General features: G+C 38.6%; 3 protein-coding genes and 1 long non-coding RNA gene across 5 annotated transcripts; 1 reads left to right on the top strand and 3 right to left on the bottom strand.

Annotated features, from left to right (window-relative positions):
• Positions 1-80463: 80463 nt before the first annotated feature.
• On the bottom strand, positions 80464-84764 carry LOC145047554 (phosphatidylinositol 4-phosphate 5-kinase 8-like). Of its 2 annotated transcripts, XM_078995849.1 has the most exons (9): positions 84391-84764; positions 82609-83637; positions 82315-82482; positions 82062-82227; positions 81872-81982; positions 81607-81794; positions 81371-81528; positions 81125-81290; positions 80464-81031 (listed from the first exon to the last, which is right to left on the bottom strand). In XM_078995849.1, the coding sequence occupies exons 2-9, from the start codon at positions 83634-83636 to the stop codon at positions 80752-80754; spliced, it is 2265 nt and encodes a 754-aa protein (XP_078851975.1). In that variant the 5' UTR covers position 83637; positions 84391-84764; the 3' UTR covers positions 80464-80751. The 2 variants fall into 2 exon arrangements, with proteins under 2 accessions (XP_078851975.1, XP_078851974.1); XM_078995848.1 differs by lacking the exon at positions 84391-84764 and having other exon boundaries at positions 82609-83648.
• A 7648-nt stretch (positions 84765-92412) lies between these two features.
• LOC144997590 (uncharacterized) lies at positions 92413-95414 on the bottom strand. The gene is made up of 3 exons (XR_013659857.1): positions 95109-95414; positions 93175-93248; positions 92413-92708 (listed from the first exon to the last, which is right to left on the bottom strand). It is a non-coding gene; the product is annotated as an uncharacterized LOC144997590 (long non-coding RNA).
• A 2213-nt stretch (positions 95415-97627) lies between these two features.
• Positions 97628-100496, bottom strand: LOC145047555 (RNA demethylase ALKBH9B-like). Its single transcript, XM_078995850.1, has 7 exons — positions 100443-100496; positions 100048-100313; positions 98964-99452; positions 98792-98877; positions 98396-98706; positions 98190-98261; positions 97628-98086 (listed from the first exon to the last, which is right to left on the bottom strand). The coding sequence occupies exons 2-7, from the start codon at positions 100223-100225 to the stop codon at positions 97792-97794; spliced, it is 1431 nt and encodes a 476-aa protein (XP_078851976.1). The 5' UTR covers positions 100226-100313; positions 100443-100496; the 3' UTR covers positions 97628-97791.
• Positions 100497-117911: 17415 nt separating this feature from the next.
• EMB3103 (Pentatricopeptide repeat (PPR) superfamily protein) lies at positions 117912-121478 on the top strand. Its single transcript, XM_078995852.1, has 10 exons — positions 117912-118311; positions 118505-118589; positions 118943-119206; positions 119313-119615; positions 119694-119798; positions 119913-120012; positions 120102-120421; positions 120530-120706; positions 120789-120917; positions 121002-121478. The coding sequence occupies exons 1-10, from the start codon at positions 118025-118027 to the stop codon at positions 121230-121232; spliced, it is 2001 nt and encodes a 666-aa protein (XP_078851978.1). The 5' UTR covers positions 117912-118024; the 3' UTR covers positions 121233-121478.
• The last annotated feature ends 418 nt before the right edge of the window (positions 121479-121896 follow it).

Consider the following 121896-nt stretch of genomic DNA (forward strand, 5'->3'; position numbering starts at 1 on the left):
TCTGTCCGATGCCGGGCAGGGCCCGATGTAGTGGGTAAGGCCCAATGTATGATATTATGTGTTTATGTGTATGGTATGTGGTAGTTTGGGGAGACTCACTAATCTTTGTGCTTATAGTTTTCAGTTTTGGTTTCAGGTACTTCCACTAGCAAGGGGAAGAGCTTAGAATGACTGCATAGCACGCACCACAACTTTTAGCATGGGATGATTTACTCTGATATTTTGATAGAGTGATTGATATGATGTTTTGAAATATTCTCTCTTATGATTTTATGCGATGATTTGGATTACTATGGTTTTATTTAGGATTTAAAAAGAAATTTTTGGACTATATTTTTGGGATGTTTCCTCTTCACCAGTCTCCATTGCCCTAAAACCCTAAAATCGACCTTTAGCCTCCATTGTTGTGTTTTTTAGCTCTTGAGAAGAAGTTGTTGTTTATTTTCCTTATTTTGAAGAGATTGAAGAAGGTTGAAGGTTCATAGCTTGGTGGGAAACTTAGAGATCCATAATCATCACTCATTTTGAAAGTCTTTTGAGGTTTCAAGTTCATACCTTGGTTTTTGAATGCTTAGATCTCTTTATGTCTTGATTTTTTATGCTTTTGGTCCCTTTTTGGGTTAGTTGATGAGTTAAGACATTTGTGGGGCGTTTCCTTTTAGATATGAGCATGTTATGAAGTTCTTAAGCAAAAGGTGCAAGGTTTACGGGGTTGATGGTCACATGCATGCATTAAGTCACCTATTAAGTCCTTTGTAGCTTTAAGAGCTTCATTAAGTCATGCACGCACGTAAAGTTAGCAACTTTACGTGATAAATCAGCTTAAGTAAGATAGATCTAGGTATTGAACTAAAGTCTTTATGGATTAAGAGCTGGAAATGAGTTTTGGTTGAATGGGTGAGCACGTTAGGCGTACAAGCTAATATGTGTCGCGTACAAGCCCTGAAGCGTGTATGCGTAGCGTACAAGCTAAGTATGCCCCACGTACTCAGCCATTTGGGTTTCGCAAATTTGGATATTCGGTTTGGGCCTTTCTTTTGGGCTTATATGTTTAGGGCTTGTTGGGCCTCTGAATTCTTGTGTTTTTGGACTGGGAATATGTTGGACCTTGGATTAAGGTCCATGGAAAGGATTTGGGCCCAATTTGGAAATTTGGGTCATGTTTGGGCCTTGTATGATTATTTTGGTTATTGGGCAATGATTTGGGCCTTAGGTGGCTAATTAGGATTTAGGCCTTTTAGATTGTGAGTTTGGGCCTTAGTCTTGGACCAAACTAGGTAAGGGGTAATATGGTCTTTTTAACCTAATTATGGACTAGTAGTTACAGACTGGAATCCAATTACTAATTGGATGTTATTTGGTATTGATAGCTTAGGGATTTGTAAGACCAGTAGCCAGAGATCTTTCAGCATGATATAGCAGTTCGAAGTGAGTTTCCTCACTATGTTTAGATGGGTCAAAGGCACCAATGCTGACCCATGATATGTTTTGTTTGAAAACTCGTTGTTTATGTAATACTTGTATACGTATGTGCTTGTATGCTTAATGGGTATGACCCAATGGTTATTCTGTATGTTATTATTTGTTATGTTTATATGAATTTTATGTGGGCGGGGCCCGTTATGCGAATTAGGGTGGGGCATGTTATACTCATTGGGTGGTGCCCGTTATGTGTTATATATGTATGGTATGTGGTATCTTGGGGAACTCACTAAGCTTTGTTCTTACAGTTTTCATTTTATGTTTCTGGTACTTCCAGTTCCAAAGGGGAAGACTCGGGATGATTGCAGAGCATACACCACCTCGTTCTGCATTTTGTGACTTACTCTGATTTCATATGACGATTGATGCACTTGTTTTATTTGGATTGTATCGATGATGTTGTTGGAATATTGATTTTATTAAATTAAAAATGAAAATTTTGGGTCTTATTTTTTGGACGTTACACTTAACCTTGGTTACTTTGAGTAAGGAGCTACTCCAGACTTTATGAGTGTCATTTCTAGATGTTTCTAAGCTAATTTAGTCATAAAAATCGGAGTTTGGTCACTCCCATCTGTCCATGCATGATCTCTTGAGCGTTAAAGTGTGTTTTGGACTTAGAGTTTTGTATTATGCCCTTTTAAGCCATGAAAAGGTGTAAAGTCAGAAACTTTATCACTTAGACATTTATTAGGTCCAAATATAAGAATTTGATGGTTGGTCTTATTGCAATAAGTGCTTAATAAGAAGTTGGTTCAACAAGGCATTACACTTGCGTAATCCTAGCTATGCGGGGTGTAGCCTGAAATTGTACCATTTTTCCTTATAAGGTTCAACGCAAGGTGTAGAGCATAAGTACATAGGGCATAGCAACAGAAATGAGAATTTTTGCCAATTTGGATTAACAGTCAAGTGGAGTAGGTTCTTGGCTTAGAATGGTAAAATGGTCTTTTACCCTGAGAAAGAGAGGGAGAGGAATAGAGATTATGAGCTATGTCTTTTAAGTGGTGATATTTACCTTCATTTCTAATTAGGATCTTATTTTATATTAATTAGTGTGGGAAGTTTCGATATCGGCCACCCGAGTGTGAGATTTGTCTGTCTTCAGATTGAGGTGAGTCTTCTCACTATACTATGTAGGATGCTACTTGTCTTTGTGACTCTTTCATTTTGTGTTACGTTGTTCCCATTATTATGTATGTTGGCTTGGTCCTATTTATACGTTGGGGTGGTGCAATTAGTATGTTAGGTTGGGCCCATTGATATGTGGGGTTGGGCCCAATGTGTGGGCTAGGCCCGATATTATTGGTTGGACCCAATGTGAGGGTTAGGCTTGTTAATATGTAGGTATGCTGCATTGTGGGGAACTCACTAAGTTTTGTTCTTACGGTTTTTTGGTTTATTATTTTCAAGTATTTCCGGTTCTAAAGGAAAGAGTCCGGCATGATCGCACAACATCCCCTTGATTTTATTCGACTTGTTTTTTTTATTTCACTCTAATGCTGGTATTATTTATACTATGGTTGATTTGGAAAAATAGGTTGTATTTTTGGGTGTTTGAAAAACATAATTTTTATCATAATTTTTGGGACGTTACAAGCTGATATCAGAGCCTTAGTTTGAGGGATTCTGACACACTCTCAGGTGTGTCGGAACTCAAACTGAGGAGTTGGTAATTTTTGAAAGAATTTTTTTTTTCTAAATATATTTTTACAAAGAAAAAGGGTGTGCTGAGTGCAATCAGCCAAGCTCAAGTAAGTGGTTTCCAAAATACCCATACGTGCTACGTCATATGTTTTTGTATGCTAAAAGTTAGCATAAGGATATGATCATGGTTGCGTGATAGAATGCCTATTAGGAAGGATGCATTTTGATGTTCTGTGGCCTATATAGTTTTACTTCTCAAATGTTGATTGCTTATGCTTTGTGAGACTCATATTGATGTGAGCTAACTATTAAATGAATATGTTATGTTACATGTTGCAAAGGTTAAATAATCTTAGAGTGATTGATTTACCCGTATTGTGCGGCTCTCGTCTGATTCTAACGGTTGTGGGGTTGAGTCTTTTAGTAGAAGGATTAATTAAGTTTCGTTGACTGCAATTGTATTCATGAAGTAGTTATCTGACATTAGTAGGAGTTTTTCAACAGCTGATGATAGGCTGAGGTGTGGACCATAGGAGAGCCTTGGAAGTGCTTTAGTGTGGCTGGTGTGTTGTTTAGTAACAATGGAGAGGTTTCCATCACTGATCACCACTAGGAAAGAGCAAGAAAATGGATGCAATAGCTGAGTATTTAGCATCCAAAAAGTTGTAACGTTTTATAAGCTAGTTAACATAATTGGATAGTACTCATTAACGTGGTCTCAAGGATATACGATTCGTAAAAATCCGACGCCAAAGGAAATAGTTATGGATTTTATAAAATAGAAATCAACCGTGTAATTATAATTAATTATATCAAAATGTTACTTAGATTTGGTTGAGTTTCGACTGAAAGTGTAATAAGGAGTTTCGTAGCACTCCTCGAGATATAAACTTTAGGAAAAAGTTCACCGAAAACGGTGTTCATATGAGAGAGATATGATTTTTATAAAATCATTTATTTTTAACCTCGTTAGGCATGAAAATGAAAGTCAAAACTAGCCAAAATAACCTAAATGAGAGTTGTAGTACCCATTTAGATCGTCACATAGATATAGAGAGGCCTTAGATCGGAGCTCACACGAAGAAGTTATGATTTTTACAAAAAAAAATCCGTGTGCATCTCCGCACATCAAGCACTTGACATCGGAATCGAGCAGACTGCGAATGACATGGCCAGGTGAGGGAATGACATGTGGCAACTTCCTAATGGAGCCATGATGTTCATGTGCGGCGTGTGTAGATAATTGTCCGACGTGCACCTCCAAAGTAGGGGTATCGAACGGGTAAAGTTTCCGGGTTTCGAGTAGAACGGGTATTTTCTAAAAAATAATACTCTATACTCGACCTATATTGTAATTCGGGTTTTTGGGTTTCGGGTATTCGGGTTTGAGGTCGGGTTGGGTAATTATCTGGTATACCCGAAAATTTCTTGAATGACACATACTGATAATTTTTTTATACATGTTGGTTGGTTTAATAAGAATTGTTTAGGAAAATACTCCATACAATTAACAAGTACATATATAATAACAATATAAATCATTATAATATGTTATGTACTTTTTTAATTCCATTCCAAATTTTGATGATGATGATAATAATAATAATAATAATAATAATAATAATAATAATAATAATAAAACCATGAATATGATTAGCATGGAATAATAGGTCTAAACACAACCAAAAAAAAGTCTAAATAATTAAACTCTAAACACAACAAAAAAAAAAAGTCTAAACATAACTCACCTAACCAATAAAAGTCTAAACATAAAAATAAAAAATAAATAAATAAATAAATAAAACAAAACAAAAAAAAATCATAAACTCCAAACATAAAAGTCTAAACATAACAAAAAGAGTAAAATTCACAAGTCATAACCCAACTCCAAACATAAAAGTCTAAACATAACAAAAAGAGTAAAATTCATAAATCATAACTCAACTCAATACATAAAAGTTTAAACATAACAAAAAAAAAGTCTTACATCTTCACGTTGTCATATTCATTTTCATATCTAATCCGAGCTCTAATTAGACGTACCAACTTCTCTCAATCCTATACAAATAGTATAAGCATTAAAAGGACAACACATAACATGTGAAAATATTTAAAAAAAAAATAGTAAAGATAAACAACTACATTTATCAATTTCTTGTAGATTTTCCCAGCCTTGTTCAAAATCAATGTTGTCACTTACACTACCCCGAAGCCAATCTTGAGTACAAAATATGCTTTCAACAATCTTAGGAGTAAAAGAACTCCTATACATATCCAAAACCCTCCTGCTAGTGCTAAAAACAGATTCTGAAGCCACAGTTGAGACGGGAATGGCAAACAAATCTTTAGCTATCAAGGATAGAATCGGAAATCTTGGACTATTCACTTTTCACAACTCTACAATGTTAAACATTGACAAATATTCTTCAAAACTTTCTTTCAAATACTTTTCTAACTCTCCAATTGATTCAACTATGTTTGTTTTCATCTTTTCTCTTAGTTTATTTCTCAATGGTGGTTTTGGTGTCGTAGCATCCGGATTTTGGCGTTTCCCTAAAATCGACGATAAATTACTAAACCCGGTAGTACTAGAAATAGTACTTGAAGAATGAATTCTAATGTAACAATTATATAATTCATACATAGAATCTATAATATATTTCTTTTTCTCCTCCATCTTTTCTTTTCCATAACGATCCTCAAGTAGTATAACCAAATACCTTCCACAAAACTAAATGGAAGTTCATCAACTACTAACATGTGTGCCAAAGCCTTCCTACTCTCTTTTTAATCAAATTTCCAAGATGTTAATTTGTTTTCATCACCAAAAGCTATTTGTGTGTGACTGACATTAGCTTTAGCTAAGTAAGGCACACATTTGCTTAAATGAGTTAAAAGATTTTTGGTACCATACCCTTTCCCTTCACACTTGTATCGCCCCGAACCACAATGCTTACATTTGGATCTTTCAACTCCCTCTTTGTACGTAAATCTTTCAAATTCATCCCAAACTTTGAATCTTGGTTTGTCCTTTTTTGGTTGTTGTGACATCCCCATTTTCACGGCCAGAAAAGACCGAATTTGTTTATGCTTTATAAAAATCAAAGTACCTCTTTTAATAAAAATGTTGCAGAATTTGTTCCCAGTAAAACATGATAAATATGTTATCAAATCATTTCCGAAGAAAAGTATTTTTATTCATTTTAAAGCATTTTGGATGTCATCGTCAATACAAAAACATAACATAAACAGAAGTCACATTCATTATCACTAGTGATTTATATCTCCTTAATCTCTCAGTGTAATGTGACTTCATATCAACACCTATGATATAAATAAACTGAATGGGTCAAGTTGGGAAACCTGGTGAGTACATAGCATTTTCAACACACAATAATATAATTATTATGGTTAATCTTCAAACAATTAATCAACCGAATTACCCATCTCCAATATCTTATTTACTCTTAAGGGTCTACCCTAAAAATCATTAATTCATCGTTCATTTATTCCTAAGGATTATCCTAAGGAATTGGCACGATGCCCATCGTTACCGGGTTTAGGCACTAAGTCTGCATAGTCGCCAGGGTTTATACAACAGGCACTAAGTCTGCATAGTCGCCAGGGTTTATACAACAGGCACTAAGTCTACATAGTCTCTAGGGTTTAGGTACTAAGTATGCATAGTCACTAGGGTTTAGGCATCAAGTCTGCATGATCGTCAAGGTTTAGGCACTAAACATGCATAGTCGCCAAGGTTTAGAGTACACTGGGGTGACCACATCGTTCACAACATCTGCAGGTTGCGAGCCTGCTAGTGTTCCACTGGACTGACTAGAATAGTCTGTGGTTGTCATCCATACTCTGCTAGATGACGGGTCCATCATTTGGGTAAAAGGTTTCTCTCATTGTTCACCTCTCACCTTTATCTCATGGTCTATATCACCTCTCATCTCATCATCCGACTCATATTTCATCTACCCATGCTTTACCCAACATATTTTGTAGATATAAAATACATATATAGTTTAATTCATTTGAAGCATGTATCAAATTGTTCATCCAGCATAGACAGCAAGTATTCAGATAATATGCACACATAGCACGTAATGTATATAAAATACTTTGTATCTATGTGTAAGATAAAAGTAACTATGCACTCACTTGTTAAAGTGATGATTCCAAACTCGGGCAGCGCTTCGCTTTTAACGATTCTATTTTCCTTCGACAAAACAACGGGTTTTATAAAAAACCGAGCTTTGCTGGAGCAGCGTTTCCAAGCCGAAAGCTTTTCTTCTCGAATCTGTCGGGAGCTTCGTAGTTTCCTTCTCGTGCTAGGGAGGTTCCCTAGACTTGGGAGGGGTTTAAGGAGGTTAGAGAGAAGTTAGAGAGAGAAAGAAAGGGTGAAATGTGTGAGAAGTATGAAGGATTTACCCTTTATTTATAGGAATTTTATCGTAGAGTAGTCTCTAAGCTTCATCCGTATCTTCGGCGAACGAGCTCCGTTTTCTAAGTTCTTTATATCCACACGTTAGTATTACAAGTACTACAACTTTCATTTAGACCCCGTCAGCTAATTCTCATTGTACCTCAGATTTACAAAACTGTATCGAATTCGTCGTGCTTGAAGAGTAGAGACTAAGTTTCATCCATATCTTTCTCATACGAGCTTTATTCTTGAAATAATTTATATCCATGTGTTGGTATTTACGATTACTATAACTTTCATTTAGACCTCGTCGACCAATTCTTATTCTATCTCAGATTTACAAATTTGCATCGAATTCGTCGCGCTTGAAGATTAGAGACTAAGTTTTTTCCATATCTTTCACATATGAGCTCGGTTTTCGACTGTCCTTTTATTGTTTAACTCCTATTAACGATATCTTCATTTCTTGTTTAGATATTTTGGCTAAAAATTGACCGATCTAAAATTTGAATTTCCAGGTTGTTTATTGTTATCCTAAATCTTAGAAAAAATCATACTTCCTCATACGAAGTCAGATTTGGACGTTCTTTTTATGCACACTCTCGGTTTAACATATACTATGCCTTTCATTTATATTGATAAGTCTAGAAAGTATTTTATCATAAATTCACATTTTACGATTTCCGATGTCGTGTCAGTTTTGCCGTAAAACTTTGACGGGTCATATCTTCTTCGTTATAACTCGGATTTTGGCGTTCTTTATATGTACGGAACCCTTGAGACATATTCTAAAACTTGTTTAAGATTATTAATTCTAAATAATCTTTTTTCTAAAAGTTTTTTTCGATACTTATTGCTTCTAAATTGACTAGCCTGGATTTGTGGGCGTTACAGTTGTGTCTCATTTACTACCGGAACTGAATCATTGGTTGGGCTTTCAAGGTTAATCGTCTCATCTTTAATATACTCATTCATTTCAGACATCTACAAGTATATAAAAAAAAGTTAAGAAAATATAAACAAAAACATTTAACAAAAAGAAAACAGACAATATCTAAATTCTAAATAATTTGACAACAACAAGCTATTTGGTAAACATATATCAATGAAAGGCTAAAGGATGCATTTCCATTAACACATGATAACATTAGGCTAGAAACAAGCTATTTGGTAAACAATACACCTATACTATATATCTAATGCTTTAGTAAAATATTGTTAGTTTTGGATGAAAGGCACTTGGAGAGTCCAATACCATTACGTTGGGAGTCATACAGATCATATTTATACACATATTCAACAAACTAGACAACAAAGAAATCAAAACCAACATTTTTTCTGCATAGTTATGCCTAAACTAAATAAAATGTGAATCAAAACCAACATCTTTTAACTTGTGATTAACAACTACACAACAAAGAAATCACGGAAAATGCAGAATTTTTAACCCTATGATTACATACTTGAAAATCATAGAAAATGAAGAATTATTAACCTCAGATTGTGATTGCATACTTGAACAGTCTTTTGATCGATCAAGCTTCAACCGTTCAAGGAGAGTGGAACTTTTTAGCGTGATCAGATAGAGAGGGAAGAAACCGAAGTGTGATCAGATGGAGGAGTCGATGAGGGTTAAAGGTAAACTGAGAAATTAAGAATTGTGATGTCGTGCGATAGGGAGAAACTGAATATTGTGATGATGGTTCAGGACTTCAGCTTCAGCATCGTATTCCCTTTGCAAGTTTGCGTCGACTATCGAGCCGTCGTTCATAAGAGGGAAACAAAGGGTTTTGTTTTATTTGAAGTGTGCATATGTGATGACATTGTATATTTGGTATTATTTAAAAAACGAATTTGGGTATTCGGGTATACCCGAAAATAAATATTCATACCAAAAACCCGACCTATATTATTATCGGGTTTAACCTATTACCCGAATGTTCATACCTGTTACCCGTTCTTCCCGAATTCGGAACTGGTCGGGTGGGTAGAATGGGTTTTGGGTTTTTTCGACAGGCCTACTCCAAAGCTCGACTATAATTAGAAGGCATTTCCATTCTAGTTCTGCACACCTTCAAACTTCTCTCTCACTCTCTATCTCGAAGCTACTACCCTCTGGAGCGGTCTCCGGAGTCCCAAGCCCAATTCAACCCTACATCAAAGGTTTTACACAACTAGGGTGAGTACACGACCCCTATTTCACTGTTTTAAATGTTTTACCGCTGGAGGGGGGAATACATTCTTATCAATTGATTTTATCAAAATATATTTATAGTTATAAATATCAAATCATTTTATAAACCTTAAAGCCTTAGGATAATGTAGTTATAGATATTATGCATGGTGTTAAGCTATGATATTATGCATAAGAGATGATGTCTGATAATCTAGGAAGAGATAATACCTAGATGTTATAGTGGGAAAATCCCTACGATAACGTAGTACCTAGAAGTTATGTTGTTCAAATATAATAATATTAATTGTACTTAGTTGTTACTCTACCCAATTATCTTGTTTCAAATAACCATAACTAGGGTGTGTGTGTGTGTGTGTATACATATATGTGTGTGTGTGAATACTTATATATACAAAATACATATGACATCAAAAGTTATAATTATCAAATATAAGATAAAAGATTTATATTGTGATAGTTATAGGAAATCCCTAGGAAGGATTAAGATAAAAGATAAATACCTAAGGTCAATGCGATAGGGAGATGTTAATTCATCCAAATGTCGTGATTAAATTTGGTATTCCCCAGATACCTATAATCGTTAATCTTGCGAGAGCTAGAAAGATACGTATAGATTTATATGGGGATTGAAGACCCCACCTGCGATGCTAGCTACAATCCCGACATGATAACTTTATTATTATTCACTCTTTGACGTCCAATGAAGCGTCATGGCGGGGAAAAAAATATTAGTCAAACAGCATGAATTATGGGGGCTCATGGTAATACATTAGATCACCTTAGAGTTCAGACTACCATTAGGGACGCCTTAGAATGGTAGATATAATACATTAGGATTGTTAGATATCCTACAAAGATAGTAAATTAGGATTAATAAATACATCCTAATAAGATACTAAGATAGGATCATTAGATATCCTGGAAGATAATAAAATAGGATCGTTAGATATCTTAAAAGATAGTAAGCTAGGGTTGATAAAATACTTTAGGAAACGTTTTTTTGAAAGAAAAAAGGATTCTTAAAATAATACAACCCAATAAAATCCGAAAACTATAAAAACATGTGCACTCACCAACATTATGTTGATGTTTTAAAAAATACATGTATTCTCAAGGAGATGAGTGCAAAGGATAGTCATGTTAAGGAAGAGGATAGTCGTGTCAAGAAGGAGGAAGTCTACAAGGAAGTTGTTGGATTTTAGTACCATCTGTTTTTCATCTTTAGTCCTTTTTAGGAAGCGTGTTTGTCTTTTTCAAAAACAATTTAATCCCAGAATAATTTATAATTAATAAAAGAAATATTTGTGATATTCTTTTTTATTTTCTATATGTATTTGTATGCCTCGGTCCAATCTCCCCTCGTTCGCATCACCTGTCGTTTCCACTGTCGGTCGAGGGTGTGACATGTTTAGTGGGTACTGGGAGTATCAGTATGAAAAGGTGACTTAGAGGATTCGAGATTGTTCCAGAAAAAAGTATGGATAGGTGTGGAAGGTACTATTTGGCCCGTACTACTGAAAGAATAGGATCCATACTCAAATCGAAGAAAATCACAAGGATTCAAGGGAGCCTATTGAATGAGGAATTCATGGGGTACGTTATCATTATTATACGGTTGTTTTCCAGTATTGTGATGAGCACTCATGGAGGAGGTTATGGTTCTGATTCGAGATATAGTGATGATTCAATCGATGAGAGGATTTGCGAGTTCCTTTCTTTTGAGATCACTCGTGGAATTTTGTATGTGAGTCCTATGATGTTTGGTACCATCAAGGAGAGGATCATGGAGCTCTTGGATGAGTTTTTTGGGGCTGTTCGGGTTGAGATTGCATCAGGACAATTGGGGGCTCGAACTCTCTCTTTTTGGGAGTTCAAGGCTTGTGGAACCCCATATTTCTTCGGGGGAAAAGGACCCCTATTGCTAGCCAACGATGAATCGCTAACATGGAGAATGCTCAGCGAATGGGCTTCTGCCCCAAGGGGTCAAAGGTGAGATTCGCATCTTGCCTTCTAAGGGACCAAGCTTGTGATTGGTAAGAGGAGGTTGGTCACACTGTGGGATCAGCTGTAACAACCCGTTATTTCAAGTCAGTAAAAAAATCGAGTCTTGTAACCTCTTTGAGAAAGAAAATAGAATATCATCGAAAAATGAAGTATTCAAAAACTCTATTTGGAGTACACTATGTGGTAGTTATCGTCTTAAGGTTTCCAAACATATAAATAACACAAAAATCCGAGTTATAACGAAGAAGTTATGCTCATTCTAAGTTTTCCGACAAAAACCAGCAATACGAAGTTGCGTAAAAATGCAAAGTTTCAATAAAACACTTTCCAACCTTAGGTGTCTAAATGAAAGTCGTAGATATCGTTAAACTACAAACATGCATAAAAAGAACGCTCAAATCGGACATCGTATGAATAAGTTATGAATTTTTAAAGAAATTCCTTAATCACGTCATTTTAATAAATAAATAATAAAAATAATTCCGGAATTTGCCAACGGAATCTAAATGAAAGTTGTAGATCGCAGTCTCACCTTCGCGAGGATATAAAGAACGTCAAAAACGGAGTTCGTATGAAGGAGATATGAATTTTCGAAGTTTGATAAATAATTTTTATATAATTTTTATTAAAACTTCGGTATTATCCGAAGGGGAGTCAGCGTCTTCATCCGAGGTACGCGCTGCGTACCCCTGTACGCCCCGTGTACCCAAGGAACTTGGCCTCAAACCGTCCACGTCGCCCTATGCGAGGCACCCGACCCGCCCGTCCGACCCGCCGTCCCATCCGACCCGACAGCCTGAGCCGTCCCATCCGAGGCCGAGGCAGTCGAGGCTTCGGTCACGCATGACGTACGCGTACGCGCTGCGTACGAGCGTACGCCCCGCGTACGAGGCCTCTCAGGCCCCCCTATAAATAGCATGCGAGGGTTCCCGGGAAAATGGCCCATTCTCTCTCCTTTTTCTTGCGTTTTACCTCGTTTTCCGTGCTCGCACTACCCCGAAGCCCTGGTCATTTTGTGCAAGTCCCGAAGGTCGATTTTTCTCCCGAGGAATCCCGAGATTTCCGAGAAAAATCCATTTCCCGAGACGAAACTCTGCCCGGTTTTCCATCTTGCTATCTTCAAGCTTTCAAGTGAGTTCATACCCCTTTCAAACACACTTTAAATACATTTTCAAATGCTTTTATACTCTTTTAGGGGGGGAATACAAGTAAACATACGGTTATTATCGTGTATTTTATAAAGTTTCACTTAGCTTGTTTTATCGAATAAATCACTTGGAACTCATTACTATTATGGAAAACTCTTGTCATACTTTGTGTGCATTAGACTTATACAAAGTATATAACGATTTCAAAGTACCTTTCATTGCTAAGTCGTTTTATACATTCTAAAAACTTATGATTTTGATTTGTCAAACTTTGTGAAAAAGGATAAACTTTTCATAGAAAACTATCACTTTAATACGGGCTTAATTGAGAATCCATGAGACGTGTATATCTTCAAACGTTACTTTTCTTTATTAGAAAGTAATGTTGCAAGTCCTGTCTATAACCAGAGTCTCCCGTTCGGAGAACGTGTCAAATGTGTATAGATCTATACGGGAAGTCATGATCCCGCGCCCTAACTGTTAGCTACAGTCCATCTTTTGGGGTGACAGTTGTCATAACGCTGCGACGCCTGAAGAACGTCGTTACAGGCATATTATGTTTAGTATGGTTATAAAACTCATCGGATATACAATTATTATGGTATTATGCTTTTATGAACGAGTAGCTATTAAAACTATTCTTCATCTAACAAATGCGATCTTCGTATAGTTTTATTATATAAAACTATGACACAACTTTTGAGAACGTCGGTTTCTTGCGATTTTCGGTCTTAGAGACTGCCATTTATGTTAGGAAAATAAGGGTTTCTCCTGCATACAAACCAAACAACTAATAGGAAAATAAGGGATTTTCCTGGTGCAATTATTTACAACTTATAACACGAACATTTATATGCATTTCATGCTTTTATAAGAAAATAAGGGTTTTTCTTGGAAAACACAACAACTCGTATTTCAACCATTAGGGAAAATATGGGATTTTCTGGATCTAATACATTCACTTTCAACACAACAAATCACAACTCTTTACATTTGAAATGCTGCGTTTTCTGGAAAATATACACCCATTTTGGAATGGCATCCAATTTTTCTAAACTACTTATGAACTCACCAACTTAATTGTTGACACTTTTTCTTTGAAATAACTTGTATTCTCAGGGAACCGCTAAGCAGGTTTGGGAATCAACTTTTGGGATTAACGCGCTGGCGTTAATTACTTCTTTTGAATGATGTTTATGTATTTATCTTTTGAACATGTAATGAATACAACTATGTAAACATCTTGGAAACTTTAATATATATGGTGGTGTGTACTTTCCCTTCTATGAACTGTTATGATACTGAATATGACGTCCTCCGCCCCCGAACGTTTCCGCCGTTCTGGTTTGGGGGTGTGACAGATTGGTATCAGAGCTTTGTTTATAGGGAATTAAGTATATCAAAACCATTCCTTTTTGATATACAACTATAAACTCAACTGGGCAAAAACAATCTGAGGAAAATTCATACTTTTGAAAGTAAATCTAATTAGTTTTAAGGTAAGCATGCACTCATTTTTATACTAATAACAGTTTCATAGTAAATAACTTTAGAAGTATTATAAATAAGTTGTGCAGCACAGGTACACCTTGGGACATGTAATCGGAACTGGGAAGAATATAGTCTGATCAACTATATTTGTCCAAGAGCCGACTAACGTATGCCAAGGAGTGTCTATAATGGACAATAAATTTAAAACTTACCAAAAGCATATCGCTAAAGAATATTGAGGGAGTATTCAAGTGCCGTCAACCATTAAACTTAAGGGTAAGTTTCATGTGCTCTAGCTTATAGTAAACTTTTAACTCTATTCTCGTACAGTCTAAATGGCGGGATTCCATCACCCCAATGACCCCTACTACCCCAACCAAGGTAATGGAGGGTGGATCGAAGAAGATCTTGAAGAAGACGAAGAGCCTATAGAGTTGGAGGGAGGGGATGACTCTGGCACAGATTCGGAGCCAGAAATTATAAATCCACCAATCCCACAATCTCCCGTCCACGTGAGGAATTTCCAAGGACCCACTCCAGTGTGGGGAAGTCACCTCCATCATTGGAGCCAACAACAAAGCTTACGCCCTCCTTACGGCATGTGCCGAGACTTCTATGATGTGAGAGGCGGGGGATCAGTTGACCGCGCACTTCCGATCATGGTTGGCAAACTCGCCAACCAGTGCTATCAATCCGGAGTGCAAGCCAACCGAATCCGAGAGGTCAATGTGGAAGTACAAATCCACACGGACGATATCAACCGCCTAGAGTTGTTGCAGAACGACATCCACATTCGCGCCGAAGCATTTCAAGCACAAGCAAATGCGGCCTTCGCAGAATTAAGAGAACAACAAGCTGCGTTTGATAGACGCCTCATGGAGTTGAAGCAGTCCAACACGGAGTCGAGCTCCAAACGCAAAGCGCGCCGCAAGTAGTACTTGCCGACTCTCAAAATTTTGTTATAAATTAGGACTTCGGATAAAAGTATTATTTTCTTTAAATTGTTCTGTAATCGGAGGCCTTTAGAAAGGCCAAGAACTTTTGTCTAGACCCCGCTGTAACACAACTATATGTTTAATATATATAAGGGTGTACCCCTTTTCTTGTTGTTGTTAATCATGCGTAATTCGTTCGATTCATTGGTACATCTATTCAAACTTTACTTTCAAGCTCAAAACATTGTGTCAGTCAAACCCAACTTCTTAGAACTATTAGAAGTTAACTCAATATCATTCAACTCTGAACTGCCAAAACTTATAAATTTTTCCATATTTTTTTTCTTTTGGCAGCACGATGCCTCCTCGTCCAAACCTAAGGCCCAGGTCGGGCATGGTACCACCACCACCTCCACCACCAGCTTATGATCCAGCCATGGTTCAGGCTGCTATCACAGCAGCAGTAACTGCAGCCCTCTCGCAAATAAACTCCCACGGAAATGGAGGGGCGGGAAGCAGCACGAATCATCCAAATCATGGCACTAGTCATGGCCAAGGAAGAGAATGTACTTACAAGGAGTTCTCTAACGCTAAGCCAAAAACTTTTAATGGAACTGGGGGAGTCATTGCACTAATGCAATGGTTCGAGAAGACCAAAACGGTCTTCGAGATCTGCTCATGCCTAGAAGCAAGCAAAGTCAAGTTCGCTGCTTGCACTTTCGTAGATTGAGCCCTCACTTGGTGGAAAAGCCATGTGAATTCAGTGACGCTCACTGTCGCCAACGCCATGAGTTGGGACGATCCAAAGGTTCTACTACTGGAAGAATACTGCCCAAGGGGAGAAGTGCAAAAGCTTGAGCAGGAGCTCTGGAATCTGAAAATGACTGGGTCTGACCTAGTCACCTACACAGCTAGGTTCAACGACCTCGCTGCACTGTGCCCTACCATGGTCAACCCAGAATCAAAGAAGGTTGAAAGGTACATTTGGGGGTTGTCACCCCAGATTCAAGGGCATGTCCTACTTCCGGCCCTGTTACCTACAACAGCGCTAAACGCCTGGCTCAGCGACTCATCGTCCACGGAGTAAAACCCATTATCATTTCAACAACCGCAACTCCACCTAGGGAGGCTCAGGGCCAGAGTAGGCCTTGGAACAAAAGGAGGGGACAAACTCTCCAGGAAAACCCCAAGAAACAACAAGTAATAGCGACCCACGCTATGACTGTACCTGTGAACCCTGCCCCCACAAGCTCATATAATGGGAAACTTCCTAAATGCAACCGATGCAGCTTCCACCACCACGGTCCTTGCCCTGATCTTCAATGCACCAAGTGTAATAAGAAGGGACATACAGCCCGCTATTGCAAAGGGCCAACCCAACCATCCGTCCCCACTACTAATACCGGGGTAAGCCGCGCCTGCTTTGAGTGCGGAGACACGGGGCACTACCGCAGGGACTGCCCAAGGGCAAACAACCGGACTACCGGCGGAAGGGGCCGAGTTTTTGCAATGGGACAAGATGAAGCCATTGCGGACCCTACTGTTGTTACGGGTACGTTTCTTCTCAATAACTCGTATGCATGCATTTTGTTTGATAGTGGAGCGGAAAGGAGTTTTGTGAGTCACGACTTTAAAAGCCTGCTAAAATCAATACCACAATCATTAAGTGAACCATTCATAGTAGAAATGGCCAACGGGAAAACCGAAGGCACTAAGGAGATATACTTAAACTGCACCCTAACTTTAAACGATAATCCCTTTTCAATCAACCTCATGCCAGTCTCGATTAAGAGTATCGATGTCATCATTGGCATGGATTGTCTGATTTCTCATCATGCGGACATTCTATGTTACGATAAGGCCGTTCGCCTTAATCTGCCAACCGGCGAAACTTTCATTGTCTTGGGCGACAAACCAAGTACCACTCTTCGTATCATCTCAAGTATCCAAGCTCGGAAATGCCTACGCAAGGAGTGTCACGCATTCTTGGCACATGTTGTAGATGTGAAACGCGAAGTCCAAGACATCAAGAGTGTGCCCGACGTACGCGATTTTCCCGATGTTTTTCCCGAGGACCTTCCGGGAATACCACCCGCGAGACAAGTTGAGTTCCAAATCGATCTAGTTCCCGGAGCTACCCCAGTAGCCAAAGCACCCTATCGATTAGCCCCGGCAGAGATGCAAGAGCTATCCAGCCAACTGAATGAACTACTTGGAAAAGGATTCATCAGGCCGAGCTTTTCGCCATGGGGAGCACCCGTACTGTTCGTGAAAAAGAATGATGGATCATTCAGAATGTGCATCGACTACCGAGAACTCAACAAACTTACCATCAAGAACCGATACCCCCTACCCCGAATCGATGACTTATTCGACCAACTCCAAGGAGCCAATTACTTCTCCAAGATCGATCTGAGATCGGGATATCACCAGCTGCGAGTCCTGGAGAGTGATATTCCCAAGACGGCCTTCCGAACACGATACGGACATTACGAGTTCGTAGTGATGCCGTTCGGACTAACCAATGCCCCGGCCGTATTCATGGATCTAATGAATCGGGTATGTCGTCCATTCTTGGATAAATTCGTGATAGTATTCATAGACGACATACTCATTTATTCAAAGAATAAAGAAGAGCATGGTCAACATCTGAGGCAAGTTTTAGAGACGTTACGGACTGAGAGACTGTATGAAAAATTCTCAAAATGTGAATTTTGGATTAGAAAGGTGGACTTCCTCGGTCACGTGGTTAGCAAGGAAGGAATCCACGTGGATCCATCAAAAATCAAGGCTATCAAAAACTGGACTGCGCCAACTACACCAACAGAAATTCGCCAATTTCTAGGTCTTGCTAGTTATTACCGAAGGTTCATCCAGAATTTATCCAGCATCGCAAAGCCTCTTACCGCCTTAACCCAGAAAGGTGTGACCTACAATTGGGGAGAAAAGCAAGATGCTGCATTTCAGACTTTGAAACAGGCCCTTTGCAGTGCGCCCATCCTTTCTCTCCCAGAAGGGACCGAAGATTTTGTGGTGTATTGCGACGCTTCGAAGCAAGGGCTGGGTTGTGTACTAATGCAGAGGGGAAAGGTTATTGCATATGCCTCACGACAACTGAAAACGCATGAGGTCAATTACACCACTCATGATTTAGAGCTTCGGGCGGTGGTCTTCGCTCTTAAAATCTGGAGACACTACCTATATGGTACCAAATGCACTATCTTTACAGACCACAAGAGCCTACAACACATCTTCGACCAGAAGGAGTTGAACATGAGACAGCGACGTTGGGTCGAATTACTCAACGACTACGAATGTGAGATTCGCTATCATCCAGGAAAGGCTAACGTCGTGGCAGATGCCCTTAGTCGTAAGGAGTACTCTGGCCGAAGAGTGAAGTCATTAGCCATGTCAATCCATTCGCACCTGTCGACACAAGTCAAGGAAGCTCAAATAGAGGCCCTGAAACCCGAAAACGTGACAGGTGAGACCCTTAGGGGAATGGACAAGAATTTAGAAATCAAGAGTGACGGAGCACGCTACCTCATGAACCGAATATGAACACCCAAGTTTGGTGGACTTAGAGAGGTAGTTATGAGCGAGGCACACAAGACTCCATACTCCGTACACCCCGGGTCAGACAAGATGTATCAAGATCTCAAACAACTCTACTGGTGGCCAAACATGAAAGAAGAAATCGCTACATATGTGAGCAAGTGTTTGACTTGCGCCAAGATCAAAATAGAACACCAGAAACCCTCAGGACTACTCCAACAACCTGAAATTCCTGAGTGGAAATGGGAGCAGATTTCCATGGACTTCATAACGAAACTGCCCAAAACTCAGGGTGGCCAAGATACTATTTGGGTAATCGTCGATAGATTAACCAAGTCCGCTCATTTCCTACCGATCAAGGAAACTGATAAAATGGAAAAGCTATCGAGAATCTACATCCGAGAGATCGTACGACTCTATGGAGTGCCAATGTCTATCATCTCGGATAGAGACAGCAGATTCACGTCTAGATTCTAGCAATCATTGCAAAAATCCATGGGAACAAGATTGGACATGAGTACAGCCTATCACCCCCAAACTGACGGACAGAAAGAAAGAACGATTCAAACCTTGGAAGACATGTTGCGAGCATGTGTAATCGACTTTGGTAAAGCATGGGATGTTCACTTACCTTTGGTTGAGTTCTCTTACAACAATAGTTATCATACTAGTATCAATACTGCTCCATTTGAAGCCCTTTACGGCCGTAAGTGCAGATCACCTCTGTGCTGGACGGAAGTGGGCGACACACAACTAGCAAAAGGTCTAGTCCCTGATAGCACCCTCACTGGTCCAGAGATCATCAGAGAAACTACTGAAAAGATCGTGCAAATACGAGAACGACTGAAATCCTCGAGGGATAGGCAAAAGAGCTATGCCGACAAAAGACGTAAACCCTTGGAATTTCAGATTGGCGATCGGGTACTACTGAAGGTCTCACCCTGGAAGGGAATGATACGCTTTGGAAAGCGTGGGAAGCTAAATCCTAGGTACATTGGACCCTTCGAAATCATTTCAAGGGTTGGTCCAGTAGCCTACAAACTCCGACTTCCAATAGAGCTTAACAAAGTACATCCAGTATTCCACGTATCAAACCTGAAGAAGTGTCTGTCCGACGAAACACTTGTAATTCCACTCGATGAGATCGAACTAAATGAAAATCTTAACTTTGTGGAAGAACCCGTCGAGATCATGGATAGGGAAGTTAAACGAACTAAACAGAGTCGCATTCCAATAGTAAAGGTCCGATGGAATGCTAAGAGGGGACCTGAGTTCACGTGGGAACGAGAAGATCAAATGCAACAGAAGTATCCACATCTTTTCCCCAGCCCCTAAGACTCTTCTTTTGTATTAAAATTTCGGGACGAAATTCCCTCTAACGGGGGGATGATGTAACAACCCGTTATTTCAAGTCAGTAAAAAAATCGAGTCGTGTAACCTCTTTGAGAAAGGAAATAGAATATCATCGAAAAATTAAGTATTCAAAAACTCTATTTGGAGTACACTATGTGGTAGTTATCGTCTTAAGGTTTCCAAACATATAAATAACACAAAAATCCGAGTTATAACGAAGAAGTTATGCTCATTCTAAGTTTTCCGACAAAAACCAGCAATACGAAGTTGCGTAAAAATGCAAAGTTTCAATAAAACACTTTCCAACCTTAGGTGTCTAAATGAAAGTCGTAGATATCGTTAAACTACAAACATGCATAAAAAGAACGCTCAAATCGGACATCGTATGAATAAGTTATGAATTTTTAAAGAAATTCCTTAATCACGTCATTTTAATAAATAAATAATAAAAATAATTCCGGAATTTGCCAACGGAATCTAAATGAAAGTTGTAGATCGCAGTCTCACCTTCGCGAGGATATAAAGAACGTCAAAAACGGAGTTCGTATGAAGGAGATATGAATTTTCGAAGTTTGATAAATAATTTATATATAATTTTTATTAAAACTTCGGTATTATCCGAAGGGGAGTCAGCGTCTTCATCCGAGGTACGCGCTGCGTACCCCTGTACGCCCCGTGTACCCAAGGAACTTGGCCTCAAACCGTCCACGTCTCCCTATGCGAGGCACCCGACCCGCCCGTCCGACCCGCCGTCCCATCCGACCCGACAGCCTGAGCCGTCCCATCCGAGGCCGAGGCAGTCGAGGCTTCGGTCACGCATGACGTACGCGTACGCGCTGCGTACGAGCGTACGCCCCGCGTACGAGGCCTCTCAGGCCCCCCTATAAATAGCATGCGAGGGTTCCCGGGAAAATGGCCCATTCTCTCTCCTTTTTCTTGCGTTTTACCTCGTTTTCCGTGCTCGCACTACCCCGAAGCCCTGGTCATTTTGTGCAAGTCCCGAAGGTCGATTTTTCTCCCGAGGAATCCCGAGATTTCCGAGAAAAATCCATTTCCCGAGACGAAACTCTGCCCGGTTTTCCATCTTGCTATCTTCAAGCTTTCAAGTGAGTTCATACCCCTTTCAAACACACTTTAAATACATTTTCAAATGCTTTTATACTCTTTTAGGGGGGGAAATACAAGTAAACATACGGTTATTATCGTGTATTTTATAAAGTTTCACTTAGCTTGTTTTATCGAATAAATCACTTGGAACTCATTACTATTATGGAAAACTCTTGTCATACTTTGTGTGCATTAGACTTATACAAAGTATATAACGATTTCAAAGTACCTTTCATTGCTAAGTCGTTTTATACATTCTAAAAACTTATGATTTTGATTTGTCAAACTTTGTGAAAAAGGATAAACTTTGCATAGAAAACTATCACTTTAATACGGGCTTAATTGAGAATCCATGAGACGTGTATATCTTCAAACGTTACTTTTCTTTATTAGAAAGTAATGTTGCAAGTCCTGTCTATAACCAGAGTCTCCCGTTCGGAGAACGTGTCAAATGTGTATAGATCTATACGGGAAGTCATGATCCCGCGCCCTGACTGTTAGCTACAGTCCATCTTTTGGGGTGACAGTTGTCATAACGCTGCGACGCCTGAAGAACGTCGTTACAGGCATATTATGTTTAGTATGGTTATAAAACTCATCGGATATACAATTATTATGGTATTATGCTTTTATGAACGAGTAGCTATTAAAACTATTCTTCATCTAACAAATGCGATCTTCGTATAGTTTTATTATATAAAACTATGACACAACTTTTGAGAACGTCGGTTTCTTGCGATTTTCGGTCTTAGAGACTGCCATTTATGTTAGGAAAATAAGGGTTTCTCCTGCATACAAACCAAACAACTAATAGGAAAATAAGGGATTTTCCTGGTGCAATTATTTACAACTTATAACACGAACATTTATATGCATTTCATGCTTTTATAAGAAAATAAGGGTTTTTCTTGGAAAACACAACAACTCGTATTTCAACCATTAGGGAAAATATGGGATTTTCTGGATCTAATACATTCACTTTCAACACAACAAATCACAACTCTTTACATTTGAAATGCTGCGTTTTCTGGAAAATATACACCCATTTTGGAATGGCATCCAATTTTTCTAAACTACTTATGAACTCACCAACTTAATTGTTGACACTTTTTCTTTGAAATAACTTGTATTCTCAGGGAACCGCTAAGCAGGTTTGGGAATCAACTTTTGGGATTAACGCGCTGGCGTTAATTACTTCTTTTGAATGATGTTTATGTATTTATCTTTTGAACATGTAATGAATACAACTATGTAAACATCTTGGAAACTTTAATATATATGGTGGTGTGTACTTTCCCTTCTATGAACTGTTATGATACTGAATATGACGTCCTCCGCCCCCGAACGTTTCCGCCGTTCTGGTTTGGGGGTGTGACAGATTGGTATCAGAGCTTTGTTTATAGGGAATTAAGTATATCAAAACCATTCCTTTTTGATATACAACTATAAACTCAACTGGGCAAAAACAATCTGAGGAAAATTCATACTTTTGAAAGTAAATCTAATTAGTTTTAAGGTAAGCATGCACTCATTTTTATACTAATAACAGTTTCATAGTAAATAACTTTAGAAGTATTATAAATAAGTTGTGCAGCACAGGTACACCTTGGGACATGTAATCGGAACTGGGAAGAATATAGTCTGATCAACTATATTTGTCCAAGAGCCGACTAACGTATGCCAAGGAGTGTCTGTAATGGACAATAAATTTAAAACTTACCAAAAGCATATCGCTAAAGAATATTGAGGGAGTATTCAAGTGCCGTCAACCATTAAACTTAAGGGTAAGTTTCATGTGTTCTAGCTTATAGTAAACTTTTAACTCTATTCTCGTACAGTCTAAATGGCGGGATTCCATCACCCCAATGACCCCTACTACCCCAACCAAGGTAATGGAGGGTGGATCGAAGAAGATCCTGAAGAAGACGAAGAGCCTATAGAGTTGGAGGGAGGGGATGACTCTGGCACAGATTCGGAGCCAGAAATTATAAATCCACCAATCCCACAATCTCCCGTCCACGTGAGGAATTTCCAAGGACCCACTCCAGTGTGGGGAAGTCACCTCCATCATTGGAGCCAACAACAAAGCTTACGCCCTCCTTACGGCATGTGCCGAGACTTCTATGATGTGAGAGGCGGGGGATCAGTTGACCGCGCACTTCCGATCATGGTTGGCAAACTCGCCAACCAGTGCTATCAATCCGGAGTGCAAGCCAACCGAATCCGAGAGGTCAATGTGGAAGTACAAATCCACACGGACGATATCAACCGCCTAGAGTTGTTGCAGAACGACATCCACATTCGCGCCGAAGCATTTCAAGCACAAGCAAATGCGGCCTTCGCAGAATTAAGAGAACAACAAGCTGCGTTTGATAGACGCCTCATGGAGTTGAAGCAGTCCAACACGGAGTCGAGCTCCAAACGCAAAGCGCGCCGCAAGTAGTACTTGCCGACTCTCAAAATTTTGTTATAAATTAGGACTTCGGATAAAAGTATTATTTTCTTTAAATTGTTCTGTAATCGGAGGCCTTTAGAAAGGCCAAGAACTTTTGTCTAGACCCCGCTGTAACACAACTATATGTTTAATATATATAAGGGTGTACCCCTTTTCTTGTTGTTGTTAATCATGCGTAATTCGTTCGATTCATTGGTACATCTATTCAAACTTTACTTTCAAGCTCAAAACATTGTGTCAGTCAAACCCAACTTCTTAGAACTATTAGAAGTTAACTCAATATCATTCAACTCTGAACTGCCAAAACTTATAAATTTTTCCATATTTTTTTTCTTTTGGCAGCACGATGCCTCCTCGTCCAAACCTAAGGCCCAGGTCGGGCATGGTACCACCACCACCTCCACCACCAGCTTATGATCCAGCCATGGTTCAGGCTGCTATCACAACAGCAGTAACTGCAGCCCTCTCGCAAATAAACTCCCACGGAAATGGAGGGGCGGGAAGCAGCACGAATCATCCAAATCATGGCACTAGTCATGGCCAAGGAAGAGAATGTACTTACAAGGAGTTCTCTAACGCTAAGCCAAAAACTTTTAATGGAACTGGGGGAGTCATTGCACTAATGCAATGGTTCGAGAAGACCAAAACGGTCTTCGAGATCTGCTCATGCCTAGAAGCAAGCAAAGTCAAGTTCGCTGCTTGCACTTTCGTAGATTGAGCCCTCACTTGGTGGAAAAGCCATGTGAATTCAGTGACGCTCACTGTCGCCAACGCCATGAGTTGGGACGATCCAAAGGTTCTACTACTGGAAGAATACTGCCCAAGGGGAGAAGTGCAAAAGCTTGAGCAGGAGCTCTGGAATCTGAAAATGACTGGGTCTGACCTAGTCACCTACACAGCTAGGTTCAACGACCTCGCTGCACTGTGCCCTACCATGGTCAACCCAGAATCAAAGAAGGTTGAAAGGTACATTTGGGGGTTGTCACCCCAGATTCAAGGGCATGTCCTACTTCCGGCCCTGTTACCTACAACAGCGCTAAACGCCTGGCTCAGCGACTCATCGTCCACGGAGTAAAACCCATTATCATTTCAACAACCGCAACTCCACCTAGGGAGGCTCAGGGCCAGAGTAGGCCTTGGAACAAAAGGAGGGGACAAACTCTCCAGGAAAACCCCAAGAAACAACAAGTAATAGCGACCCACGCTATGACTGTACCTGTGAACCCTGCCCCCACAAGCTCATATAATGGGAAACTTCCTAAATGCAACCGATGCAGCTTCCACCACCACGGTCCTTGCCCTGATCTTCAATGCACCAAGTGTAATAAGAAGGGACATACAGCCCGCTATTGCAAAGGGCCAACCCAACCATCCGTCCCCACTACTAATACCGGGGTAAGCCGCGCCTGCTTTGAGTGCGGAGACACGGGGCACTACCGCAGGGACTGCCCAAGGGCAAACAACCGGACTACCGGCGGAAGGGGCCGAGTTTTTGCAATGGGACAAGATGAAGCCATTGCGGACCCTACTGTTGTTACGGGTACGTTTCTTCTCAATAACTCGTATGCATGCATTTTGTTTGATAGTGGAGCGGAAAGGAGTTTTGTGAGTCACGACTTTAAAAGCCTGCTAAAATCAATACCACAATCATTAAGTGAACCATTCATAGTAGAAATGGCCAACGGGAAAACCGAAGGCACTAAGGAGATATACTTAAACTGCACCCTAACTTTAAACGATAATCCCTTTTCAATCAACCTCATGCCAGTCTCGATTAAGAGTATCGATGTCATCATTGGCATGGATTGTCTGATTTCTCATCATGCGGACATTCTATGTTACGATAAGGCCGTTCGCCTTAATCTGCCAACCGGCGAAACTTTCATTGTCTTGGGCGACAAACCAAGTACCACTCTTCGTATCATCTCAAGTATCCAAGCTCGGAAATGCCTACGCAAGGAGTGTCACGCATTCTTGGCACATGTTGTAGATGTGAAACGCGAAGTCCAAGACATCAAGAGTGTGCCCGACGTACGCGATTTTCCCGATGTTTTTCCCGAGGACCTTCCGGGAATACCACCCGCGAGACAAGTTGAGTTCCAAATCGATCTAGTTCCCGGAGCTACCCCAGTAGCCAAAGCACCCTATCGATTAGCCCCGGCAGAGATGCAAGAGCTATCCAGCCAACTGAATGAACTACTTGGAAAAGGATTCATCAGGCCGAGCTTTTCGCCATGGGGAGCACCCGTACTGTTCGTGAAAAAGAATGATGGATCATTCAGAATGTGCATCGACTACCGAGAACTCAACAAACTTACCATCAAGAACCGATACCCCCTACCCCGAATCGATGACTTATTCGACCAACTCCAAGGAGCCAATTACTTCTCCAAGATCGATCTGAGATCGGGATATCACCAGCTGCGAGTCCTGGAGAGTGATATTCCCAAGACGGCCTTCCGAACACGATACGGACATTACGAGTTCGTAGTGATGCCGTTCGGACTAACCAATGCCCCGGCCGTATTCATGGATCTAATGAATCGGGTATGTCGTCCATTCTTGGATAAATTCGTGATAGTATTCATAGACGACATACTCATTTATTCAAAGAATAAAGAAGAGCATGGTCAACATCTTAGGCAAGTTTTAGAGACGTTACGGACTGAGAGACTGTATGAAAAATTCTCAAAATGTGAATTTTGGATTAGAAAGGTGGACTTCCTCGGTCACGTGGTTAGCAAGGAAGGAATCCACGTGGATCCATCAAAAATCAAGGCTATCAAAAACTGGACTGCGCCAACTACACCAACAGAAATTCGCCAATTTCTAGGTCTTGCTAGTTATTACCGAAGGTTCATCCAGAATTTATCCAGCATCGCAAAGCCTCTTACCGCCTTAACCCAGAAAGGTGTGACCTACAATTGGGGAGAAAAGCAAGATGCTGCATTTCAGACTTTGAAACAGGCCCTTTGCAGTGCGCCCATCCTTTCTCTCCCAGAAGGGACCGAAGATTTTGTGGTGTATTGCGACGCTTCGAAGCAAGGGCTGGGTTGTGTACTAATGCAGAGGGTAAAGGTTATTGCATATGCCTCACGACAACTGAAAACGCATGAGGTCAATTACACCACTCATGATTTAGAGCTTCGGGCGGTGGTCTTCGCTCTTAAAATCTGGAGACACTACCTATATGGTACCAAATGCACTATCTTTACAGACCACAAGAGCCTACAACACATCTTCGACCAGAAGGAGTTGAACATGAGACAGCGACGTTGGGTCGAATTACTCAACGACTACGAATGTGAGATTCGCTATCATCCAGGAAAGGCTAACGTCGTGGCAGATGCCCTTAGTCGTAAGGAGTACTCTGGCCGAAGAGTGAAGTCATTAGCCATGTCAATCCATTCGCACCTGTCGACACAAGTCAAGGAAGCTCAAATAGAGGCCCTGAAACCCGAAAACGTGACAGGTGAGACCCTTAGGGGAATGGACAAGAATTTAGAAATCAAGAGTGACGGAGCACGCTACCTCATGAACCGAATATGAACACCCAAGTTTGGTGGACTTAGAGAGGTAGTTATGAGCGAGGCACACAAGACTCCATACTCCGTACACCCCGGGTCAGACAAGATGTATCAAGATCTCAAACAACTCTACTGGTGGCCAAACATGAAAGCAGAAATCGCTACATATGTGAGCAAGTGTTTGACTTGCGCCAAGATCAAAATAGAACACCAGAAACCCTCAGGACTACTCCAACAACCTGAAATTCCTGAGTGGAAATGGGAACAGATTTCCATGGACTTCATAACGAAACTGCCCAAAACTCAGGGTGGCCAAGATACTATTTGGGTAATCGTCGATAGATTAACCAAGTCCGCTCATTTCCTACCGATCAAGGAAACTGATAAAATGGAAAAGCTATCGAGAATCTACATCCGAGAGATCGTACGACTCTATGGAGTGCCAATGTCTATCATCTCGGATAGAGACAGCAGATTCACGTCTAGATTCTAGCAATCATTGCAAAAATCCATGGGAACAAGATTGGACATGAGTACAGCCTATCACCCCCAAACTGACGGACAGAACGAAAGAACGATTCAAACCTTGGAAGACATGTTGCGAGCATGTGTAATCGACTTTGGTAAAGCATGGGATGTTCACTTACCTTTGGTTGAGTTCTCTTACAACAATAGTTATCATACTAGTATCAATACTGCTCCATTTGAAGCCCTTTACGGCCGTAAGTGCAGATCACCTCTGTGCTGGACGGAAGTGGGCGACACACAACTAGCAAAAGGTCTAGTCCCTGATAGCACCCTCACTGGTCCAGAGATCATCAGAGAAACTACTGAAAAGATCGTGCAAATACGAGAACGACTGAAATCCTCGAGGGATAGGCAAAAGAGCTATGCCGACAAAAGACGTAAACCCTTGGAATTTCAGATTGGCGATCGGGTACTACTGAAGGTCTCACCCTGGAAGGGAATGATACGCTTTGGAAAGCGTGGGAAGCTAAATCCTAGGTACATTGGACCCTTCGAAATCATTTCAAGGGTTGGTCCAGTAGCCTACAAACTCCGACTTCCAATAGAGCTTAACAAAGTACATCCAGTATTCCACGTATCAAACCTGAAGAAGTGTCTGTCCGACGAAACACTTGTAATTCCACTCGATGAGATCGAACTAAATGAAAATCTTAACTTTGTGGAAGAACCCGTCGAGATCATGGATAGGGAAGTTAAACGAACTAAACAGAGTCGCATTCCAATAGTAAAGGTCCGATGGAATGCTAAGAGGGGACCTGAGTTCACGTGGGAACGAGAAGATCAAATGCAACAGAAGTATCCACATCTTTTCCCCAGCCCCTAAGACTCTTCTTTTGTATTAAAATTTCGGGACGAAATTCCCTCTAACGGGGGGATGATGTAACAACCCGTTATTTCAAGTCAGTAAAAAAATCGAGTCGTGTAACCTCTTTGAGAAAGGAAATAGAATATCATCGAAAAATTAAGTATTCAAAAACTCTATTTGGAGTACACTATGTGGTAGTTATCGTCTTAAGGTTTCCAAACATATAAATAACACAAAAATCCGAGTTATAACGAAGAAGTTATGCTCATTCTAAGTTTTCCGACAAAAACCAGCAATACGAAGTTGCGTAAAAATGCAAAGTTTCAATAAAACACTTTCCAACCTTAGGTGTCTAAATGAAAGTCGTAGATATCGTTAAACTACAAACATGCATAAAAAGAACGCTCAAATCGGACATCGTATGAATAAGTTATGAATTTTTAAAGAAATTCCTTAATCACGTCATTTTAATAAATAAATAATAAAAATAATTCCGGAATTTGCCAACGGAATCTAAATGAAAGTTGTAGATCGCAGTCTCACCTTCGCGAGGATATAAAGAACGTCAAAAACGGAGTTCGTATGAAGGAGATATGAATTTTCGAAGTTTGATAAATAATTTATATATAATTTTTATTAAAACTTCGGTATTATCCGAAGGGGAGTCAGCGTCTTCATCCGAGGTACGCGCTGCGTACCCCTGTACGCCCCGTGTACCCAAGGAACTTGGCCTCAAACCGTCCACGTCTCCCTATGCGAGGCACCCGACCCGCCCGTCCGACCCGCCGTCCCATCCGACCCGACAGCCTGAGCCGTCCCATCCGAGGCCGAGGCAGTCGAGGCTTCGGTCACGCATGACGTACGCGTACGCGCTGCGTACGAGCGTACGCCCCGCGTACGAGGCCTCTCAGGCCCCCCTATAAATAGCATGCGAGGGTTCCCGGGAAAATGGCCCATTCTCTCTCCTTTTTCTTGCGTTTTACCTCGTTTTCCGTGCTCGCACTACCCCGAAGCCCTGGTCATTTTGTGCAAGTCCCGAAGGTCGATTTTTCTCCCGAGGAATCCCGAGATTTCCGAGAAAAATCCATTTCCCGAGACGAAACTCTGCCCGGTTTTCCATCTTGCTATCTTCAAGCTTTCAAGTGAGTTCATACCCCTTTCAAACACACTTTAAATACATTTTCAAATGCTTTTATACTCTTTTAGGGGGGGAATACAAGTAAACATACGGTTATTATCGTGTATTTTATAAAGTTTCACTTAGCTTGTTTTATCGAATAAATCACTTGGAACTCATTACTATTATGGAAAACTCTTGTCATACTTTGTGTGCATTAGACTTATACAAAGTATATAACGATTTCAAAGTACCTTTCATTGCTAAGTCGTTTTATACATTCTAAAAACTTATGATTTTGATTTGTCAAACTTTGTGAAAAAGGATAAACTTTGCATAGAAAACTATCACTTTAATACGGGCTTAATTGAGAATCCATGAGACGTGTATATCTTCAAACGTTACTTTTCTTTATTAGAAAGTAATGTTGCAAGTCCTGTCTATAACCAGAGTCTCCCGTTCGGAGAACGTGTCAAATGTGTATAGATCTATACGGGAAGTCATGATCCCGCGCCCTGACTGTTAGCTACAGTCCATCTTTTGGGGTGACAGTTGTCATAACGCTGCGACGCCTGAAGAACGTCGTTACAGGCATATTATGTTTAGTATGGTTATAAAACTCATCGGATATACAATTATTATGGTATTATGCTTTTATGAACGAGTAGCTATTAAAACTATTCTTCATCTAACAAATGCGATCTTCGTATAGTTTTATTATATAAAACTATGACACAACTTTTGAGAACGTCGGTTTCTTGCGATTTTCGGTCTTAGAGACTGCCATTTATGTTAGGAAAATAAGGGTTTCTCCTGCATACAAACCAAACAACTAATAGGAAAATAAGGGATTTTCCTGGTGCAATTATTTACAACTTATAACACGAACATTTATATGCATTTCATGCTTTTATAAGAAAATAAGGGTTTTTCTTGGAAAACACAACAACTCGTATTTCAACCATTAGGGAAAATATGGGATTTTCTGGATCTAATACATTCACTTTCAACACAACAAATCACAACTCTTTACATTTGAAATGCTGCGTTTTCTGGAAAATATACACCCATTTTGGAATGGCATCCAATTTTTCTAAACTACTTATGAACTCACCAACTTAATTGTTGACACTTTTTCTTTGAAATAACTTGTATTCTCAGGGAACCGCTAAGCAGGTTTGGGAATCAACTTTTGGGATTAACGCGCTGGCGTTAATTACTTCTTTTGAATGATGTTTATGTATTTATCTTTTGAACATGTAATGAATACAACTATGTAAACATCTTGGAAACTTTAATATATATGGTGGTGTGTACTTTCCCTTCTATGAACTGTTATGATACTGAATATGACGTCCTCCGCCCCCGAACGTTTCCGCCGTTCTGGTTTGGGGGTGTGACAGATTGGTATCAGAGCTTTGTTTATAGGGAATTAAGTATATCAAAACCATTCCTTTTTGATATACAACTATAAACTCAACTGGGCAAAAACAATCTGAGGAAAATTCATACTTTTGAAAGTAAATCTAATTAGTTTTAAGGTAAGCATGCACTCATTTTTATACTAATAACAGTTTCATAGTAAATAACTTTAGAAGTATTATAAATAAGTTGTGCAGCACAGGTACACCTTGGGACATGTAATCGAAACTGGGAAGAATATAGTCTGATCAACTATATTTGTCCAAGAGCCGACTAACGTATGCCAAGGAGTGTCTGTAATGGACAATAAATTTAAAACTTACCAAAAGCATATCGCTAAAGAATATTGAGGGAGTATTCAAGTGCCGTCAACCATTAAACTTAAGGGTAAGTTTCATGTGCTCTAGCTTATAGTAAACTTTTAACTCTATTCTCGTACAGTCTAAATGGCGGGATTCCATCACCCCAATGACCCCTACTACCCCAACCAAGGTAATGGAGGGTGGATCGAAGAAGATCCTGAAGAAGACGAAGAGCCTATAGAGTTGGAGGGAGGGGATGACTCTGGCACAGATTCGGAGCCAGAAATTATAAATCCACCAATCCCACAATCTCCCGTCCACGTGAGGAATTTCCAAGGACCCACTCCAGTGTGGGGAAGTCACCTCCATCATTGGAGCCAACAACAAAGCTTACGCCCTCCTTACGGCATGTGCCGAGACTTCTATGATGTGAGAGGCGGGGGATCAGTTGACCGCGCACTTCCGATCATGGTTGGCAAACTCGCCAACCAGTGCTATCAATCCGGAGTGCAAGCCAACCGAATCCGAGAGGTCAATGTGGAAGTACAAATCCACACGGACGATATCAACCGCCTAGAGTTGTTGCAGAACGACATCCACATTCGCGCCGAAGCATTTCAAGCACAAGCAAATGCGGCCTTCGCAGAATTAAGAGAACAACAAGCTGCGTTTGATAGACGCCTCATGGAGTTGAAGCAGTCCAACACGGAGTCGAGCTCCAAACGCAAAGCGCGCCGCAAGTAGTACTTGCCGACTCTCAAAATTTTGTTATAAATTAGGACTTCGGATAAAAGTATTATTTTCTTTAAATTGTTCTGTAATCGGAGGCCTTTAGAAAGGCCAAGAACTTTTGTCTAGACCCCGCTGTAACACAACTATATGTTTAATATATATAAGGGTGTACCCCTTTTCTTGTTGTTGTTAATCATGCGTAATTCGTTCGATTCATTGGTACATCTATTCAAACTTTACTTTCAAGCTCAAAACATTGTGTCAGTCAAACCCAACTTCTTAGAACTATTAGAAGTTAACTCAATATCATTCAACTCTGAACTGCCAAAACTTATAAATTTTTCCATATTTTTTTTCTTTTGGCAGCACGATGCCTCCTCGTCCAAACCTAAGGCCCAGGTCGGGCATGGTACCACCACCACCTCCACCACCAGCTTATGATCCAGCCATGGTTCAGGCTGCTATCACAGCAGCAGTAACTGCAGCCCTCTCGCAAATAAACTCCCACGGAAATGGAGGGGCGGGAAGCAGCACGAATCATCCAAATCATGGCACTAGTCATGGCCAAGGAAGAGAATGTACTTACAAGGAGTTCTCTAACGCTAAGCCAAAAACTTTTAATGGAACTGGGGGAGTCATTGCACTAATGCAATGGTTCGAGAAGACCAAAACGGTCTTCGAGATCTGCTCATGCCTAGAAGCAAGCAAAGTCAAGTTCGCTGCTTGCACTTTCGTAGATTGAGCCCTCACTTGGTGGAAAAGCCATGTGAATTCAGTGACGCTCACTGTCGCCAACGCCATGAGTTGGGACGATCCAAAGGTTCTACTACTGGAAGAATACTGCCCAAGGGGAGAAGTGCAAAAGCTTGAGCAGGAGCTCTGGAATCTGAAAATGACTGGGTCTGACCTAGTCACCTACACAGCTAGGTTCAACGACCTCGCTGCACTGTGCCCTACCATGGTCAACCCAGAATCAAAGAAGGTTGAAAGGTACATTTGGGGGTTGTCACCCCAGATTCAAGGGCATGTCCTACTTCCGGCCCTGTTACCTACAACAGCGCTAAACGCCTGGCTCAGCGACTCATCGTCCACGGAGTAAAACCCATTATCATTTCAACAACCGCAACTCCACCTAGGGAGGCTCAGGGCCAGAGTAGGCCTTGGAACAAAAGGAGGGGACAAACTCTCCAGGAAAACCCCAAGAAACAACAAGTAATAGCGACCCACGCTATGACTGTACCTGTGAACCCTGCCCCCACAAGCTCATATAATGGGAAACTTCCTAAATGCAACCGATGCAGCTTCCACCACCACGGTCCTTGCCCTGATCTTCAATGCACCAAGTGTAATAAGAAGGGACATACAGCCCGCTATTGCAAAGGGCCAACCCAACCATCCGTCCCCACTACTAATACCGGGGTAAGCCGCGCCTGCTTTGAGTGCGGAGACACGGGGCACTACCGCAGGGACTGCCCAAGGGCAAACAACCGGACTACCGGCGGAAGGGGCCGAGTTTTTGCAATGGGACAAGATGAAGCCATTGCGGACCCTACTGTTGTTACGGGTACGTTTCTTCTCAATAACTCGTATGCATGCATTTTGTTTGATAGTGGAGCGGAAAGGAGTTTTGTGAGTCACGACTTTAAAAGCCTGCTAAAATCAATACCACAATCATTAAGTGAACCATTCATAGTAGAAATGGCCAACGGGAAAACCGAAGGCACTAAGGAGATATACTTAAACTGCACCCTAACTTTAAACGATAATCCCTTTTCAATCAACCTCATGCCAGTCTCGATTAAGAGTATCGATGTCATCATTGGCATGGATTGTCTGATTTCTCATCATGCGGACATTCTATGTTACGATAAGGCCGTTCGCCTTAATCTGCCAACCGGCGAAACTTTCATTGTCTTGGGCGACAAACCAAGTACCACTCTTCGTATCATCTCAAGTATCCAAGCTCGGAAATGCCTACGCAAGGAGTGTCACGCATTCTTGGCACATGTTGTAGATGTGAAACGCGAAGTCCAAGACATCAAGAGTGTGCCCGACGTACGCGATTTTCCCGATGTTTTTCCCGAGGACCTTCCGGGAATACCACCCGCGAGACAAGTTGAGTTCCAAATCGATCTAGTTCCCGGAGCTACCCCAGTAGCCAAAGCACCCTATCGATTAGCCCCGGCAGAGATGCAAGAGCTATCCAGCCAACTGAATGAACTACTTGGAAAAGGATTCATCAGGCCGAGCTTTTCGCCATGGGGAGCACCCGTACTGTTCGTGAAAAAGAATGATGGATCATTCAGAATGTGCATCGACTACCGAGAACTCAACAAACTTACCATCAAGAACCGATACCCCCTACCCCGAATCGATGACTTATTCGACCAACTCCAAGGAGCCAATTACTTCTCCAAGATCGATCTGAGATCGGGATATCACCAGCTGCGAGTCCTGGAGAGTGATATTCCCAAGACGGCCTTCCGAACACGATACGGACATTACGAGTTCGTAGTGATGCCGTTCGGACTAACCAATGCCCCGGCTGTATTCATGGATCTAATGAATCGGGTATGTCGTCCATTCTTGGATAAATTCGTGATAGTATTCATAGACGACATACTCATTTATTCAAAGAATAAAGAAGAGCATGGTCAACATCTGAGGCAAGTTTTAGAGACGTTACGGACTGAGAGACTGTATGAAAAATTCTCAAAATGTGAATTTTGGATTAGAAAGGTGGACTTCCTCGGTCACGTGGTCAGCAAGGAAGGAATCCACGTGGATCCATCAAAAATCAAGGCTATCAAAAACTGGACTGCGCCAACTACACCAACAGAAATTCGCCAATTTCTAGGTCTTGCTAGTTATTACCGAAGGTTCATCCAGAATTTATCCAGCATCGCAAAGCCTCTTACCGCCTTAACCCAGAAAGGTGTGACCTACAATTGGGGAGAAAAGCAAGATGCTGCATTTCAGACTTTGAAACAGGCCCTTTGCAGTGCGCCCATCCTTTCTCTCCCAGAAGGGACCGAAGATTTTGTGGTGTATTGCGACGCTTCGAAGCAAGGGTTGGGTTGTGTACTAATGCAGAGGGGAAAGGTTATTGCATATGCCTCACGACAACTGAAAACGCATGAGGTCAATTACACCACTCATGATTTAGAGCTTCGGGCGGTGGTCTTCGCTCTTAAAATCTGGAGACACTACCTATATGGTACCAAATGCACTATCTTTACAGACCACAAGAGCCTACAACACATCTTCGACCAGAAGGAGTTGAACATGAGACAGCGACGTTGGGTCGAATTACTCAACGACTACGAATGTGAGATTCGCTATCATCCAGGAAAGGCTAACGTCGTGGCAGATGCCCTTAGTCGTAAGGAGTACTCTGGCCGAAGAGTGAAGTCATTAGCCATGTCAATCCATTCGCACCTGTCGACACAAGTCAAGGAAGCTCAAATAGAGGCCCTGAAACCCGAAAACGTGACAGGTGAGACCCTTAGGGGAATGGACAAGAATTTAGAAATCAAGAGTGACGGAGCACGCTACCTCATGAACCGAATATGAACACCCAAGTTTGGTGGACTTAGAGAGGTAGTTATGAGCGAGGCACACAAGAGTCCATACTCTGTACACCCCGGGTCAGACAAGATGTATCAAGATCTCAAACAACTCTACTGGTGGCCAAACATGAAAGCAGAAATCGCTACATATGTGAGCAAGTGTTTGACTTGCGCCAAGATCAAAATAGAACACCAGAAACCCTCAGGACTACTCCAACAACCTGAAATTCCTGAGTGGAAATGGGAGCAGATTTCCATGGACTTCATAACGAAACTGCCCAAAACTCAGGGTGGCCAAGATACTATTTGGGTAATCGTCGATAGATTAACCAAGTCCGCTCATTTCCTACCGATCAAGGAAACTGATAAAATGGAAAAGCTATCGAGAATCTACATCCGAGAGATCGTACGACTCTATGGAGTGCCAATGTCTATCATCTCGGATAGAGACAGCAGATTCACGTCTAGATTCTAGCAATCATTGCAAAAATCCATGGGAACAAGATTGGACATGAGTACAGCCTATCACCCCCAAACTGACGGACAGAAAGAAAGAACGATTCAAACCTTGGAAGACATGTTGCGAGCATGTGTAATCGACTTTGGTAAAGCATGGGATGTTCACTTACCTTTGGTTGAGTTCTCTTACAACAATAGTTATCATACTAGTATCAATACTGCTCCATTTGAAGCCCTTTACGGCCGTAAGTGCAGATCACCTCTGTGCTGGACGGAAGTGGGCGACACACAACTAGCAAAAGGTCTAGTCCCTGATAGCACCCTCACTGGTCCAGAGATCATCAGAGAAACTACTGAAAAGATCGTGCAAATACGAGAACGACTGAAATCCTCGAGGGATAGGCAAAAGAGCTATGCCGACAAAAGACGTAAACCCTTGGAATTTCAGATTGGCGATCGGGTACTACTGAAGGTCTCACCCTGGAAGGGAATGATACGCTTTGGAAAGCGTGGGAAGCTAAATCCTAGGTACATTGGACCCTTCGAAATCATTTCAAGGGTTGGTCCAGTAGCCTACAAACTCCGACTTCCAATAGAGCTTAACAAAGTACATCCAGTATTCCACGTATCAAACCTGAAGAAGTGTCTGTCCGACGAAACACTTGTAATTCCACTCGATGAGATCGAACTAAATGAAAATCTTAACTTTGTGGAAGAACCCGTCGAGATCATGGATAGCGAAGTTAAACGAACTAAACAGAGTCGCATTCCAATAGTAAAGGTCCGATGGAATGCTAAGAGGGGACCTGAGTTCACGTGGGAACGAGAAGATCAAATGCAACAGAAGTATCCACATCTTTTTCCCAGCCCCTAAGACTCTTCTTTTGTATTAAAATTTCGGGACGAAATTCCCTCTAACGGGGGGATGATGTAACAACCCGTTATTTCAAGTCAGTAAAAAAATCGAGTCATGTAACCTCTTTGAGAAAGGAAATAGAATATCATCGAAAAATTAAGTATTCAAAAACTCTATTTGGAGTACACTATGTGGTAGTTATCGTCTTAAGGTTTCCAAACATATAAATAACACAAAAATCCGAGTTATAACGAAGAAGTTATGCTCATTCTAAGTTTTCCGACAAAAACCAGCAATACGAAGTTGCGTAAAAATGCAAAGTTTCAATAAAACACTTTCCAACCTTAGGTGTCTAAATGAAAGTCGTAGATATCGTTAAACTACAAACATGCATAAAAAGAACGCTCAAATCGGACATCGTATGAATAAGTTATGAATTTTTAAAGAAATTCCTTAATCACGTCATTTTAATAAATAAATAATAAAAATAATTCCGGAATTTGCCAACGGAATCTAAATGAAAGTTGTAGATCGCAGTCTCACCTTCGCGAGGATATAAAGAACGTCAAAAACGGAGTTCGTATGAAGGAGATATGAATTTTCGAAGTTTGATAAATAATTTATATATAATTTTTATTAAAACTTCGGTATTATCCGAAGGGGAGTCAGCGTCTTCATCCGAGGTACGCGCTGCGTACCCCTGTACGCCCCGTGTACCCAAGGAACTTGGCCTCAAACCGTCCACGTCTCCCTATGCGAGGCACCCGACCCGCCCGTCCGACCCGCCGTCCCATCCGACCCGACAGCCTGAGCCGTCCCATCCGAGGCCGAGGCAGTCGAGGCTTCGGTCACGCATGACGTACGCGTACGCGCTGCGTACGAGCGTACGCCCCGCGTACGAGGCCTCTCAGGCCCCCCTATAAATAGCATGCGAGGGTTCCCGGGAAAATGGCCCATTCTCTCTCCTTTTTCTTGCGTTTTACCTCGTTTTCCGTGCTCGCACTACCCCGAAGCCCTGGTCATTTTGTGCAAGTCCCGAAGGTCGATTTTTCTCCCGAGGAATCCCGAGATTTCCGAGAAAAATCCATTTCCCGAGACGAAACTCTGCCCGGTTTTCCATCTTGCTATCTTCAAGCTTTCAAGTGAGTTCATACCCCTTTCAAACACACTTTAAATACATTTTCAAATGCTTTTATACTCTTTTAGGGGGGGAATACAAGTAAACATACGGTTATTATCGTGTATTTTATAAAGTTTCACTTAGCTTGTTTTATCGAATAAATCACTTGGAACTCATTACTATTATGGAAAACTCTTGTCATACTTTGTGTGCATTAGACTTATACAAAGTATATAACGATTTCAAAGTACCTTTCATTGCTAAGTCGTTTTATACATTCTAAAAACTTATGATTTTGATTTGTCAAACTTTGTGAAAAAGGATAAACTTTGCATAGAAAACTATCACTTTAATACGGGCTTAATTGAGAATCCATGAGACGTGTATATCTTCAAACGTTACTTTTCTTTATTAGAAAGTAATGTTGCAAGTCCTGTCTATAACCAGAGTCTCCCGTTCGGAGAACGTGTCAAATGTGTATAGATCTATACGGGAAGTCATGATCCCGCGCCCTGACTGTTAGCTACAGTCCATCTTTTGGGGTGACAGTTGTCATAACGCTGCGACGCCTGAAGAACGTCGTTACAGGCATATTATGTTTAGTATGGTTATAAAACTCATCGGATATACAATTATTATGGTATTATGCTTTTATGAACGAGTAGCTATTAAAACTATTCTTCATCTAACAAATGCGATCTTCGTATAGTTTTATTATATAAAACTATGACACAACTTTTGAGAACGTCGGTTTCTTGCGATTTTCGGTCTTAGAGACTGCCATTTATGTTAGGAAAATAAGGGTTTCTCCTGCATACAAACCAAACAACTAATAGGAAAATAAGGGATTTTCCTGGTGCAATTATTTACAACTTATAACACGAACATTTATATGCATTTCATGCTTTTATAAGAAAATAAGGGTTTTTCTTGGAAAACACAACAACTCGTATTTCAACCATTAGGGAAAATATGGGATTTTCTGGATCTAATACATTCACTTTCAACACAACAAATCACAACTCTTTACATTTGAAATGCTGCGTTTTCTGGAAAATATACACCCATTTTGGAATGGCATCCAATTTTTCTAAACTACTTATGAACTCACCAACTTAATTGTTGACACTTTTTCTTTGAAATAACTTGTATTCTCAGGGAACCGCTAAGCAGGTTTGGGAATCAACTTTTGGGATTAACGCGCTGGCGTTAATTACTTCTTTTGAATGATGTTTATGTATTTATCTTTTGAACATGTAATGAATACAACTATGTAAACATCTTGGAAACTTTAATATATATGGTGGTGTGTACTTTCCCTTCTATGAACTGTTATGATACTGAATATGACGTCCTCCGCCCCCGAACGTTTCCGCCATTCTGGTTTGGGGGTGTGACAGATTGGTATCAGAGCTTTGTTTATAGGGAATTAAGTATATCAAAACCATTCCTTTTTGATATACAACTATAAACTCAACTGGGCAAAAACAATCTGAGGAAAATTCATACTTTTGAAAGTAAATCTAATTAGTTTTAAGGTAAGCATGCACTCATTTTTATACTAATAACAGTTTCATAGTAAATAACTTTAGAAGTATTATAAATAAGTTGTGCAGCACAGGTACACCTTGGGACATGTAATCGGAACTGGGAAGAATATAGTCTGATCAACTATATTTGTCCAAGAGCCGACTAACGTATGCCAAGGAGTGTCTGTAATGGACAATAAATTTAAAACTTACCAAAAGCATATCGCTAAAGAATATTGAGGGAGTATTCAAGTGCCGTCAACCATTAAACTTAAGGGTAAGTTTCATGTGCTCTAGCTTATAGTAAACTTTTAACTCTATTCTCGTACAGTCTAAATGGCGGGATTCCATCACCCCAATGACCCCTACTACCCCAACCAAGGTAATGGAGGGTGGATCGAAGAAGATCCTGAAGAAGACGAAGAGCCTATAGAGTTGGAGGGAGGGGATGACTCTGGCACAGATTCGGAGCCAGAAATTATAAATCCACCAATCCCACAATCTCCCGTCCACGTGAGGAATTTCCAAGGACCCACTCCAGTGTGGGGAAGTCACCTCCATCATTGGAGCCAACAACAAAGCTTACGCCCTCCTTACGGCATGTGCCGAGACTTCTATGATGTGAGAGGCGGGGGATCAGTTGACCGCGCACTTCCGATCATGGTTGGCAAACTCGCCAACCAGTGCTATCAATCCGGAGTGCAAGCCAACCGAATCCGAGAGGTCAATGTGGAAGTACAAATCCACACGGACGATATCAACCGCCTAGAGTTGTTGCAGAACGACATCCACATTCGCGCCGAAGCATTTCAAGCACAAGCAAATGCGGCCTTCGCAGAATTAAGAGAACAACAAGCTGCGTTTGATAGATGCCTCATGGAGTTGAAGCAGTCCAACACGGAGTCGAGCTCCAAACGCAAAGCGCGCCGCAAGTAGTACTTGCCGACTCTCAAAATTTTGTTATAAATTAGGACTTCGGATAAAAGTATTATTTTCTTTAAATTGTTCTGTAATCGGAGGCCTTTAGAAAGGCCAAGAACTTTTGTCTAGACCCCGCTGTAACACAACTATATGTTTAATATATATAAGGGTGTACCCCTTTTCTTGTTGTTGTTAATCATGCGTAATTCGTTCGATTCATTGGTACATCTATTCAAACTTTACTTTCAAGCTCAAAACATTGTGTCAGTCAAACCCAACTTCTTAGAACTATTAGAAGTTAACTCAATATCATTCAACTCTGAACTGCCAAAACTTATAAATTTTTCCATATTTTTTTTCTTTTGGCAGCACGATGCCTCCTCGTCCAAACCTAAGGCCCAGGTCGGGCATGGTACCACCACCACCTCCACCACCAGCTTATGATCCAGCCATGGTTCAGGCTGCTATCACAGCAGCAGTAACTGCAGCCCTCTCGCAAATAAACTCCCACGGAAATGGAGGGGCGGGAAGCAGCACGAATCATCCAAATCATGGCACTAGTCATGGCCAAGGAAGAGAATGTACTTACAAGGAGTTCTCTAACGCTAAGCCAAAAACTTTTAATGGAACTGGGGGAGTCATTGCACTAATGCAATGGTTCGAGAAGACCAAAACGGTCTTCGAGATCTGCTCATGCCTAGAAGCAAGCAAAGTCAAGTTCGCTGCTTGCACTTTCGTAGATTGAGCCCTCACTTGGTGGAAAAGCCATGTGAATTCAGTGACGCTCACTGTCGCCAACGCCATGAGTTGGGACGATCCAAAGGTTCTACTACTGGAAGAATACTGCCCAAGGGGAGAAGTGCAAAAGCTTGAGCAGGAGCTCTGGAATCTGAAAATGACTGGGTCTGACCTAGTCACCTACACAGCTAGGTTCAACGACCTCGCTGCACTGTGCCCTACCATGGTCAACCCAGAATCAAAGAAGGTTGAAAGGTACATTTGGGGGTTGTCACCCCAGATTCAAGGGCATGTCCTACTTCCGGCCCTGTTACCTACAACAGCGCTAAACGCCTGGCTCAGCGACTCATCGTCCACGGAGTAAAACCCATTATCATTTCAACAACCGCAACTCCACCTAGGGAGGCTCAGGGCCAGAGTAGGCCTTGGAACAAAAGGAGGGGACAAACTCTCCAGGAAAACCCCAAGAAACAACAAGTAATAGCGACCCACGCTATGACTGTACCTGTGAACCCTGCCCCCACAAGCTCATATAATGGGAAACTTCCTAAATGCAACCGATGCAGCTTCCACCACCACGGTCCTTGCCCTGATCTTCAATGCACCAAGTGTAATAAGAAGGGACATACAGCCCGCTATTGCAAAGGGCCAACCCAACCATCCGTCCCCACTACTAATACCGGGGTAAGCCGCGCCTGCTTTGAGTGCGGAGACACGGGGCACTACCGCAGGGACTGCCCAAGGGCAAACAACCGGACTACCGGCGGAAGGGGCCGAGTTTTTGCAATGGGACAAGATGAAGCCATTGCGGACCCTACTGTTGTTACGGGTACGTTTCTTCTCAATAACTCGTATGCATGCATTTTGTTTGATAGTGGAGCGGAAAGGAGTTTTGTGAGTCACGACTTTAAAAGCCTGCTAAAATCAATACCACAATCATTAAGTGAACCATTCATAGTAGAAATGGCCAACGGGAAAACCGAAGGCACTAAGGAGATATACTTAAACTGCACCCTAACTTTAAACGATAATCCCTTTTCAATCAACCTCATGCCAGTCTCGATTAAGAGTATCGATGTCATCATTGGCATGGATTGTCTGATTTCTCATCATGCGGACATTCTATGTTACGATAAGGCCGTTCGCCTTAATCTGCCAACCGGCGAAACTTTCATTGTCTTGGGCGACAAACCAAGTACCACTCTTCGTATCATCTCAAGTATCCAAGCTCGGAAATGCCTACGCAAGGAGTGTCACGCATTCTTGGCACATGTTGTAGATGTGAAACGCGAAGTCCAAGACATCAAGAGTGTGCCCGACGTACGCGATTTTCCCGATGTTTTTCCCGAGGACCTTCCGGGAATACCACCCGCGAGACAAGTTGAGTTCCAAATCGATCTAGTTCCCGGAGCTACCCCAGTAGCCAAAGCACCCTATCGATTAGCCCCGGCAGAGATGCAAGAGCTATCCAGCCAACTGAATGAACTACTTGGAAAAGGATTCATCAGGCCGAGCTTTTCGCCATGGGGAGCACCCGTACTGTTCGTGAAAAAGAATGATGGATCATTCAGAATGTGCATCGACTACCGAGAACTCAACAAACTTACCATCAAGAACCGATACCCCCTACCCCGAATCGATGACTTATTCGACCAACTCCAAGGAGCCAATTACTTCTCCAAGATCGATCTGAGATCGGGATATCACCAGCTGCGAGTCCTGGAGAGTGATATTCCCAAGACGGCCTTCCGAACACGATACGGACATTACGAGTTCGTAGTGATGCCGTTCGGACTAACCAATGCCCCGGCCGTATTCATGGATCTAATGAATCGGGTATGTCGTCCATTCTTGGATAAATTCGTGATAGTATTCATAGACGACATACTCATTTATTCAAAGAATAAAGAAGAGCATGGTCAACATCTGAGGCAAGTTTTAGAGACGTTACGGACTGAGAGACTGTATGAAAAATTCTCAAAATGTGAATTTTGGATTAGAAAGGTGGACTTCCTCGGTCACGTGGTTAGCAAGGAAGGAATCCACGTGGATCCATCAAAAATCAAGGCTATCAAAAACTGGACTGCGCCAACTACACCAACAGAAATTCGCCAATTTCTAGGTCTTGCTAGTTATTACCGAAGGTTCATCCAGAATTTATCCAGCATCGCAAAGCCTCTTACCGCCTTAACCCAGAAAGGTGTGACCTACAATTGGGGAGAAAAGCAAGATGCTGCATTTCAGACTTTGAAACAGGCCCTTTGCAGTGCGCCCATCCTTTCTCTCCCAGAAGGGACCGAAGATTTTGTGGTGTATTGCGACGCTTCGAAGCAAGGGCTGGGTTGTGTACTAATGCAGAGGGGAAAGGTTATTGCATATGCCTCACGACAACTGAAAACGCATGAGGTCAATTACACCACTCATGATTTAGAGCTTCGGGCGGTGGTCTTCGCTCTTAAAATCTGGAGACACTACCTATATGGTACCAAATGCACTATCTTTACAGACCACAAGAGCCTACAACACATCTTCGACCAGAAGGAGTTGAACATGAGACAGCGACGTTGGGTCGAATTACTCAACGACTACGAATGTGAGATTCGCTATCATCCAGGAAAGGCTAACGTCGTGGCAGATGCCCTTAGTCGTAAGGAGTACTCTGGCCGAAGAGTGAAGTCATTAGCCATGTCAATCCATTCGCACCTGTCGACACAAGTCAAGGAAGCTCAAATAGAGGCCCTGAAACCCGAAAACGTGACAGGTGAGACCCTTAGGGGAATGGACAAGAATTTAGAAATCAAGAGTGACGGAGCACGCTACCTCATGAACCGAATATGAACACCCAAGTTTGGTGGACTTAGAGAGGTAGTTATGAGCGAGGCACACAAGACTCCATACTCCGTACACCCCGGGTCAGACAAGATGTATCAAGATCTCAAACAACTCTACTGGTGGCCAAACATGAAAGAAGAAATCGCTACATATGTGAGCAAGTGTTTGACTTGCGCCAAGATCAAAATAGAACACCAGAAACCCTCAGGACTACTCCAACAACCTGAAATTCCTGAGTGGAAATGGGAGCAGATTTCCATGGACTTCATAACGAAACTGCCCAAAACTCAGGGTGGCCAAGATACTATTTGGGTAATCGTCGATAGATTAACCAAGTCCGCTCATTTCCTACCGATCAAGGAAACTGATAAAATGGAAAAGCTATCGAGAATCTACATCCGAGAGATCGTACGACTCTATGGAGTGCCAATGTCTATCATCTCGGATAGAGACAGCAGATTCACGTCTAGATTCTAGCAATCATTGCAAAAATCCATGGGAACAAGATTGGACATGAGTACAGCCTATCACCCCCAAACTGACGGACAGAAAGAAAGAACGATTCAAACCTTGGAAGACATGTTGCGAGCATGTGTAATCGACTTTGGTAAAGCATGGGATGTTCACTTACCTTTGGTTGAGTTCTCTTACAACAATAGTTATCATACTAGTATCAATACTGCTCCATTTGAAGCCCTTTACGGCCGTAAGTGCAGATCACCTCTGTGCTGGACGGAAGTGGGCGACACACAACTAGCAAAAGGTCTAGTCCCTGATAGCACCCTCACTGGTCCAGAGATCATCAGAGAAACTACTGAAAAGATCGTGCAAATACGAGAACGACTGAAATCCTCGAGGGATAGGCAAAAGAGCTATGCCGACAAAAGACGTAAACCCTTGGAATTTCAGATTGGCGATCGGGTACTACTGAAGGTCTCACCCTGGAAGGGAATGATACGCTTTGGAAAGCGTGGGAAGCTAAATCCTAGGTACATTGGACCCTTCGAAATCATTTCAAGGGTTGGTCCAGTAGCCTACAAACTCCGACTTCCAATAGAGCTTAACAAAGTACATCCAGTATTCCACGTATCAAACCTGAAGAAGTGTCTGTCCGACGAAACACTTGTAATTCCACTCGATGAGATCGAACTAAATGAAAATCTTAACTTTGTGGAAGAACCCGTCGAGATCATGGATAGGGAAGTTAAACGAACTAAACAGAGTCGCATTCCAATAGTAAAGGTCCGATGGAATGCTAAGAGGGGACCTGAGTTCACGTGGGAACGAGAAGATCAAATGCAACAGAAGTATCCACATCTTTTCCCCAGCCCCTAAGACTCTTCTTTTGTATTAAAATTTCGGGACGAAATTCCCTCTAACGGGGGGATGATGTAACAACCCGTTATTTCAAGTCAGTAAAAAAATCGAGTCGTGTAACCTCTTTGAGAAAGGAAATAGAATATCATCGAAAAATTAAGTATTCAAAAACTCTATTTGGAGTACACTATGTGGTAGTTATCGTCTTAAGGTTTCCAAACATATAAATAACACAAAAATCCGAGTTATAACGAAGAAGTTATGCTCATTCTAAGTTTTCCGACAAAAACCAGCAATACGAAGTTGCGTAAAAATGCAAAGTTTCAATAAAACACTTTCCAACCTTAGGTGTCTAAATGAAAGTCGTAGATATCGTTAAACTACAAACATGCATAAAAAGAACGCTCAAATCGGACATCGTATGAATAAGTTATGAATTTTTAAAGAAATTCCTTAATCACGTCATTTTAATAAATAAATAATAAAAATAATTCCGGAATTTGCCAACGGAATCTAAATGAAAGTTGTAGATCGCAGTCTCACCTTCGCGAGGATATAAAGAACGTCAAAAACGGAGTTCGTATGAAGGAGATATGAATTTTCGAAGTTTGATAAATAATTTATATATAATTTTTATTAAAACTTCGGTATTATCCGAAGGGGAGTCAGCGTCTTCATCCGAGGTACGCGCTGCGTACCCCTGTACGCCCCGTGTACCCAAGGAACTTGGCCTCAAACCGTCCACGTCTCCCTATGCGAGGCACCCGACCCGCCCGTCCGACCCGCCGTCCCATCCGACCCGACAGCCTGAGCCGTCCCATCCGAGGCCGAGGCAGTCGAGGCTTCGGTCACGCATGACGTACGCGTACGCGCTGCGTACGAGCGTACGCCCCGCGTACGAGGCCTCTCAGGCCCCCCTATAAATAGCATGCGAGGGTTCCCGGGAAAATGGCCCATTCTCTCTCCTTTTTCTTGCGTTTTACCTCGTTTTCCGTGCTCGCACTACCCCGAAGCCCTGGTCATTTTGTGCAAGTCCCGAAGGTCGATTTTTCTCCCGAGGAATCCCGAGATTTCCGAGAAAAATCCATTTCCCGAGACGAAACTCTGCCCGGTTTTCCATCTTGCTATCTTCAAGCTTTCAAGTGAGTTCATACCCCTTTCAAACACACTTTAAATACATTTTCAAATGCTTTTATACTCTTTTAGGGGGGGAATACAAGTAAACATACGGTTATTATCGTGTATTTTATAAAGTTTCACTTAGCTTGTTTTATCGAATAAATCACTTGGAACTCATTACTATTATGGAAAACTCTTGTCATACTTTGTGTGCATTAGACTTATACAAAGTATATAACGATTTCAAAGTACCTTTCATTGCTAAGTCGTTTTATACATTCTAAAAACTTATGATTTTGATTTGTCAAACTTTGTGAAAAAGGATAAACTTTGCATAGAAAACTATCACTTTAATACGGGCTTAATTGAGAATCCATGAGACGTGTATATCTTCAAACGTTACTTTTCTTTATTAGAAAGTAATGTTGCAAGTCCTGTCTATAACCAGAGTCTCCCGTTCGGAGAACGTGTCAAATGTGTATAGATCTATACGGGAAGTCATGATCCCGCGCCCTGACTGTTAGCTACAGTCCATCTTTTGGGGTGACAGTTGTCATAACGCTGCGACGCCTGAAGAACGTCGTTACAGGCATATTATGTTTAGTATGGTTATAAAACTCATCGGATATACAATTATTATGGTATTATGCTTTTATGAACGAGTAGCTATTAAAACTATTCTTCATCTAACAAATGCGATCTTCGTATAGTTTTATTATATAAAACTATGACACAACTTTTGAGAACGTCGGTTTCTTGCGATTTTCGGTCTTAGAGACTGCCATTTATGTTAGGAAAATAAGGGTTTCTCCTGCATACAAACCAAACAACTAATAGGAAAATAAGGGATTTTCCTGGTGCAATTATTTACAACTTATAACACGAACATTTATATGCATTTCATGCTTTTATAAGAAAATAAGGGTTTTTCTTGGAAAACACAACAACTCGTATTTCAACCATTAGGGAAAATATGGGATTTTCTGGATCTAATACATTCACTTTCAACACAACAAATCACAACTCTTTACATTTGAAATGCTGCGTTTTCTGGAAAATATACACCCATTTTGGAATGGCATCCAATTTTTCTAAACTACTTATGAACTCACCAACTTAATTGTTGACACTTTTTCTTTGAAATAACTTGTATTCTCAGGGAACCGCTAAGCAGGTTTGGGAATCAACTTTTGGGATTAACGCGCTGGCGTTAATTACTTCTTTTGAATGATGTTTATGTATTTATCTTTTGAACATGTAATGAATACAACTATGTAAACATCTTGGAAACTTTAATATATATGGTGGTGTGTACTTTCCCTTCTATGAACTGTTATGATACTGAATATGACGTCCTCCGCCCCCGAACGTTTCCGCCGTTCTGGTTTGGGGGTGTGACAGATTGGTATCAGAGCTTTGTTTATAGGGAATTAAGTATATCAAAACCATTCCTTTTTGATATACAACTATAAACTCAACTGGGCAAAAACAATCTGAGGAAAATTCATACTTTTGAAAGTAAATCTAATTAGTTTTAAGGTAAGCATGCACTCATTTTTATACTAATAACAGTTTCATAGTAAATAACTTTAGAAGTATTATAAATAAGTTGTGCAGCACAGGTACACCTTGGGACATGTAATCGGAACTGGGAAGAATATAGTCTGATCAACTATATTTGTCCAAGAGCCGACTAACGTATGCCAAGGAGTGTCTGTAATGGACAATAAATTTAAAACTTACCAAAAGCATATCGCTAAAGAATATTGAGGGAGTATTCAAGTGCCGTCAACCATTAAACTTAAGGGTAAGTTTCATGTGCTCTAGCTTATAGTAAACTTTTAACTCTATTCTCGTACAGTCTAAATGGCGGGATTCCATCACCCCAATGACCCCTACTACCCCAACCAAGGTAATGGAGGGTGGATCGAAGAAGATCCTGAAGAAGACGAAGAGCCTATAGAGTTGGAGGGAGGGGATGACTCTGGCACAGATTCGGAGCCAGAAATTATAAATCCACCAATCCCACAATCTCCCGTCCACGTGAGGAATTTCCAAGGACCCACTCCAGTGTGGGGAAGTCACCTCCATCATTGGAGCCAACAACAAAGCTTACGCCCTCCTTACGGCATGTGCCGAGACTTCTATGATGTGAGAGGCGGGGGATCAGTTGACCGCGCACTTCCGATCATGGTTGGCAAACTCGCCAACCAGTGCTATCAATCCGGAGTGCAAGCCAACCGAATCCGAGAGGTCAATGTGGAAGTACAAATCCACACGGACGATATCAACCGCCTAGAGTTGTTGCAGAACGACATCCACATTCGCGCCGAAGCATTTCAAGCACAAGCAAATGCGGCCTTCGCAGAATTAAGAGAACAACAAGCTGCGTTTGATAGACGCCTCATGGAGTTGAAGCAGTCCAACACGGAGTCGAGCTCCAAACGCAAAGCGCGCCGCAAGTAGTACTTGCCGACTCTCAAAATTTTGTTATAAATTAGGACTTCGGATAAAAGTATTATTTTCTTTAAATTGTTCTGTAATCGGAGGCCTTTAGAAAGGCCAAGAACTTTTGTCTAGACCCCGCTGTAACACAACTATATGTTTAATATATATAAGGGTGTACCCCTTTTCTTGTTGTTGTTAATCATGCGTAATTCGTTCGATTCATTGGTACATCTATTCAAACTTTACTTTCAAGCTCAAAACATTGTGTCAGTCAAACCCAACTTCTTAGAACTATTAGAAGTTAACTCAATATCATTCAACTCTGAACTGCCAAAACTTATAAATTTTTCCATATTTTTTTTCTTTTGGCAGCACGATGCCTCCTCGTCCAAACCTAAGGCCCAGGTCGGGCATGGTACCACCACCACCTCCACCACCAGCTTATGATCCAGCCATGGTTCAGGCTGCTATCACAGCAGCAGTAACTGCAGCCCTCTCGCAAATAAACTCCCACGGAAATGGAGGGGCGGGAAGCAGCACGAATCATCCAAATCATGGCACTAGTCATGGCCAAGGAAGAGAATGTACTTACAAGGAGTTCTCTAACGCTAAGCCAAAAACTTTTAATGGAACTGGGGGAGTCATTGCACTAATGCAATGGTTCGAGAAGACCAAAACGGTCTTCGAGATCTGCTCATGCCTAGAAGCAAGCAAAGTCAAGTTCGCTGCTTGCACTTTCGTAGATTGAGCCCTCACTTGGTGGAAAAGCCATGTGAATTCAGTGACGCTCACTGTCGCCAACGCCATGAGTTGGGACGATCCAAAGGTTCTACTACTGGAAGAATACTGCCCAAGGGGAGAAGTGCAAAAGCTTGAGCAGGAGCTCTGGAATCTGAAAATGACTGGGTCTGACCTAGTCACCTACACAGCTAGGTTCAACGACCTCGCTGCACTGTGCCCTACCATGGTCAACCCAGAATCAAAGAAGGTTGAAAGGTACATTTGGGGGTTGTCACCCCAGATTCAAGGGCATGTCCTACTTCCGGCCCTGTTACCTACAACAGCGCTAAACGCCTGGCTCAGCGACTCATCGTCCACGGAGTAAAACCCATTATCATTTCAACAACCGCAACTCCACCTAGGGAGGCTCAGGGCCAGAGTAGGCCTTGGAACAAAAGGAGGGGACAAACTCTCCAGGAAAACCCCAAGAAACAACAAGTAATAGCGACCCACGCTATGACTGTACCTGTGAACCCTGCCCCCACAAGCTCATATAATGGGAAACTTCCTAAATGCAACCGATGCAGCTTCCACCACCACGGTCCTTGCCCTGATCTTCAATGCACCAAGTGTAATAAGAAGGGACATACAGCCCGCTATTGCAAAGGGCCAACCCAACCATCCGTCCCCACTACTAATACCGGGGTAAGCCGCGCCTGCTTTGAGTGCGGAGACACGGGGCACTACCGCAGGGACTGCCCAAGGGCAAACAACCGGACTACCGGCGGAAGGGGCCGAGTTTTTGCAATGGGACAAGATGAAGCCATTGCGGACCCTACTGTTGTTACGGGTACGTTTCTTCTCAATAACTCGTATGCATGCATTTTGTTTGATAGTGGAGCGGAAAGGAGTTTTGTGAGTCACGACTTTAAAAGCCTGCTAAAATCAATACCACAATCATTAAGTGAACCATTCATAGTAGAAATGGCCAACGGGAAAACCGAAGGCACTAAGGAGATATACTTAAACTGCACCCTAACTTTAAACGATAATCCCTTTTCAATCAACCTCATGCCAGTCTCGATTAAGAGTATCGATGTCATCATTGGCATGGATTGTCTGATTTCTCATCATGCGGACATTCTATGTTACGATAAGGCCGTTCGCCTTAATCTGCCAACCGGCGAAACTTTCATTGTCTTGGGCGACAAACCAAGTACCACTCTTCGTATCATCTCAAGTATCCAAGCTCGGAAATGCCTACGCAAGGAGTGTCACGCATTCTTGGCACATGTTGTAGATGTGAAACGCGAAGTCCAAGACATCAAGAGTGTGCCCGACGTACGCGATTTTCCCGATGTTTTTCCCGAGGACCTTCCGGGAATACCACCCGCGAGACAAGTTGAGTTCCAAATCGATCTAGTTCCCGGAGCTACCCCAGTAGCCAAAGCACCCTATCGATTAGCCCCGGCAGAGATGCAAGAGCTATCCAGCCAACTGAATGAACTACTTGGAAAAGGATTCATCAGGCCGAGCTTTTCGCCATGGGGAGCACCCGTACTGTTCGTGAAAAAGAATGATGGATCATTCAGAATGTGCATCGACTACCGAGAACTCAACAAACTTACCATCAAGAACCGATACCCCCTACCCCGAATCGATGACTTATTCGACCAACTCCAAGGAGCCAATTACTTCTCCAAGATCGATCTGAGATCGGGATATCACCAGCTGCGAGTCCTGGAGAGTGATATTCCCAAGACGGCCTTCCGAACACGATACGGACATTACGAGTTCGTAGTGATGCCGTTCGGACTAACCAATGCCCCGGCCGTATTCATGGATCTAATGAATCGGGTATGTCGTCCATTCTTGGATAAATTCGTGATAGTATTCATAGACGACATACTCATTTATTCAAAGAATAAAGAAGAGCATGGTCAACATCTGAGGCAAGTTTTAGAGACGTTACGGACTGAGAGACTGTATGAAAAATTCTCAAAATGTGAATTTTGGATTAGAAAGGTGGACTTCCTCGGTCACGTGGTTAGCAAGGAAGGAATCCACGTGGATCCATCAAAAATCAAGGCTATCAAAAACTGGACTGCGCCAACTACACCAACAGAAATTCGCCAATTTCTAGGTCTTGCTAGTTATTACCGAAGGTTCATCCAGAATTTATCCAGCATCGCAAAGCCTCTTACCGCCTTAACCCAGAAAGGTGTGACCTACAATTGGGGAGAAAAGCAAGATGCTGCATTTCAGACTTTGAAACAGGCCCTTTGCAGTGCGCCCATCCTTTCTCTCCCAGAAGGGACCGAAGATTTTGTGGTGTATTGCGACGCTTCGAAGCAAGGGCTGGGTTGTGTACTAATGCAGAGGGTAAAGGTTATTGCATATGCCTCACGACAACTGAAAACGCATGAGGTCAATTACACCACTCATGATTTAGAGCTTCGGGCGGTGGTCTTCGCTCTTAAAATCTGGAGACACTACCTATATGGTACCAAATGCACTATCTTTACAGACCACAAGAGCCTACAACACATCTTCGACCAGAAGGAGTTGAACATGAGACAGCGACGTTGGGTCGAATTACTCAACGACTACGAATGTGAGATTCGCTATCATCCAGGAAAGGCTAACGTCGTGGCAGATGCCCTTAGTCGTAAGGAGTACTCTGGCCGAAGAGTGAAGTCATTAGCCATGTCAATCCATTCGCACCTGTCGACACAAGTCAAGGAAGCTCAAATAGAGGCCCTGAAACCCGAAAACGTGACAGGTGAGACCCTTAGGGGAATGGACAAGAATTTAGAAATCAAGAGTGACGGAGCACGCTACCTCATGAACCGAATATGAACACCCAAGTTTGGTGGACTTAGAGAGGTAGTTATGAGCGAGGCACACAAGACTCCATACTCCGTACACCCCGGGTCAGACAAGATGTATCAAGATCTCAAACAACTCTACTGGTGGCCAAACATGAAAGCAGAAATCGCTACATATGTGAGCAAGTGTTTGACTTGCGCCAAGATCAAAATAGAACACCAGAAACCCTCAGGACTACTCCAACAACCTGAAATTCCTGAGTGGAAATGGGAGCAGATTTCCATGGACTTCATAACGAAACTGCCCAAAACTCAGGGTGGCCAAGATACTATTTGGGTAATCGTCGATAGATTAACCAAGTCCGCTCATTTCCTACCGATCAAGGAAACTGATAAAATGGAAAAGCTATCGAGAATCTACATCCGAGAGATCGTACGACTCTATGGAGTGCCAATGTCTATCATCTCGGATAGAGACAGCAGATTCACGTCTAGATTCTAGCAATCATTGCAAAAATCCATGGGAACAAGATTGGACATGAGTACAGCCTATCACCCCCAAACTGACGGACAGAACGAAAGAACGATTCAAACCTTGGAAGACATGTTGCGAGCATGTGTAATCGACTTTGGTAAAGCATGGGATGTTCACTTACCTTTGGTTGAGTTCTCTTACAACAATAGTTATCATACTAGTATCAATACTGCTCCATTTGAAGCCCTTTACGGCCGTAAGTGCAGATCACCTCTGTGCTGGACGGAAGTGGGCGACACACAACTAGCAAAAGGTCTAGTCCCTGATAGCACCCTCACTGGTCCAGAGATCATCAGAGAAACTACTGAAAAGATCGTGCAAATACGAGAACGACTGAAATCCTCGAGGGATAGGCAAAAGAGCTATGCCGACAAAAGACGTAAACCCTTGGAATTTCAGATTGGCGATCGGGTACTACTGAAGGTCTCACCCTGGAAGGGAATGATACGCTTTGGAAAGCGTGGGAAGCTAAATCCTAGGTACATTGGACCCTTCGAAATCATTTCAAGGGTTGGTCCAGTAGCCTACAAACTCCGACTTCCAATAGAGCTTAACAAAGTACATCCAGTATTCCACGTATCAAACCTGAAGAAGTGTCTGTCCGACGAAACACTTGTAATTCCACTCGATGAGATCGAACTAAATGAAAATCTTAACTTTGTGGAAGAACCCGTCGAGATCATGGATAGGGAAGTTAAACGAACTAAACAGAGTCGCATTCCAATAGTAAAGGTCCGATGGAATGCTAAGAGGGGACCTGAGTTCACGTGGGAACGAGAAGATCAAATGCAACAGAAGTATCCACATCTTTTCCCCAGCCCCTAAGACTCTTCTTTTGTATTAAAATTTCGGGACGAAATTCCCTCTAACGGGGGGATGATGTAACAACCCGTTATTTCAAGTCAGTAAAAAAATCGAGTCGTGTAACCTCTTTGAGAAAGGAAATAGAATATCATCGAAAAATTAAGTATTCAAAAACTCTATTTGGAGTACACTATGTGGTAGTTATCGTCTTAAGGTTTCCAAACATATAAATAACACAAAAATCCGAGTTATAACGAAGAAGTTATGCTCATTCTAAGTTTTCCGACAAAAACCAGCAATACGAAGTTGCGTAAAAATGCAAAGTTTCAATAAAACACTTTCCAACCTTAGGTGTCTAAATGAAAGTCGTAGATATCGTTAAACTACAAACATGCATAAAAAGAACGCTCAAATCGGACATCGTATGAATAAGTTATGAATTTTTAAAGAAATTCCTTAATCACGTCATTTTAATAAATAAATAATAAAAATAATTCCGGAATTTGCCAACGGAATCTAAATGAAAGTTGTAGATCGCAGTCTCACCTTCGCGAGGATATAAAGAACGTCAAAAACGGAGTTCGTATGAAGGAGATATGAATTTTCGAAGTTTGATAAATAATTTATATATAATTTTTATTAAAACTTCGGTATTATCCGAAGGGGAGTCAGCGTCTTCATCCGAGGTACGCGCTGCGTACCCCTGTACGCCCCGTGTACCCAAGGAACTTGGCCTCAAACCGTCCACGTCTCCCTATGCGAGGCACCCGACCCGCCCGTCCGACCCGCCGTCCCATCCGACCCAACAGCCTGAGCCGTCCCATCCGAGGCCGAGGCAGTCGAGGCTTCGGTCACGCATGACGTACGCGTACGCGCTGCGTACGAGCGTACGCCCCGCGTACGAGGCCTCTCAGGCCCCCCTATAAATAGCATGCGAGGGTTCCCGGGAAAATGGCCCATTCTCTCTCCTTTTTCTTGCGTTTTACCTCGTTTTCCGTGCTCGCACTACCCCGAAGCCCTGGTCATTTTGTGCAAGTCCCGAAGGTCGATTTTTCTCCCGAGGAATCCCGAGATTTCCGAGAAAAATCCATTTCCCGAGACGAAACTCTGCCCGGTTTTCCATCTTGCTATCTTCAAGCTTTCAAGTGAGTTCATACCCCTTTCAAACACACTTTAAATACATTTTCAAATGCTTTTATACTCTTTTAGGGGGGGAATACAAGTAAACATACGGTTATTATCGTGTATTTTATAAAGTTTCACTTAGCTTGTTTTATCGAATAAATCACTTGGAACTCATTACTATTATGGAAAACTCTTGTCATACTTTGTGTGCATTAGACTTATACAAAGTATATAACGATTTCAAAGTACCTTTCATTGCTAAGTCGTTTTATACATTCTAAAAACTTATGATTTTGATTTGTCAAACTTTGTGAAAAAGGATAAACTTTGCATAGAAAACTATCACTTTAATACGGGCTTAATTGAGAATCCATGAGACGTGTATATCTTCAAACGTTACTTTTCTTTATTAGAAAGTAATGTTGCAAGTCCTGTCTATAACCAGAGTCTCCCGTTCGGAGAACGTGTCAAATGTGTATAGATCTATACGGGAAGTCATGATCCCGCGCCCTGACTGTTAGCTACAGTCCATCTTTTGGGGTGACAGTTGTCATAACGCTGCGACGCCTGAAGAACGTCGTTACAGGCATATTATGTTTAGTATGGTTATAAAACTCATCGGATATACAATTATTATGGTATTATGCTTTTATGAACGAGTAGCTATTAAAACTATTCTTCATCTAACAAATGCGATCTTCGTATAGTTTTATTATATAAAACTATGACACAACTTTTGAGAACGTCGGTTTCTTGCGATTTTCGGTCTTAGAGACTGCCATTTATGTTAGGAAAATAAGGGTTTCTCCTGCATACAAACCAAACAACTAATAGGAAAATAAGGGATTTTCCTGGTGCAATTATTTACAACTTATAACACGAACATTTATATGCATTTCATGCTTTTATAAGAAAATAAGGGTTTTTCTTGGAAAACACAACAACTCGTATTTCAACCATTAGGGAAAATATGGGATTTTCTGGATCTAATACATTCACTTTCAACACAACAAATCACAACTCTTTACATTTGAAATGCTGCGTTTTCTGGAAAATATACACCCATTTTGGAATGGCATCCAATTTTTCTAAACTACTTATGAACTCACCAACTTAATTGTTGACACTTTTTCTTTGAAATAACTTGTATTCTCAGGGAACCGCTAAGCAGGTTTGGGAATCAACTTTTGGGATTAACGCGCTGGCGTTAATTACTTCTTTTGAATGATGTTTATGTATTTATCTTTTGAACATGTAATGAATACAACTATGTAAACATCTTGGAAACTTTAATATATATGGTGGTGTGTACTTTCCCTTCTATGAACTGTTATGATACTGAATATGACGTCCTCCGCCCCCGAACGTTTCCGCCGTTCTGGTTTGGGGGTGTGACAGATTGGTATCAGAGCTTTGTTTATAGGGAATTAAGTATATCAAAACCATTCCTTTTTGATATACAACTATAAACTCAACTGGGCAAAAACAATCTGAGGAAAATTCATACTTTTGAAAGTAAATCTAATTAGTTTTAAGGTAAGCATGCACTCATTTTTATACTAATAACAGTTTCATAGTAAATAACTTTAGAAGTATTATAAATAAGTTGTGCAGCACAGGTACACCTTGGGACATGTAATCGGAACTGGGAAGAATATAGTCTGATCAACTATATTTGTCCAAGAGCCGACTAACGTATGCCAAGGAGTGTCTGTAATGGACAATAAATTTAAAACTTACCAAAAGCATATCGCTAAAGAATATTGAGGGAGTATTCAAGTGCCGTCAACCATTAAACTTAAGGGTAAGTTTCATGTGCTCTAGCTTATAGTAAACTTTTAACTCTATTCTCGTACAGTCTAAATGGCGGGATTCCATCACCCCAATGACCCCTACTACCCCAACCAAGGTAATGGAGGGTGGATCGAAGAAGATCCTGAAGAAGACGAAGAGCCTATAGAGTTGGAGGGAGGGGATGACTCTGGCACAGATTCGGAGCCAGAAATTATAAATCCACCAATCCCACAATCTCCCGTCCACGTGAGGAATTTCCAAGGACCCACTCCAGTGTGGGGAAGTCACCTCCATCATTGGAGCCAACAACAAAGCTTACGCCCTCCTTACGGCATGTGCCGAGACTTCTATGATGTGAGAGGCGGGGGATCAGTTGACCGCGCACTTCCGATCATGGTTGGCAAACTCGCCAACCAGTGCTATCAATCCGGAGTGCAAGCCAACCGAATCCGAGAGGTCAATGTGGAAGTACAAATCCACACGGACGATATCAACCGCCTAGAGTTGTTGCAGAACGACATCCACATTCGCGCCGAAGCATTTCAAGCACAAGCAAATGCGGCCTTCGCAGAATTAAGAGAACAACAAGCTGCGTTTGATAGACGCCTCATGGAGTTGAAGCAGTCCAACACGGAGTCGAGCTCCAAACGCAAAGCGCGCCGCAAGTAGTACTTGCCGACTCTCAAAATTTTGTTATAAATTAGGACTTCGGATAAAAGTATTATTTTCTTTAAATTGTTCTGTAATCGGAGGCCTTTAGAAAGGCCAAGAACTTTTGTCTAGACCCCGCTGTAACACAACTATATGTTTAATATATATAAGGGTGTACCCCTTTTCTTGTTGTTGTTAATCATGCGTAATTCGTTCGATTCATTGGTACATCTATTCAAACTTTACTTTCAAGCTCAAAACATTGTGTCAGTCAAACCCAACTTCTTAGAACTATTAGAAGTTAACTCAATATCATTCAACTCTGAACTGCCAAAACTTATAAATTTTTCCATATTTTTTTTCTTTTGGCAGCACGATGCCTCCTCGTCCAAACCTAAGGCCCAGGTCGGGCATGGTACCACCACCACCTCCACCACCAGCTTATGATCCAGCCATGGTTCAGGCTGCTATCACAGCAGCAGTAACTGCAGCCCTCTCGCAAATAAACTCCCACGGAAATGGAGGGGCGGGAAGCAGCACGAATCATCCAAATCATGGCACTAGTCATGGCCAAGGAAGAGAATGTACTTACAAGGAGTTCTCTAACGCTAAGCCAAAAACTTTTAATGGAACTGGGGGAGTCATTGCACTAATGCAATGGTTCGAGAAGACCAAAACGGTCTTCGAGATCTGCTCATGCCTAGAAGCAAGCAAAGTCAAGTTCGCTGCTTGCACTTTCGTAGATTGAGCCCTCACTTGGTGGAAAAGCCATGTGAATTCAGTGACGCTCACTGTCGCCAACGCCATGAGTTGGGACGATCCAAAGGTTCTACTACTGGAAGAATACTGCCCAAGGGGAGAAGTGCAAAAGCTTGAGCAGGAGCTCTGGAATCTGAAAATGACTGGGTCTGACCTAGTCACCTACACAGCTAGGTTCAACGACCTCGCTGCACTGTGCCCTACCATGGTCAACCCAGAATCAAAGAAGGTTGAAAGGTACATTTGGGGGTTGTCACCCCAGATTCAAGGGCATGTCCTACTTCCGGCCCTGTTACCTACAACAGCGCTAAACGCCTGGCTCAGCGACTCATCGTCCACGGAGTAAAACCCATTATCATTTCAACAACCGCAACTCCACCTAGGGAGGCTCAGGGCCAGAGTAGGCCTTGGAACAAAAGGAGGGGACAAACTCTCCAGGAAAACCCCAAGAAACAACAAGTAATAGCGACCCACGCTATGACTGTACCTGTGAACCCTGCCCCCACAAGCTCATATAATGGGAAACTTCCTAAATGCAACCGATGCAGCTTCCACCACCACGGTCCTTGCCCTGATCTTCAATGCACCAAGTGTAATAAGAAGGGACATACAGCCCGCTATTGCAAAGGGCCAACCCAACCATCCGTCCCCACTACTAATACCGGGGTAAGCCGCGCCTGCTTTGAGTGCGGAGACACGGGGCACTACCGCAGGGACTGCCCAAGGGCAAACAACCGGACTACCGGCGGAAGGGGCCGAGTTTTTGCAATGGGACAAGATGAAGCCATTGCGGACCCTACTGTTGTTACGGGTACGTTTCTTCTCAATAACTCGTATGCATGCATTTTGTTTGATAGTGGAGCGGAAAGGAGTTTTGTGAGTCACGACTTTAAAAGCCTGCTAAAATCAATACCACAATCATTAAGTGAACCATTCATAGTAGAAATGGCCAACGGGAAAACCGAAGGCACTAAGGAGATATACTTAAACTGCACCCTAACTTTAAACGATAATCCCTTTTCAATCAACCTCATGCCAGTCTCGATTAAGAGTATCGATGTCATCATTGGCATGGATTGTCTGATTTCTCATCATGCGGACATTCTATGTTACGATAAGGCCGTTCGCCTTAATCTGCCAACCGGCGAAACTTTCATTGTCTTGGGCGACAAACCAAGTACCACTCTTCGTATCATCTCAAGTATCCAAGCTCGGAAATGCCTACGCAAGGAGTGTCACGCATTCTTGGCACATGTTGTAGATGTGAAACGCGAAGTCCAAGACATCAAGAGTGTGCCCGACGTACGCGATTTTCCCGATGTTTTTCCCGAGGACCTTCCGGGAATACCACCCGCGAGACAAGTTGAGTTCCAAATCGATCTAGTTCCCGGAGCTACCCCAGTAGCCAAAGCACCCTATCGATTAGCCCCGGCAGAGATGCAAGAGCTATCCAGCCAACTGAATGAACTACTTGGAAAAGGATTCATCAGGCCGAGCTTTTCGCCATGGGGAGCACCCGTACTGTTCGTGAAAAAGAATGATGGATCATTCAGAATGTGCATCGACTACCGAGAACTCAACAAACTTACCATCAAGAACCGATACCCCCTACCCCGAATCGATGACTTATTCGACCAACTCCAAGGAGCCAATTACTTCTCCAAGATCGATCTGAGATCGGGATATCACCAGCTGCGAGTCCTGGAGAGTGATATTCCCAAGACGGCCTTCCGAACACGATACGGACATTACGAGTTCGTAGTGATGCCGTTCGGACTAACCAATGCCCCGGCTGTATTCATGGATCTAATGAATCGGGTATGTCGTCCATTCTTGGATAAATTCGTGATAGTATTCATAGACGACATACTCATTTATTCAAAGAATAAAGAAGAGCATGGTCAACATCTGAGGCAAGTTTTAGAGACGTTACGGACTGAGAGACTGTATGAAAAATTCTCAAAATGTGAATTTTGGATTAGAAAGGTGGACTTCCTCGGTCACGTGGTCAGCAAGGAAGGAATCCACGTGGATCCATCAAAAATCAAGGCTATCAAAAACTGGACTGCGCCAACTACACCAACAGAAATTCGCCAATTTCTAGGTCTTGCTAGTTATTACCGAAGGTTCATCCAGAATTTATCCAGCATCGCAAAGCCTCTTACCGCCTTAACCCAGAAAGGTGTGACCTACAATTGGGGAGAAAAGCAAGATGCTGCATTTCAGACTTTGAAACAGGCCCTTTGCAGTGCGCCCATCCTTTCTCTCCCAGAAGGGACCGAAGATTTTGTGGTGTATTGCGACGCTTCGAAGCAAGGGTTGGGTTGTGTACTAATGCAGAGGGGAAAGGTTATTGCATATGCCTCACGACAACTGAAAACGCATGAGGTCAATTACACCACTCATGATTTAGAGCTTCGGGCGGTGGTCTTCGCTCTTAAAATCTGGAGACACTACCTATATGGTACCAAATGCACTATCTTTACAGACCACAAGAGCCTACAACACATCTTCGACCAGAAGGAGTTGAACATGAGACAGCGACGTTGGGTCGAATTACTCAACGACTACGAATGTGAGATTCGCTATCATCCAGGAAAGGCTAACGTCGTGGCAGATGCCCTTAGTCGTAAGGAGTACTCTGGCCGAAGAGTGAAGTCATTAGCCATGTCAATCCATTCGCACCTGTCGACACAAGTCAAGGAAGCTCAAATAGAGGCCCTGAAACCCGAAAACGTGACAGGTGAGACCCTTAGGGGAATGGACAAGAATTTAGAAATCAAGAGTGACGGAGCACGCTACCTCATGAACCGAATATGAACACCCAAGTTTGGTGGACTTAGAGAGGTAGTTATGAGCGAGGCACACAAGACTCCATACTCTGTACACCCCGGGTCAGACAAGATGTATCAAGATCTCAAACAACTCTACTGGTGGCCAAACATGAAAGCAGAAATCGCTACATATGTGAGCAAGTGTTTGACTTGCGCCAAGATCAAAATAGAACACCAGAAACCCTCAGGACTACTCCAACAACCTGAAATTCCTGAGTGGAAATGGGAGCAGATTTCCATGGACTTCATAACGAAACTGCCCAAAACTCAGGGTGGCCAAGATACTATTTGGGTAATCGTCGATAGATTAACCAAGTCCGCTCATTTCCTACCGATCAAGGAAACTGATAAAATGGAAAAGCTATCGAGAATCTACATCCGAGAGATCGTACGACTCTATGGAGTGCCAATGTCTATCATCTCGGATAGAGACAGCAGATTCACGTCTAGATTCTAGCAATCATTGCAAAAATCCATGGGAACAAGATTGGACATGAGTACAGCCTATCACCCCCAAACTGACGGACAGAAAGAAAGAACGATTCAAACCTTGGAAGACATGTTGCGAGCATGTGTAATCGACTTTGGTAAAGCATGGGATGTTCACTTACCTTTGGTTGAGTTCTCTTACAACAATAGTTATCATACTAGTATCAATACTGCTCCATTTGAAGCCCTTTACGGCCGTAAGTGCAGATCACCTCTGTGCTGGACGGAAGTGGGCGACACACAACTAGCAAAAGGTCTAGTCCCTGATAGCACCCTCACTGGTCCAGAGATCATCAGAGAAACTACTGAAAAGATCGTGCAAATACGAGAACGACTGAAATCCTCGAGGGATAGGCAAAAGAGCTATGCCGACAAAAGACGTAAACCCTTGGAATTTCAGATTGGCGATCGGGTACTACTGAAGGTCTCACCCTGGAAGGGAATGATACGCTTTGGAAAGCGTGGGAAGCTAAATCCTAGGTACATTGGACCCTTCGAAATCATTTCAAGGGTTGGTCCAGTAGCCTACAAACTCCGACTTCCAATAGAGCTTAACAAAGTACATCCAGTATTCCACGTATCAAACCTGAAGAAGTGTCTGTCCGACGAAACACTTGTAATTCCACTCGATGAGATCGAACTAAATGAAAATCTTAACTTTGTGGAAGAACCCGTCGAGATCATGGATAGCGAAGTTAAACGAACTAAACAGAGTCGCATTCCAATAGTAAAGGTCCGATGGAATGCTAAGAGGGGACCTGAGTTCACGTGGGAACGAGAAGATCAAATGCAACAGAAGTATCCACATCTTTTTCCCAGCCCCTAAGACTCTTCTTTTGTATTAAAATTTCGGGACGAAATTCCCTCTAACGGGGGGATGATGTAACAACCCGTTATTTCAAGTCAGTAAAAAAATCGAGTCATGTAACCTCTTTGAGAAAGGAAATAGAATATCATCGAAAAATTAAGTATTCAAAAACTCTATTTGGAGTACACTATGTGGTAGTTATCGTCTTAAGGTTTCCAAACATATAAATAACACAAAAATCCGAGTTATAACGAAGAAGTTATGCTCATTCTAAGTTTTCCGACAAAAACCAGCAATACGAAGTTGCGTAAAAATGCAAAGTTTCAATAAAACACTTTCCAACCTTAGGTGTCTAAATGAAAGTCGTAGATATCGTTAAACTACAAACATGCATAAAAAGAACGCTCAAATCGGACATCGTATGAATAAGTTATGAATTTTTAAAGAAATTCCTTAATCACGTCATTTTAATAAATAAATAATAAAAATAATTCCGGAATTTGCCAACGGAATCTAAATGAAAGTTGTAGATCGCAGTCTCACCTTCGCGAGGATATAAAGAACGTCAAAAACGGAGTTCGTATGAAGGAGATATGAATTTTCGAAGTTTGATAAATAATTTATATATAATTTTTATTAAAACTTCGGTATTATCCGAAGGGGAGTCAGCGTCTTCATCCGAGGTACGCGCTGCGTACCCCTGTACGCCCCGTGTACCCAAGGAACTTGGCCTCAAACCGTCCACGTCTCCCTATGCGAGGCACCCGACCCGCCCGTCCGACCCGCCGTCCCATCCGACCCGACAGCCTGAGCCGTCCCATCCGAGGCCGAGGCAGTCGAGGCTTCGGTCACGCATGACGTACGCGTACGCGCTGCGTACGAGCGTACGCCCCGCGTACGAGGCCTCTCAGGCCCCCCTATAAATAGCATGCGAGGGTTCCCGGGAAAATGGCCCATTCTCTCTCCTTTTTCTTGCGTTTTACCTCGTTTTCCGTGCTCGCACTACCCCGAAGCCCTGGTCATTTTGTGCAAGTCCCGAAGGTCGATTTTTCTCCCGAGGAATCCCGAGATTTCCGAGAAAAATCCATTTCCCGAGACGAAACTCTGCCCGGTTTTCCATCTTGCTATCTTCAAGCTTTCAAGTGAGTTCATACCCCTTTCAAACACACTTTAAATACATTTTCAAATGCTTTTATACTCTTTTAGGGGGGGAATACAAGTAAACATACGGTTATTATCGTGTATTTTATAAAGTTTCACTTAGCTTGTTTTATCGAATAAATCACTTGGAACTCATTACTATTATGGAAAACTCTTGTCATACTTTGTGTGCATTAGACTTATACAAAGTATATAACGATTTCAAAGTACCTTTCATTGCTAAGTCGTTTTATACATTCTAAAAACTTATGATTTTGATTTGTCAAACTTTGTGAAAAAGGATAAACTTTGCATAGAAAACTATCACTTTAATACGGGCTTAATTGAGAATCCATGAGACGTGTATATCTTCAAACGTTACTTTTCTTTATTAGAAAGTAATGTTGCAAGTCCTGTCTATAACCAGAGTCTCCCGTTCGGAGAACGTGTCAAATGTGTATAGATCTATACGGGAAGTCATGATCCCGCGCCCTGACTGTTAGCTACAGTCCATCTTTTGGGGTGACAGTTGTCATAACGCTGCGACGCCTGAAGAACGTCGTTACAGGCATATTATGTTTAGTATGGTTATAAAACTCATCGGATATACAATTATTATGGTATTATGCTTTTATGAACGAGTAGCTATTAAAACTATTCTTCATCTAACAAATGCGATCTTCGTATAGTTTTATTATATAAAACTATGACACAACTTTTGAGAACGTCGGTTTCTTGCGATTTTCGGTCTTAGAGACTGCCATTTATGTTAGGAAAATAAGGGTTTCTCCTGCATACAAACCAAACAACTAATAGGAAAATAAGGGATTTTCCTGGTGCAATTATTTACAACTTATAACACGAACATTTATATGCATTTCATGCTTTTATAAGAAAATAAGGGTTTTTCTTGGAAAACACAACAACTCGTATTTCAACCATTAGGGAAAATATGGGATTTTCTGGATCTAATACATTCACTTTCAACACAACAAATCACAACTCTTTACATTTGAAATGCTGCGTTTTCTGGAAAATATACACCCATTTTGGAATGGCATCCAATTTTTCTAAACTACTTATGAACTCACCAACTTAATTGTTGACACTTTTTCTTTGAAATAACTTGTATTCTCAGGGAACCGCTAAGCAGGTTTGGGAATCAACTTTTGGGATTAACGCGCTGGCGTTAATTACTTCTTTTGAATGATGTTTATGTATTTATCTTTTGAACATGTAATGAATACAACTATGTAAACATCTTGGAAACTTTAATATATATGGTGGTGTGTACTTTCCCTTCTATGAACTGTTATGATACTGAATATGACGTCCTCCGCCCCCGAACGTTTCCGCCGTTCTGGTTTGGGGGTGTGACAGATTGGTATCAGAGCTTTGTTTATAGGGAATTAAGTATATCAAAACCATTCCTTTTTGATATACAACTATAAACTCAACTGGGCAAAAACAATCTGAGGAAAATTCATACTTTTGAAAGTAAATCTAATTAGTTTTAAGGTAAGCATGCACTCATTTTTATACTAATAACAGTTTCATAGTAAATAACTTTAGAAGTATTATAAATAAGTTGTGCAGCACAGGTACACCTTGGGACATGTAATCGGAACTGGGAAGAATATAGTCTGATCAACTATATTTGTCCAAGAGCCGACTAACGTATGCCAAGGAGTGTCTGTAATGGACAATAAATTTAAAACTTACCAAAAGCATATCGCTAAAGAATATTGAGGGAGTATTCAAGTGCCATCAACCATTAAACTTAAGGGTAAGTTTCATGTGCTCTAGCTTATAGTAAACTTTTAACTCTATTCTCGTACAGTCTAAATGGCGGGATTCCATCACCCCAATGACCCCTACTACCCCAACCAAGGTAATGGAGGGTGGATCGAAGAAGATCCTGAAGAAGACGAAGAGCCTATAGAGTTGGAGGGAGGGGATGACTCTGGCACAGATTCGGAGCCAGAAATTATAAATCCACCAATCCCACAATCTCCCGTCCACGTGAGGAATTTCCAAGGACCCACTCCAGTGTGGGGAAGTCACCTCCATCATTGGAGCCAACAACAAAGCTTACGCCCTCCTTACGGCATGTGCCGAGACTTCTATGATGTGAGAGGCGGGGGATCAGTTGACCGCGCACTTCCGATCATGGTTGGCAAACTCGCCAACCAGTGCTATCAATCCGGAGTGCAAGCCAACCGAATCCGAGAGGTCAATGTGGAAGTACAAATCCACACGGACGATATCAACCGCCTAGAGTTGTTGCAGAACGACATCCACATTCGCGCCGAAGCATTTCAAGCACAAGCAAATGCGGCCTTCGCAGAATTAAGAGAACAACAAGCTGCGTTTGATAGATGCCTCATGGAGTTGAAGCAGTCCAACACGGAGTCGAGCTCCAAACGCAAAGCGCGCCGCAAGTAGTACTTGCCGACTCTCAAAATTTTGTTATAAATTAGGACTTCGGATAAAAGTATTATTTTCTTTAAATTGTTCTGTAATCGGAGGCCTTTAGAAAGGCCAAGAACTTTTGTCTAGACCCCGCTGTAACACAACTATATGTTTAATATATATAAGGGTGTACCCCTTTTCTTGTTGTTGTTAATCATGCGTAATTCGTTCGATTCATTGGTACATCTATTCAAACTTTACTTTCAAGCTCAAAACATTGTGTCAGTCAAACCCAACTTCTTAGAACTATTAGAAGTTAACTCAATATCATTCAACTCTGAACTGCCAAAACTTATAAATTTTTCCATATTTTTTTTCTTTTGGCAGCACGATGCCTCCTCGTCCAAACCTAAGGCCCAGGTCGGGCATGGTACCACCACCACCTCCACCACCAGCTTATGATCCAGCCATGGTTCAGGCTGCTATCACAGCAGCAGTAACTGCAGCCCTCTCGCAAATAAACTCCCACGGAAATGGAGGGGCGGGAAGCAGCACGAATCATCCAAATCATGGCACTAGTCATGGCCAAGGAAGAGAATGTACTTACAAGGAGTTCTCTAACGCTAAGCCAAAAACTTTTAATGGAACTGGGGGAGTCATTGCACTAATGCAATGGTTCGAGAAGACCAAAACGGTCTTCGAGATCTGCTCATGCCTAGAAGCAAGCAAAGTCAAGTTCGCTGCTTGCACTTTCGTAGATTGAGCCCTCACTTGGTGGAAAAGCCATGTGAATTCAGTGACGCTCACTGTCGCCAACGCCATGAGTTGGGACGATCCAAAGGTTCTACTACTGGAAGAATACTGCCCAAGGGGAGAAGTGCAAAAGCTTGAGCAGGAGCTCTGGAATCTGAAAATGACTGGGTCTGACCTAGTCACCTACACAGCTAGGTTCAACGACCTCGCTGCACTGTGCCCTACCATGGTCAACCCAGAATCAAAGAAGGTTGAAAGGTACATTTGGGGGTTGTCACCCCAGATTCAAGGGCATGTCCTACTTCCGGCCCTGTTACCTACAACAGCGCTAAACGCCTGGCTCAGCGACTCATCGTCCACGGAGTAAAACCCAGTATCATTTCAACAACCGCAACTCCACCTAGGGAGGCTCAGGGCCAGAGTAGGCCTTGGAACAAAAGGAGGGGACAAACTCTCCAGGAAAACCCCAAGAAACAACAAGTAATAGCGACCCACGCTATGACTGTACCTGTGAACCCTGCCCCCACAAGCTCATATAATGGGAAACTTCCTAAATGCAACCGATGCAGCTTCCACCACCACGGTCCTTGCCCTGATCTTCAATGCACCAAGTGTAATAAGAAGGGACATACAGCCCGCTATTGCAAAGGGCCAACCCAACCATCCGTCCCCACTACTAATACCGGGGTAAGCCGCGCCTGCTTTGAGTGCGGAGACACGGGGCACTACCGCAGGGACTGCCCAAGGGCAAACAACCGGACTACCGGCGGAAGGGGCCGAGTTTTTGCAATGGGACAAGATGAAGCCATTGCGGACCCTACTGTTGTTACGGGTACGTTTCTTCTCAATAACTCGTATGCATGCATTTTGTTTGATAGTGGAGCGGAAAGGAGTTTTGTGAGTCACGACTTTAAAAGCCTGCTAAAATCAATACCACAATCATTAAGTGAACCATTCATAGTAGAAATGGCCAACGGGAAAACCGAAGGCACTAAGGAGATATACTTAAACTGCACCCTAACTTTAAACGATAATCCCTTTTCAATCAACCTCATGCCAGTCTCGATTAAGAGTATCGATGTCATCATTGGCATGGATTGTCTGATTTCTCATCATGCGGACATTCTATGTTACGATAAGGCCGTTCGCCTTAATCTGCCAACCGGCGAAACTTTCATTGTCTTGGGCGACAAACCAAGTACCACTCTTCGTATCATCTCAAGTATCCAAGCTCGGAAATGCCTACGCAAGGAGTGTCACGCATTCTTGGCACATGTTGTAGATGTGAAACGCGAAGTCCAAGACATCAAGAGTGTGCCCGACGTACGCGATTTTCCCGATGTTTTTCCCGAGGACCTTCCGGGAATACCACCCGCGAGACAAGTTGAGTTCCAAATCGATCTAGTTCCCGGAGCTACCCCAGTAGCCAAAGCACCCTATCGATTAGCCCCGGCAGAGATGCAAGAGCTATCCAGCCAACTGAATGAACTACTTGGAAAAGGATTCATCAGGCCGAGCTTTTCGCCATGGGGAGCACCCGTACTGTTCGTGAAAAAGAATGATGGATCATTCAGAATGTGCATCGACTACCGAGAACTCAACAAACTTACCATCAAGAACCGATACCCCCTACCCCGAATCGATGACTTATTCGACCAACTCCAAGGAGCCAATTACTTCTCCAAGATCGATCTGAGATCGGGATATCACCAGCTGCGAGTCCTGGAGAGTGATATTCCCAAGACGGCCTTCCGAACACGATACGGACATTACGAGTTCGTAGTGATGCCGTTCGGACTAACCAATGCCCCGGCTGTATTCATGGATCTAATGAATCGGGTATGTCGTCCATTCTTGGATAAATTCGTGATAGTATTCATAGACGACATACTCATTTATTCAAAGAATAAAGAAGAGCATGGTCAACATCTGAGGCAAGTTTTAGAGACGTTACGGACTGAGAGACTGTATGAAAAATTCTCAAAATGTGAATTTTGGATTAGAAAGGTGGACTTCCTCGGTCACGTGGTCAGCAAGGAAGGAATCCACGTGGATCCATCAAAAATCAAGGCTATCAAAAACTGGACTGCGCCAACTACACCAACAGAAATTCGCCAATTTCTAGGTCTTGCTAGTTATTACCGAAGGTTCATCCAGAATTTATCCAGCATCGCAAAGCCTCTTACCGCCTTAACCCAGAAAGGTGTGACCTACAATTGGGGAGAAAAGCAAGATGCTGCATTTCAGACTTTGAAACAGGCCCTTTGCAGTGCGCCCATCCTTTCTCTCCCAGAAGGGACCGAAGATTTTGTGGTGTATTGCGACGCTTCGAAGCAAGGGTTGGGTTGTGTACTAATGCAGAGGGGAAAGGTTATTGCATATGCCTCACGACAACTGAAAACGCATGAGGTCAATTACACCACTCATGATTTAGAGCTTCGGGCGGTGGTCTTCGCTCTTAAAATCTGGAGACACTACCTATATGGTACCAAATGCACTATCTTTACAGACCACAAGAGCCTACAACACATCTTCGACCAGAAGGAGTTGAACATGAGACAGCGACGTTGGGTCGAATTACTCAACGACTACGAATGTGAGATTCGCTATCATCCAGGAAAGGCTAACGTCGTGGCAGATGCCCTTAGTCGTAAGGAGTACTCTGGCCGAAGAGTGAAGTCATTAGCCATGTCAATCCATTCGCACCTGTCGACACAAGTCAAGGAAGCTCAAATAGAGGCCCTGAAACCCGAAAACGTGACAGGTGAGACCCTTAGGGGAATGGACAAGAATTTAGAAATCAAGAGTGACGGAGCACGCTACCTCATGAACCGAATATGAACACCCAAGTTTGGTGGACTTAGAGAGGTAGTTATGAGCGAGGCACACAAGACTCCATACTCCGTACACCCCGGGTCAGACAAGATGTATCAAGATCTCAAACAACTCTACTGGTGGCCAAACATGAAAGAAGAAATCGCTACATATGTGAGCAAGTGTTTGACTTGCGCCAAGATCAAAATAGAACACCAGAAACCCTCAGGACTACTCCAACAACCTGAAATTCCTGAGTGGAAATGGGAGCAGATTTCCATGGACTTCATAACGAAACTGCCCAAAACTCAGGGTGGCCAAGATACTATTTGGGTAATCGTCGATAGATTAACCAAGTCCGCTCATTTCCTACCGATCAAGGAAACTGATAAAATGGAAAAGCTATCGAGAATCTACATCCGAGAGATCGTACGACTCTATGGAGTGCCAATGTCTATCATCTCGGATAGAGACAGCAGATTCACGTCTAGATTCTAGCAATCATTGCAAAAATCCATGGGAACAAGATTGGACATGAGTACAGCCTATCACCCCCAAACTGACGGACAGAACGAAAGAACGATTCAAACCTTGGAAGACATGTTGCGAGCATGTGTAATCGACTTTGGTAAAGCATGGGATGTTCACTTACCTTTGGTTGAGTTCTCTTACAACAATAGTTATCATACTAGTATCAATACTGCTCCATTTGAAGCCCTTTACGGCCGTAAGTGCAGATCACCTCTGTGCTGGACGGAAGTGGGCGACACACAACTAGCAAAAGGTCTAGTCCCTGATAGCACCCTCACTGGTCCAGAGATCATCAGAGAAACTACTGAAAAGATCGTGCAAATACGAGAACGACTGAAATCCTCGAGGGATAGGCAAAAGAGCTATGCCGACAAAAGACGTAAACCCTTGGAATTTCAGATTGGCGATCGGGTACTACTGAAGGTCTCACCCTGGAAGGGAATGATACGCTTTGGAAAGCGTGGGAAGCTAAATCCTAGGTACATTGGACCCTTCGAAATCATTTCAAGGGTTGGTCCAGTAGCCTACAAACTCCGACTTCCAATAGAGCTTAACAAAGTACATCCAGTATTCCACGTATCAAACCTGAAGAAGTGTCTGTCCGACGAAACACTTGTAATTCCACTCGATGAGATCGAACTAAATGAAAATCTTAACTTTGTGGAAGAACCCGTCGAGATCATGGATAGCGAAGTTAAACGAACTAAACAGAGTCGCATTCCAATAGTAAAGGTCCGATGGAATGCTAAGAGGGGACCTGAGTTCACGTGGGAACGAGAAGATCAAATGCAACAGAAGTATCCACATCTTTTTCCCAGCCCCTAAGACTCTTCTTTTGTATTAAAATTTCGGGACGAAATTCCCTCTAACGGGGGGATGATGTAACAACCCGTTATTTCAAGTCAGTAAAAAAATCGAGTCATGTAACCTCTTTGAGAAAGGAAATAGAATATCATCGAAAAATTAAGTATTCAAAAACTCTATTTGGAGTACACTATGTGGTAGTTATCGTCTTAAGGTTTCCAAACATATAAATAACACAAAAATCCGAGTTATAACGAAGAAGTTATGCTCATTCTAAGTTTTCCGACAAAAACCAGCAATACGAAGTTGCGTAAAAATGCAAAGTTTCAATAAAACACTTTCCAACCTTAGGTGTCTAAATGAAAGTCGTAGATATCGTTAAACTACAAACATGCATAAAAAGAACGCTCAAATCGGACATCGTATGAATAAGTTATGAATTTTTAAAGAAATTCCTTAATCACGTCATTTTAATAAATAAATAATAAAAATAATTCCGGAATTTGCCAACGGAATCTAAATGAAAGTTGTAGATCGCAGTCTCACCTTCGCGAGGATATAAAGAACGTCAAAAACGGAGTTCGTATGAAGGAGATATGAATTTTCGAAGTTTGATAAATAATTTATATATAATTTTTATTAAAACTTCGGTATTATCCGAAGGGGAGTCAGCGTCTTCATCCGAGGTACGCGCTGCGTACCCCTGTACGCCCCGTGTACCCAAGGAACTTGGCCTCAAACCGTCCACGTCGCCCTATGCGAGGCACCCGACCCGCCCGTCCGACCCGCCGTCCCATCCGACCCGACAGCCTGAGCCGTCCCATCCGAGGCCGAGGCAGTCGAGGCTTCGGTCACGCATGACGTACGCGTACGCGCTGCGTACGAGCGTACGCCCCGCGTACGAGGCCTCTCAGGCCCCCCTATAAATAGCATGCGAGGGTTCCCGGGAAAATGGCCCATTCTCTCTCCTTTTTCTTGCGTTTTACCTCGTTTTCCGTGCTCGCACTACCCCGAAGCCCTGGTCATTTTGTGCAAGTCCCGAAGGTCGATTTTTCTCCCGAGGAATCCCGAGATTTCCGAGAAAAATCCATTTCCCGAGACGAAACTCTGCCCGGTTTTCCATCTTGCTATCTTCAAGCTTTCAAGTGAGTTCATACCCCTTTCAAACACACTTTAAATACATTTTCAAATGCTTTTATACTCTTTTAGGGGGGGAATACAAGTAAACATACGGTTATTATCGTGTATTTTATAAAGTTTCACTTAGCTTGTTTTATCGAATAAATCACTTGGAACTCATTACTATTATGGAAAACTCTTGTCATACTTTGTGTGCATTAGACTTATACAAAGTATATAACGATTTCAAAGTACCTTTCATTGCTAAGTCGTTTTATACATTCTAAAAACTTATGATTTTGATTTGTCAAACTTTGTGAAAAAGGATAAACTTTGCATAGAAAACTATCACTTTAATACGGGCTTAATTGAGAATCCATGAGACGTGTATATCTTCAAACGTTACTTTTCTTTATTAGAAAGTAATGTTGCAAGTCCTGTCTATAACCAGAGTCTCCCGTTCGGAGAACGTGTCAAATGTGTATAGATCTATACGGGAAGTCATGATCCCGCGCCCTAACTGTTAGCTACAGTCCATCTTTTGGGGTGACAGTTGTCATAACGCTGCGACGCCTGAAGAACGTCGTTACAGGCATATTATGTTTAGTATGGTTATAAAACTCATCGGATATACAATTATTATGGTATTATGCTTTTATGAACGAGTAGCTATTAAAACTATTCTTCATCTAACAAATGCGATCTTCGTATAGTTTTATTATATAAAACTATGACACAACTTTTGAGAACGTCGGTTTCTTGCGATTTTCGGTCTTAGAGACTGCCATTTATGTTAGGAAAATAAGGGTTTCTCCTGCATACAAACCAAACAACTAATAGGAAAATAAGGGATTTTCCTGGTGCAATTATTTACAACTTATAACACGAACATTTATATGCATTTCATGCTTTTATAAGAAAATAAGGGTTTTTCTTGGAAAACACAACAACTCGTATTTCAACCATTAGGGAAAATATGGGATGTTCTGGATCTAATACATTCACTTTCAACACAACAAATCACAACTCTTTACATTTGAAATGTTGCGTTTTCTGGAAAATATACACCCATTTTGGAATGGCATCCAATTTTTCTAAACTACTTATGAACTCACCAACTTAATTGTTGACACTTTTTCTTTGAAATAACTTGTATTCTCAGGGAACCGCTAAGCAGGTTTGGGAATCAACTTTTGGGATTAACGCGCTGGCGTTAATTACTTCTTTTGAATGATGTTTATGTATTTATCTTTTGAACATGTAATGAATACAACTATGTAAACATCTTGGAAACTTTAATATATATGGTGGTGTGTACTTTCCCTTCTATGAACTGTTATGATACTGAATATGACGTCCTCCGCCCCCGAACGTTTCCGCCGTTCTGGTTTGGGGGTGTGACAGATTGGTATCAGAGCTTTGTTTATAGGGAATTAAGTATATCAAAACCATTCCTTTTTGATATACAACTATAAACTCAACTGGGCAAAAACAATCTGAGGAAAATTCATACTTTTGAAAGTAAATCTAATTAGTTTTAAGGTAAGCATGCACTCATTTTTATACTAATAACAGTTTCATAGTAAATAACTTTAGAAGTATTATAAATAAGTTGTGCAGCACAGGTACACCTTGGGACATGTAATCGGAACTGGGAAGAATATAGTCTGATCAACTATATTTGTCCAAGAGCCGACTAACGTATGCCAAGGAGTGTCTGTAATGGACAATAAATTTAAAACTTACCAAAAGCATATCGCTAAAGAATATTGAGGGAGTATTCAAGTGCCGTCAACCATTAAACTTAAGGGTAAGTTTCATGTGCTCTAGCTTATAGTAAACTTTTAACTCTATTCTCGTACAGTCTAAATGGCGGGATTCCATCACCCCAATGACCCCTACTACCCCAACCAAGGTAATGGAGGGTGGATCGAAGAAGATCCTGAAGAAGACGAAGAGCCTATAGAGTTGGAGGGAGGGGATGACTCTGGCACAGATTCGGAGCCAGAAATTATAAATCCACCAATCCCACAATCTCCCGTCCACGTGAGGAATTTCCAAGGACCCACTCCAGTGTGGGGAAGTCACCTCCATCATTGGAGCCAACAACAAAGCTTACGCCCTCCTTACGGCATGTGCCGAGACTTCTATGATGTGAGAGGCGGGGGATCAGTTGACCGCGCACTTCCGATCATGGTTGGCAAACTCGCCAACCAGTGCTATCAATCCGGAGTGCAAGCCAACCGAATCCGAGAGGTCAATGTGGAAGTACAAATCCACACGGACGATATCAACCGCCTAGAGTTGTTGCAGAACGACATCCACATTCGCGCCGAAGCATTTCAAGCACAAGCAAATGCGGCCTTCGCAGAATTAAGAGAACAACAAGCTGCGTTTGATAGACGCCTCATGGAATTGAAGCAGTCCAACACGGAGTCGAGCTCCAAACGCAAAGCGCACCGCAAGTAGTACTTGCCGACTCTCAAAATTTTGTTATAAATTAGGACTTCGGATAAAAGTATTATTTTCTTTAAATTGTTCTGTAATCGGAGGCCTTTAGAAAGGCCAAGAACTTTTGTCTAGACCCCGCTGTAACACAACTATATGTTTAATATATATAAGGGTATACCCCGTTTCTTGTTGTTGTTAATCATGCGCAATTCGTTCGATTCATTGGTACATCTATTCAAACTTTACTTTCAAGCTCAAAACATTGTGTCAGTCAAACCCAACTTCTTAGAACTATTAGAAGTTAACTCAATATCATTCAACTCTGAACTGCCAAAACTTATAAATTTTTCCATATTTTTTTTCTTTTGGCAGCACGATGCCTTCTTTTGAATGATGTTTATGTATTTATCTTTTGAACATGTAATGAATACAACTATGTAAACATCTTGGAAACTTTAATATATATGGTGGTGTGTACTTTCCCTTCTATGAACTGTTATGATACTAAATATGACGTCCTCCGCCCCCGAACGTTTCCGTCGTTCTGGTTTGGGGGTGTGACATCAGCAGCCATGACTTTGGATGAATTTGTGACGAGGTTTAGGGCGGAGTTTGAACCCGCCATTAAGGTGAAGCAGTTAGTAAGGGAGTTTCAGGACCTTTGCTAGACAACAGAGACTGTGGTGGAGATCACTGCAAGTTCAAGGAGAGGGATTTACTAGTTCTATAGTATGCAACAGATGAGGAGATGAAGAAGATAAGGTACCATGATATGTTGTGGGATGATATCTGTGAGTTTGTGAGCCTTTTGAGCTGCAAGACTTTGGATGAAGTGCGGGCCAGAGCATATTCAGACCGTACTGGCTCAGGCGAAGAGGACCAAGACACAGGATTTGTGATCAAGATGCCAGTAGGGTTGGGGCCATTGTACCAAGTATGGGAGGACCCACAAGGGGAGCTATCGGAAGAAAGGGAGAGGTTGCTTCGGTTGTGGCTAGGTTGGTCATTTTATCAGGGATTGTCCTAGGGGTTCAAGTCTGATTTGTTTTCATTGCAACCAAGTGGGCCATAAGGACAATTGTTTGAGGTTGATGAGTGGATCAGTGAGGGCACTTGCTCCATCCACATTGAGGATTACTAATGGTCGTGAGGGCAGAGTGGAGGCTCCAGTTGTGAGGAGTCAATCTTTTCAAATATATGTCAAGGAGACCCGAGTTCCATCAGATATTGTTGCAGGTATGTATCGTATTTACTTCCTTCATGATTTATTTATTTATCAATGCTTATGATCATGTGATTGTGTTTGAGACGACATGTTTGGTGTAATTAAGTCTCCACTTAAGGATCATAATTTCTTTATGATTTTCTAGTTGTTATATTTCAAAGAGTTGTCATATGCCATTTTATATATCGAGAGATGTGCTCAGAGGATATTTAGATGAGTCGGTTTTAGGCATCGAAATGGGAGAAATCAGCCAATGATAGAGTAATCCTTAAATGGAGGAAGACTAAGTGTTCTTCTTGGAGGATCAGCATCCAGATTTATGTTGATGGTTTTAGCAAAGAGTCTGAGGAAGTTGTAGTGTGAGCATATTGGATTTGAATGTGGGATTCGTAGGTATCATTCATGGTTGCGAGGCAATGAAGGACTAGTAAAATAGTGGTTGTAAGGATAGTTTTTGTCAGATTCATACATTCATGATGTAGTTGATGCATGTTCACATGAGTTTTGCTCAGTAGTAGTGAATTGATGGATTAGTTATCTATTCGTTCTGATATTAGATCTATTTATTCTTTTTCATCAGTTGAGGTTGTTCACAGATTTGGAATTATATCAGGATAAGGTGTTAGGGATGCAACAAACATTCATCAAGAGCAGCAAAGTGTTTAACCTGGTTCTAGGGTGGGTGTACCCTGGATTTTTTGTTTTGGGATCTTGATTCTTATAAGCCTATGATGATAATTATGGAGTAATGAGGTTGGGAAGATGGTTTGGAAATCCAATGGTTATGAGATTGGCAGAGTGCAGTTGAATCCAAGTAAAGGAGAGTCATTTGGATTAATGAGGTTGGAAGAGTCAATTATGGTGGTGGCATGAGTCGGAATTTAGGCTTAGAATAATGTCCATTGTTCGGTTGTAATCAGGGAAGCAGATGCGGAAGGTTTATGTTATCTTGTCCAAGGGTGTGAAGCATCAGTAATGACACATGATGGGTTCGGAACTAGGTTCAGGTTAATGGTTATGTTGGAATGTCTCTGCATATTCTTATCTGATGAAGGCTTTGGGGTTCGAAGCACGACCCGAACACCTGATTGGGGTATAGCAGTATGAGGTTTCAGCACATGATTGATTTTGGATCGACATTATAGATGGTCCGCAAGACCATAGGCTAGGCCAATGGCTATTGTGGAAGTATGGCAATACTATAGGTTGGCTGTAGTATCCGTTAGGATGAGTTGACCGTTACAGGAAAGGGTCGTAATACTATGAAGGTACTACTTCTTTTATTTGGTTTGAGTCGCGATCGTTATTGTTATCTAGCTTGGATGAGACTCGTAAACGAGGCCCGTGAAGGGGAGAATGTGAATCAGAGGATGTCTTGACTCCATCACTAATTTTTAATGAAATTTGTTCTTGGGCGAAAAGAGCGAAGAGAAAGGTGTACTCTTCAAAGTGGATTTCGATAAGGCGTTTGACTCTATCAATTGGGAATATCTTGATTTGATCCTAGTTCAAATGGGATACGGTGAGAAATGGAGAATTTGGATCAGAGGATGTCTTGACTCATAAAGAGCATCAATACTTGTTAATGGGTCCCCAACCAAGGAATTCTCTATTACAAAAAGTGTTAGGCAAGGTGACCCACTTTCACCTTTTCTTTTTATAACTGCAATGGAGGTCGTAAACGTTGTAATGAAGACGATGTGTTAAAAGAGAATCTTTAAAGGTTTATCGATTCCTCATGAAAAATGTTTGATTTTTCATTTATTTTATGCCAATAATGCACTATTTATCTGTTAATGGTCAAAGGAAAACATTTAAAAAAAATCTAGAATCCTTAGATGTGTCTATGTATCCTTGGGACTTAAAGTTAAATTCTACAAATCAAGAGTGTGTGGTATTGGTGCTACGCTGCAAGAAATAACTAGGTGGGCTGCCCCTCTTGGTTGTGAGTCATCTTCTCTTCCGTTTAATTATCTCGGGGTACCTGTTGGGGCAAATATGAATCTAAAAAAGAATTGGAAGTTGATTATTGATAAATTTCAATCCAGACTCTCGTTATGGAAATCGAAGACATTGGCATTCAGGGGGAGGATAACATTAATACAAAGTGTTATGGGAAAGAGTAGTCATCCTAACTATTTTTTTCATTGTTCGTTGCTCCTATAGGTGTGATCGACATGGGAAAGAGTGGTTGCCCCCAAAGAACTTGGGGACTTGGAGTTACCTCACTTAGAGCTCTCAAAATTTCTCTCGTGGTGAAGTGGTGGTGGCGTCTGAGAACTGAAAATTCCTCAATGTGGTGTTGTGTGGTGATTGGGATACATAAACATGATCACTATCTGTCATAGAAAACGAGTGTTGGAGTTTGGCATAATATTGCAGTTATTGCAAAAGATCTGGCAAAGTTTGATATTTAACATGTCTGATGTAGTAAAAAGATAACAAACAATAATGGAAATGTGTTGTTTTGGTTAGACTCATGGATCAGAGATTGCTCTCTCAAATTCGAGTTCCCTAATTTATATAAACTGGAGAGATTAAAGATGTTTTGTTTTTGATCGAATACAATCTGGTGGTAATTCATGGGCATGGAGTACACTACTGATGTCGTTTTATTTAAATGGGGAGATAAATGTGTTAGCCTCAATGATTGGATCATTCTACCTAAATTCTAGACCAGATACATGGACTTGTGCTATAGAAAAAGATGGTATTTTTGAAGTTGATGTACTCAGGAGACTAATTAATAAACTATCATTGTCATATGGGGATGTACTAGTCGACTGGAATAATGATATACATATCAAAGTGTTATGCTTTGTGTGGATAGCAAATCTTAATCGACTACCTTTGGCTATTGTTTTATCAAAGCGGGGTGTTAACATTGGTTCCAACTTGTGCAAGTATTGTTTGGCAGAGGAAGAAGAAACTGATCATATTTTGTTAAAATGTCCATTCGCAACCACTGTTTGGGAGTGGGTATTCGGGTGGTGTCGGTTTCCATTTCTTCAACTAGACTCTATGGGGAACTTATTAATTATGTTACCAGATAGGAAAACTACAGAAAGAGAAGGATATACTAACGAATATCTGTTACGGATCATTATGGTGCATATGGAAGGCCCAAAATGAAAGGTTGTACAAACACTATATCACCAACCCAACAAAGGTGGCAGACTGTATCAAATCAATGGTGTTTAATTTGATCAAATATAGGAGATTGAGTTGTCCATTTAAATGGATAGATTGGAGTATTTGTCTATTTTCTTGTAAATAAGATGATTAAAAAAAATTTATTTCGTAATTGTTTTGTGCCTGTCTAGTTCCTTGCTTGGTTTGTCTTTTATTTTTGAAGGTTTGTATTTGATCAGATACTTCAAGTATGAACAAGAAAAGAAAAACTAATCTAAGCAAAATAATCAACAGAAAGTAAATAACACAAAAGTTCTCCAATTTTTCCTTTCACCAAGAAAAGAGGTTTTGTCTTCACCAAGAAGACGTGTTTGTCACAAAGACGATTGACGCAAAACCATGATCACTAATCTACGACTACTACATTAGGGTTTGCCCTAATGTTGTATATAAACTAATCTATACACGTATATCTCTTGATTGAAGAGATTGTGTCTAATGTATACTAATGATCAGATCCTTATCACCAAGATTACGAATCTGATACTTATTCTATATTTATCTATAATAATTGCATAATATACAAAAGATTACAATCAGACAACTATACTAAAGTTGACGCTATTGAACTTGAGATGCTGGCACCGATGACTTGAAGATGATGACGCTCATAGATCAGCATATCATGTGTTTGACTCATCAGATCATAAGGTGTGACCTTATAATTTTTAATATCATTTACCGGTTCAAAAAAAAACCAACTTGAATGAGAAATATTAGAGTTAAATGAGTTTATAAAACTAAGCTAAATGAAAAGGGAAAGGTTGACAAATACACAGTGAGACTAGTTGTGAGAGTTTACTCATAAAAGTATGACAACGATTATGATGAAGTGTTTACACCTATAGCATGATGAGACATATTTCAGAAGTTACTATAGCACTTGTCGCACAAAACAACTGGATAATCTTTCAAATAGACGTAAAGAGTGCGTTCTTGCTTTAAATCTTGAAAGAAACAATATACCTGGAGCAACCAGACGGATATGTTTTTAAGGTGACGAAGATAAAGTCTACAAGGTACAAAAGGCTTTATGTGGTCTAAAGCATCCCCGAGAACAGTAGCGGAGCCAGATGGGGCATTGGGGGTACTACAGCAACCCTAAAAAATTGTTTTATGTACTTGTCCTACTTTTATAAGTAGTATTGACACAAAAAAAAAAACATTTGTGCAGTTTTTAACTGAAGCAAGATATTTCTATAAAAAGTCTTGCGTGTGCATCCATCACATACTTCTCCATCTAACATCATAAATGATAACTCAACATAACACAAGAGTTTTTATTCATCTGTTTGAAATCTGTTGTAAGTTGATACATAAATCCTTCAAGAACTTCCTTAACTTATAATCATATGTTTTAATGAAAATAAACCGTCAAAATTTTAAACGGTGGCATAATTAACAATCTCTTCCAAGTATTTGATGTGGGCACCCTTTGATGTGTTGCAGTTTTTAATTATGATACAATGATGACACCTCAATTTTCAAAGGCAAAATAATGGAGGTAGCTGTCCAGAAGATGATTGATAACTTTTACAGAAAAGGAAGACCATAAAGACCTTTTACTGGCAACAAGACTTTATAAAGTTATTGCATCACCCTACCCTATAAAGCTATTTTTTTTCCGCGTAGCATTGAAACAAGATAGGCTTGAATTAGTTTATTACATAATAATAAAACACAAAAAAAAAAAAAAAAAAAAAAAAAAGAGAGAGAATATGATACATAAAAAGTTACAAGAAAAAGGATAATATTAATTAAAAGGAAAAACTATATACTTGGGGGGGTATAGGTATAATAAAAGAATCTTGATGGAGTTTCAGGGATCAACAGGAAAAACCTTGTGAAGAAAATTGATGAAACGTTTGGAGTAAAATTTGGGATCAGCAACAGATATTGAATTGGGATCATATCGTACGGATTTACAGGCTTGCTCTATTTTCTTTCTCATGTTATAATCTTGTAGAATATCAATTATTCCAAGATATAGAACAACATCATATACCTCAAAAAGCTCCACCTCTGTTGAACCAGAAACCTCTTGTGAAACTTTCCGGTTTGCCTGAGCTGGCATGTTTACCCCTAATTGCACTCGTAATCTGGATACATAATAAATAGGTAATTATTAATTTAAATAAAGAAAAGAAAGAAATCCGATTGAAATTTGATTATATGTAAATAGTATTAAATACCTTCCAGTTCCTGGAAGAAGGAGATCGACTTCTTTGTCGCCTACAGAAAATGCTCTTAAGGTGTTTCCTCTTATGTGAGGACCAGGTGCAGTGTTCACTGAACTGGGTTCATGTGTCACTAGGAGAAGACCCGTTGGAGGGATTGACAGCTCACCCGATTTTGAACCTAAATTAAAAATTGTTCCTAAATTTTCAATTTCAACAAATATAAGATAATAGGAACAGACAATTGACATTGATATTTACCATCATCGAATTCAAGAGATGAAGAAGACCCATGCTCTGCATCTGGTGCTTCCAATAGAGCCTTCAAATGCTCAGGAGCTCTAAAATGCAATCCAAGTAGAAGACTATAATCAATAATCTGCTGAGATTCTAAAAACGAACAGTCTAGCTGGATTTGCCTGCAAAATATCATACTTGTGTTTAAAATCATAATTTATTTCAACTTATTATAATAAAATATAATATAATAGACTTACTCGAAAAGGGCCTCACGCAATGTCCTGTCCATATGAAATTCATATGCAAGATCAAGGTCTTTTAATGTGGTGCCTTCGTCTATATGATCCTTACATGTAAATCTTCCTTGATATGAACCCTTCAGATCATACCTCCTGTGTATCCGTAATTCTGTTTTGAACATATTTCCCATCACTATAAACCGCACCTAAAACAAAATAAAATTTGTAAATCACATTAAACTAAAATAAATAAACTACACATGAATCGGAAAACAAAATATACCTTCTTGCCACCTCTTAGTGTTATCTCGTGGAGTCCAAAAAACTTGGTGATCAAAGTGTTGTCATACTTTTTAACATGATCATAATAGCTAGGAAGCATCTTCAACAGAACCTACACAAATAATATCATATTTAATTCTCTGCAACTTTAACTCAATAATTAGATTATACTTGTAAAAATAATATGAAACCTTGAGCTCAGATCTTCTTAGAGTCTTGATTACAAATCTGTCATCATGAGAGAGATAAAATAAGCTGCCACTTTTCCCTGGAGAAGAAAGCTCTCTCAATCCATCATCCCCACAGATTGACATCATATACTCTGCAGCGTCTAACTTAAACATCTCTCTCAAATTCCTGAAGAGAAACACCCATCACAATCTACCATAAAATTACAAATCTACCCTTTACATTTTTGTGCTATATTTGCATACAAACAGATACCTGAAGACCATGGGACAGTAGTCTTTCCAATGAAAGTCAACAGAGTAGTGTGGAGGTGTAAATTGTGAGCCTTTTCTTGGGAAATACATCCTTATTCTAGCACGTTCCCCAAAGTCTGAAGACCTCACTTCACGCATAGGAACTGGTGTAATCTTGCCAACTGTGTACCTGTGAACTTCAAATGATACAACACATGAGTTGTGTTGTGGTAATAAAAATAATTAGTAAACAAAAACCACAATCTTGAAAGATATTAAAAAAAAAAAATGAGGTGTTCAGGTATGGTTTATTTACCTGATGCCTAGTTGAAGATTGAGCATCAAACAGTAGCTTTTATGACCTTCAAAAATATCCACACATGATTTCTGTTTCGATTCGTTTGTGATACGTTTATTTTGTTTGCTTTTGGACGATAACGCCCCTGAATGATTCTTAACACGTTCTTTCATTAAAACGCCTTGCATGTACTCCCTTTCCCATGCCACAGTACTATCATCATCTACTTCACTTTCACCTTCATCTGAGATATGAGAAAACATTTCTGTTCTCTCAGAAGTAGAAAACTCTCTAGTGGAATCCCCAAGGGTATAATCGTCATCCGGCGGGATTCTCCTGCTTGTTATACGACCCGACTCTCTAAAAAAACTACTAAAAGTAATTTTTTCAGAATAAGTTCGAGTAACATTACGTTCTGGATCCCTGAATCTTTGAGAATGAGCTTTCTTTCTAAAAGATGAGCATTTACTTCCTGCAGGATAAAATGTGCCTTGACCATCTTTAAGCCCTTTTGTCCATGTCCCAAAATAGTAACTACCATCTGAAAACCTATAAACACCCGACCCATGTCTATACCCGTTTAACCAAGATCCATCAAAAAGGTCACCATTTACCCATTTCATTACCCCTCTACCAAACATTTTACCAGATTTCCAGTTCCCTATATACGTGTTTCCATTCCCCCAAGCGTACTTTCCACTTCCTTCATGAACTCCATCTTTCCAACAACCATCATAAACATCGGAATTACTATACTCCTTTCTTCCAACACCATTTTGAATGTTCAATCTCCATGACCCTTTGTATACAGATCCATCAGGAGTTGTTAATTTGCCAAAACCATGGAGATATCCACCAGAAAAATCACCCTCATAACTTGTTCCAGATGACCATGAGATTCGACCTCTACCACACATCTTTCCATCTTCCCAATTCCCATCATAAACTGTGCCATCTGACCATGTGTAGCTACCCATGCCATGGGGGAGTTTACCCTTGACATTACCAAAGTAAACATCTCCATGTAACTTTATCTCCTGACTCATCCTGAAAACCATCAGGTCATGATATGATTATAATAATGAAGATATATAAAAATCTAAAACTAAAAGTAAGATATGTTTTGATACAGATCTAAAGAACTCAACTTACAACATGGGAGATTGTGTTTGAATAGTAAAAGCAGACATTGTAAGAATCGACTGACCATAAGAAGCAGTGATTGAAACTTTGGATGAAACAAATAGATATTGTATTATATCCTGGAGTAATTAACTACTAGATACAAAAAGAATATACAATTGAAAAAATCTGAGTGATCTCTATCCATTCGTGTTTAAAATATTATTCTAAAATAACTAGGGAAATCAAACCACTTTCCATTCATATGCATTGAACACTGTGACTGCTATTGAATATATCTAAGCAATTGACTTTGACCGTAAGATGGCCTCCCATACTACCTGAAGACTTCAAGCCAGGTAGTTCAATTAACATCGGATTCCAACTAAAAAACTATACTCGTTTTACATTCATCCTCAAGCATCCAATCTAAATCCACAGAAATATGTAGCAAATAACAATCTAAAAATCCAGGTGCGAAATTATAACATCCTAATTAATCTCCGATGACGTTACTCAAAATTATTCCGCTTAAACCGTCAATCATGTGTGCGTTTTACAGATTTTAAACTAACGAATCAGCAAAACGCTTACGAACAAGAACAAATAAAATCCAATTGATGTAAAACTCAATGGAGATTCAAATTCACAAAAAAAAATATGCACGGAAGAGCTCACCTGCTGAACTGAATCGAATCGAATCAAATCCCAGATAGGTTTTGCATCAACCCTAAGAAAATCGGAGATAAATAGCAAGATCCAGTGGTGAAGCAAGTAAAGATCTTCGAATTGAAGTTTGAAAGTCGCGAATCAGAGACCATATAGAGAAGTTTTGGGTGTGGAGGAGGTGAGAAGCCGGAGTTCCATATCAGCGAATTTCAGGTAAGAAAGGGGGGAAGGGGAATAGTGTGTGTTTTTTTTGGGGGAATCACATCATTTGACTACGTGGCAAGCATGCAAAAGGTAGTCAAAAGGTTGATGAACGTTGGATGAAAAATGATCGGGTGGAGAACGGAGATATGACGCTTCCTGCTGTTTTGTCGTTGGTCTGACTGAATGCCGACGCAAAGCATAAGATGAGTTGTTTTAGATTCAGAATTTTAGCATTTTTTATAACAAACAAATCGCATCTTTAATATTAAATTATAAAACAAATCTAAATTAGTACGATTTTTATTTTTCTTGTTTCCTAATCTCAGATTAATACTATAACTTAACTTTGGTTAATTTTTAATTAGAAATTAAATATTTTTATTCTTTCGAAAGTCAGGCAAATATCACCCATGACAAGTCAATTATTGCTTCATAATAAAATTATCAGCAATTGTTTAATCAGGTGATATTGTATATATATTGAATAAAGACATGTTTGAAATATTGAAAAATTGAATAAAAAACTAGTTTATATGCCAAATCTCATAAACAATGTTTGTAGGCAAAAGGAATAATAAATTATTTTGTTAAAATTCTAGCCCGTGCTTTTTTACCTATTCGATTCTTTGATGATCGAAAGGCTATAGAAAAAATTCTGGGCTATAGTATATTTTTTTGATATATTTCAACTTAGGAATAATATAACTTTATTTAAAGTTAAAAGAAAAGGAATAAGTACCTAATATAATTAAATGCATGAAAAAATTAATGTTATTTAAAAATGCTTGATGAAATTTAAACGTGTTCGGTCGGTTGAAATTTTTCGAAAGTAGTGGTAGTCTACATATTATTGGAATTATTGTTATTGGAATTATAGAATTTACAATCTAACAATTCTTTTCACAAACCCTAAGTATATCGAAGCAATAGGCATGAAAAACTTTGGTGGACAATGGTACATACGTAGGTCTATGTCCTAAGGAAATAGGAATTATCATCCATTGTTCACTAAGCTCCAAGGTGTTAAGAAGTTTGGCATCCTTGTTGGCATGGACATGTCGAGCTCTAGCTCCATGGCAAAGCAAGAAAATACGTGTTGTTCATCATTCGTATGCTGACTCTTTCTCCTTTTAGCATAAGTTTTGGATCATGTAGACAATATTTGACTGAGATGGAATTCGGTGACCTCTATATCACTCCCCTCAGCCTTAAAATGTTATCTAATGATAGACTTGCATTCAAAATGAAAAACTATCTAATGATAGACTTGCATTCAAAATGAAAAACTATCGGCTAAGTTGTCAATTGATTTTAACAATTAAATTTATCATGTTGTTTAGATTAGAATAGTTATTATTTAGATATAATTTCTTTACTCTGGTATTAGAGTTACAAATGATTCCAAAATGTACTCTATTGATAGTTTTTTTTTTAGTATTAGGGTTATAAAAGAAATGCAAAATGTACTCTATCCATATATTTATGTTTTATGAGAATGAATTGTTTTGAGTTACAATTATACATATATCAATGCCATGTTTGCCGATGGTTGATGACTTCCTTCGAATACGAAAGTCAATTATTGTTGTGTCTCTCAAACTATTTTAGACGAATGTTGTATGAATTACAAAAAAATATTTGTGTCTCTCAAACTATTTTACATATACTTAACGATCAATTATCAAGGAAGATGGCCAAAAGGATCACTTTCTAGACAATGTGGTCCTTCATACGTTAAATCTAACTTTTAAAGTATTACTTTTTAACTTGATAGATATACCCTTGGACCAAATATGAAAAATAAAAAGAAGGGTAAACATGTATTTTATATATACTTAACGATCAATTATCAAGGGAGATGACCAAAAGGATCAACCAAACAAATTTTTGCAACCATAAGGACCACTGGCATATCGTTATCGCTAATTTCCTGAAAGCGATATATTTTGGAAACCATTTGTGAATAATTGTGAAATGTTATCTAATAAATATTATTTGAAGGGTATTTAGAAGATTTGAAACTTTTATTGATGAAGCCAAAAGGGATGTAGAGCTTGGTAAGTTTTGAAATTGTTAGTATTGGAGATAAGTGTTTGTTGTATTATATTATATGGAATAAAGACATGTTTGAAAATATTAAAAACTTGAATAAAAAACTAGGTTATATGCCAAATCTTAAAATCAATGTTTTACGCAAAAGGTACGATAAATTATTTTGATAAATTATGGCCCATGCTTTTACTTATTCGATAACTTGATGATCAAAAGGCTATAGAAAAAAAAAAATTGAGCTATAGACTACAGTTTATTTTTTATAATCGAAATTCCATTATATTTAACTATCATTATGACATAAAAAGAACAACAATCGATTTTTAAATCATTTATTTGATACATCTCAACTTAGGAATAATATAACTTTATTTAAAGTTGGAAATAAAAAGAATAAGCACCAAATATAAATAAGTGCATGAAGAAACTAATGTTCGCGTGATGTAACATGTGTTATTTAAAATACTTAATGAGATTTAAACGAGTTCGGATGGTTGAGATTTTTCAAAAGTTATAGTTATAATCTACGACTACATATTATTGGAATTGCGTTGTGATTTTTAATTATAGTATTTACAATAAAACAATTCTTATCACAAAGCACAAGCATATGAAAGCAACACCACTCATAAAAATTTTGTGAGTTTATATGGAGATTTTATGTCCTGATTTTCAATCAAATTTTCGTTATATTTTTGTTTATGGTTTGATATATCGTACATCCCTCAGATTTTTGAATTAACACTTATTATTAAAAACATGTTAATTATTTGTTACTTGTTATTTCTCTGTTGTTATGTAAAAAACTTATCAGTTTATAGAATATGTTATTGTTTTCAAAATAAGAAACTAAACAATCTTATAGATTATAATATTCATTCTCATAATGTATTACTCTAGCAAACACATATAGAATTACAGACAATTTATTCCATAATGTTTTATATTTTCTTAAAGAAAAAAAGTTGAAATACTCCGATTAATTATGTCAAGTGTTAGGACTTAGGAAGTTATTTTATAAGGTCATTATAACCGGCCTTATAGCATGTTTACTCAAGTCAAAAAACAATATTTTGTTGAACTGTTTTTTCTTGTACATCTAAAGTTCTTGAACAATTGGTTTTTATTTCATATACCATTTATGAAATTATTACTGATATTTGTTTTTATTATCATCCATCACAAGCAGATGCAAAACAAATTGTAATCATTTTCTTAATGTCTTTGATTTAACTAAATGATTGAAATCTGAAATATATGCTGATGATGTATATAAATCAACCATCAAAAGCCAAAAGCAAGCACAAACAAACAATATTATTTATTCAACCGGAATTATTTTATTCTTTTTTTAAGCTGTCCAAAATACTTCGACATATTGTTATGTTATCTTTACAAACTGTAATAATAAATTACAAAAAAATTAATTCAGCTCGTAACGGAGATAGTTGACATATCGCTACGTTATCTCTACAAATTGTAAGAATAAATTACAAACAAAAAAATATTTCAACTCATAACCAAATATAGTTGACAATCTTTATGTTATCTCTATTATACTGTAATTGTAATATGAATACTATACATAAAAATACAAAATAATATATAAGATATTATCATTTTGTTACTATTGATAATAAAGATTAAAACTCAGTTATAGCAATATAAAAACACATGAAATGATGTTATATATATATATATATATATATATATATATATATATATATATATATATATATATATATATATATATATATATATATATATATAAGGTTCAGGTTCATTTGAGACCATTCTAATTTTGTGAGACCGTGAGATCAAATCTAAAAATAATTTTAAAATGCAAAATAAATGGAAAAATCCAAAAATTCTTTTTCTAAATATTATTTTCGGAACTTGAATTAACTAAAAAAAATATTAAAAAAATAAAAATAAATAAAAAAAATTCCGTTTTGTTTTTGAAAAATACGTGAAATATTCTAAATAGAATATTACACTGACATATTCTAAAAAATAATTTTAAAATGCAAAATAAATGAAAAAATCTAAAAATTCTTTTTTTAAATATTATTTTCGGAACTTGAATTAACTAAAAAAAATAAAAAATAAATAAAAATAATTCTATTTTTTTTTTTTAAATACGTGAAATATTCTAAATAGAATATTACACTGTACATATTCTAAAAATAATTTTAAAATGCAAAATAAATGGAAAAATCAAAAAATTCTTTTTTTAAATATTATTTTCGGAACATGAATTAACTAAAAAAAATAAAAAAATAATAATAATAAATTAAAAAAAAATAAAAAAAATAAAAAAAAATACGTCTCACAGTCTCACAAAATATAGGTGGTCTCAAATGAACCTAACCTTATATATAAGACAAATTGTTTATCAACCAAAATAGTACATATAATTTGATGTAACGGATATAATGGTAATAATCAAAAGAAAATTATTTATAAAGCCTACATAAACTTTTTATTGATCTAAAACAATAGTTAACAAACATAACTAATTGGAGTATATTTTAAACTATAATCATTTCAATTCAATCCTACTACAAACACTATTATTTTCCTTCTAACAAGAACGGGCCTTTAAAGACTTCTTTTGGGCTAACGTTAGGTCGACAGCCTACCTTTATGGCTTTACACCTTTTGTGGGGTTCGTTAACCTCACATCACAGAAAGAATGCAGATCACACATCAGATTTACCTTTATCAAATTATTCAAATTAATGACATCTTATATATAGCTTCATTCTAAAAATGTATTTTGGTAAGATAATGTTTAATAATGCTATGATATTATCTTAAATTTACCAAAAACATTAATTAAAATATATTATAAAAATAACAAAGCAAGCCATCAACCCCAATACACCAAAAGAAAATGTAAAGGCTCTCTTAAATATTATTCCAGAAACATTAAAAGATATTTTCCTTTTACACGAAAATTAATATATCGATATAAGTCAATACACATTAATAGAATACTAGAAGAAGACAATTGAACAGGACAAGATGAGACAATCAAGCCTGACGAGTCTTGGTCGACCAATGCATGGCTAAGCATAGTCATTATGCACCTACTTGCACGTCAAGCTAAAGTGCAAAGGGCCAAAACCCATGAATTTCATTGTCTATATATTTTGTCTTAAAGGAAATGGTCAATGGCCTAACGGTAATGAAGTCCAGGGTCGGTCCTGACGGTGGGCAATCCGGGCGATTGTCCAGGACCCACGTCTTCAAGGGGTCCAAAATTTATAGGTTATGTAGTATATATATATAAAATATATATATATATATATTACCTAAATGATTTTCAGGATCTAAAGCTGTTTAAACTCAAACTAGCTTAAAACATAAACAATTTGGCTTGATTGTTATTGCTAATTGAACGTGTTTATAGTGAAAAATAAATAATATTTTTTTGAATCTTTATTATATTTGTCTTTAAGGGGTCATTTTTTTTCTTTTCGCCCCGGACCCCATATACGTTTGGATCGACCCTGTAATGAACGAATCTTTTATATGAGAGGTCATAAGTTCAAGTTTTGTTGGAGATATAGGTGGTTATTTAGGAATAGTTTAGTTAGTTTGTAATTGAAAAAAACAAAAAAATCATCTTGTGTTAAAACGTAAAAGGTGATGCTCCCGTTAAATAGAACTGCGTAATGTCTAACCATCAAAGTCATAAAATAATAAACATGTATCACAGCACACTCTAAGGTCATAAAATATATAGATGTATGAAGTCTGTTGTGTTTTTTAAACATAAATTATAATTAAACTGTTAAATAATAGTATCTAAATATAAAATTAAAGATATATTAAATCTAAATGGGTTGTGGTTGAAAACATGTTGACAATTTTTATGTGGATTGACCACTTAAATTAAATGGGTTGAAAATATCAACCCAACCAATTAATTTTGGGTTTTGTTGGCAGATTGGATTGCTTTTGTTGGCTCTATCTGAAATCGTGTAGCCCAAGTAGATTTGGAAAATGTGTCGTGTAATGTCAAGATCTTAAACGAGTTGAGAATGTTTGATCCTAATCTGATCCATTTAAGTATTGTGTCGTGTCATGTCAACTCATTTATTTTCGTGCCGGATTTTGGGTTAAGATTTAGACCTTGTAAATATGTTGTGCCATACCGGATTAAAACATTTTACATGTTGGAAAGCAAGAGACAGGGAGACAAAAAGGAAAAAGTAAAACACTTGAGTTGGGAAGTGGAATCGCAAAATTCATAATTAGTTTACAAGTATACCTGACAACGGAGCGGGTTTTGACCCTGATTTGCTCTAAACCCGTGCAAAATTATGGGTTTTGATCATATTTTATGATTTGTTTACCCGTTAACCATTTTTTAAAAAAGGGTCGGGTATTGATCACTATCAATCTGATCCGTTTATGAAGCGCCCCGTCTAAAATTTTAAAATATAAAGTTATTATTTATAAGTTATATATTTATCACCAAAACAATGTTTTGTACAGGACTCGAGGAGTTTGATCATTACATTTCCACTTCCCAATTCCTAATGGCCGAATTTCAATCAACTCTCAATACAAATAAATATGTGAAATTAGTATTACAGTCACAGTTAACAACCAAGAACAAGAAGAAAATAATTCAATATATCTCGTTTCGTAGAAGGGTTTTTTGCAATCGACATTCCACAATCAACTTTGTTTTCTAAAATTTTAATATAATTGATTAATGTCATCTTCTTTACTCTAATTGTGTGTTATTGAAATTGACTTATTAAAATTGTGACCTATTGAAATCGTTTGTTGCTGCCTTACTGGGTACCAATCTTATGTTACTGTGCCAAAATTATGACTTAAAATCGGGAGACTTATTGAAATCGTGCCTTACTGAAATCATGTGTTATTGAAATTTACTTCAATTGTGTGTCATTTTCTCATGCATGTTTTCAATAGTAGACATTTGTTTTGTTTTGGAAATGTTATTTATTAAGCTATAATTGAAGCTTGTTTTGGAATGAATGTTGTATGGTTTTAGATATTCATGTTATATGTGTTGTAATGCATAATTATAGTATAATCTCAATATTGTAAAATAGGTTGGGTAAAAGTGTTGAAAATCCGGTGATCTAGTAGGTAATGGTATGAATTTAATTATTCAAAACCATGCGAGTTACGGGTCAGGTTTAAATCAACATTTGAAAATTGTTTAATGGGTTTGGATCAAGGTTGATCCGCTCCAAACCCGCTCCATTTCCAGATCTATTTACAATGCAAAATGGAAATAGTTAGAGTTGGGATGGAAAGGGGAAAGGTTATGAGAAGGAGTAAAATTAAGTGACTTTAAAAGTTTCAAACACTTTCATTAATATACATTACAATAGCTATTTAACATCATAACTGTTAAAAATAGATTACCATAACCAATAACCAAACATTATTTTTTCATTCCTGGTGCACCCTTATCTTTTCATTTGCGAAAAAACATTAAATAGTATTAATTTTTATGTTTGATTGAAAAAAAAAAAGTTGACTTACTAAAGTACAATGCTATTTGTTCCAAAAACTTACAATACATAGGGATAAATATACATTTAGTGATGTGTCTATTATACTATCCTACTTTCAAAGTACACAATTATTATTGTTATTTTTTTTTTTTTTTGAGAATTTTAAACTTCAATAAAATGCAAGAAAAAAAAAAAAAAAAAAAAAAACGATTGTAGTTAATAACTTAGTAAAATTTTGTAGATAAATAACAAATAACATTCCTTAAAAAAGATATAAAACACATCAATTAATAAATACACATTGAAAATTGGGAAATAAATACAATGGACAAAACAATATCATAAAACACATTAAAAATAATTTGAAGTCAACTAAGAACATCATTAATTATTAGTTGTTCATCGCACCTTTTCCTCCAACACACACCCACCCAGAATAACAAAAAAGCAAAGATGAATGTGGGATATTAATAAGAAATTCAAAATATTTTCAACATGATAGAATTAAAGAATTTAAAAAATGCATGCTTTAAGATGCTCTTTCCATGTTTAGATGTCATTGTCCTGTTCCACCATAAGCTAAAGAACTTAACTAAAATTTTAAAATCAAACCACATATAAATGCCAAAGCATTATTCTTGAAAATAATAGATGTTTTCCATAAAAAAAAATGATTATAAAATTACAGTTTTAAAAATCAAAAGATCTAAAATTCCATCTAGAAATATAGAAGCAAAGCCCAATTTTATTTTATTTTTAAATCGTTAGGGAAAATTAAATGTTCAATTGATGAAATATATAAGCTAGTTCTATTTTTAAGTGTATCATATAATGTAAAGAAATATAAATATGTTGCTATTTGGGTTACATATTGCTATTATCAGTCAAAATGGAAGTATGTTGCCATTATGGGTAAGTAAAAGTGTATGTATTTTTATTATAAATAAAAAAACATACATGGATTATATTGGTAAAAAGAATAAAATGATATAAATAAAAAATATATAAAAGAAAATTGATTAAAACTTACAAGTGGGTCATCATCACGGCCATTGGCTCCAAGAAGTTGGGAGTTAGGTCTATTGAGAACTCACGCATGCATACCTAGGAGAACATAATGAGCTTTGTAATTAAAAACAATTTATCAAATTAATAAAATCAAATTCCAAATTTTAGATGTAGAATACCATTTGATTTGTAAATCTGTATATTGTGGTCATTGCAATATATATATATATATATATATATATATATATATATATATATATATATATATAAACCAACCAACTATTAAAACGTGTCGAATTTGAACTGAATTGAATAATTTTTTTATAGAAAAATGTTTCAAAACAAACAGCTAAAAGTTTAGGGATTGAACTGGTCAATTGCATTTTTTTTAGAAAAAATGGTAAAACCAAACGACTAAAATTCTTGGAATTGAACCAGAACGTTTTGAACCATGGAAAATGGGGATTCTACCCATTTGCAAAAAAATAAAAATAAAAAACACTTCACAAGGTAAAAACCTTATGAAAATCGGGATAAAACCGATAAGCATTGCAATTTTATAAGGAAAAATGCTAAATCAAAACCAATTATATGCTTTTGATTTCCATATTTTATGAATATCATAACTGCATTCCAACACCTTCCATATATGATAATTTCCAAACTGCCATTTAGTTAAGTTGGAGAGAAAAAACCAATTCTTAACATCCAAATTCCAAGGGTCAAACCTGTTGCTTTTTAAGAAAGAATAGTCTTCAAGATTTATGATTAAAAAACTCCAAATGGTCCTACTACGCTTCCCATTAAAATTCATTTTCTTATTTTTCTTTTCCTTTTACCATTGATAATCCATTCAAGAACAGGAGGACCAAAAAAGTAATGAAATCTTCCCCCCCTCCTTGGCCAATGAAAATCCAATCAAAGAGATACCGACTTCCAAAAAAAAATTCCTTAATTTTCCATTTTTGACATAAATACCCTTCAATCAAAATTTCATTATATCATTTCTTGAAGAAATCGATCCAATACAGATTTAATTGTTGGACCAAGCCATTCAAACTCCAAGTATTCAAAAATAATAATAAAATGTTTGAAAGTTAACCAAAACAGATTTTGACCAAATTGCCCTTTCATCCTTAAAATAAAAGTATTATGTTGCATTAGTCCAAAAAAGATTAAAAGATGAATCGCATCTTTTTGCCGTACAGATTCACCTGCAAAATATTTATCACGCCTAATTTCATTTTCGAATGGAATTTGATTGAATAATAGAGGTTAAGAAGGGTGGTCTCCTACTTTTGGTGAAGTGGTCCATTTTTTTCTATTCGAAAACTTATGAATCATGATTATTTGCAAAAAATCGACATGATACTTCGACATGTAAGTGTGGATGTTACCAAAAAAAACAATGAATGAAAGTTGATAAGTTCAAACAACAACCACACAGATGTAGGACGATCAATAAAACAGAGATTCAAAATGAATTTAACAAATCCATATTGAAACTTACGAGTTATAGAATTGTCAAATTGGAAGAATTTGACTATTGCTCCAAATTAAACAAAATCAGCAGGCCAACATCATGTATAACCAAATTTTCCTTTTCAATGGTGTGAAAAAAAAGGTTGGGGTCTAGGTAGGGTTGCTTCCCTTAATTTCAAAAGTAACAATCACTATAAAATCTGTGTGTGCCTCTATAGAATCAAGTATGCAACTTCTAACATAGTTCATTATGAGAAGTAGTGTGTTCCACCTAGAACTTTGTAGAAAGTTTGAGGGTAAAAAGTAAATCCTAATCTAGAATAGACTATAAACACATAATTTGGTTTACTAAGCTTTTCAGGGGGTTATACTCTGGTATAGGAACACAAAGTTGAGAATAATGCGATTTCTCTTTGTTGCATTCCATCATAACAATCGAAAAATATGACTTTATTGAAAGCAAGAACTACTTACCAATTGCGAGATAATAAAGATAAAAACAACGTCTAGGGTTTTTCGCTTTTTTGGTTCTCAGAGAGAATGGAGAAGATACGACGTCGTGGAGAGACAATGTAGAACCTATACACAAATCGACGGAAACATGAACCAGAAAATATGGAAACAGAGAGCTAGGACGATGGAGTCAGAGCCATGGTTAAGAGGAGATTGGAGAGGCAGGGCACTGGAATAACATAGTAGTAGCAGTGGAAGCACGAATCAAAGGGTTTGTCATTTGTGTTCATGGTTTGAGAGAGAAAATTACAGATTAACTTATATGGTTGCTTAGCCATTTAAAATATGGAAAGTTAGAAACCCATAATTTCATATCATTTTACAGAGTACAACATTTATGGCAATTGTTTTAATTTTATTTGAAATATATGGATTCATTATCGCATACTAATTTTTTTAGATGGAAAAAAAACATGTCAGCAGAAAGATCCAAATGTGGAAAAATTACTATGGAAAAGCAATTAAGGGTCATTATTTCTTCATTTTAGAATTTAGGTTTCTCTTTTAATAATTATTAAGATTCACAATTTAATGACAAAGATATACATTCACAATCATATTCTTAACTTAAAACTTATTTATACCTTTAGATTTATATACTAGTGCTTCTTTTAAAGTTTATTTACACAAATATTCATAATTTAAGTTTTACATACTTTATTAAAAATTAAATAAAATCATATATGTGTATAATGTTTCTTCTATCTTACATTTCAGAAGCAAACAAAAAATTTATAATAAAAAAATTACAGTTTAATATCAGTCAATTCATTCATATATTAATACAATTAATTTACAGTTTAATATAAAAAAATCACAATTTAATATAGTCAATTCACAATTTAATACAGTCAATTCATGGTTTAAAACACAAAATAACAACTTAATACAGGAAATTTACAGCTTAATGCAATCAATTCACAGTTTAAAACACAAAAATAAACAACTTAATACATAAAATTCACAGTTTAATACAAAAAAGTATTCATTTATAACAATATTATCAACTTAAAACTTTTAATAGAGTCAATTCACGGTTTAATATACGAAATTCACAGCTTAATACAATTAATTCATAGTTTAATATACAAATTTCATAGCTTAATATAGTCAATTTATAATTTAAACGAAAATTTTACAACTTAATGCATTTAATTCACAATTTTAAGCATAAATATAATAGCTTAATACACAAAATTCAAAGTTTAATACAATAAAATTACAGTTTAATACACAAAAAATATGCATTCACGACTAAATTCACAGTTGAATAACTTACTGAATTTCATTGAGGCATTTCATTAAACACCTTGTGTGCATATTTTTTCATAACTTCCTTTTGTGAACACCATCAATGTGAACCCTATACACACCAGATCTAAATTGAAAATGCACAAACAAATCAGATCTAATGTCGATTTGGTGGTTGTTTGACCAGAGATAAGAGATGGAGATGAAGAGAAGGAGGCAACACATAGCAAATTTGGTACAAATCCGACAAACATTTTGTCGGTGATGGAACAGATCAGAGAAAAAAAACAAGTTCAAGAGTTTTTGAAACAAAATGAGTTAAAGATTAGCACCTGTAGGTTGAGATGATGATTGTGATTTCTAATTTGTGATACTCCGACGATGACACCAACGGTGGGAGAACAGATATCATGTAGATCCAACGAGGAAATTATGAAATAGAAAGAAAAACCTTTGTAAAATAACACTAAATTCTTAGATCTACATCAGATCTGATCATATCCGGTGTGAATGAAGATACAGGCGATCTTCACTGGAGGTAGTTGGACATCTAGAGGTGAAAGAGCTTCATGCTCCCTCAGATTTGTTATTCCGGCGAAACGAATCAGAAAGTTTTTCTCGTGCTTCATCAGATGTGAAACGTCGGAGATCTGGAGAAGAAGCAGATTCAGACTTCAAAATAGAGTGTAGTGTTTTCTAGGTGTTCCGACGAAGAAAAGTGGCTGATGAAAGGCCATTGTTGGTGTTAGTGAGATAGATGACGGTGGAAGGAGGTTGTGCACAGTCGTGATGGCAGATCGAAAGGCGGAGGCTCTAGATCCGAAAGAAAAGGTTCTAGATCTGAAGGAGAAGGCTCTAGATCTGAAAGCAACAACTCCAGATCTGAAGATCGTGTTGAACAACAACAATGGTTCCGGCGGTGGTGTCAGTAAATTAGCATTTTCATATCACTTTTGTAACAAAAATGTATCACAAGAACCAAATATGCAAGAAACTAAAACCACAACCAAAAAATATATAAACATTTCCATACGATTTTGACATGGAAAAAGGTAAATCAAGACCCTATCCAGAGTCTTGTATATCCTTTATATAGCATTTTGGGTCTAAATCAAAACAAACCAGGCAACAAAGATTTATTAATTTGTTAATTGATCAAGTAGTTGGTGCGGATAAAAATATGATGAGAACATGCACATCCATAGGTAATCAAGTAAACCGAGTCAAACTAAACACCCACAATAACCCTTGATTATTCCATTAGTCTATACTTTCGAACATAGAATTATATGAGTTAGCCTCCCTCCCCAATTCAAGTATTATTGTAACAAATACAACACAATAAATAATGAGCTTAAACAGACACTACCTAAAAAATAAAAAAATAAAAACCTCAAGCCTTGGAAACATTCTTGTTAGAACGCCTTTGTAGAGCTAATCCTAAAGGCGGGAAATCGTTTTCTCCACCAACAAAAGCCGGAGCCTTGGGTTTTGAAACAGCACGAGGAGGTGGAGAAGGCGGAGATGTTTCTTCCGTTTGTGATAAAACTGATGATGATGATGATGATGATGATGATGATGGTGCTTTCAGAGAAAGAGAAAGAGGTCGAACACCGTGTAGCTCAGGATCCGCTACATATCCATATGGAATCTTCCTCTCATCCATTTTCCTAAAAGTAATCGAAATCCTGCAATCAATCAATCCAACCAAAAAATGCAAATTCGGTTATGAATCGAGTTTAATCAAGTAATCAACATTGGAACTGAAACTCCCACACTGCGACTACATACCTTTTGGCCGGGACAGCAGGGACGCAATGTTTCGCCACATCAGCACCGTTACCTTTCAATATAAGCACCGATCTGGATTAAGAAAAAGTTCAAAAATCACATCATTGTTTTTTGGCATATAATATAATATATTAATCTAATAACAATAAAGAAAAAGAAAAAGGATATGTTATGATGTTATTCAGTTATTGTATTTGTATTTGTACCCGACAGGTAAGGGTATCGAAACGGGGCCCGTGAATTCTCCGGGACCCACAATCTTGAGGCTTGAGCCGAATAATATGTTGCATTCGGTCAAGAATGATGCGGTGCAAAATGGTCTAACAAAGTCATGGTGATCGATATGTGGAGGAATGCAATCGCCTTCTTCGTATATATTCACAATGCAACTATTGGGGATGCATGTTGGAGGGAGAACATGCCACCTAACCATTCTTTTTATCATTTGTTTGAATACTTGAGGAAGAGGGTCCACTTCTTCTTCTCTAATTATTCCCGGAGGGTTTCCATTTTTATCCTGAAAAAATATAACAAAAACTCAATAAAGATAACTAAACTACATACATATGTAGAAAGTAAAAAAATATTTAAAATTTACACACCACTGCGTAATTATAGCAACAGCCAAATTGAATTGTAATGCGCCCTTTGCCTCGCATCCACTTTGTAGGTTGGGTATATGTTCGTGCTGAAAATATTACATCCAATTTTATATATTTTAGCTTTTTAAATATACAATTTATGAAGAAAAATGAAGAAAGGAAGAATATGAACCTCTAAGGCGACCCTTTTGGCCTAAACGCTGAAACTCGTAAACAGATTCAACAATCTTTTTTTGCTCCTCGGGATTAAAGACTTGAGTGTGGAGTTCAAGCCCTTGAAGAATATTCATGTTCTTCCCATAAACCCTCTCAAAGTGTACAAAGTTGATCTTCCTTCCAATATTTCTAAACCTTGCCATTTCTTTCTGCTCATCAGAGTGTAAGTCATCATCTTCCATAGATGAGAATCCATGTATTCCATCGTCTAATGATTTACCAGATTTTGATTGTGTTGATGAAGACAGGTGTTTGTTGTTCACTGAGAACTTGTTAGAAAAGTGTTTCTGGTTTCTTGAGTGAATGTTTTCTGGGGTTTTATATGAGTCACTCTTGCTTGAAGATTCTTGAATACTTGTGGTGTAAGATTCTATATATTTATCAGGAGTATTGTTTAAGATGGTGGACTCTGGACTTGATATTGATAGTTTTTTTGTGCGTTTTCCTGTCAAAATAAATTGGGAATTTAGATTGTGTTTCAACTTTTGAATAGATAAAAGGTTATATGAAGAAGGATAGATAGTTATATTAATGTACAAAATGATAAAAGGTATGAGCTTTTTTGTCACAAAAGCTTAACAAGATCGATTAAGGGTTTGGATTTGGAAAGCAATAAGTATAATTCAAATAATGCTACTATAGTTGCACAGTAAAGCAACTAGATATTAACCAAGAAGGAACATGATGATAAGATTTCGACATTAATTTGCTGCTAATATAACATAAGAGCATTATATATCGAAATACCTATTATGAACTTTAATGTAGTCGGAAAAAACACTCAAAAAACTCATAACCATTTTAGATTTGAAACAAATATGTTGATATTGACATTAGTTAGGTTGTTTTTATGGGATTCTGGGTAAACGGAAATCTCTGGAACCCTAATTGCAGATTGTAACGAATGAATAGACATTGAAGCTTTCTTCGGTCAAAGTTAAATAAATCGAATGATTAATCCACGTACAAATACGCATTCAATAACAACTTAATTGTAATTCTTTAAAGCGAAATTCGACAAAGAGGAACTCGAAACTTACGGTTAGCAATGGATTGCACTCGGGCATGCAAATTAACCTTGCAACGATCGCAAAAAGTTTGAGACAATACCTCCTCGATTTCTTCACGTTCTAATCCCTTCAAAATTGTCAACCAATCCTCTTTCACACTCATCTCCTCCGGCTTCGACAACTCTACGCCGAAACTTATCCCGTTCATCCTTCACGCCCAGCTCCGATGATATAGTAAAATTAAACCCTGTAAACTCTTCTGACTGAAGGCGAGGAAGAAAAGCCCTAGAATGAAACTACAATCAGACGAAATCTTAGCAAAAAGAGATCGTAGATGGCGATTGTATAGAAGATAATGTGAATATCAGACAGGAAATCGAGCGCATCTAGATTCTAGCAAATCTGTGAGCTGAATAGGATATCACCTTGCCGAACAAGGTACACTTTCCGAACTGCGGAACTGCATCCCTAATCCCTTGCGCTGCGAAATATCATTTTATATATCCGTTTATTCCACAAAACATATAAATATAAACCAGCCATTTACCCGCGCCAAGCGACGGATGCGTATAGTTTTTTCAACAATTATTTCTATTATTTCTATTAGTAAGTTTAAAAAAAATAAGTATTTAATTTGGTGGTAAAGCAAATCAAGTGTTTTTTCTTCATGGCTTGTTTTTACATAAATTACATTTATATTATTATTTTTTAGTTTGTTTCTATTAATAATCATTTCACGATTTTACCATGTTTATTTGGTAACTATTTCAACCTATATTTAGATTGATTTGGTTAAATTTGTCAGGTTAAAAAGCATAAGGGTAGAACCATCATGAATTGTTAAAACCTTAAAAACTGTTAAAAGTCTTAATCTGTCAAGTGTAAAGGGGTATTTTTGTCAATCTTCTTGTGTTGTAGGTTTAAACAGTTAAAATCTTTTAAAAAGCATCAAGGGTAGAATGGTCAATCTTTTAGTTTAAAATGTCAAACTCAACATTGATCTCCTGTTGTATTTGTAACTTTCTTGTTTTTATATCAAAAAACTTACAAAAATTAAGGCATATTCATAAAATATGATGAGAGCACAACTAAATTCAGAAACTGGTCAAAATCAGTAATAGATGAAACTTGAAGACATCACATTCAAACAACTCCATTTGTGTTTCGTATGATCCAATAATTCATATAGGTGTAAATAGAACAAGATTAATTTGACAGCAAAAGTCCTTTCTTTTTGTTTTGTCTTTTGGAAACACCACGTGAAGCTTTAAGAACACCAAATTGCCAATATCAACACCACCACAATATTTATTTCTATTGTCTTTTGTTTTGACAGCAATACTTTCAACATTGACTTTTTTTCTTATTCTTTTTTCTTTTGGGGTAAACAACAGAAGTTTTTTTTTTGTAACCTATGAACATCAAGATCACCCCATTTCTTTTACTCTCGAATTCTCAAACTCAAGTTATAAAAATTATGATGTTGTACTTTTTATCAAACTTACTTTTAGTTTGATGGACTTCAATATCAGACATCTTGATCCCTTTTCAATTTGACCATCATTAAGCTCTACAATGAAAACAAAACCTTTGTAAGGATAGAAGCAAGAAATTAAAAAGCACTTGCCCAAGGGTTAATAAATCTTATACAAGACATAATTAGATGGGAAAAAAACCCGATAAATAACCCAATACGATAGGACAAAACACAGTATAGTAATTATAATTTAACCAACCAACAAACCAATTATACAGTTTCATAACATGAATCAAACAACAATAAAACAATTGATTGATGCCAAAGGAAAGAAATACACTACCTTTGAGTACCAATAAAACAATGGATTTGGGACTTGTAAAGACAAACCCACACACACACACACACTGTTAAACAAAAACACCACCACATTACCCTTCATATATCAACTTATAAGGTCCAGAGCTTCTGAAGCCATGTTTGCAAGACTTGGTTCACACACAAATTTTCGAATTGTATAGAAACGATATGTACCATTAAACCTACAAAAAGAAAAAATTATTTTGTAGATCTAACAAATTCATCAGTCTTTTTTCGAAAAAAAAAAATCATCATAGTCAAAAGAAAAGGAGCTATCCCCATCATGTTCAAGAAACCCATGAAACTGATCCGGTTGGTGTTGGTTGTGAAAGATTTGACCACATAATCAATCATAGGGTTTGGTTAGAAAAAGAGGAGACGGAGAAACTTGTTCTTGATGAAAACCCCAAAATCAAACCAAGCCATGTTCATTGAAAATCCTTAAAATCGTTTATCTTTTGGTTCATTAGATAAGCGAGAGTAGGTAGTGACTAAAAATGACAAAATCACATACGATCAGATCTAAAACCTAAAATCGGTTAACAATAAGTAAAGTAATCATCAAATAAACACAAGTTTGAAATTATTAGCAAAAAGTACCTCATTGGTTTTTAAACCGGTACCAAGAAATCTTGGTCAACTGGCGAGAGAGAACATGGACTCTCCTTTCCCTTCAAGCCCAAGAATAGAGATGAAAACGAAATATTATTTGTAATTTCTTCAATATAATAGATCAAAGGGAAATCTAGTTGCGATTTCTTCAATATAAGAGATAAAAAAGAAGTTTTACCTGAGATTTGTACAAAGAATAGAGGTGGTAATGTGGTTCTTTTAGAGACATAGATCGAGTGAGATAGAGATGAGAGATGGTATGCTTCAGTTTGCCTTAAAGAAAAAATATAAAATTGGTAAATAAACAGACCTGATGAACCAAACGCAAAAATGATTTCTTCTTGATCACGGTGGAGGTTTAGGCGATAACCATTGAGAGGCTACGATCACTGATGAAGAGGACGCCGACATGAAACCCAGATTCAAGATGGTGGTGGTAACAGATGCGTAAGAAGGATTACGGTAAATGAGGTAATTGTGATTTAGGGTTTCTCAATGAAGATGACTGATTTAGGGTTTTAGAGAGAGATTGTGACGTCTACGAATAAAAAATATTGTTTAATTCCAAAGTAATTTTGTAAATGGATTCATGAGTAGTTGTATTGGATGATAAATTGTACATCAGGTAATAGGTATTGTCCTCTTAAATTTCAAGAAACAAACAATATGTTTAATAATATAGTAAAGATTATCTTTTAATACAAATTTTCAGAACAGCTTATTAATTTTTTAGCTTTTTAAAAAGCCATAAAAAAAAGTATTTGTGTATTTAAAAAACACTTTTTAAAATATTTTTTTGGATATAAAAAAGTAAAATTTTCAAAAAGCTGGAAAATCCTAATTTTTTAGCATTTTAACTATTTTACTTTTGAAAAGCAGTTTTTTCTATCCAAACATTTTTTTTTAAAAACAGTGTTTCCTAAAAATCATAAGCTAATAAACATTTTTTCTTAAAATTCAAACGAATTTAAAAATTTTAAAACATTTCAAACCATTAAAAATCATTACAACTTTATTCTCAAAATGTATAATATCATAGTTTTCCCAGAGACATAGGTAAAGCATGAGGAGCTGTACGATCACGCATTTGTCTTCCCGCGGTCATCAGAAGTACCTGAAACAAAATCAACAACTGTAAGCCTGAAGCTTAGTAAGTTTCCCCAAAATACCAACGTTATACATATATAACCATATCGTATAAACATATAAGAAAACAACAAACAACATATATAATGAGCCATCAGTCTGACTGGACCGACTCCCGGTCCTCAGCCTATCTGGACCGCTCATTGAGCCATCGATACGTCTGGACCCCCCCCCCCCCCCCCCGGCCTTCAGCCTATCCGAACCGCTCGCTAGGCCTTCGACCTGACTAGATTTGCCCAGCCCGGGCCTGCAGTCTACCCGATCCGCCCGGGGTGTCTTGGCACTATAACACGTAGCAGGACCCGCCTCAACCTTCCCCATACCAATAAACATGTGCACATAATTATCGTACATTAGCATGCAATAACGAAGAGTCATACATATCTAACCAATCTCTAGCATAGAGACCTTCCTACAACCAGGATATCAAACAAACAAATTACTAGAATAGTAACCATCCTAAACCAGGATGTAATCTAACATAGCAACCATCCTAAACTAGGATGTAAATCATAAAGGTCCGGCCTTGGTGTCGTAGACCCTGTTGATATAATGAGGAGAACTCACCTCGCAACTGACGTTTGAAACTAGAATGCTTCAACTCCCGGATCACCAACACAAACTTCACTACCTATATATACCATAAAATCCTCTTTCATAAATCTCCAAATTACCAGAATACCCTCAGAAGTCAACTGGTCAACTCTTGGTCAAAATCAAAGTCCACAGTCAAAGTCAACAGTCCATGTTGACTCGACTCGTCGAGTGCAGTTCACCTACTCGTCGAGTCCTTCCTAAACTCGAGAAGTCGTGAAATCCTTGATTGGCTCGTCGAGTTCTCCTTTAACTCGTCGAGTTCATACGTGTCCAAGAATTGGGAGAAACCCTAGCCGACTCGTGAGTCTTCTAACAACTTGCCGAGTTCAAGGCAAACTTCAACGGACTCGCTGAGTTGTTCATCCAACTCGTCAAGTTCATGGCCATCTTCATCGGGCTCGCCGAGTTGTTCATCCAACTCACCGAGTCCTTGCAGACCTTCATCCATGTAGACGCTTTTTAAGCCTTGGCAAGGCTCCAGATTACAGATCCAAGCTTCCAAGGCATGTTTATCACGTAAAGTTGCAAACTTTATGCACATGCAAGGTTCTAAAGACCCTAAATGACCAATCTATGCTTCTAATGGAGGTTTACACCTTGGGAGAGTCTCATTCTTGCTCAAGCTGGAAACTTTATGGAGTAAGAAGCCCAAAGGAACTCAGTTCTGAAGTTACAACTTCAGATCTGAGTTTGCACACAAGAATAGCTTCCAATCATACCATGAAAACCCTAGAATTCATCCAAATCGGGGATCTAGAATGAAATGAGGTTAGGGTAACGATTTATACCTTCCAGAAGATGCTAAATACAATAGATTTCAGATCCTTCAAACTCCTTGCTTCTGAATTCTTGATCTCCAAGCTCTTTTCTCCAAGAAAATCCTCCTCGAAGCTTAAGACTGCACAAAATGAGCACACACACACACGATTAGGACTTTAAAAGGACAAGAAGCAGTGAAGGGGAGGCTGGGGAAGGCCAATGATCCTTTAAATAGGGTGAAATACCCCGAAATTTAGGGTTTCATCTGCCAGCTCCTACTCGTCGAGTCCCTTTATAGACTCGGCGAGTAGGCCACTAAATGTGCGATCCCACCCCGCTGCTACTCAACGAGTAAGGAAACCAACTCGTCGAGTAGATCTTCCAACCAAATAAACTTTCATTTAATCCCATACTTGAGAATCGGGGCATTACAGAAGAAGGCGAATATCAGTGTAACTGAAATCGGGAGGTAGCATGCATCGACTTTGATGCCCATGGCTCGGAAGGTGGTCGCATGTGAACTGTATAAATTTGATGCACACAATAGGAGAAAAAAAAGTGGTGGACGCTTCAAACATCGTTTTAAACAGAAGAGGAAAGGAAAAGAGAAAAAAAACATCAAGCGATTAAGAAGATGATAACAATATTAGGTGATCGTGTCCAACGAGACATCGTTGTTTACTCTCACTTGTACTTGATCAATTTGCAACAACAATTTATTCTTCAGAGAAACCGATCGTCCATCATCTTCATCTTCTGACAAAACCAAAAGCAAATAAAATAACTTACAATACGATTATACAAAGCCTTATGCAACATACTTGTGTCTATTACGTATTGAAATAAGGGCTTACAATAATTTGCAAACAAGAAGAAAGAAGGGGAATCATGTATAGATTTAAGATTGTATGAATCGTAAGAACCTGTAGAGTATAGAGATGAACAAATAATCGATGACATGTCATCCGAAGATGATAGATTTTAAGGACTGTCAATGCATGAGTTGGCATTCAGTTCTCTTTGTTCATACAAAAATGTAAAGAACGCTTGGAGATCATATGGTTATCAGAGAGAGAGAGAGAGAGAGAGAGAGAGAGGTGAATAGAGGTGTCTAATCGACCTAATCTTCTAGAGTGAAGATAGAAGTGGGTGGTGGATTACATGTAGAAAAGTCATAAAACATTGGTAGGGTATGTGGTGCAACATAAGGCAAAAGGTTGAATATACATATAGGTAATTTGCATCATATTGAGGATGTTAGAGGCGTGTAGATCTGTTCTGGCGATACTAGAAAATTTAGGCTTCCAACCACCGGTGGCATCTAGCTTGATTTTGCTCGACAAAAAGAAACAAAACTGAAATCTCTTTCTACAAATTAAAGAGAAGTATGAATAGAAGAAGTGGAAAGTTGTGATTTTTTCGATTGCAACCGCTCCACAAAAGATATCAGCATGAAGAAAGAAAGGAGACAACATGGGATTGAGTGATAGAGGTTTAAGCAGAAATTCATGGTGGAGGTATGATAGGAGGAAACAAATTAAGATAAAGCGGTGATGAGGTATGGAAACCCCGATTTTTTTTTATAGAATTTACTAAAAAGGGATTTGAAGTGTGTAAAAGAAGCTAACACATGTAGTGGATTACAACCGTATATTGGGAAACCGTGAAATGAAACTAGGTGCCTGTAACGACCATAAAAATTTCAATCAATTTTAACTTTTCAAAAACAACCCATTTTCATAATGTTATTACAAAAAAGTTTTCAATACAATCATTATCAGAGTCTTCCCAGAACCAGATCATAAAACATAATCATGAGGAGCGGTACGATCACGCCTTTGCCTTGCCACGGTCTCCCGAAGAACCTGAAAAACATTAAACCACAACTGTAAGCCTGAAAGCTTAGTGAGATACCCCCAAAATACCAACCACATATACCACGCATAACATATCATAACCGAACAGAACAGCCATGCACTTCGGGTCTACTGCGTGACTGGTCCGCCGTATCGGGCCTTCAGTCCACCTGGTCCACCCTCCGAGTCTACATTATGACTGGTCCCCCCATATCGGGCCTTCAGTCCGCCTGGTCCACCCTCAAAGTCTACAGTATGACTGGTCCGCCTATATCGGGCCTTCAGTCGGCCTGGTCCACTCTCCGAGCCTCGGCACGTCTGGTCCGCCCTCGTGGGGCCTACAACCTATGAACCGCTCATTGGGCCTTCGGGATAACCGGTCCTCCCTGGGTATGTTGGCCTACAACACAAAGCATGACCCACCTCAACCCACCCCCAGTCAAACAACCATGTGCACATAACCATACAATCATATAACAATTCACATCCAATCAAACCGATCTAGCAGATCACATAACATGACATACTCTAAGCAGGATACCGACCTAACCGGTCACTAGCATAGCATCATCCTAGATACCAGGATACCGACCTTAACCAGATCTCTAACATATACCATCCTAACTACCAGGATGCAAACATAGTAAAGCAACAACATAACAACAATAACCGGATTACAATCCGATAAAGGGTCGGCCTTGGTGCCTTAGACCCTGTTGATATAGTGAGGATAACTTACCTCGCAACTGCAGTCTGAAAGATAAGACCAAGATGCTCCGACCACTGATACGTTCTCCACCACTAGCCAACACCAACACTGAACTCAAACAAAAGACAACAATTACCAAAATGTCCCTGGAAGTCAACTGGGCAACCCTTGGTCAAAGTCAACCTCTTGACTAACTCTACTCGCCGAGTCAACCCGAGTCCCATGACTCTGAGTCCCCTCGCACTCACTCGCCGAGACCTCCCTTGAATCACTGATTCATGGCTCCACCAGACGAAGTTTGGACCTCACGACCAGACTCGCCGAGTCCAAGAACAGACTTGCCGAGTCCAAGGTCATCTTCAACCTACTCGTCGAGTTGTTCGTCCAACTTGTCGAGTGCCAATCCATCTTCAAGCAACTCGCCGAGTACACCTTTGTAACTTGCTGAGTGCATCTAGATCTTAACCCATATAGAAGCTTTTCAAGCCATGCAGATGATCCAAAACATAGATCTACCCTTATACAACTCATCCATCACGTAAAGTGGCAAACTTTACGTGAATCCAAAGAGATCTAAGCATATAACGCTCTAGGGTTAGGGTTTGGGACAAGATGGCTTCACCAATCACTCAAGATAGGGATTTAATGCACTCTAGACCTTCTCCATTCCAGATCTGAAGTAGCAACCCCAGATCTAACCTCCAAACTCAAAATATCACAAGCTATTCTTTCCAAATACTCCAAAATGATGAATCTAGATGAATAACAACCCAAGAAACGAAATAATACCTCAAAAGAAGCTCCAACAGAAGAGAAATCCGAATCCTAGCAAAGCCCCTTGCTCCAAGCCTCCTAATTCTCCAAGATCTCCTCCAAAATCTCTTCTCCAAGGTTCAAATGCACTCAAATCCCTCACAATTGCGTCTTAGGGTTTTCTGGACTTAATACTTTATGTTGATTTTATCTCATTTAATGAACAAAAGGTGCTTAATTAGTTTAGAATTTTATTTTTCAGCAATAATGACATGCTCGGAAGGAAAAGGAAGCAGAACTAGCGATTGGAGGCTTGGATATTGGATTTTGAAGAAAGAAGGATGTTGTTGGATAACTTGACCCCTCGTCAGTGTTTTGGTCATATCTCATGAACCATAACTCCGATTGACGAGATTCAAAATGTTCTAACCTCCAAACTCAAAATATCACAAGCTATTCTTTCCAAATACTCCAAAATGATGAATCTAGATGAATAACAACCCAAGAAACGAAATAATACCTCAAAAGAAGCTCCAACAGAAGAGAAATCCGAATCCTAGCAAAGCCCCTTGCTCCAAGCCTCCTAATTCTCCAAGATCTCCTCCAAAATCTCTTCTCCAAGGTTCAAATGCACTCAAATCCCTCACAATTGCGTCTTAGGGTTTTCTGGACTTAATACTTTATGTTGATTTTATCTCATTTAATGAACAAAAGGTGCTTAATTAGTTTAGAATTTCATTTTTCAGCAATAATGACATGCTCGGAAGGAAAAGGAAGCAGAACTAGCGATTGGAGGCTTGGATATTGGATTTTGAAGAAAGAAGGATGTTGTTGGATAACTTGACCCCTCGTCAGTGTTTTGGTCATATCTCATGAACCATAACTCCGATTGACGAGATTCAAAATGTTCTAACCTCCAAACTCAAAATATCACAAGCTATTCTTTCCAAATACTCCAAAATGATGAATCTAGATGAATAACAACCCAAGAAACGAAATAATACCTCAAAAGAAGCTCCAACAGAAGAGAAATCCGAATCCTAGCAAAGCCCCTTGCTCCAAGCCTCCTAATTCTCCAAGATCTCCTCCAAAATCTCTTCTCCAAGGTTCAAATGCACTCAAATCCCTCACAATTGCGTCTTAGGGTTTTCTGGACTTAATACTTTATGTTGATTTTATCTCATTTAATGAACAAAAGGTGCTTAATTAGTTTAGAATTTCATTTTTCAGCAATAATGACATGCTCGGAAGGAAAAGGAAGCAGAACTAGCGATTGGAGGCTTGGATATTGGATTTTGAAGAAAGAAGGATGTTGTTGGATAACTTGACCCCTCGTCAGTGTTTTGGTCATATCTCATGAACCATAACTCCGATTGACGAGATTCAAAATGTTCTAACCTCCAAACTCAAAATATCACAAGCTATTCTTTCCAAATACTCCAAAATGATGAATCTAGATGAATAACAACCCAAGAAACGAAATAATACCTCAAAAGAAGCTCCAACAGAAGAGAAATCCGAATCCTAGCAAAGCCCCTTGCTCCAAGCCTCCTAATTCTCCAAGATCTCCTCCAAAATCTCTTCTCCAAGGTTCAAATGCACTCAAATCCCTCACAATTGCGTCTTAGGGTTTTCTGGACTTAATACTTTATGTTGATTTTATCTCATTTAATGAACAAAAGGTGCTTAATTAGTTTAGAATTTCATTTTTCAGCAATAATGACATGCTCGGAAGGAAAACGAAGCAGAACTAGCGATTGGAGGCTTGGATATTGGATTTTGAAGAAAGAAGGATGTTGTTGGATAACTTGACCCCTCGTCAGTGTTTTGGTCATATCTCATGAACCATAACTCCGATTGACGAGATTCAAAATGTTCTAACCTCCAAACTCAAAATATCACAAGCTATTCTTTCCAAATACTCCAAAATGATGAATCTAGATGAATAACAACCCAAGAAACGAAATAATACCTCAAAAGAAGCTCCAACAGAAGAGAAATCCGAATCCTAGCAAAGCCCCTTGATCCAAGCCTCCTAATTCTCCAAGATCTCCTCCAAAATCTCTTCTCCAAGGTTCAAATGCACTCAAATCCCTCACAATTGCGTCTTAGGGTTTTCTGGACTTAATACTTTATGTTGATTTTATCTCATTTAATGAACAAAAGGTGCTTAATTAGTTTAGAATTTCATTTTTCAGCAATAATGACATGCTCGGAAGGAAAAGGAAGCAGAACTAGCGATTGGAGGCTTGGATATTGGATTTTGAAGAAAGAAGGATGTTGTTGGATAACTTGACCCCTCGTCAGTGTTTTGGTCATATCTCATGAACCATAACTCCGATTGACGAGATTCAAAATGTTCTAACCTCCAAACTCAAAATATCACAAGCTATTCTTTCCAAATACTCCAAAATGATGAATCTAGATGAATAACAACCCAAGAAACGAAATAATACCTCAAAAGAAGCTCCAACAGAAGAGAAATCCGAATCCTAGCAAAGCCCCTTGCTCCAAGCCTCCTAATTCTCCAAGATCTCCTCCAAAATCTCTTCTCCAAGGTTCAAATGCACTCAAATCCCTCACAATTGCGTCTTAGGGTTTTCTGGACTTAATACTTTATGTTGATTTTATCTCATTTAATGAACAAAAGGTGCTTAATTAGTTTAGAATTTCATTTTTCAGCAATAATGACATGCTCGGAAGGAAAAGGAAGCAGAACTAGCGATTGGAGGCTTGGATATTGGATTTTGAAGAAAGAAGGATGTTGTTGGATAACTTGACCCCTCGTCAGTGTTTTGGTCATATCTCATGAACCATAACTCCGATTGACGAGATTCAAAATGTTCTAACCTCCAAACTCAAAATATCACAAGCTATTCTTTCCAAATACTCCAAAATGATGAATCTAGATGAATAACAACCCAAGAAACGAAATAATACCTCAAAAGAAGCTCCAACAGAAGAGAAATCCGAATCCTAGCAAAGCCCCTTGCTCCAAGCCTCCTAATTCTCCAAGATCTCCTCCAAAATCTCTTCTCCAAGGTTCAAATGCACTCAAATCCCTCACAATTGCGTCTTAGGGTTTTCTGGACTTAATACTTTATGTTGATTTTATCTCATTTAATGAACAAAAGGTGCTTAATTAGTTTAGAATTTCATTTTTCAGCAATAATGACATGCTCGGAAGGAAAAGGAAGCAGAACTAGCGATTGGAGGCTTGGATATTGGATTTTGAAGAAAGAAGGATGTTGTTGGATAACTTGACCCCTCGTCAGTGTTTTGGTCATATCTCATGAACCATAACTCCGATTGACGAGATTCAAAATGTTCTAACCTCCAAACTCAAAATATCACAAGCTATTCTTTCCAAATACTCCAAAATGATGAATCTAGATGAATAACAACCCAAGAAACGAAATAATACCTCAAAAGAAGCTCCAACAGAAGAGAAATCCGAATCCTAGCAAAGCCCCTTGCTCCAAGCCTCCTAATTCTCCAAGATCTCCTCCAAAATCTCTTCTCCAAGGTTCAAATGCACTCAAATCCCTCACAATTGCGTCTTAGGGTTTTCTGGACTTAATACTTTATGTTGATTTTATCTCATTTAATGAACAAAAGGTGCTTAATTAGTTTAGAATTTCATTTTTCAGCAATAATGACATGCTCGGAAGGAAAAGGAAGCAGAACTAGCGATTGGAGGCTTGGATATTGGATTTTGAAGAAAGAAGGATGTTGTTGGATAACTTGACCCCTCGTCAGTGTTTTGGTCATATCTCATGAACCATAACTCCGATTGACGAGATTCAAAATGTTCTGAAAACTAGACACAATTTTGGACGACTTTCGTGTTTTGAGAAAATGTTGATTCCAAATGGACTCGGCGAGTAGGCCATCAACTCGCCGAATTGGTCAGAAGTTTCGCGATTCTGGACGCGCTGACTTGCCGTACACGGGTTTTAAGTGACAGACTCGCCGAGTAGGTCACTGGACTCGCCGAGTAGCCTCTGTTTTGTGAAAATCTATATAAAGGGACTTTCAGATCAATACCCTAGCATATAGATGAACCATTGGAGGACAATTGTCGACTAAAGGTGTTGCTGGAGCGTGGGAAGCAAGGGAATCAACCCTACATTCAATTTTAAGGAGAATCAAGTCAAAATCAAGTTTACTCTTACCTAATCTCTTGTTTAAACTATGTTTTTACCAATTGATGTTGTTTTTGTGCTTGTTTCTACTGTAATCATGAGCTAAAAACTCATAACTTCTGTTTAGGTAGATGAATTTGTGAAAATGGATTGATTATTTGATTAGGATTAATTTTAATTGGTGATTATGTTTTATTAAGCTTGTTAAAGAACCTTATGTGTTAACAATAACTATTCTTCTATTAATAAATCAGTAATTAAGTTGTATGAACATCTCTTAGTTGCTAATTTCATATGATTACGTGACCACATAATTGTATGTCTAGGAATAACGAATGTGAAACTAGAATTAATCAAAAGATAGGTAAGTTAGTGTGTGAGCTTGTGTGATACACCATCAACAAGAGGTTAATTGAATAACCAATTTGATTAGCTAATTACAAGTCTTTCTAAACCCGAATCAACAAACTAGGAAATTCATTAATTTAGACAACTAGTCATTGCTTGAATTAATCTGTTTTCTAAGGATTAGCTATAGCGAATGTGAATCTAATCACTTTAGTCGGTAACCAATGAAGAATTAATCCGATATATTTACCATAAAATCATCCATGGGAACAAATGATTCGAACCTAAACAGAAGGCCTTTTTAATCATTGAATTTAGTTGATCTTTGTTTTCTTAGCTATTAGTTGCTTAGTTTGCGTGTTAGTAAAGTATTTAAGTTTCTAGTCTTGCAAAACTAGAGAAACCCCCTTTCTATTACTTGTTTTATTTAGATAATATTAATATTTATTTTAATTGTTTACCGTTCCCTGTGTTCGATACCCTACTTGCTTGAACTATATTACTAATCGATAGGTACACTGCCTTTTGTGTTTATTTTGTGTCTAAGTTAGTATGATTAAAACTAGTTTGTTTCACACACATCAATAACAATCTTAGGTGTCCAAAACGTGTCTTAAAAAGGTTGAGCCAGCAATGACTCGGATTAAAGAAGAGGCACCAAGAGGTCGTCATCTTCTCTTCTTTACCAAAAATCACCAAAATTCAAACTAAAATCCATAAAAATCAAGGAAAAATCCACAAAATTCCTCCTATCGCACTTTGCTTAATTCTTAAAGCACAAGACGAACTTATATATATATATATATATATATATATATATATATATATATATATATATATATATATATATATATATATATTAGCTATGTAATAATTTTTATTTTTTTTAAAGGTCCTCCATACATTTTGCTAAATATTTAATTTATTTGATTTTATTGTTAGATAGTAGTTACTTTAATAATATCGTATATGCTTAAAAACAAAAGGAAAAAAATAAGAGATATATAAAATATTTCACAAAACAAAAATATATTAATAAAGTAAAGTTCAGAATTGATCAATATTTAATTAATACTTAGGACATTATGGATACTTTAAAAATAACGTTTAAAAAAAACAATACTAATAAATGTGAAAAGTTAAATCGCTATTAAAAATAAGGAAAATGACTTATTATAATAATTAATTTTTCGTTTTGTTCATATTTAAATAATATTTAACTTGTTAAATGTATTCAGATATTACCATTGTCACATATAACATGTTATAACCGGTAACAATGGTAATATGTAAATACATATAATAAATTAAATGGTTAAATATATATAAAAAAAATTGTCTAAAAGATGATTACCCTGGTAAATCATTTTTCTAAAAACAAACAACACCTTAAAGGTATTATCGAGAGTGTGACGACATATTAGACGAAAATTAGCTAGGTTTACGGAATTAATGTATATCACAAAAATTTAACGAGCTTACTTTATTAGAACTTTACTAGGTTATAATCCGTGGAATCCACGGTTCCAAGTAAAAAATATTAATATTTTATTAACATAATCATTAATCATAGATTTGAAAAAATTAGATGTTTTGCTAATAATGGGAAAATGAATAATTTATTTTCAAAAATGAATTTTTTAATCGATTAGTTTATATTCAAAAGACATGATATTTACCTTTATTTGATTACTTATTGTGGAAACATTTCGTACTCCAATAAACATCAAAACATAATTTTTTTTATTAAAAAATTAAAATGTAACAAATATATTTGACACATTTTTTAAACCATATAATCATCATTAAGGCATTCATTTGTCAATTTTAATGTTTGTATACTCTAACAGTAGATGGTGACCTCTCTTCGAGGGTAAGTGAAATTAAATGTTAGTTTAGGAGTATAGAAAATTTTTTGGTTCAAAATAATATAAGGCAATAGATATATATTTACTTAAAAAGTTGTATAACTATTAAAATACATATTAATGTAATTTTTTTTTAAACGACTTCAAATTTTACAACCATATTTTGTGCATTTAACATAATGTGCTCTACAACCTCACTTTTGAAGGTCTTCAACCATTTTTTTTTTTTTTTTTTAATTTCAAAGCGTCTATCAATCATAACTTATATATTGCAATTTAACAAACATAAACAAATATTTTTCCTTTCATTAATCAATTCCTACATTAAAATTAAACAAAAGTAAAATTATATATGGTTGTCTTTGTTCACTTTCTAAACCACAAATAAACAAAATAGACAAAGTGTAAAAATAAACAAACATCTTATTCTTTTATAACATGGATACAAATATATATATATATATATATATATATATATATATATATATATATATATATATATATATATATATATATATATCAAAAAAGATATAGCTCCCTCCAACTCTCTTGTTTCACATTTTGTATTTCTTCCATAAGTTTCTCTTAAAACATATGATTTAAAAAAAAATCATAACCTTAAATTTTTAAAAATCAAGACCAATGTCCTTCCTAAAAAAAAGGATGAGATACATAAGCTAAACAATCGACAAAATAATTATTCGAGGTAAGGAGAAAAAAAGAATCAGATCCAAGCATAACCAAGAAGCAAGATAGTTGGAATCATCATTCACAAGCAAAGTATGTGCCAAAGTAATTTACATTGTCCAACTACCAACTACCAAAATGGTTTCCTACTTTCTTTTCTTGCATCTCTTTTGTTAAAACCACAACCATTTAAATCTCATGTGCACGTTTTTATACATGTCCATGGATTCAAAACATTTATAGACACAAAATCCTTTGTTTTTTTTTACCATGGTATCTTGAAGGTAATCAACCAATGATTATTGCACACACAAAATATATCATGAATTACATTTGAAGACTAATTTCATAGAATCTAGCCAACATTAGTGATATTGCAGTTGCTGTATCAATTAGTAACAAATTTGGTCAAAGATATACCACCGTTTACAAACATATATTAACCGTAACAATTACAAAGATAAAAAAGAAAAAAAAATCACCATAAGTTAAAAGGCTACAATATGATTATCCATCAGCTGGAAATGAATGAGTAAACAAACCAAGGAAATGAAAGTCAAGGATAGTGTATTATAAGTGGCCACTGTGAAACATATAACACACACAAACATATCCTATGTACACACATATATTTGACTGTTAAGTAAGACTTTTAGCTCTTTGACTACTTGGTTGGCCAATCATGTAATATGGTAATTGAAATCTTGTTTCAAGTCTTTATTCTGTTTATTTGTTAAATCATCTTATTCCAAGACATATAATGTCTTAAAGGGCTCAAAGGAATCAGGCAAGGACCTACTACTTGTATGGAAGCACATTTAATTTTTTTATTCAATATTCAAATATATATAGATTTCTAACATTTATATGAAAAAAATACAATGAGGTTAATTTATTAGAAGCCGAGTAACTTGAAAGTAAAGCATATCGAAACGGTGTGTTGAGTGAATTCAATTTGACATCCTAAAAGTAAACTAATAGTTGGGTGTTAAGTGTAGAAGCAGTAGAGTTAATTTTTGATATTTTCTTGTAGTTTAATACTTACAACTCTGTCAACTCTTGCAAATGCTTTGTCCCAACCAATATTTCACCTTCCAAATTTGTGCATAGTAATACACTGTTCAAACATATCAAATTTATCAATATACATCTAGATTTTTTTTCAAATAAATTTAACTTTATAATATATAACTTACGTTTTGGTGATCCTGACAAAAACATTCGAGCTGCAACTCACCAAAGCCTAGTGAACAAAGACACATGGATCACCAAACCATGAATAAGAAAAATAAATAAATAGCTTAATTGTGCTTAGTTTCATTTCATATAAATGGAAGATAGTCTGACCTCTTGTTCCATTTAGTTTTCAATAAGAAGATAAAAACATCCTCATTATAAAAAAGTAAATTATTCAATTATGTATACTTACAACAAATAAGCTATATGGGGATATAAATAAGAATGTAAACACTATTTAGGCATACCAATTTATTCAACAAATGAAGAAATATAAATCAATGATTCAAAGGTTAAATCACAGAAGTAACAAACATTTGATGATGATTTACCAGTAACGGATATGGATTTCGATTTTGAATCAAAGTATCAAACTAACAAAAGGATCGGTAGGACGAATGGGATAACATTAATTAATACCTTCTTGCTTGATGAGAATCGCCTTTTGTTGCATAACCATTGAAGTTAGCAGAGCGGAGAGCATCTACGACGGCATCTTCTGGTGATTATGTCTTTCTGCAGATTGAAAAGGTGCACAAAATAGAGATAAAGATAAAAGATCGAAAAACCTTCCCATCAGTAGATTATAGCCCTGCTTTTTTAGGGTTAGGTTCACGAAGACTTGCAAGCAGCCGGTGATGGTGTTCTCGACAGTAAACAACGATGAAATAGGGGTGGTGGAGAGAGAGAGAGAGAGAGAGAGAGAGAGAGAGAGAGAAAGAGAAGCACCGTCATTCTCCTTAAATTGAAAACAGATCTTTGTCTTCGCCTCAAATTGAAATTGAAATATGAGACTAAATGAGAAATTAGTAAATTAGTCATAAATTTATGCATAAATTGAGGAGATATTCAGGGAGACAATTTAGAGAATTCAAATGAGATAGATATATGGGTTGAGCGGGAAAACAATTGATAAGCAGAGTTTATGAGTTTATGAGCGGGAAAAGAAAATTATGGTGAACAAAAAGTGGACACGTGGCACAAAGGAAGTGTAAAAGAATGACAAGTGACAATTTAGAGAGGTTTATATTAGGTAGAAAGATTAGAAAGAGATGTCTCGCAAATTCACGATGTATTTTGTTATATTGATGATTATTTTCTTATAAATTATTAAAATGTAATTATTTTGGTTTAGTGGGGTTTCAAATATGATATTTTAGTGAATAGTTCTAACAAAATATTATAAAACGAGTTACCTCTAAACTATTAAACCATAAAAGTAGAAGACTAGTAGTGGTGTCAACGAAGGGGTCTTGAATTGTGTTTTTAAAGACATGAGCGGTCAAACTGATATAAATACATACTCTAGGGGCTATTTTTGCATCTTTTTGGATTAATCATTAAACCCATCCAAAATCTTTCCCAAAAAATTTGACGATCCTCTCCTGTGTTCTTCCTATGAGCACCACCAATCCCATTTCTATCAACAAATCAACCATTAATTTGACATAAGTATGGAGATTTTCCGTGTTCCTACTCATCGGGTTCAAACAATTTTCCTTACAGTATCGCCACCTCTACTTCCCTTTTCAACCAGACCAATCAAGAATTCTCAGTCTCCATCTGCAACTTCTGCTACTACTGCCAACAACAGTACAACACTTCGAAGTCAATCTCCCAATGGACCATCATTCAGTTCTTCCCCGAAATCCAAAACATACATCTCAATCTCCCACCAAGCTAGACAGTCCGCTATTAATGATATTCAACAATCCCCTGATTTACATTTAGCTCTTTCGAGGTAATTATCTCAATTTTGAAGTGAAAAATTAGCATGGATTCGATTACAAACTTAATACCCTTATATTTAGTAAATAGTAATTGCTATAAAGTCCGCAGTTATAAAAAATTTCATCCGAGTTGATGAAATGTATGCCAATTTGGAATTTAACTAATTAGCATGTTATATGATTTTTTTTTTTTCCGGTATGTAGGTCAGGAGGTGTGCTGAAAGTGCAGGACCTCAATCTCGTTATGCGCCACTTTGGCAAGCAAAATAGATTGAAGGATCTTTCTCAGGTTCTTCCAACTCAACCCTTTAACCCTCATGAATAGATGCAATACTATGCACATTTTCAATTTACTGAACTTAATTATTGTGTTTGTGTAGTTATAACCTTATAGCTTACCAGATTAGTATTGTCTTTATGAAGTCCATTGAGTATAAAGAAACACCACCTATGAGTCTTAATGTAAAACTAAAAAAAAACTTTTGTGGTAGCTTCATCTCTTGATGTGTGTTCTTACAGTCAATATCTACTTCCAACATTTAAGAACTAATCTACAGTTCATACATTTTCTTACATGTTTCAAATCCATTTCCAATAAATGATACTATGTAATACATATGAAATTGTTTGGAAACACTGCAGCTTTTTGAGTGGATGCAGCAAAATGGGGAGCTTAACTTTGCTTCTTATAGTAGTTACATGAAGCTCATGGGGAAAAGCCTCCATCCTAATAAAGCACTGGAAATATACAAGGGAATAGAAGATAAATTAACCCGAGTCAACCCATCTGTTTGTAATTCTGTTCTTGGTTGTTTAATTAAAAGTGGCAAACTTGAGAACAGCTTTCAACTTTTTCATCAAATGAAACAAGATGGTTTAGTACCAGATGTCATTACTTACAGTACGGTATGCCTATAGCTCTCATTGACATCAGTCACAGTCACAGTCAGACACAGACTCATAGTCACAGTCACAGTCACAGATCACAAAATTAACTTTTTTTTGTTAATAGCTACTTGCAGGTTGTGCTAAAGTTCAAGATGGTTATAAAAAAGCAACAGATCTTGTTCAGGAGATCAAGTACAAGGGTTTACAAATGGATAGTGTTATTTATGGGACACTTATATCTGTTTGTGCTTCATGTAACAAATGCAAAGAAGCAGAGAGTTATTTTAAGCAAATGAAGATCGAAGGCCATGTTCCTAATGTGTTTCATTACAGTTCTTTGCTTAATGCTTATTCAATGGATGGAAACTATGAGAAAGCTGAGGAGATACTTAGAGAGATGAGATCAACAGGGTTAGTTCCAAACAAGGTTTGTTTCATATGCTTCATTGCCTTCAAACATTGTAATATAAATTTATAATTTTGCTTACAATTTGGAGATTTGCAGGTTGTTTTGACAACTTTATTGAAGGTGTATGTTAGAGGAGGCTTGTTTGAGAAGTCAAGAGAGTTGCTAAATGAACTAGAAGCCCTTGGCTATGCCGAAGAAGAGGTAATACAAAAGGGCAATTTTGTAAAAAGTTTAAAAGAAAAAGAAAAAGCATATAAGTCGATCTTAATTTTTGCCTAAATGATTGTTTACAAAGCATTGTAATTTCATTTATAGATGCCATACTGTTTGCTAATGGATGCACTATCAAAAGCTGGACAAATTGATGAAGCTAAGTTGGTTTTTATTGAAATGAAGAGAAAAAATGTGAAAACAGGTGGTTCTTCTTGAATAAAAAAAAAGTTTCCATTAACTTGACTTGTGAAGTTTTTGAATCTAATTATTTCATTCTGAAATGATCCCCAGATGGTTATTCCTACAGCATTATGATTTCAGCCTTCTGTAAACATGGGCTCCTTGAAGATGCAAAGGAATCAGCATTAGAATTTGAAGCCAAATATGAAAAATATGATGTGGTTATATTGAATACAATGCTGTGTGCCTATTGTAGAAGTGGAGAAATGGAGAATGTGATGAATCTGATGAAGAAAATGGATGAATTGGCAATTAATCCTGATCGAAATACTTTTCATATTCTGATAAAGTATTTTGCTAAAGAGAAGTTATATATGCTTGCTTTTAAGACCATGGAAGATATGCATAAAAGAGGCCAACAACCAGATGAAGTATGTTTCCCTTTTCTCTATTTTCACTCTCTTTTTTTTTTTTAAATAAATTTATATTGCTACCTGAAATTTTGCATAGGTTTGACTTAACACATTGTGTATTAATAGGAACTTTGTTCCAATTTAATGTTTCATCTTGGTAAAACCGGGGCCCACTCAGAAGCATATACTATCTACAATATGTTGAGATACAGCAAGAAACCAATGTGCAAGGATCTTCATGAGAAGATTCTTTACATCCTCATAGCTGGACGACTTTATAAAGACGCATATGTTGTGTTCAAGGTAACATTATTTTTCATTTATAAAAAAATAGATATTTTCTTGATTTCACTTGTTAATGTATATGATTTATTATAATATTTAGGACAATTCAAGGTTGATCTCTCGACCTGCTTTGAAGAGATTTGCTAGTTCGTTTATGAGATTTGGGAATATAAATTTGATAAATGATGTGATGAAGGCTATCCACAACTCGGGCTATAACATTGGTCAGGTAATTAATTGTAGACATAACATTGTTTCTTAAGTTAATTTCAAGCACTTAATACATGGCTTAATGGGTTTACTTGTATCTTAGGGTTTGTTTTCCATGGCAATATCGCGCTACTTAGCTCAACCAGAAAAGAAGGATCTTCTACTTCAGTTGCTAGAATGGATGCCTGGTCAAGGCTATGTTGTTGACCCATCCACGCGAAATTTAATATTAAAAAACTCGGATTTGTTGGGACGCCAACAGACGGCTGAGATTTTGTCCAAACAACACATCATGTCAAAAGCATTAAAAATACGTGACACAAATCAAAAATAAAAAGTTTAAGGATTGCAAAAGGTGAAAAAGAGATAACAAACACGTCATTGATTCATTGCAATATGAGTTGTAACTGAAATATTAGGAGTTGTTTCAAACGTAGGACATGAGTTGATGGAAGGTGAAAAGCATTGCAAGGGTTCGATCTGTAAATTCTAAAACCTGGAGGGTGGTGTATGTAATTTGTTATCAATTTTCAATGATATGTGATTGAGCTAATTAAATTGCAAGAAAAAAAAGCTACATTAAATCATTTAATTCTACATTATAGCAACAGCAACGGAGAGCGTTATGTGAAAAAAAAAAAAAAAAAGCAACCATGTAGGTGTTAAGTCATCATGTGAAAAAGAAAAGAGAAAAACCAATTAATTGATCTACAATATTAGGTTTTACAAACTCCCCATGTGTGAGTGAGTGTCAACAACCAAACAAGTAGTCAAGTACACAGGCATGGCTTATCTTAAACCATATAGCATACGTTACACTAGTAAAACATGTTCAACGTACTAAAATATGTAGTTCATGAAAAATACGTATAAACGACAATTTCAAATGCATCCAGTACAATGAATTAATGTGGAGCAATAAATCAACCATGAATTTTTTGACACGGAGCCAACGACCACCAACAAACAAATTAAAATCACTAACATCAAACCAAATA

This window comes from Lactuca saligna, chromosome 5 (assembly GCF_052625555.1).
Source record: "Lactuca saligna cultivar CGN05327 chromosome 5, ASM5262555v1, whole genome shotgun sequence".
In the NCBI taxonomy this organism is placed as follows: Eukaryota; Viridiplantae; Streptophyta; class Magnoliopsida; order Asterales; family Asteraceae; genus Lactuca; species Lactuca saligna.

Excerpts from the sequence above, each read along its gene's own strand:
- LOC145047555 (XM_078995850.1), bottom strand. The coding sequence starts at position 100,225 with ATGAACGGGATAAGTTTCGGCGTAGAGTTGTCGAAGCCGGAGGAGATG. Across the intron at positions 99,453-100,047 it reads AGTGCAATCCATTGCTAACC|GAAAACGCACAAAAAAACTA; the intron begins GTAAGTTTCGAG and ends TTATTTTGACAG. Across the intron at positions 98,262-98,395 it reads TCGATACCCTTACCTGTCGG|ATCGGTGCTTATATTGAAAG; the intron begins GTACAAATACAA and ends TTCTTAATCCAG.
- LOC145047554 (XM_078995848.1), bottom strand. The coding sequence starts at position 83,648 with ATGGTTTTCAGGATGAGTCAGGAGATAAAGTTACATGGAGATGTTTAC. Across the intron at positions 82,228-82,314 it reads TACTGTCCCATGGTCTTCAG|GAATTTGAGAGAGATGTTTA; the intron begins GTATCTGTTTGT and ends GTTTCTCTTCAG. Across the intron at positions 81,291-81,370 it reads ATCTCTTGAATTCGATGATG|GTTCAAAATCGGGTGAGCTG; the intron begins GTAAATATCAAT and ends TTTTTAATTTAG.
- EMB3103 (XM_078995852.1), top strand. The coding sequence starts at position 118,025 with ATGGAGATTTTCCGTGTTCCTACTCATCGGGTTCAAACAATTTTCCTT. Across the intron at positions 119,799-119,912 it reads TTGGCTATGCCGAAGAAGAG|ATGCCATACTGTTTGCTAAT; the intron begins GTAATACAAAAG and ends TTTCATTTATAG. Across the intron at positions 120,918-121,001 it reads CGGGCTATAACATTGGTCAG|GGTTTGTTTTCCATGGCAAT; the intron begins GTAATTAATTGT and ends CTTGTATCTTAG.